This window comes from Chiloscyllium plagiosum, unplaced genomic scaffold (genome assembly GCF_037043375.1).
Source record: "Chiloscyllium plagiosum isolate Xiang-an unplaced genomic scaffold, Cpla_swu_hap1 HiC_scaffold_22, whole genome shotgun sequence".
NCBI classification, from domain to species: Eukaryota; Metazoa; Chordata; class Chondrichthyes; order Orectolobiformes; family Hemiscylliidae; genus Chiloscyllium; species Chiloscyllium plagiosum.
In genome coordinates this window covers 14079574-14201469 of record NW_028270160.1, presented here as the reverse complement: position 1 = coordinate 14201469, position 121896 = coordinate 14079574, and the positions used below count along the sequence as shown (strand labels likewise).

Sequence of the window (121896 nt, the reverse complement as noted above, 5' to 3'; positions counted from 1 at the left end):
AATTCAGACAAAGTGTTCAGCAATATTCAAGTGAAACAAGACTCAATTATGTAAAGTGAAAATAGCACAAATGGCTTTGATATAAAGTAAAATGACACATTTGCACATCTGAAGTGTCCCAGGTTTTGGAAGCTTCTTTGACTGAAGTCTGGCAAATCCTTTTCTCTGAACACATTCTTTTACAGGTGAGACAATCAAAGGGGTTGGTAAAGATTAAGTTTATTAAGCAGGAGAACTAGAAAAGCATAGAACCACTGCTACATCACAAAGAATGTCCAATTTTCTGAAGTTCATTTTCAGGAGTCACCATGCAGTTCCGTTTTTATGTCAGCTTTGCTGGAATGTTAATACAGTTTTGGGTCATGTTTACTGAACATGGAAATCACATCCAAGAGGAGAAACCTCTGTTTTAACAAAAATCACACAAACAGGTAACTGTTCAGATCTCTCCAAATCAATGGCCTTACTTGCTAAATTCTTCCAGTGTTAAATAGTTTTTGATTTTGACATTTCATATTTAATTTTATAGACTGGTAATACTTTCAGCAAAAGAAATTAAAAGCATTAATCTATTCAATAAAAGTAATATACATCTCTACTCAATGGCAAATCAGTAAGTGGAATTAACAGCACACTAAGGGCCATTTGGCTCAACTGGTCCACTGGTGATAATGCTCCACATAAGTCCCGACCACCCTACCATATTAGCCAATACTTGTATTCCTCTCTCATTCATGCACTTACCTAACTTTCCCCCCGAATGTATCTATGCTATCCACTTAATTTTCTCTACATGGTAGCAAATTCCACATTATAAGTGCTTTGAAATAAAAGGAGTGCCAGCTTAATCTTTATTAACATCTCCCTATACTACCCAGAGCCCAGGCCCTGCCATGGCTCTGGTATCCTGCTGGGATATACTTTTAATTCTGCCTGCTCCAAAAGACCAACATCCACAAATCAAGATGGATTTTTAATCTTTATGGCAGGAAGCATTTAATTGAAATCTCGTCACTTTGCTCAAAAACTGCATGAATCCATGAAAGATTCTGTAAATCTGTTTTTTTAGATTAGAATCAGTCGGAACATTGTGACACAGACAGTCTCACACCTTAAATGCATTATCTGGGCCATATGACACCAACTGTTAAAGTTCATTTGAGAATGTTAACGTTAAAAAAGCTCTGCAATTTACATATGAAAGAACTGAAACCAACATGTTCATTCTACAAGATGAAAGATTTAACAAACAATCCTGGAATTTTTCAATATATTATTTGAGTTACATCACACTGTAAAACTTTGCTACAAATTCTGTTTCTTATGATCTTATACGCCACAACCACCTGATAAAGGAGCAACGCTCCGAAAGCTAGTGCTTCCAAATAAACCTGTTGGACTATAACCTGGTGTTGTGTGATTTTTAACCCTAACACATACTTCCTGAAGCTCACATCAGGTGATGGAGGGTTTAACCAATGCTACTTTTCCTAGCCTAGGATCCAATAACGCAGACAGCTGCTGTCCCATTGAAATGAGCTACTCAACACAGATCATGAATCCAAAAATGATTGTGTTGTTTGTATGCTTGAATGTGAAGCAAGATGTATCTCTACCTTAGAGGGCAGAGATTTAGCTACAATGGCTACAATCTGTTAGGCAATTGAATATAAAACCAATCGACCCAAAAACATGTATTGGTTGCCATTCAGGTCTTCCTCCGTATAAAACCTCACAGAAATGCTAAATGGTGAAGTTCTATCAAAAATGAACTCAATCCATTTCCCACTTCTCACCTTCTCCTAAAGTGTATTAGCCACAGGAAAAAGATTTGAATCTCTTGCAGCAAAGGAGGAATCTCGTAACTGAGATACCGGAGCCAACTGGAATTGAAAAGCTTGAAGCTTAATGTCTGCTGGCTACAGGGTTATACTTGTCACTAGCCCTGAGCTTACTGTGGCCTCCAACTTAAAAATTCAAATATGCAGCACTATCTCCTATTTGTAGCAGTTTTTCTGAGTGTTTGCCCTTTCTGTTAACATCTGATCTCACCAACACAGAAGACCAGCCTCCAAGCTTCCAGTGATCTTTGTCCTGTTGTTTAAAGGATTGGGATGCGTGAGGGTTCCCACAACCTGCGTGCCAGGTCAGAGCATTGCTGAATGATGAACTCTGTGGGAATGACACCCAGGTGGATAGTGAGCAGCTCAAAGCACTTGATCACCTCCAAGCTGTGGTTCTTGCCATAATATCGCAGTAGCTTCCTGAGAAAGAGATAGAATAAATGTTGTATGACGCATGTTGTAAAATCTAGATACGGTATATTTCAAGCCCCAACACTTACTGTCACCACCTCACATGAAAACTAGAGATTACAACAGCACACAAGCCTATAAATACAAATAATATTTGTATCTCTGTAAATATATGGACAGAGAATAGAAACAAGAAGCTGAGTATCACTTAACATGTTAATAATTTATTTCCAAACCTATTTCACAAGTAAACTAAAAATGTTAGTTGCTTTTGTGTAAGTAAATTTGACAAGTGGCTGTTACCAAATCTGCCCTTGGTTTTTATTTTGTTTTATTCCATACATTTCCTTTCCAGCTCTTAAACATGGTTACCAGCCAAAACAAACCCCAACTTATTCTCTACTCAGAAGGTGACAGGCCTACAGTGTTCTGTGTCATTTCAATGTACTGCTGTATTTTGAAATCCAGACCAATGTTCCTAGGAATACTGAATGTGTTAACAAGATTTAATTGCTCTGACATTTTAAAAACACTGGTACACTTAAATTTTCTTAAATATGAATCTTCTCTTGTACAGATAAAGAGGCTTTCCTCCAAACTCAGCTGCTTTAAACTGGGAAGCAGTTTGGTGTCCTCTTTCAAAACAATCACCAAAACCGGAACAGAGATTAACTTCAGAACATTGTGGCTTCAAACCCCACCTTCTGTTCTGGGACAATGCTCCAGTACATTGCACCGCTGCGGCACCAGCACATTCATTGGTGCTTTTGTCAGAGAAGTGTGCAGTACAGAAACAGACTCTTCAGTCCAACTCGTCCATGCCAACCAGATAGCCTAAATTAAATTAGTCCCATTTGCCAGCATTTGGCCCATATCCCTTGAAACCCTTCCTATTCCTATACCCATCCAGATACCTTTTAAATGTTGTAATTGCAAGCACCCTCTATGTTAAAAAGTTCCATTTAAGTCCTTTTTAAATCTTTCTGCTCTCACCTTAAACCTATGCCCTCTAGTATGTAGACTCCCCCACCCCAGGGAAAAACCTTGTCTATTTACCCTATCCATGCCCCTCATGATTTTATAAACCTCTACAAAGTCACCACTCAGCCTCAGACACTTCAGGGAAAACAGCCCCAGCCTATTCAACCTCTCCCTACAGCTGAAACCCTCCAACCTTGACAACATTCTTGTAAATCTTTTCTGAACCCCTTCGAGTTTCACAACATCATTCCTATAGCATGGAGACCAGAATTGCACACAGTATGCCAAATACGGCCTAACAAATGTCCTGTACAGCTGCAACATGACATCCCAACTCCTGTACTCAATGCACTGACCAATAAAGGGAAGCATATTAAATACCTTTATCACTATCCTATTTACCTGCGACTCTACTTTTAAGGAGCTATGAACTTGCACTCCCGGGTGTCTTTCTTCAGCAACACTCCCCAGGATCTTACCATTAAGTGTATAAGTCCTGCCTTGATTTGCCTTTCAAAAACACAGCACCTCACATTTATCGAAATTAAACTCCATCTGCCACTCATCGGCCCATTGGCCCAACTGATCTCATCAACAAAATCTTCAGGCTTTCCACAAGTATTCCAAACAGCAGTCCCAGTCCCTTATTCACAAATCATATTATTGAAGCCTCACGCTTAGAAGCCAAACAAAATTTTGCAAAAATGTTGTACCTGTAATAATCACCAGTTAAAATCCCAATCGGAGCAGAGTCATCAGACAGCACTGGCAGTTCTATGACTGGTAACTTGTAACCCTGATTTGTAAAATTGAAAGAAGACAAAATGTTAGGGTCGATCAAATGCCACCACACAACAACTTGAGAAGAAACACGTATAATTCTCATCGGAAGGAAAACAGCATCATTGCTGGAGCTTGTTCATATAAGACATTACATAAGTGGTATATTCTGCCAGTCTGCAGTGTGCTTCGAAGATGCTTACTTTCCCTTCTTGAAGATACAATACACGAGCTCTGTGAAGGAACTGTAAGCTCACACATGTCCTTTATTGTGTCTGTGTGGGGTAGTCCACACTTGATTAAAATATTAATTTCAAAAGATACTCACACTTTCATTCTCAAACCAAAGGAAATAGCAGCAGTAGTAGTCTCCATCACGGAATGTGAGTGTGGTGTATCCCTTCTGCAAATACCTGCGTCCCATACCAACCAGAGACCACACCTGGTAAAGAGGAAGACCTTTAGTTAAAAACATTCACACAGAAACACATATAATGCAATGACATATATAACAAATCACAATTATACTGATGCTAGAGAAGTGATTGCTGGGCATCTTGCTGAGATATTTGTATCATCGATAGTCACTGGTGAGGTGCCAGAAGACTGGGGGTTGGTTAACGTGGTGCCACTGTTTAAGAAGGGTGGTAAGGACAAGCCAGGGAACTATAGACCGGTGAGCCTGACCTCGGTGGTGGGCAAGTTGTTGGAGGGAATCTTGAAGGACGGGATGTACATGTATTTGGAAAGGCAAGGACTGATTAGGGATAGTCAACATGGTTTTGTGCGTGGGAAATCATGTCTCACAAACTTGATAGAGTTTTTTGAGGAAGTAACAAAGAGGATTGATGAGGGAAGAGTGGTAGATGTGAACTTTATGGACTTCAATAAGACGTTTGACAAGGTTCCCCATGGGAGACTGATTCGCAAGATTAGATCTCATGGAATACAGGGAGAACTAGCCATTTGGATACAAAACTGGCTCAAAGGTAGAAGACAGAGGGTGGTGGTGGAGGGTTGTTTTTCAGATCGGAGGCCTGTGACCAGTGGAGTGCCACAAGGATCGGTGCTGGGTCTTCTACTTTTTGTCATTTACATAAATGATTTGGATGCGAGCATAAGAGGTACAGTTAGTAAGTTTGCAGATGACACCAAAATTGGAGGTGTAGTGGACAGCGAAGAGGGTTACCTCAGATTACAACAGGATCTGGACCAGATGGGCCGATGGGCTGAGAAGTGGCAGATATAGTTTAATTCAGATATGCAAGGTGCTGCATTTTGGGAAAGCAAATCTTAGCAGGATATATACACTTAATGGTAAGGTCCTGGAGAGTGTTGTTGAACAAAGAGACCTTGAAGTGCAGGTTCATAGCTCCTTGAAAGTGGAGTCGCAGGTAGATAGGATAGTGAAGAAGGCGTTTGGTATGCTTTCCTTTATTGGTCAGAATATTGAGTACAGGAGTTGGAAGGTCATGTTGCGGCTGTACAGGACATTGGTTAGGCCACTGTTGGAATACTGTGTGCAATTCTGGTCTCCTTCCTATCGGAAAGATGTTGTGAAACTTGAAAGGGTTCAGAAACGATTTACAAGGATGTTGCCAGGCTTAGAGGATTTGAGCTATAGGAAGAGGCTGAACAGGCTGGGGCTGTTTTCCCTGGAGCGAGAGGATGGGGGGGGTGACCTTATAGAGGTTTACAAAATTATGAGGGGCATGGATAGGATAAATAGACAAAGTCTTTTCCCTGGGATCGGGGAGTCCAGAACTAGAGGGTATAGGTTTAGGGTGAGAGGAGAAAGATATAAAAGAGACCTAAGGGGCAAATTTTTCACACAGAAGGTGGTACGTGTATGGAATGAGCTGCCAGAGGAAGTGGTGGAGGCTGGGGCAATTGCAACATTTAAGAGGCATTTGGATGGGTATATGAATAGGAAGGGATATGGGCTGGGTGCTGACAGGTAGGACTAGACTGGGTTGGGATATCTGGTCGGCATGGACAGTTTGGACCGAAGGGTTTGTTTCCATGCTGTACATCTGTATGACTCTATGAGTGTTAATACTGGCACCGATTAAATGGATATGCCCTTTGAGCTATCAAAGGGTAATGGGGAGCCTGTGTATATGTCACCACATTTGAATACTGAAGTAATCTCAAGATAGCTTAAAAGTGCATAAGCCCATTGCTCAGCAAGACATTACATAACATTGGGTAGTCATTACTACTGCTAATTGTAGAAGTACCAAAATAAGCCCACTGACATTGGTCACTGAAAGCTCCAGGGTGAACTCTGACAATGAATAAACACAAGAGCCCATAACTAGACAACACAGGAGATGAGTGAGCAGGGACCATATCACTTTGCAGATACATCAGGTAGATAACGAGCAGGAAAACTGAGACCACATAACAATGCCACTAATGTGTCTAATTATTAAGCTGCCAATATGAAATCATCACAAGTAGGCAGTTCATCAAATGCCACCAGGAGAGTGATAATATTCGAAAAGGTGTTGAGAAACAACATCAGAAACATAACTTGTATTGAATACTCTGACAGCAACCTGCAGTGGTCCCAGTAAGGATCGCTATCTGTATATCCAATTCTACCTTGAAAAGATATACACACAGCATTCGCTAGCCAGAAGAAACTCAAAATTGCTGCAGGGTCCCAACTTTGATTTAAATATTTATGTGATTTCTCTCTCATTCATGATGACAATAAAGCTATAGGCCATTAATCTAAACCAAACATGAGCAGTCACACTTCAGAAAAGAGCTTCTCGCAGCATTTACCACAATCTCCTTATCTTCTTTCAAACAGGAAATGAATGGGAAAACACTTGTGAGATTATTTAATTACGACTAATTTGAGGGAACCAAGTAATGACACTGGCTTTTCAAACCCAGCTCAGAAGAATAGTAAGAATTGAAACTACTTTGTACCTTGAAATGAATAAACTCAGTTCAGGTCCTAAAATAATGAACAAAATAAAATTCCTGTGTTACCCCTGGCTATACCATTGCTAATAAGAGAGCAGACAGTGAAGTAGAAAAACAAAGCAGTGATCTGGTACTGGTGTCTATCTGAGTGTTCAGCTAATGAGCATTGTAGTAGATGCTACTCTTTATTTAATCATACATTCTGAAATTATTTCAATTTCCAAAAATGACCTTGGAGTTGCCCATCACAAAGAATAGCATAAGTTTGCTGTAAGCATTTTGCATGTCTAATAAGGGAAGGACGTACACAATGAATTGTAGGTTCATAGGGAGTACTAAGGAACAAAGGACATAGTAGGCTATGGACCAAATGCAGGTAAATGGGGGATTACAGTCGGTTCTGCTATAATGAATGTTTCTTCAACATGAATTGGCTTTAATGTGATTAAAGAGTTTAGACCATTATTTGTAGAATACTAATATTTCTTACCTATATTGGCTATAATACGAATCCAACCCCATTAGTTTAAATGGAGCGGCGACTGCGCGACTTTCTTACAGCGCAAGATTGCACAAGAATGGAACTATCGCGTTATATCAGAACCGACCGTAGTATAGTTTGGTGTTTGTGGGTCAGCATAGACATGGAGGGCTGAAGAACCTGTTTCTATGCTGTATGATTCCAGCCCATTTTCCAAGGTGTACCTTGCTTTTGATAAATGAAGCCAATGGTCCTTTCCCCAGCTCTGTGGATTTTTCTGATACATTTAAGGAAGGTGCAATCATTTGACCAACAGTCCGATCCACATAGATGAAATGAATGAGTCCTGGGAAATCTTTCAGATAGGTATAATCCCAAGTTAAGGAAAACTTTGAGGAATTAAAGGCTTCACAATACTAGTAATGTCAAAAGTAGTAATGACAGAATACCAGATTCAAACTTTACCAAACAGTAGTGTTAAAGATAATTAAACATGGTGCAACTTCAATTTTCTGAAATAATAACTGAACTCAACATGGTTCAGTAGGAAGCACGAGAGGAAGGAATACTAATATTCATATCATGCCTTTCACCGCCTTGGATGACACAATGGAGTGTTAATGAAGTGATTTTGGACTGTAGACATTGCTGTAATATAGGAAATATAGCAGCCTGATTGAACACAGCCAGCTCCCAGAAGCTGCAATATGATAATGGCCAGGCAATCTGCTTCAATGATGTTGGTTAGGGGTAAGGTAGCAGCCAGGATGCCAGTGAGAAATTCCCTTCACCCAAAAGTGCACCAAATCTTTAAAACCATACACAAGGGAGCAGATAGGGTGCCAATTCCAAATTACTTCCTCAGTTACTGCATTGAAGTTCTGATGAAGGGCTTTTGCCCGAAACATCGATTCTCCTGCTCCTCGGATGCTGCCTGACTGGCTGTGCTTTTCCAGCACCACTCTAATCTAAACTCTGATTTTCAGCATCTGCAGTCCTCACTTTTACCTAGTGCATTGAAGTGTCAGCATGGATTATGTCAGGAGTAGGATTTCAACCTGGCTCAGGAGCGAGCACAGCTCCTGTGCTCACTGAGCACAGTTGATACTCAATGACAAATCTTTCTTACTGGTTCTACTAGCCAAGTGACAGGAGGTATCTCAAAGTGAAAATTAGAACTGGCTTCCTCACATTTTCTTTCTCTCAAGAAGGCAGTAGAGTACAATCTCACAGGTGGAGCTACTTTCCAATGTTTCACCCACGATCCAGTCTTTCCCGATAGGCACAGCGTTGAACAGCCATCTGTAAGCATCACTGTGGTATCAAACTGTCCTCCCCCATATGGAAACACAAATACTCCAGTACGAGTAAGTATAATGTAGATGAGAGCAAAAACAAGGCCTGTTTGTTTTCTCCACTCCCACTGCAGATGTTTTAGCCTATGAGCCTGTGCCTCAGCCAAGTCATCACAACAATTTGAACCTTTGTGTTCCCTGGGATGCCTCATTCAGTTGCACACTTCTTACCAAGCGACACATGGGGGAACAAGAAGAAATGATGATATGGAGGTGAAAAAGATTTTAAATAAATAGAGCAGAGGGATAGCTGGAAGACATCGCTAAAATAAAATGACTGATTAAATCACCCAAGAACATTTTATAGTGGGCAATTCAAGCCTACTCTGGGCTGCAGCTGAACAGCAGGTATTTTCACTTGCAGCATAAAAGAGAGGCAGATGGTGATTCAGAAAGATGGAAATAAAAGCATGGGACGTGGGCATAAAATACAAAACAATTTTGTGAGATAGGACAATACTGAGAAATTAGAATCAAGGTATATTTGCTACAGCACCTCATTAACATACGATCACGAGGCTCTTTAAAGGCAGCTTTGTGATCAGGTAAAATTTAAAAGTAAGAACAAATAAAACTGCATAGCACAAAATTTAGGTTCATTCTTCACTATTCTTCAGTTTCTCCAATGAGCAGTGCTTTGTAGATCTTGTAACTTTAGCAGCAGAATGCCCAAGATGAGGAAACAGTAAAGCAACACTGGGATAAATAAATTAAGAACAGAGTTGGAAAAGGAAGGTTTTCCTGTTAATTTCTGGTACATACATGAGCTTCCAAACTACTCAGTCACTGCTGTAATTATAAAAGATTATAAGACATTGACTGTTTGTCTAGTTTTACAGGTGTAAGTAGTCCTATGATAGCTCACCTGAGTGACTGATGTCACTTGCAACCCCAGAGGATTAGTTGGCTATATGGTGTGTCACAGGGAGCCCATGCCCATCCCAGTCTGCGCCGGTGATGTACTGCAAGTGGCCCCAAGTAGTGACCAAGAGCAGCCATCCTAGTTAATTCTTGCTCTCACACTACCCACCCCACTGCCACCTTGTGCATCCCACCCATCCCTTCCACTTCTCCTCTCACCAGACCTAGCTTTCGGGTCACCATTCAAACTGGTATCCTAACTGAGATCAAGTTACTAATCAGGGATCAGCAATTAAACCTGTGATATGGAAGAGATTATGCTTAAAACAATTTTTTTTAGAAAAGAGTTTTCTCTAACAGATAATTATTGCCAAACAAGGATATGATATCACTGTAGTGTTCCTCTTGCTCTTGACCAAGAGAAAATCCTTCCAGTCCATCAGCTTCTCCCTGCAGTGACAGAAGAGACTTCACCATAATGTGAAAACCTATGTGATTCAAATATACACATCCACACATACATTCTCACTGCACCAAATCAAACAACAGAATACCCAAGTCTTGAGATTTGCAGTGCAGGTTGAGGTTCTGGATGTAAGTTTGCTCACTGAGTTGGAAGGTTCATTTTCAGATGTTTTGTCACCATACTAGGTAACATCATCAGTGAGTTTCCGGTGAAGCACAGGTGTTATGACCCACGTTCTATTTATGTGTTTGGGTTTCCTTGGGTTAGTGATACCATTTCCTGTGGTGATGTCATTTCCTGCATTTTTTTTTCCAGAGGGTGGTAAATGGGGTCCAAATTGACATGCCATGCTTCGAGGAATTCTTGTGCGCCTCTTTGTTTGGCTTGTCCAAGGATGGATGTGTTGTCCCAGTCAAAGTGGTGTCCTTCCTCATCTGTATGTAAGGATACTAGTGAGAGTGGGTCATGTCTTTTTGTGGCTAGTTAATGTTCATATATCCTGGTGGCTAGTTTTCTGCCTATTTGTCCAATGTAGTGTTTGTTACAGTCCTTGTACGGTATTTTGTAAATGACATTAGTTTTGCTTGTTGTCTGTATAGAGTCTTTCAAGTTCATTAGCTGGTGTTTTAGTGTGTTATGGATTTGTGTGCTACCATGATGCCAAGGGGTCTGAGTAATCTGGCGGTCATTTCCAAGATGTCTTTGATGTAGGGGAGAGTGGCGAGGGTTTCTGGACACATTGTGTCTGCTTGTTTGTGTTTATTGCTGAGAAATTGGTGGATTGTGTTCATTGGGTACCTGTTCTTTTTGAATACATGGTATAGGTGATTTTCCTCTGCATTTCGTAGTTCCTCAGTGTGTGCTGGCTTGTTGAAATAATGTTCTGATGCAGCTTTGTTTGTGGGTGTTGGGATGATTGATCAGTAGTTCAGTATTTGGTCTGTATGTGTCGTTTTCCTGTAGACGCTGGTTTGAAGTTCCCTACTGGCCGTTCGCTCTTCTGTGACATTTAGGAACGGCAGTCTGTTGTTGTTTTCCTCTTCTTTACTGAATTTTATGCCAATAAGAATATTACTGATGGTCTTGAAGATTTCCTCTAATTTGTTTCCCTTATTGATGACAAAGGTGTCATCCACGTAGTGGACTCAAAGTGTGGGTTGGATGATTGGCAGTGCTGTTTGTTTGAGTATCTGCATTACTGTCTCTGTTAAGAATCTTGATATTGAATATCCCATGGCTGTTCTGTTAGTGTGTCTGTAGGTTTTGTTACTGAAAGTGAAGTGGGTGGTAAGGCATATGTCCACTAGCTTGACGATGTTGTCCTTGCTGATGAAGTTGGTGGTGTTTGGTGTATGTGTCTTGGTTCTTCTAATAGTGTAGTCAGTGTTTCTTTGGCCAGGTTGATGGATGTGAACAGGGCTGTTACGTCAAAAGATGCAATTATTTCATCCTCTCCTATCTCAGTGTCTTTGATCGTGTTCAGAAATTCTTGGGTGGAGTGAATGGAGTGGCTTGAGTCTTCTACTAAGTGTTTTAGTCTTTGGTGTAATTCCTTGGCTAATCTGTTCATTGGTTTTCCAGGTAGCGAAACTATGGGTTGGGGGGGGCTCCTGGTTTGTGAATTTTAGGTAATCCATAGAAGCGTGGTGTGTTGGATCCATCTGGTTTCATTTTTTGGAAGTCTGTCTTGTTTAATTCTCCAGATTTCTGAAGGTGATTCAGTTCTCTAGTTGTAGGGGTCAGGTCTATCGCCACCTGTTGGTAAATGTTGGTATCGGCAAGCAGTACGTTCACTTTCTCAATGTAGTCTGTTCAGCTTAAAATGATTGTCACGCATCCTTTGTCTTCAGGTATCCTTATATAGAGATGAGGAAGGACACCACTGGGAAAATTCATTCATCCTAGGACAAGCCAAACAGAGACAAGCCAAACACGAGAATTCCTAGGAGCACGGCTTTCCAACCAGAACTCTATTAACAAACACATTGACTTGGACCCCATTTACCACCCTCTGAGATAAAGGACAGGAAATGACGCCATCACAGGAAATGGCATCACCAACCTTAGGAAACCTAAACATATAAAGAACAAGTGAGTCATAACACCAGTTCTTCATCGGAGGCTCACTGATTATGTTAGCTACTATGGTGACAAAACGTCTGAAAATAAACCTTTCAGCTCATCGAGCAAACTCACATCCAACAGAATACCCATTAGTTATGTTATATAGGTCGCCTAAAATCTAACCCAATTCCATCTTCATCAAATGCCCATTTTGCATAATTCCAGCATTTTGTGGAGCATTTTGTTCATCACCGAAAATTTTCAGTTAACGAATGCAAATTATATGACAATATTTAATTGTGTTGAGATAGGAAAGTGCTGAGAAATTAGAATCAGGGCAGTCTTGCTAGAGCACCACAATAATGTATTATCACAAGGCTTTAAGGAGACAGCTATGTGATCAGGCGGCATTTAAAAGTAAGAACAAATAAAAACTGCACAGCATTGATCTTAGGTTAATCTTTAATCATTACTAATCAGGTTCTCCCATTACTTCTCATCATGAGCCCAGAATGGCAATTAATAACAAAATAAAACAAGATTATCTATGAATGCAAGATACAGAGAATATAATAAAAACTATAATGAAGTGATTTTATCAAGGGTTCTAGTTGACCGTTCCAACAGTTCAAGCCTCTGTCTCGTTTTCTGAAATCATCCCAACTCCTCAATTGGGTGCTACTATAGGAAAGGGATCAATCTGTCTCCAGCATGCACTAAGGTCAATCTATCGAGGGAGAGGTGATGACCTTGTGATATTATCATTGGACTGTTAATCCAGAGACCCAGGTAATGTTCTGGGGACCCAGGTTTGAATCCTATTGTTAGTGGAATTTGAATTCAATAAAAATCTGGAATTACGGAGTTTAATGGTGACCACGAATCCATTGTAGATTGTTGGGAAAACCCATCTGGTTCACTAATGTCCTTTAGAGAAGGACATCCTTACCTGGTCTAGCCCACATGTGACTACAGACCCACAGCAATGTGGGTGACTGTTAACACCCGTCTGGGCAATTAGGGATGGGCAATAAATGCCAGCCCGGCATCCCATGAATTTAAAAAACTACATCCTTCCACCTACTCACAGGAATACGTACTGAACAATTTTTAGTATCTTGGTTTGTAGGTTCAGAGACAAATGCTGAGAGTCGCCTGCAGGTTTCAACAGGAAGTACTGCTGATACACTAAGCACAGTTGGCTCTTCACATTCCGACATGCTTGTAAGAGTCTGCAAAACAATGAATATTCATCAAGATAGAACAAAAAAACATTTTGGATATACCAAAATATCATTTGTTATTTCTCGGATACTGAAGCAAGTCATATCCATATGTGGCGATACCTGGACAACTTTCAGGCTTGGGCTATTCAGTGGTAAATAAGATTCACACCAATCAAGTGCAATGACCATCTCTAACAAGAAAGAATATTGCCACCTCCAGTTAATGTTTAACGGCAATTACAATTGCTGAGTCCCCTGTTATCAACATCCTACGGTTACACATTGATCAAAAACTGTACTGCCATTTAAATACTATGACTACAAAAGCAGGTCAGAGGCTGTGAATTCTCCAGAGAGTAATTCACCTCTTGTTTCCCAAAGCATGTCCACCATCTACAAGGCGCAAGTCAATAGTGTGTTGAAATTCACCCCATTGGCCTGTAGACTGCAGCTACAATAACACTCAAAAAAGCCAACACCTTTCATGTTTGATTGATCCCCATTTTCAATACAGATGCTCTCCACCTCTGAAGCAAGGTAGCAACAGTGAGTACTGTCTACAAGGTACACTGCAGCAACTCAACAAGGCAATTGTAACAGCACCTTCCAAACCCAGGACTGCCCCCAACCAGAAGCATGCTGTTAGCAGATACATGGGAACACCACCATCAGCAAACTCCCCTCCAAGCCACATAATATCTGACAGAGAAATATATCACTATCTGGACCAACATCAAAGGGTTACTATTATTAGCCTCAGTACCTTGCATTAGAGAAATGGAGAAATGCCAAAGTTGACAATCTTTACCACTAGGAGAAAGTGAGGACTGCAGATGCTGAAAACCAGAGTCGAGAGTGTGGTGCTGGCAAAGCACAGCAGGTCAGGCAGCATCTGAGGAGCAGGAGAATCAATGTTTCGGGCATAAGCCCTTCATCAGGTAGGTGACCTGCTGTGCTTTTCCAGCACCACACTCTAATCTTTACCACTAGTCAGTGAGCTTGACTAGAAAGTGCACAATAGGTGGAGGCAGGATTTGGCTTAGTTCTTTGGAAGGCCATATGACTGACTAGCACTCAATATGACAGGACTATATAAACACCTTGTGTCGAGTCTACTTCTGCATTCAAATCATCATCCAAAGTGTTTGAGTAATGTTAGAATGGATGATATTTAAAAGGACACAGCTAAAGATAGTTCCCTTGCATTCATACTCACTCTTGAGAACTTCCAGCATCAGGTTTGGAAAATGCTTTGTTCTTGAAGTCCACCCAAGCAGACTGCAGCTAAAGTGAACATTGAAAAGCATAGAGTATCTTTAATAATGTATTGGTGCAGATAGTACAAAAATTACAATTTGAATAGATTGAAGAGATCAATAGCAATTCTTACAGTACTGTCAGTGAACACAAGAGTATTAACAGATTATAGTGGAGGATTAGCAGAATAGGACACAGGTTTCTGAAGAAGCTCAAACTGTACAAATTCTTACCTCACATTTGTCATTCTTTTCTCCTACATTGACAAGTCAGAGAAGTTTAGTTTGGGGTTACCCAGCCACAAACGCTTGCTCTGTTAAGATTGTTTTTCTGCTTGTTCTTGCATAAACACTAAAAATTGCTGGAAGCATTTTGGTCTGGAAGAAAAGTTAATTGACTTGAAACACAAACTTTCTTCCTTTCTCCACAGATGCTACGAGACCAGCTGAGTTTTAACCAGCATTTTCTGTGTCAATTTCAGAATTCCAGCAATCATAGTTTTTGTTTGGACACATTCTTGAACTTGACATTGACCTGCACTATGGCCCTACACCAAGATTTTGCAATAACTGATCATTACTCCACAACTTTACCTGACGTTTCTGGACTCCGACAGCCTTTACAAACTTCTCCATCCTCTGTCGAAGGTCAGGCATGTTAGGGTAAATCCGTGAAGAATGGCCCAGTTCCTGTCCATCACTTAGCTTGGCCTCTAGAACATTGAATGCATCCAAAAGCTGATATAGAGACACCGCAACATGACTGGATGACATCTGCTGATAAAGAAACAAAACATACACAGATATACTCAGGATAAAATAATCTGATTATCAGACAGAGGAGCTGTTGGAAGTATGCAGGCATATTTTGCACAAGTCAAATAGAAACATCCTTTGTAGATGCACTTTCAGCCCCTGTCATTCTGTTACGCTATATGCTGCTCTGACAAATTTAACCCATGGATCCATAAACTAAGGGCAAAGCCATCATTGGAAACATTTGACTTTGTAACGAAGACTAAGAACTCCACATAACAGTGCAAAACGTATTGAAATTAATTAATTAAGTAGACTATTCACCTCAAAGTGGAACTGTCATGATTTCAGACTCTTAGAGCCTGCTGCTCTCAACTGGGAGAAAAGAATAAATGATTTACACATTATTATTTACACATAAATTATTTTCATTTTCGCATATCAATTGTTCTCTTTGTAAAAGATTTATCCAATCTCCATTCACGTGTTTAGAGGGAGCCTCAATAATCAATACGAAAGATAAAATCCTTCCTCATAAGGTAGGAAAGCTTATTTTCAGCTACAGCCCTTTCGAACCAATAAAAAAACAATATTTTGCTTCCAGATTCTGACTGATTTTTTTTACCTCATTTACTGGTTTTTCCATAAAAACGAGTGATTCTTACGTGATATTGCATTAATTAGACCATAGGGATCAATGTAAAGCTTTGTAGTTCCTGGAGTAGGATCTTCATCTAGTGGTATAAGTGTGCAGTTACAATATTGAGCACAGACTGGAATCCATTCTATAAAAAGGACTTGGGAGAAAATAAAGAGGGTAGGTGCAGATTTACTTAGGTACTGCCTACTATGAAGAAACACAAAGAGTGCTTTGAGAAATGAGGGCTGTCTAGGTTAGGCTCGAGAAAGTTATGGAGCAGTTTCATCATTGTTTATAATTATGTAAGGGGGGGGAAAAAGTAGATAAATGCTGTTCCCAATGGTCAGAGAGTCCACAATGGTGCACAACAATCAAAACAGGAAAAAATGTGTTTAAATGGCACTAGGAGACCAGAATCTACCAACAGAATGAGTGATTGAAACAACGAATTTTAAAGCTGGAGTGATGGTTTCACTGTGGTGATGCACAAACAAGAAATGAATAATACATGCTGTAAACTAGATATAATATAAATGTTATTCTCACCTTTGTAAGCAGAACCAGAGAGATCCCAGGCCAGAGGGACAAGCAGTACATGTTGTGAGGCATCATGGGGCAGTAATTATCCTTTAGACTGGCATCAAGGAAAACTCTTTTGGGGGCAGAACTCCCTGAAAGAAGTGATGGCTGCTGGGTCTCTTCTGAAACCTGAATTCAGGAAACAGGGCATTATCCTGTGAAGATCACATTCTCCCAAACAGAAAAACCAGCATTCAGAGAGAAAAAGAAACTTCAACACCCTACATTGGTTAGTAGCTTCAGATAGTAATGACCCCAGACACTAACTTGTATAACGTGCTTTCTATCAGGAATCACTCCACAACAATTAGCAGCAGGAACCTTGGCTGTCTTTGGTTTCCTAGCTTTAGGACGCAAAGACCAATTACAATAGCTCTATTTCTAACATAGTCAGATCAGTAGTCAAACCAATAACCTTGCTGGAAAACTTCAGCAGATCTGGCAGCATCCGTGCAGAGAAATCAGAGTTGATGTTTCGGGTGACATGACCCTCCCATGATCTCATGTTCTAGAAACAAATTTTGTTCAGATTTAAACAATGTGATGCCCTAGTGTAATCCTTCTCCTGGTGCCTTACTTCACAGCTTTACTATCAACATTTACCCAACGTTACACCTTGTTCTTAATTTGCCTTTACAGTTTTTGTTCGTAGCCAGTCCTGCAGGGTTTAAGCTGGCTTTTCATAAACTCAATCCAACAAGAAGAGTAGATAAAAACCGAAAGGGCTGCGGATGCTGTAAATCAGAAGCAAAAACTGAAGTTGCTGAAAAGCTCAGCAGGTCAGGCAGCATGTGTGGAGAGAAATCAGAGTTAGTCAGAACTGAGGAAGGGTCACTCGACACAAAATGTTAACTCTGATTTCTCTCCTCAGATGCTGCCAAACCTGCTGAACTTTTCCACCAATTTGTCTCTGATGTACAGCATCCGCAGTTCTTTCAGTTTTTAAACCAATAACCTTATTTGCCTTGGTTTCAGCTACACCAGTTGAAACTTTATTGCTGGAACAGCACAGCAGGTCAGGCAGCATCCAGGGAACAGGAGATTCGACGTTTCGGGCACAGGCCCTTCCTCAGGAATCAGGACAAGTTTGAAATGGATGGGCTTATTGAAAGGTAAAGGAAAACCTAATGGCACCCCCCAGGCTGTGTTCTAGCTTTTGATCTTACTAAAAGCTAATCAAGCTGCTCTCACAGAGATCTCTTACAGCAACATTAGCATTCTAAGATTTTTAGCAAATTATCACTTTGAAGCTCTTTTTAATTCATCCATTTCAAACCTGAAACATTTTTGTTGTGTTCCTATATCATTTAAAACTTCTGCTTTAATACCTGTAAATGACCACTATCTGTAGATTCAAGGGGTTGCCCACTGACAGGAACAGAGATACTCAATTCACATAGACTTAAAAACCTGCCCTACGACCTTACCAGAGAAACACCGTGTCAGGTTCAAACCTAGATGGGCTACAGTCATTTCCTATTGCCTACCTGGATAACGGAGTTGGTGAGTTGGGATGTACACAAACTGCTCTCCACTGAGTCTTCTGAAGCAGGGGGGGTGGGGTTGGGAATAAAAAAAATACCAATCTGAACAGACATATAATTACAATCAGAACAAAACAGCTAAAGAGGAGGAAAGTAATTTAAATAGTTTTAAAGGGAGACAAAGTAAAAATGTGTGGTATACAGACTTTACATAGGCATTCTTCCACAGAAAGCAGCATTTTCACTGCATGCAGCATTTGTTACATAGACACGAGGGGGCAACTTTACTTTGTTTTTACAGAGACTGGTTCAAACGTGGAATGAACTGCCAGAGGAAGTGGTGGATACAGATGCAGTTACAACATTTAAAAAAGATGTTTGAATAAGTACGTGAACAGGAAAGGTTTGGAGGGATATGGACCAAATGCAAACTGGTGGGATAGTCTGGTTTGGGAACATGGTCAGCATGGACTAGTTGGACCAAAGGGTCTGTTTCCATGCTGTATGATTCTCTGGCTCTAATAGAGAGATTCAGGCAGCAAGATGCACTAGAAGATTAATAATTTACATCAAATAATTTATCCTAGATAAAAAATGCCTAGCTTGCGACAAACATATCATACAGATTGCCATCCCTGGTCACCAGGATAATTATCACCTACAGAGGCGTTACTGAGCATGGTGAACACTGCGACAGTGCAGGCTCACAGACATATTTTAGCACCACTTTTCTTTCCTGTTCAGCTCCTCATTGGCATACAGCCAATGTTAATAATCACTCATCAAAAATATCACCAGTCAAGCTGTGATTAGAGAGACTAAACACACTGCAGCTAGGAACTCATCTCCTGACTGTCCAAAGCCTATCCACCATCTCCAAGGTGCAGTCAAGAATGTAATGAAATACCCCCCAGCAGCCTGGATGAATGCAGCTCCAATAACATTCCTGAATCAGCCAGGACAAAGCAGCCCACTTGATTATCTCCACATCCACAAGCACCCACTCTCTCCATCACCAAGGCTCAGTAGTAGCAACGTGTACCACTTACAAGATGCACTGCAGAAATTAAGCAAAACTCATGAGACACCACCTTCCAAATCTATGAGCACTACCATCCAAAAGGACAAGGGCAGTAAATACATGGGAACACCATATCCACAAATTTCCATCCAAGCTATGTCATCCTGACTTGGAAATATATCACTGCTCCTTCATTGTCACTGGGTCAAAGTCGTGGAACTCCCCCCCTTTCAGGTCTGTGGTTCTACTTACACTAAATGAACTGCAGCAGTTCAAGAAAACAGCTTACCATTATCTTCTCAAAGACAATTCAAAATAGATTACAAATGCTGGTCCACATCCCATTAAGGAATAAAAAATGTTATCTCTAGGATCAGCCTGGTGGTTATGTTTTAGTTTTGATACACTTAAAGGAATATTCTGCAAATAACTGATTTTTATAAAATGTGAAATGGGTGTTGGGATTCCCTTTCAATAATTAAGATACAGCAAAACACAGCAAGTAGAGACAGGGTCCTGATGCAGCTTTGTTCTTTTGGTTGATCTGTACATACCTTCTCCATGTGCACCAAGTGACAATTCAGGAGCATTAACCTCTTCAGTTACTGGTGCATTCTCCAGATCCTATGAGCAAGCAATGTATCAGACTAGCAGGTTAAATTATCATCATTTAGAGTGAGACATTTTTAAAATTATTTTCTGGATTATTGAGTGTCATTACAGCAGGAATTTTAGTTCTGAGGGAGAGACCCTTTTTATTCTGGGCACCTGGTGTCAGTCTTGAATGAGGCCAGGCACTGCCCAACCTCACAAAAGCATGTCCCAGCAATCCCCCCTCCTCCACTGCACCATTGCTCACACCAGTCAAAGTTGTGGTCTTTTGCAGTGAGATCACCAATTAAATACCAAGACGCCAGTGACTGTGTGGGCCCCATCTCCCACCAAAACAGGACCTTGACATCAAAAGCACTGCATAGCCATCACGGCAGCTGGCAGAGGAACTTCCATTGATCAAAGCCCAAAGGATTTGAAAACCTTATCTGAAAGGTCAATGAATTGCACAGAACTCACCATTACACTTCTTCTCATACAATTAAACATTTGGGAAGTAAATTCAAATGTGGCATTCCATTAGCTCCTGGAACTTAAGCATCATCCTGATTTAGGAATTTACTATGATTTGACAGTGCAGGTTCACAAGACAGACCGCAAGATTGGTTGGCATGTACTTATTGAATTTTGCATTTTTACCCCACTACCAAATTCATGGAGAGACTTAGCGATCACAGACTGAAGCCCTACCTCGACAGTTAGTGCCTCTAAGTCGCTGTCACTTGGGTACAGATCTTGGGCAATCAGAATAAGTAAGAGTAAGTCTGAAGTTCTCAGGGAGCTGGCATTACGACTGTGGAGTGGATGGATAGATAAGACAGTCAGTAGGTATTTCTAGGAAATAAATAAGTTTGGTGATAAGATATTAAGTATTCATTTTGAATTTGAATCACTAATCTTACATTACTGCCAGTTGTTAAGTACAAAACTCAGTGAGCATTCATGACTATCAAACATGGAGATACAAGAATAATACTTGGCTAAAGTGAACCAATGTTCACATATTCAACAACACTTACTGGAGTCTGCATACATCATACTCAGATGGGAATTTAATTGGAATATTGGACTGTGGAACAGCATCACAGTGACCTGGTTGAGATGTACCCAATTACGCTCGTGGTTAGAAACAGACCATGTGGGTGAGTTACCAGACAAGGTGGAATCACACCCCTAGAGTCAAAAGAGGATGCTGGGGGCAACAAAAATACCAAAGGATGAGAAGTTTATTCAAATGTTAGTATATCTCAGAAGGCTGGTCTTAAGGTAATCTCAAAAGTTAACACTTTTAAAGATCTTGCTTCCCCATTCAGTTATCATTTCATTTAATTTGTGTTATCGAACTAACTCATATGCTTACTCGCATGAAGTTTGAAAGAGTACAGAGAAAACAGAAGCTTTAACTGACAAAACTTTAAAAATACAAACTATTGGTTACAATCTCAAAGAAAATGTGTGGTATACCATGTGGATATTTATAGATCCTCACAAGACACTGATACCTTTCACTCTTTTTTTTCCTTTCCCTATGCCAAGACATTTTTCAAGGCATTGGATATTTTCTTAGGTCGCGTTAAACAGATGATCACCAGACTATCTTAAGTGACTGTTTTTCATGTTTTTGTTATTCATATAGCTGAGTTATTGACATATAAGAGCACATGAAGTGTCTTAGGATTGCTCATGTATTTGGACCTCAGCAGGGTCCAATCCTTTCTCACACCTGACAGCTATATACTTTAAACAGGAGTAACTGAGCGCAATGAACCAGAGAAAATATTGCCAAATACCTCCTTCCTAATCCAGGCGTGACAAGCCCAAAGTAATTTCCCTACCGAGACCATGGATACAATCAGTCAACTACAAACAAGGTAGAGACAAATGAAGGTTTCTCCAGCTTTGTGCAGTTCAGCTAATCACTAAAACAAGCCTCTCAGTCATTGGGGAAACAAGCATTTTGATTTTAAAACAAGACAGAATGCAATTTTGTCACAAAACACATCACCTTGAAAAGAACGCCAGGAGTTTGGTGTGTACTAGGATAAAACTGTGCACCACCTCCTCGTTCGCCCGCTCCATACTACTGTTTATCTGCTGGACTACCTTGCGATCCAAGAACTCAATGCACTGCTCACACAACTGAGGGTGGATCAGTCGCTCCACAGCCTAATGAAAGAAAATACTGAGTCATTATTGATACAGAGTTTCTCTTATTGCCCCACTTCTTCTTCTGCAAATCCCTCATTGTTAAACACTATCACTCACTCTCGGTGGTTAACCTTCCACATTTTAACCAGAACTTCATCTTTCTGGTGTTTTTCTGGACAGTAAGCCTCCAGTGCACGGAAGGGTGAGAGCAGGGAGAAGAATGGTAGAAGGACATAGCCAGATCAAATAGTGATCTCATACACATGCAGAAATAACAAACATTCCTAGCATCATTAAACAGTGCCTGGAATGAGACAATGAGTAATGTCTCACGTCCCTGAGAGAGTGCTGCACTGTTAGATAGGCATTCCTTCAATTGAGATATTAAACCTATCTCCTAGTTGCTTGTAAAACATCCAATGCCATTACTTTGAAGAAGAAATAGCAGGAAAAAGAAGTCACTGGTGGGAGTAATCCATAGTAGCAGCAGTTCAACAGAAGACAAAATATAAACCAGGAAATATTGGGGACTTGTAATAAAGGTAAAATCACCCAAAGCATGGGTGATTTTAATACGCACATACACTAGACTGATTACATTGGCAAGGGTAGCCCTGAGAGAGAGTTCAAGGAGTGTATGAGAAACTGTTACTTAGAGCAATGTTTTAGGGAACCAACCAGGGAGCAGGCTATTTTGGATTTAGTATCATGTAATGAGATGGGATTAATAAATGATAGGTTAAGTGCAGGTTAGGGTGGATTGACCATGCTCAGTTGCTTGTAGTGTCCAGTGATGCACAGGCTAGGTGGAATAGCCATGAGAAATGCAGGGTACAGGGATGGGGTGGGTCTGGGTGGGATGCTCTTCGGAGGGGCAGTGTGGACTTGATGGATCGAATGGCCTGCTTCCACATTGTAGGGAGTCTATGATTCTAAATGATTTCATTGTAAAGGATTCTATAATTCTATGATGCTCGAGAGAAGCATGATGGAATTTCAAATTCAGCTTGAGGATGAGAAGCTTTAGACCCACAATAGTGTTTTTTTTAGGAAATCTAGTCAGCATGGACGAGTTGGGTGGAAGGGCCTGCTTTAGTGCTGTAAGATTGTAAAAGGCAGTCCCCAGATTATGAACAGGTTCCATTCTTGACTACACTCGTAAGTTAATTCGTACACAAGTCAGAACACAGTACAGTATAATGTAGCCATTCACAAGTATAAGCAAGCGTTCACATGTTGGATACTTAAAATTAACATTACTGTGAGATCTCGCTCGTAAGCACGAACATTTGTAAATCAGGGCCACCTAGAATACAGGCATGAGGACAGAATTTGCCCTGATGACTAGGCAAGAAGACTAAACAACAGGACAGTTGGTGAACAGTAACAGATATTTAAGGAGATATTCAATTCCTCCCAACTAAAATATATTCCAGGAAGAAGAAAAATTGTAAAAGGGGGAGAAAGCGCTTACAGCTAAGCACAGAAGTTAAAGGTTACATAAAGGCAAAAACTAAGGCATTCTATATTACAAAGATCAAGCTGGAAGACTGGGATACTTTTAAAGACTTACGAAGGGTTATTAAAAAGTATTTAAAAAGCAAAGTTTAATTATGAAAGAAAATTTGTGCAAAATATAAATATGAATAGCAAAAACTTCTAATATATAAAAAGAGAATAGCTAAAGTGAATGTTGGTCCCTTAGAGGATGAGACTGGGCACATTAGAGAACACAAAAACGGCAGAGATATGAAAGCAATATCTGCCTCCATTTTCACAGCACAGAACACTGAAACCTCCCTCAACACTAACAGATAATGTAGAGGTTATAAAAAAAGGAAGAATTTAAAACATTTATCATCACCACAGAAAAAGTACTTATCAAACTACAGGTAGTTCTTCAATAACGCGATGGTTGCATTCTTGTGCAGCCCCGTGATTTAGAAAAATCGTGCTTTAGAAAGTGTTGGCAATGTTATCGCATTACAACCAACATGTTTTAAAAGTTCACGCTTTAGAAACAGAGTCCCAATTCGTCAATCGCGTTACAGCAAATTTGCATTAACAAAAGCCACGTTATAGCAGAATGACCTGTGTAAGGATTAAAGACAGACAAGTCTCATGGGCCTAATGGTCTACATCCTAGGGCTTTAAAGGAAGTGACATCAGGTATAGGTGATGCAATAGGAACAATATTCCAAAATTCCCTGGATTCAAGAAAGGTTTGAATGCATTGAAAAAGTGCTAACATTCAAAAAGAAAGAGAGGCAGACAGTATAAAGTTCATACCAGTCAGTTTTATGTCTATTGTTGGGAAACTGTTGGAATAAATTCTGGAACAGGGCAGTTGGAAAGTCAAAATGTGATTCCATGACAGTCAGCATAGTTTTATGAAGGATAAATCGTGTTTGACTAATTTGCTAGACCTCTTCAAAGGTGTAACAAGCAAAGTGGATACTGGGGGTCCCATAAAGGTAGTATATTTGGATTTTCAGAAGATATTTGATAAGGCACTACACAAAAGGTAATAGGCTTGGATAGATGATTGGCAAACTGGTTGGCAAGCTGTAATTACTGGGATACCACAGGTTTGGTCCTCAGGCTGTGCAATAATTTATAATTTATGACTTGGATGCAGGGACAGAATGTACTGAAGCCAAATTTGCAGATGATTCTAAAATAGGTGGGAAGGTAGGGTGCAATGAAGAAATAAACAAATGGATATGGATAGGTTAGGTGAATGGGCCAAATTTGATAGCTGGAGTTGAACTTGGATAAATGTGAGGTCATCCATCTTGGTCAGAAGAATTATTACCTAAACGGGGAGAAACTTCAAAATGCTTTGCGCAGACAGATCTGGGCATCCTTGTGCATGAGTGTCAGAAAACTAGCATGCAGGTAATAGAGAAGGGAAACGGGATTTTGGCATTTACTGTGCAAGGAATGGAGTATTAACGTAAGGAAGTACTGGTACAATTGTACAAAGCATTGGTCAGATCACATCTGGAGTACTGTGTAGACCTTTGATCCCTTTACTCCAGGAAGAATTAATTCCATTGCAGACAGTTCAGAGAAGGTTCACTAGATTAATTGCGGAGATGAAAGATTTATATTATGAGGAGAGCTTGAGCAGTTTAGGGCCACGCTTCCCAGGGTTTAGAAGGGTGAGAGGAGATCTAATTGAGGCACATAAGATACTAAAGGAAATTGACAAAGTAAATGTAGGGGACATGTTTCCCTTGTGGGGCAATCTAAAATAAGAGGTCATAGTTTTACACTAAGGAGTAGCAGATTTGAAACAAAGATGAGGAGGAATTACTTCTCTCAAAGGTTTCATTTGGAGGTGCCAGTGTTGGACTGGGGTAGACAAAGTTAACAATCACACAACACTAGGTTATAGAGGCCTCAAAAGCTAGTGCTTTCAAATAAAATTGTTGGACTATAACCTGGTGTTGTGTGATTTTTAACCTTCTCTCAAAGGTGAAATTCACTCTCCCAGGATGTGGTCGACACGGGAACGCTGAATAAGGAGTAGACAGCTTTTTAATTGGTAATGGGTTAAAAGGTTATGGGAATTAGGCAAGAAAGTGGAGTTGACGGCAAGGTGAGATCAGCCATAATAATATTAAATGGCAAAGCAGGCTCAAGGGACTGAGTGGCCTATTCCTGTTCCTAGTTCTTATGTTCTTTATGAGTTGGGGAATTCTCCCCAGAGACTTGGCAAACATTTGTCGCTCAATGAACATCATAAAAAAAATTGTCCTGAATCATTTAATCTGGGTTGGAATCCCAGTTTAGACAGCAAGTTATCCATTTACCTTTTTAGGAAATTTCTGGCCAGACTTCTAAGACAAGAGTCTTTATAACTAACTTTGTCCAGCAAAACACTCAGAAAGCAGCAAAATGGATGATCGCAGCAACCACAAGACCTTTCACAAAAGTGGATGCTGTATTCCACATTTAAAGGTCCTAACATAGCACTGATGGGTAAACGTTTGAAAAAGTAGAGGGGGTCAGATGTGAGGTTGAGGTAGGGGAGTTAGGTATCCAAGTTTCAGACAATGTGTGTGAGGGTCATGAATGGTTGGGGGTCAGTGTGAGTCTTTGAGGAGTCAGAAGCAGGAAGGAGTCAGTTTCTGAGTTAGAGCAGATTTCAATCCTTTAACTTTTCTGGCCAACTCCTGAGGTCTATGAGAATACTCCAAAGTCTTCAACTATAACTCAGATTGGGGACTTTATCACAAAGTTCCAGGTGCCAGATAACTGCCTACCAGAACTTTAAACTTTCCAGGCACTTACTGCATAGTCAGTGCTCTGGGACTTCTGAGAGGTACTGTTGCACATCTTTTAGAACACATTTGGTCTCCAAATATCCACAGATCGGAAGAACTAAGCTATTATCTACATTTGAATTTTGGGAGCTTGCTGGGCACAAATTAGCTACCTTGTGTCCTACATCATAAGAGTGACTACAGTTCAAAAATACTTCAGGAATTTAACTACTTTGGAAAACTGTGAGATGGTGAAAGAGGTTGTGGAGGCAAGTCTTTCTCTTGTAAGTCAAACAATCGCACAAAGTCAAGTCACCATTGTGGAAACCTATTATTGCAAGAGTCATAGCAGTTCAAGAAACTTCACACTCTCAAAGAAACCAGTAACAGGTAGTAAACTGGAGTCAATGACATCCTAATAGCCACCGCTCAATGGATTTCTGACAGGGTGTTAGCTAGCTAAACAACTATAAGTCTGTCAAAAAGTGTGGTGCTGGAAAAGCACAGCAGGTCAGGCAGCATCCGAGGAGGAGAGTTGACATTTCAGGCATAAGCCCTTCATGAGGAATGTCATATGAAGGGCTTATGCCTGAAACGTCGATTGTCCTGCTCTTCAGATGCTGCCTGACCTGCTGTGCTTTTCCAGCGCCACACTTTTTGACTCTGATCTCCAGCATTTGCAGTCCTCACGTTCTCCTATAGATCTCAGCCAAGCTTGACTCTGCCCACCCTCACACAGGGCATCATATTACACCCTGGTTTCGCCAACGTTAGCTGATCCAACATAGATTGGAAATTTGAACTCTGTCTTTCTAGCCTGTGTAGCTCTGCCTTCCCCATTGGAAGACATTTAACCACTTGGCCAACAGAGGAGCTCATTTATAATAGATCTTCTCCAAAATGCCACTAATAACAGCAATGCTGCATCACCTCCACAAGGAAACTCTGGTCTTCCTCTCTCAGATGGCTGTAAGTAATTAGCAGACTTTGTAACATCTTCCAAACTTTCGACCGTTGCTCTGTATCTTGCGGCCGCAACCTAAGAAGGCAGAGAAAGACCTCGTTAAGAGAGCATTTGCAAAGGTACAGCAAACACCTTGGAAGGAATCAAGCAAATGTCTTAATATGTGAAGTTGAAAGGATGAACTCTTCTTAACATACTATGGCAGCTATTCAGACAAAACAATATCGACAAGACAGAAGCAGCAAACTTCTATTTCTCCAAAACAAAAATAAAACAGGAAAGAAATCAAAAATGCCTATACAATTCTTAATACACTGAGAAACTCTACACATCATATGATCCACATCTACTCTCTTGAGAGGAAGGTCAGAGACCAATTTTCCAGAGACTCTTCTCTCTTACTGGCCTTGAGATTTCCCATGCTTCTTTTAAATGTCTCCAAGAGGACTACATTTACAAAGTCTCCGTGTTTGATGCCCCAGTCTTGAGTACTTGATAGACCAGTCAATCATTTCCTAGACATCATTTTGATATCTTTATTTAAAGAACTAATTTCACTTGAGCAATGAAGGTCAAGAGGAGATTTAATAGAGGTTTATACAGTTTAAGGTTCTTTAATGGACTGAATAGACAAAGACTCTGACTCCGTCATTGATGAGGGAATTGGGAGTCACCAGTTTGTCACAAGAATGTTTGAGAAACAGCCTAAGTATCTTCCAGCGGAAGACTGGATAAATGTTGGGAGCAAAGGGAGATATAGAACTTCAGAAAGAGAGAAACGTCGTCGGATGACTTTGTCTTGTTCTATCATTGAGCAGGGATATACAGGCCAGGCTGATAGGTCAGGTTCTGTGCTGTAAACGCTTATTGTTCTAACGATATTTGTTTTGATTTACAACGTCCTTATTTGCGAAATTTGAATGAGGAAGTTCTGTCTCAAGATTTCGTCAACATAATGGGTAGTACTGGACTGGCAATCCAAAAGTCATGAGTCATAATTACGTTGCACAATTTGTGAAAGTGACTTGAATAAGTCTTGTATGTTGTGGACCAGCACAGGAAGGTCACCCGAAAGCTCCCAAATTGATGGAAAAACCCAAGTCATTGCCAATCCTTCAGGAACAGCTCCCTGACACCCATTTCTGCTTTGGTCTACAGCTGGACATCTTATAGGCAGAGCAATAACGAGGAATGGGCAATAAATATCACATCCTCTGCAATACCCAAAACCCAGAAAACAAACTAAATAATTGTAGTTCTAAGCAAAATGTTTTCTCTTTTAAAATTATAACTAACCAATATTTCCCCTTTTCAAAGTATGCCCACTTCTTTGACTTCTTATGTTGAATTTTGAATTATTGCATATATATAAAATCTTATCATGTCAAAGAATCTGCAACATCTTTCACACACTAATTTCCAATGCAAAACCTGTTACTTAGAGAAAAAACAAAGGCTGGCTCTTTTCCTGAGCGCCACAATTCTGCAGCCAGTTGGTAAGAAATTCATAACAGATATGAAAAGAATGCTTCCCAGTTTCACTCTCTGCATGTTGACAGCAGTTGCCCTTTCCCTTTCTGTAAAACAGAGGTCAGATACTAAACCCATAACTAATAACCACCATTGAATCAGCCACTAATCTGTGCTACAACATCAAGTACCACTGCACAAATAAAACATCTTTCCACCTATATTCCACCTTTCCTCCTTTTTCAGAAATTCCTTTTGGCATATGGTTCCATCTGCATCTAAGGTTCCCTCCTGACATTTACCCAAATGGCCTTCTTTCATGTGTGAGTCTATAGAGTACTGGGAGACAAATATCAAAGTCAACTATAGAAGTCTATTTGAATAATAGAACCTAGTAAGAACCAATGGTCAATCCTAGTAGAGGAATTCCCCCTCTATCCGAAAGTAGAGAGTTCCTTTGAAACCTTTCATAAGCCGAAATGGCGTAAAGCGAAAAAGCATTAATTTACATGGGAAAAATGTTGCCTTTTTTCGTAAACGCGAAAATCCTCTTCGGATTTTGGTCAGTTAGTTAAAACAGGTACTAATGTAGGTCTTTCATAAAAGAGAAGTGGCGTAAAGTGAACTTTTGAAAAGCATGGGATACCTGTACATGCAAATATCAGGCAGAAGGTTGGCAATTTTCTGCTTGTGTCTACTAATTCTAGCTATTCCTCTTGAATTTTTAAAAATCTGATTAGTCAGTTACCTAATGAAAAAAGAAAGACTATTTCTAACTAGTGCATCATAGATGGGTGGTTGGGAGTCATCCGTTTTGTCACAAGAATCTTTGGGAACATAACAAAGTCATTCCAAGTTACAGCAAGTCTGCAATATAGATACAGGCTATTCAGCCCAACTGGTCCATGTCTGTTCTAACACTCTGCACAAGTCTCAACTCATTTTATTTCAACTCACTCTATAAATATATTTGTTATTCCTTTCTCCTTCAAATTACAACATTTAAAAGACACTTGGATAAGTGCATGGATAGAAAAGGTTTGGAAGGATATGGGTCAGGAGCAGACAGGTGGATCTAGTTTAGTTTGGGATTATATTCAACATGGACTGGTTGGACCGAAGGATTTGCTTCTGTGCTGTATGATTCTATGACTCGGTGCTTATCTAACTTCCCCCAAATGTATTGTGACAATGTAAACTTCACAACTTTAATAACTATTCATGGATGGATTAAAACAAAGATAAACTGTTAAACAACAGAAAGGTTCAGCAACAATATTTTCTGGAATAAACTGTTTCTCAAAATAAAAGAGACAAGAAACTGTTATAAAAGGGAGTGAAAGCAACATGTGAATTAGCCATTCCTGGAAAGGAGATGAAGCAAAATAAACAATCTGTCTCCTGGGAGAAAGGCGATAACAATTGCTCTGACAGCTGCTTGATAAACTAGATGCTTTATTGCCACAAGAACAACTGACTGCCCTGCAGAAGAATTTAAGAGGTTAATTGTAGGAAAAGCTGTGTTTGAAACAGACAGCTAACCCTAAATGTAACAAGGAACAGAGGAGCTGCTTGTGATAAGAAGGCAAGCTACAGACTTGAGGTCTCCAAAGGTATCATCAATATTGGCAATGCAAGAATCTATTGAATCATCAATAATGTCACACTGCAAACTTGAATGATAGAAAACTGTATAAGAAACCAACACCAGAACAAGTCAGCAGCAGAACTTCAAAGAACTGCATAAAGTTCGAATCCCAGACATTTCTAGAGACAAACACGTTTGGTGGATACCTGGTTAGATTCCATCATTAATCGGTAATAGCCAATTTGAGGTGTGAGGCTTAATTTGCTTACGTGAGGGTTCTTATTTTGGTTGCTAAATGCAATAAAGCTGAAATTATTGTTTCAAAATCTGATTTTCTGTGAGATTTCTTAATGAGTAACCAAATTAATGATAACTTGTGGTGATTCACCCATGTCAGATCATTTTCATTATGGACTGGTTGGACCAAAGGATCTGTTTTCACGCTGCATAACTCTATAGCAGTATCCATTCCATTCACCTCAACTAGTCCTCATGGTAGCAAGTTTGATATCCTCAACACTCTATAGGTTAAAAATAATTCTCCTGAATTCTGTATGTTATAGTTAAGACATTTAGACTACCCACAAATGGAAATGTTTTCTCTAGACAGCTATTCAAGGCGTTCAATTAATCAAGCACCCAGACTAGAAATTTCCAAATTCACGCATTAGTCCAAGCAAATTTAGCTGAATGTAGAGAGGAAGTTTTGTTTTGACCTCAACAGCTATGCTTGAGGAGCTAAATGGCTTACTCCTGTTCCTCTGACCTTCCTGCACTTGGCATAGAGGGGCGGCACAGTGGCTCAGTGGTTGGCACTGCTGCCACACAGCACCAGGGTCCCAGGTTCGATTCCAACCTCGGTCGACTGTCTGTGTGGAGTTTGCACATTCTCCCCGTGCCTGCATGGGTTTTGTTTGGGTGCTCCGGTTTCCTCCCACAGTCCAAAGATGTGCAGGTCAGGTGAATTGGCCATGCTAAATTGCTCATCGTGTTAGGTGCAGTAGTCAGAAGGAAATGGGTCTGGATGGGTTACTCTACGGAGTTGGGCTTGTTGGGCCAAAAGGCCTGTTTCCACACTGTAGGGAACCTAATCCAATCTAATCTAAAACTAACTATGCTTTTAATCAGGATGGCTCTCCAACAACCCTTGTTGGAAGTTCATAAATCACAGGGACTGCCAGCTTCAAAGGTCCAATGATTAAAACATCGACTGAATCTCTCCACACCTGGAACCTAACCATACTAGAGAAAAATTCTGGAAGAGGAGCAGAGTAAATTGCTACAACATTCTACTTAAAACAAAGAAATACTACATACTTTTTCTTGAGGATACTTTTATCCAGAGTCACCAGACCAAAGCACACATCAATAATCTTCTTCAACACAAAAATCTTCCGTCTCAAATCATCTTCATTCTCTGAACCATCTCCATTCACCGCGACATACGTGCACTCCCCAAACTGAAGAAATCACAAACAAGCAAATTCAGATTAGTGAAGATTTCTCATCCTTAAATACCCTTACAATCTGTAAAAATGAAAATTGATTCGTCTTGAAGCAACACTCTTGAATTATTGATAGCGAAATCACTAACTTTGAAATGTTACCATCAGGATGCTGTGAATTGATCAACATGAGGTCAGCCCTAAAGCATTGCTCATCAGGACTCACAGCCAAGTGCATTCTTCAGGTTAAATGGGGTGATTTGAAGAAAACCATAGAAGGATGTGATAATGGAGACCAGAAAGCAAAGCAAAGGAGAGTACCAAAGAACAATACAATGATATGAGATGCAGAATAAGGTAAAGGGGGCTATGAGTAAAGGGAGCAAGAGATAAGGTAAGGAACAGTTGGTAAGGAAATGAAGGTTTGGAGATAAGGAGGAAGATACAGTACAGTGGGTGTTGGTAAGGGGAGTAAAAGCAGAGTAGGGAATTGGCAAAGAGTAAAGTAGACCAAAGTAATATATTATAGAGAGCCTACAGTAGGGGTGGGTACAGTGTGAAAGAGAATCAAAGGCTGCCAGAGTAAGTGATTTGGAATAGAGTGAAGAAAAGAATCTTGCAGACAACAAAGGGATAGGATAGTAAATAATTCCAAGGATTACACACCTCTCCAAATAATCTGCTATGTAAAGCTTCCCTAATTTTTCAAAGTGTTTCCTCACAGCAAGTTACAAAGCAGTGAAAGTGAAGGAACATTGCTTTCTATAACCCAGTTCCCCATCATGTGTTGAGCTCCCAAGCATAGCTCCAGTGAGGTTGGAGAGTTAAGGCTAAAGAAACTTAACATGTCCACAATGGATCTTACCAATTTTTATGGAGTTACCATAGAAAGCATTCTATCCGGATGCATCACAGCTTGGTAGGGCAACTACAAAGAGTTGTGAACACAGTCCAGACCATCACAAAAACCAGGCTTCCATCAATTGACTCCGGTTACATTTCCTGCTGCCTTTGGAAAGCAGCTAACATTATCAAAGACTCCTCCCACCCCAGTTATACTCTCTTTCACCCTCTTCCATTGGGTAGAAGATAGAAAAGTTTGAAAACATATATGAACAGATTTAAGAATAGCTTCTTCCCTGCTGTTATTAGACTTATGAATGGACCTCTCATATATTAAACTTTATCTTTCTCTGCACCTTGTAACTCTACATTCAGCCCTCTGTTTCATTATCCTGATGTGCTTAAGTAATGTATGATTTGTCTGGTTAGCATGCAAAACGCTACTTTTCACTGTATCTCGGCACATGTGACAAAAATAAATCAAATCAAATCAAGTTCAGCAATGGGCAGAGAATCACTTACTAATGAGTCCTTGTCAGACATTCAAAAGCAGATAGTTTGAAAAGAGATTCATGAAGGGATTGAAACATCACCCATTTGCTTTTCTACTTTACAGTCTGAGTTTAGAAAGAATGCTTGGGAAAATTTGAGAAATTAAGTTAGACAACAAAGACAGTAGTCAACTACATTGATTGGCTGTTATTGGTCATGATGTGGAGGTGCTGGGACTGGGATGGACAAAGTCAGAAGTCACACAACACCATTCCCTCACCTGACAAAGGTGCAGCGCTCTGAAAGCTTGAATAAATCTGTTGCACTATCACCTAGAGTTGTGTTATTGCTCATCTATCAAGTTTATGCAAGTATTACAGACAAAAAAAGCATCCTCTTAAAATCCATCAGAGCTTGAAACTGTGGATAAATACACTGAACACAAAATCTTACCTGATGCAGTACAAAGAGGTAGTTATTCTCACTAACGAAAGAAGTGTATGTGTCTGAGATCTTTTCATTCAGGGTAATGCAGGAAATGAGAAGTGGTGCAAATAGTGTGTTTATGCTGTCTTCAAAAGCTGGAGACATCTGCAAACACAGGAAACAATTCATCCTTATAATAAGAACAAAAGAACTAGGAATTGCAGTAGGCCATTTGGTCTCTTAGGCTTACTCCACCATTTAATAAGTGCTACTTTCTCAACCCATCTCCATATTCTGCAATTACCTTAGTGTCCAAATTATAATTTTTGCAGTTTCATTTCAAATTTTTGTTCCATTTCTCTCCAGGTGAAGAGTCAGAAGACTGTGGTTTCAAAGCCGACATAACCAAGGCTGACGTGCTGAGGGAATTCTGAGCCAAGACTCTAAATGAATGATGCATCTACCCGTTCAGATAGCATCGAAAACAAATGCAAACTTTGACTGACAAGAAGGGATCCAATCATCCTGCCAGTCGACAATACCATCTGCATCACAATGTATACACTGTACTGTTTATCCAAATCAAAGTAATGGAATCTCTTGAGAAGTGAAACATCAGAATAAAAATAATTGTGGAAGGAATCTACAAAATTTCTTTCTTTGACAATCAAAACTAATACAGAGGTAAGCTCTGTCCCTGGATAATTTCATACAAAATCTACCTTTTGTACAGAGTAATCTCCAAACTAGCTAGCAAAAGATCCAACTCTTGTTTGATCCCAGCATATCATTAGTATTAATCTAATGTACTAATTTGTGCTCAACTTGGTAACTTTGTGTTACCTTACAAAGTTAGACTTGCCAAAACTCCCAAGATAATACCTTCTAAACTCACGTTCTCTTCTATCCATAAGAGCCAGCAGGTGCAGTGCAAATTTCCCTCCAAGCCATACAACATGATGACTTGGAAATATATTACCATTCCTTCACTGTCACTGGGTCAAAATCCTTGAACTCTCATCTTTACAATTCTGTGGTTGGCACTACCCCACACAGAGAGCAGCAGTTCAAACTGGGATGGGCAATAAATTGGGATGTTCACATTCCAGGTAAAATAATAGAATGGTTTCCCCACTAAACAGTAACAGCATTTTGATCTTGTGAAGAGTCTTGGGATGTTCTTGCTTCAAGGTGGTGATTTCTGAACACAGTATATATAATTCCACCAGCATCCATTCTTCTAATACATCACTTAGATGTCGACACAGTTGATAAGAATGAGAAGGAGTAGTTCAACCTAAGTTCCTACACACAAACTCCCAGAAAGAGGCCATTTGACAATAGTCAGGGCTAACCGCCATATTCAGTCACCCAAACAGTGCTACTGTAAAATCACAAACAGTCAATTTGAAAGAACCCACTCAGAAATTCATGCTAAGCGAAACGTTCAGATAATCGAGGAGATCCCTATGTAAGCTGATTTTTCGACTAATAAGCTTTATGTTTTAAAAACATGCAAATAAAAACACAGTACGGCAGAAAATATGCTAAAAATGTCAACATGATCACGTTACAATGGGTTTACAATATTTTGTACAACAAAACGCACTGAAAGCATGGAAGTTAGTTCTGAGAATACTCAGTCATCTTTTTCTACTTAGTCACGTTGCACTATGATGCAGTCCGAAATGGCATCAATCTAGTCAAGCATGTCTTCCACGTCTTCATGCTGCAGGGTGATATTTTGGAGGTCTGTGGCCTTTGCAACTTAAAGTTAGTCACTGAATGGGCATTCATCAAAATCTTCAGGGGCATCAGCCTCTTTAGTTGATGAATGTATTGCATATGTAGTAGACTGTGCAAGGGCTCTTGTGATGCAGTGGCAGAGTTCCTAATTCTGCTCCAGAGGCATAAAACAACATTTCTGAACTCGGTGATTTTTAAAAATAAATCTACCGACAGTCTGCTTTAAGGTGTATTAAAATTAAAAGGGACATCTTGGTGCATACTCTTTTGGGAGGTAAGTAAGACGATTTTGCATCCAATCATCTGTCATTGCTGTCATAACTGCCACAGCCTCACCACTTAAACTCAAGAAAGACTGTGCTGTATCTTGTCCTGAATCAGTCCAGCCATCCACTGCTGCAGGTGAACTCCATGTGACTCAGTTCCTTTGCCGGGGAAACCACCCTTTCCTACAGGATTGAACTGGTGGTGGACATATTCTCTGCTCAAGCTGTCTTCAACCATGACAACAAAACCTCTTCGACATCGGAGAGGCAGCAGTTTACACTCTCTTTCATGCTGGAGAGATCACCTGCTTGTCAACTTCCCAAAATATTCACTTTGTGTTTCAAAATGGTTGCCAAACTCGATGATGGGATCTCTCACTCCTGAGCGATGTCCACTTTGTGGTGCACTCTGCAAATTGTGATGTAACAACTTCATCTTCTCCCCAATCAACAGCACCTTTAGCTTCCTTGTGGTTTAGCCATACTTCATGGTTTCAAAGAGAGATCTCAACACCAGTGATTTACCATAACATGGCTAATTCCACTCTGATTGGTTCTCACAAGCAAGCAGGTGTTTGACTAATCTGGAGTTACCAGTTTGAAATTGTAACTTCTTTCCATTAGATTTAGTATTAGCTGGCAGGAATGGCTGTGACACAACCAGAGCTTTGAGTTATTTGACTCTGACACATTGTGATTTAACCACAATATATTTAGTTTGCTCCCCAACACATACAATCCAACCAGATGAAGAAACATCTTTCATTGATGTAACACCTTTTATGAAGATATGGTGATAATGTCACTGGACTAGAAATCCAGGGGTCAGTGCCTCGATGCTGGGGATATTACCCTGATCAAGGACATTAGTGATGGTGCGACCTTCTTGCCAATGGATTAATGGGATCACTGCACGGCAGTTGCTGGTGAAAGCAGTGAAAAGAACCTACCCCTATACCTGGCCTTCTTCAAACTGACAAAGGTCTTTGACACAGTCAGCATTACAGAGCATCCTTCTCCGCTTTCACCAAGTTTGTCACCATCCTCCACCTGCTCCACGATGACATGGAAGTCGTTCAACTACTGACCCATTTCCCATTCGAACTGGTGTCTAGCAGGGCTGCATCATTACTCCAACTATGTTCTTGATCTACCCCAGTGCAATGCTTCCCCTCACCGACCACAAGCTCCCTGCTGGAGTACAGCTAACATACAGAACCAGCATGGTTCAAGCCTTCAAGCCAAAACGAAAGTCACCCCAACCAGTGTCATCGAGCTGCAGTACCTGGATGATGCTTGCTATAGAAGGGCTTATGCCCGAAACGTCGATTCCCCTGCTACTCGGATGCTGCCTGGCCTGCTGTATTTTTCCAGCACCACATTTTTCAACTCTGGTCTCCAGCATCTGCAGTCCCCACTTTCTTCTAGTTGATATTTGCTAATGTCCAATCTCAAAGGATGTGCTCCAGACCGTCATCAGCACCTTTATGGAGGCATTTGAGAGGATGGGTCTCTGCAAGATGAAGGTCCTCCACCAACCTGGCCCAGCATTGTGAAGCAAACCCCTGATCTTCAAGGTCCACGTGGAGGCCTTAGAGAATGTTGACCACCTCTAATACTTGGGAGTGTCCTGTCAGCCAAAGCAGCTATTGAAGAAAAGATCCAGCACCATCTCTAGTGTGCGAGCGCAGCCTTCCGCTGCCTGAGGAAAAGGGTGTTTGAGGACAACAACATCAAATCTGAAACCAAGATCATGGTTTACAGAGCTGTGGTGATTCCCACCCTCCTGTATAGCTCTGAGATACGGACTGTCTACAGCAGATTCTATATACTATAATGTTCTTTAGGAAAGGAAATCTTACCAGGTCGGGCCTACATGTCACTCCAGACCCACACCATTGTGGTTAAACCTTAACTGTTACCTGAAGTGGCTGATCAAGGGCACTGTTCAAGGTGGGCAACAAATAATAGGCCTTGTCAGCAAAGCCCACTTCCTATGTAAGAATAAATAAAAAATACCAACAGACATTGCAAAATATTTTACAAACAATGGAGTGTAATCATTAATTTAAAGGAGGAAACATTGCACATAACCTGTGCATGTGGCTGCAAAAGACTCCAGAGGAAAATTTCAAAGTTCTGCCCAGTGTCCTGGGCAATTTTTAACTTTTAATAAACATCACAGAAACAGATTATCTCATCAGCATTATACTGATGCTTACTGGGATCTTGCTCGAGGACAGATGGGGCCCCAATTTAATAGGTCATACTGTCAACATGCATTGCTTTGAAAAATAGCCCCCAGCATCCAGTGCAGTATAGCTACATTCCACCACAAGTCAATAGACTGCATACCTTACAGTCTTCATTTTACCTCTCTGTGTTGCTCCAACAAATTCTCGAATCGCTGCCTCAGGCTCACTTCAAATTCCAGGTCCGTCCAGTAAAAGAGGACCTGGGCACTCTCACTGGCAATTAGGAGGCACTTCATCGTCACAGCTCCTGGTGTCTCTCAGTACAATCCAAAAAGAACAAGTCAACCCCAAACCCTGCCATTGACCATTGCAGCAGACCAGTCTGACTACCACCAACTGGATGACCCAATGGGACGCAGGACCCAGATGACTCACTGGGACTCAGGATCCGAATGACCCACTGGAACTCAGGACCCGAATGACCCACTGGAACTCAGGACCCAGATGACCCAATGGGACGCAGGACCCAGATGACCTACTGGGACAGAGGTACCTGACGACCCATTGGATTTAAGATACCGTTGACCCTCAGGATTTAGGACTGTGATGACCCACTGATCTTCAGGATTCCGATCACCTCCAGGCCATGGTGACCAACTGAATTGTGGATCACAATTTAACACTGGATTTAAGACTGCAGTGATCCACTGGATTCAGGGCCCCCAAGTGACCTAGTGGATTCTGGATCACAGTGACCCACTGGGGTTGTAGTTGCCCGTGACCCAAGGGGTTTGGACTATGGTGACCCACTGGATTCCGGAACCTGATGATAAAAACTAACTCCGCTCGAGCCGCTCGGCCCGCGGACACCGGATCCCTCCTTCCTCCAATCAGTGACGCCTGAGGCTCCCGTCTCCTCCAATCAGTGACGCCTGAAGCTCCCGTCTCCTCCAATCAGTGACTCCTGAAGCTCCCGCCTCCTCCATTCAGTGATGCCTGAAGCTCCCGCCTCCTCCAATCAGTGACGCCTGAAGCTCCAGCCTCGTCCAATCAGTGACGTCTGAAGCTCCCGCCTCCTCCAATCGATATTGCCCGAACGTCCCGCCTCCTCCAATCAGCAACGCCTGACCTACCCGTCTCAGCCAATCCGCGGCGCCCGGTCGCCCCCGCCTCAGCCAGTCAGCTACGCCTGACCTCCCCGGCTCATCCAATTAGCGGTGCGCAGACATCCCACCGCGGCCAATCAGCTCAGAAAGAGTTGACGGGCTTGTCCAATCAGTTCTCCAGACTTCTCCGGATTCACCAATGATTGGTGAGCACCTGAGCGCATGCTCACTGCGGTTAGTGCGTCTCAAGAACGTGCTGAGAGTCTGAATTCGCCCCCAGTGTGAGGGAGCGGGAAAGGCCATTCAGCCCAACAGAGCAAACCCAGAGATCAGATCGGGAGTATATTCACATTGTTGGGAGGCAAAAAAAAATTAGATTCAGAAAATCTGAAAGGACATGAAAACATTTAGTATCTGGGTCAGGCTTGATAAAATTGTTGCTTAAAAGGTTTTGTCTATGCAAATAATTTACAAAAGTGAGGCCATTATTTTATGTAGTGCCTTTTCCAATCTTGGTAGCATCCCAAAGCACTCTACAGTCATTAAAGTGAAACACTAGGGAATGGCCACTTCACAAAGTTACAACCCAACACATGCATTTACTTTCTGCAGATAAGCACAATTGTGAATTTTCATGGTACAGGGAACCCATTTGAGCCCATTGTATAGCTGTTCCACCTCAATAAAACAGCTCTTCAATTACCCCACTTTTGCATCTTTTGCCACAGTCTTGCAAACGTTTCCTTTGTAAGAATTTATGCAATTGCCTTTGCAATTTCCTGTTGGATCTGCTTCCTTTCAGAGAGCACGTTCCAGATCACAGTCAAACCATTTCTTCTCATCGCCACCTCCTGTGGCTGGAAAAGGACAAGATGGGGCAGGGGAAATTTTCAAAACAGTAGAAAGTAAACATCATCCGATAAAATAAACAGAACACACCAAGTGTCCTCAAAGCTACATTTATTCACAGGAAGGTTTGCAATGCACAAATGGGCATACAATGGCCTTCAGGTCACATGTGGGATCTTGTCAGCTCCTTACTGTAATAATCAGCACCACCCTCAAGCAGCAAAGCAGACACAAAGAGGTGGGTGGTGAAAAGACTGGAGAATGTAACAGTGACAGAGGACAGCACTTCTCAGGTATTGGAAACACAACCTAACACCATTCTTAGCTCTTTGTCAAATCAAAAATACTCAGGATACAGGCTGAATTGAACAGCTGCATGTTTTGCTCAAGGATTAATTTATTGAGGTGCTTGCAATTGGTCTTTGGTTGTGATTATAGAGATGGCCACTCAGCCCATCATGTGAGGCACCAGTGCTCTTTTGAGTAAAATGTCTGTCACCTCATTCATTCATTCTTTACCTAAATCTGTCCAATTCATGATCCACTATTTAAAAACTGACAACTCTACCTTAAGTATGTGACTTGCCCAACTTCTTCCAGGATATTCATTTACTCACTCGTTGGTATTCCCACGGAGTGTTAATGTGGTGAACTCACTCCACTTGATCATACTGGTCAGGGACAGTTTGACGAATAGAATTCTTTAACGCCGTGCCATTGTCTGTTCAGTGGCACTGAAAGTATTTTACCGATAAGGACATTGGGGACTGGACTGAGGAGGGCACAATGCTATCACTTTTGAGATTGAGCTGAGAGTTAATTAAGAACTATGATGGCTCTGTAATCTGACCAATGTACGAAAGAGGACTCTATGTCAATTAAATCAGCTGCAATCCCGGATATGAACTGAAATACATTTTTTCACGGAGGAGCAACATAATACTCTACAGTTCACACTCACAATGAAGACTGCGTAATGCACAATAGCTCTTAGAAGCCAAAATCGACAACACTACAGGCAAGAGAGGATAAGGAAAAGGGGGTGTGGGAAAGAGTGAAAAATTGGTTAAGGGGAGGTGCAAAGCAAGTGTGTTCAATAAGCATGATAGGAAGTACAAATCCTCTCCAATGATAACTGAGTATGTGTTGTCACAGTTTCACCTAATGCATACATATACAGTTTTTCCCTTAAGATATTATATCATGGAATTCTTCTGCTCTTCTACTTGTTTGCATCCTTCCTCAGTGCCACTGTTCATTTCTTGGCTTTGCCCTGAGCAGCCACAGCAGCCATTGCTGCCTTCACTGTCTCCTCATCTCCCAGGAACTGCATGGGTTTCACTGGCTTCAGGTTCAAGTCGAGCTCATACATGATGGGGATTCCCGTTGGGAGGTTCAGTTCCATGATAGCTTCCTCAGACATGCCTGCCAATCAAAGAACAAAATCAGGTCGTTAGACATGTAGAAACTGAAGGGGGTCTCTCGATTCAATTCTGCCATTCAAATAAGAAGTTCCTCAACTCCCATTGGCCCATCATGGTTCTGTAATTCAATATTAATCCAACACAAATCTATCAAAGTTTTCATTTGATTCCAGCCTCAACAATGTTTTGAGGAAGAGTTTCAGATTTCTACTCTACTTTTCATGATTAGAGTTTCCTGACATTATCCCAGAACGGCCCGGCTCAAATAAACAGTTTCTCCTTGTTTACCCTAAACTTTAAACATCTCAAACCCACCTCAACTTGATCAGTACTTAATCTCCTAAACTTGAAAGAACACAGGTCTAGTAACAGGAAACCTGTCTTATTAATTAATCTTTCAGTCCCAGGATAGTTCTGGTCAATCTAGGGTGCTCTCTTAAGGCCAAGATGAATTTGTCCTTTATGAGATATGGTGTCTAGAGCATTTTGCAATTCCTCCAGATGTCTAACCAAATGTTTATAAAGGGGAAGCGTTATTTTCTCCCCTCTATAATTCATTCACTGCTCTCACTTATGTCTTGGGCTTGCTGCAGTACTCCAACAACTCTCAGCGCAAGCTCGAAGAACAACATCTCATTTTCCACTTGGGGAACCTGCAGCCTTCAGGACTCAATATTGAGCCTGAACACCACCTGCAATCTCTTTTATCCACCCCCAAACTCTAGGCCCTGTCATGACATGGGCTGCTTATAGGACAGCCAACCCATTTGCACCTATAGTCCCCATTACCAACTTTTCTTTCTCCTTAATATCCATCCCTTTGTCTCACTAACTATTGTTCTCTCTTCTTGGGCTCCATCTATACCTATCCTCTGGCTCGAGGGACCGAATGGCCTACTCCTGGGCGGCACGGTGGCTCAGTGGTTAGCACTGCAGCCTCTCAGAACCAGGGACCTGGGTTCGATTCCTGCCTTGGGTGACTGTCTGTGTGGAGATTGCACATTCTCCCCATGTCTGTGTGAGTTTCCTCCGGGTGCTCCAGTTTCCTCCCACAATCCAAAGATGTGCAGGTCAGGTGGATTGGCCATGCTAAATTACCCATAGTGTTAGGTGCATTAGTCAGAGGGAAGTGGGCTACTCTTCGGAGGGTCGGTATAGACTTGTTGGGCCAAAGGGCCTGTTTCCACACTGTAGGAAATCTAATCTAATCTTGTACCTATTGTCTATTGTCCCTCACTCCTTCCCCAACCTCCCCTCCCATTAGCACCATTTACAAACCCCATTTTCAGCATAAGTACCGCTTTTCCCAACTACCATCAGTTCTGAAGAACGGTCACTGAACTCGAAATAGTGACTCTGCTTTCGCTGCACAGATGCTGCCAGACCTGTTCAGCTTCTCCAGCAATTTCTGTTTTTGTGTCAATCTCACTTCCCTGGGAAAATGCGTTTTATTTTTAAAAAAAATTGATGATATCTGCCTACATTACTCAATCTGTATGAAATAACAGATGAATGTGGATTGTTTCTCTGCATTACTGACAGTCCACACTAAACTACAACATTACTGGCAAGTGGATGCCAAAAAGGAAAAATATTGCAGATGCTCAAAATCTAAAATAAAACAAAAAAATGCTGACAGCAACCAGCAACTCATGCATGCATCTGTCCTGATGAAAGATCTCTCTTCAAACATGTAGCCTGACCTTCTAATGGCCACCATAACATTTCCTGCACACACACACACACACACACACCAAAACCTGGTTTAACTGATATAACATTAAACCTAGTTTTTAGCAATATTTGCAACTGGAAATTCAACCAAGGTGAATTAAGTGTAAAAATATTTAGAAATTCAAGTTTTAAATTGAAGTTATCACTTATAAGTTAAAGTCAAGACCTCCTCAACTTCCGGTCCACATGCAAAGTCTCAGTCTCAATTAGTGAACTGGCCAAATTAGAGATCACAACTATACCAACAAAACATCATTACTTCATGATGTTACAATATAAAGGTCAGATTTCCAGCAAGTTAAAAAGATGAAATTATAAAGTTGTTAAGACATTGCCTATTACGTTCCTACTGCGCACAGAAAGATTTATTCTTAAATAAAAATAAAGTGCAGGTCTTGCATCATTTGGGAAACACTAGGAGGGAAACAGAAAGCACTGAAGGCAGACAGGCTGAAAGATTCAAATGGAAAGCCCAGAGACAAGTGCTGAATTTCTTCCCGGTGGGCACTCCTGGAAGAGAAGTGGCAGTGAATTAGACAGTAAAATAAAATCAAATACTGCAAGTACTTGAGAAGCCCCAACAGTCCAACTTGGATTAACTTTTAGGGCCTGTTTGAAGATTTGCAAACTCACCATGATAATGAATTTCAACCAGGGGCTGGGACTGGCTTAGAGCATGATATTTTTTAAATTATCACAACCGACCAGGGAAACTCAATTTGCCTGGAACTAATTTACGTTTACATTCCTCAAAGCTTTTATACTGATTTAGGCCAGAATGACTAATAAAACCAGTGCATCTTACCTCTGAATTTTCAAGTTATGGCCATGGTGTCTCAGGCATTTGTTGTAATTTCCAGTCTTGCAATGATTTACTGCTCGTAGAACATCCCAAAGTCCCATGCAGGACCAGGACCATTGTCAGACAACAATGTGAAGACTTAACAACAGGAGGCCAAAAGCTAGACTTTTAAGATGTAGACTAATGTCTTAATAAAGGAAGGGAAATGTTTTGGGAGGACATTCCAAAGCTTGGAGCAAGATTCACCAGGATTGCAGGATTAATATCAGGATTGCCCAAGAGGTCATAATGAGAGGAGCACAGACATCTGGGAGGGATGTAAGGCTAGAGATTCAGAGATAGGGAGTCAGTTTTTTTCTATTCATTCACAGGATGAGGGCATCACTGGCCAGGCAAGTATTTACTGCACACTCCCTAATTGCTCAGAATCAACTAATCAATCACATTGCTGTGGGTCTGGAGTCACAAGTATGCCAGACCAGCTAAAGATGGCAGTTTCCTTCCCTAAAGGACATTAATGAACCAGATGGGTTTTTCCTGACAATCATCAATGGATTCATGGTCATCATTAGATTCTTAATTCCAGATATTTATTGAATTCAATTCCACCATCTGCCCTGGCAGGATTCAAACCCAAGTCTCCAGAACATGACCTGGTTCTCTGGATTAACAGTCCAGCGATAATACCACTAGACCATCACCTCCCCTGAAGAGTCACAGAGATGTACAACATGGAAACAGACCCTTCAATCCAACTCATCCATGCTGACCAGATATCCTAATCTAATCTAGTCCCATTTGCCAGCATTTGGCCCATATCCCTCTAAACCCTTCGTATTCATATACCCATCCAGCTGCCTTTTAAATGCTGTATTTGTACCAGCCTCCACCACTTCCTCTGGCAGCTCATTCCATACATGCACCATCCACGGTGTGAAAAAGGTGCCCCTTAGGTCCCTTTTAAATCTTTCCCCTCTCACACTCGACCTATGCCCTCGAGTCTTGGAGCACCCCCCCCCCCACCCCGGGGAAAATACTTTGACTATTCACCCTATCCATGTCTCTCATGATTTTGTAAACCTCTATAAGGTCACCCCTCAGCCTCCGACGTTCCAGGGAAAACAGCCCCAGCCTGTTCAGCCTCTCCCTGGACAACTGAGTTTCAGAGGGTGGAAGATGGGAGGACATTCAACAGAATAGGCAAAACTAGAGATGTGCAAATATAACAAATGCGATAGGGAAAAAAGTCTTGTTCACACAGCAAGTGGTTCATGTCAGGGGTACACTGCTTGGGAGTGTGGTGGCAGCTGGTTCAATTGAAGCCTTTAAGAGACCACTGGAAATGTGCTGAGTAGTGGGGCAAAAGCAAAAGAACAGCACGTAGCCATAATGCTCATGCAGAGAGCCAGTACAGATACAATGGGCTTGTGATAAAGACTTGGATAAAGGGTTCAGCAGCAAATGAGCTGGGAAAGGAGCAGAGGCAAGCAATGCGAGTTGTTTTATTCATTCAGGGGATGTGGGTGTCTCCATCCTTAATCGTTTCGAGTCGACCACAATGCTGTGGGACTGGAGTCGCATGTAGGTCAGACCAGGTAAGGATGGCGATTTCCTTCCTAAAGGGCATCAGTGAGCCCGACTTAACAATGGCTTCATGGTCACCATTAGACTCTTAATTCCAGATTTTTAAAAAAATTGAATTCAAATTCCACCATCTGCTGGGGCAGGATTCGTACCCAGGTCATTATGTGGGTTTATAGTCAAAAATACGTGGCGCTGGAAAAGCACAGTGGGTAAGGCAGCATTGAGAAGCAGTGAGTCGATGTTTCCTACATAAGCCCTTCAGCATGTGCAGACCTGACTTTCTCCCTTTATTTCTGGATTAACAGTCTAGTCAATAATATCATTAGGCCATTACCCGCCTTGCGGATAGAAACAGATGGTCTCAGGAAATGTTAACAGCACAGAGTTGGAATCTCAGTGCAGGTTCAAACAGGAGTGGAGGGGCACAGCTGTGACTGTGCCCAGGACTGTTCATTGAAAAATGCAGGAAACTAGAATTACAACACCGGATTCAGATTTACCTTCCAGATGTTTGACAATCCCCCTCAGGCTGTTACCATGAGCTGCAATCAGGACCCGTTTCCCAGCTTTAATCTGCGGCACAATCTCCTCATCCCAGAACGGCAGGGCACGGGCAATCGTATCCTTCAAACTCTCACAAGAGGGAAGATCAGTCTCAGACAGAGCAGCATACCGACGGTCCTGGGAAAACAAATACACCTTCAGTATGAGTGAGCTATTTGCGAAGTGGGGGCATGGAAGTGACAGAAAGGACAAGGTGGGGGTGAGAAAGGGGGCAGGGTGGGTGTTGAGGCGTGGAGTGAAGAGGGTAGAGGTCGTGGCATGGGGGAGATGGAGAGGGGGGAGGAGATGGAGAGGGGGGGAGATGGAGAGGGGGGAGATGGAGAGGGGGTGGGGGGGTGAGGGGTGGGAGGGTGAGGGGTGGGAGGGTGAGGGGTGGGCGGGGTGAGGGGTGGGCGGGGTGAGGGGTGGGCGTGAGGGGTGGGGGTGAGGGGTGGGCAGGGTGGGGGTGAGGGGTGGGCAGGGTGGGGGTGAGGGGTGGGCAGGGTGGGGGTGAGGGGTGGGCAGGGTGGGGGGGTGAGGGGTGGGCAGGGTGGGGGGTGAGGGGTGGGCAGGGTGGGGGGTGAGGGGTGGGCAGGGTGGGGGGTGAGGGGTGGGCGGGGTGGGGGGGTGAGGGGTGGGTGGGGTGGGGGGGTGAGGGGTGGGAGGGTGAGGGGGGTGAGGGGTGGGGGGGTGAGGGGTGGGAGGGTGAGGAGTGGGTGGGGTGGGAGGGTGAGGGGTGGGCGGGGTGGAGCGTGAGGGGTGGGAGGGTGAGGGGTGAAGGGGGAGGGGTGAAGGGGGAGGGGTGAGGGGTGAAGGGGGAGGGGTGAGGGGTGAGGGGTGGGAGGGGGGAGGGGTGAGGGGTGAGGGGTGGGAGGGGTGAGGGGTGAGGGGTGGGAGGGGTGAGGGGTGGGAGGGGTGAGGGGTGGGAGGGGTGGGAGGGGTGGGAGGGGTGAGGGGTGGGAGGGGTGAGGGGTGGGAGGGGTGAGGGGTGGGCAGGGTGGGGGAGAGGGGGTGAGGGGTGAGGGGGGTGAGGTGTGGGCGGGGTGGGGGAGAGGGGGTGAGGGGTGAGAGGATGAGGGGTGGGCTGGGTGAGGGGTGAGAGGGGGTGAGGGGTGTGAGGGATGGAGGAAGAGGGGGGTGGGCGAGGGCGGGGTGGGGAAAGAGGGGGTGAGGGGTGGGCGGGGTGGGGAAAGAGGGGGTGAGGGGTGGGCGGGGTGGGGGAAGAGGGGATGAGGGGTGTGCGGAAGAGGGGGTGAGGGGTGGACGGGGTGGGGGAAGAGGGGGTGAGTGGTGGCCGGGGTGGGGGAAGAGGGGGTGAGGGGTGGGCGGGGTGGGGGAAGAGGGGGTGAGGGGTGGGTGGGGTGGGGGAAGAGGGGGTGAGGGGTGGGCGGGGTGGGGGAAGAGGGGGTGAGGGGTGGGCGGGGTGGGGGTGAAAGGGGGGGGGGAGGGTTGGGCAGGGTGAGGGATGGGCGGGGTGAGGGATGGGCGGGGGTGAGGGGTGAGAGGGAGTGAGGGGTGAGAGGGAGTGAGGGGTGAGAGGGAGTGAGGTGTGAGAGGGAGTGAGGTGTGAGAGGGAGTGAGGGGTGGGCGGGGTGGGGGAAGAGGGGGTGAGGGGTGGGCGAGAGGGGGTGAGGGGTGGGGGATAGGGGGTGAGGGGTGGGCGGGGTGAGGGGTGAGAGTGGGTGAGGGGTAGGCGGGGTGGGGAAGAGGGGGTGAGGGGTAGGCGGGGTGGGGAAGAGGGGGTGAGGGGTGAGGGAAGAGGGGGTGAGGGATGAGGGAAGAGGGGGTGAGGGGTGAGGGAAGAGGGGGTGAGGGGTGGGGGGAGAGGGGGTGAGGGGTGGGGGGAGAGGGGGTGAGGGGTGGGGGGAGAGGGGGTGAGGGGTGGGGGGAGAGGGGGTGAGGGGTGGGGGGAGAGGGGGTGAGGGGTGGGGGGAGAGGGGGTGAGGGGTGGGGGGAGAGGGGGTGAGGGGTGGGGGGAGAGGGGGTGAGGGGTGGGGGGAGAGGGGGTGAGGGGTGGGGGAAGAGGGGGTGAGGGGTGGGGGAAGAGGGGGTGAGGGGTGGGGGAAGAGGGGGTGAGGGGTGGGGGAAGAGGGGGTGAGGGGTGGGGGAAGAGGGGGTGAGGGGTGGGAGTGGTGGCCGAAGAGGGTGTTAGGGGTAGGCAAAGAGGGGGTGAGGGTTGAAAGGGGTGGGCGAAGAGTGGGTGAGGGGTGGGAGGGGTGGGCGAAGAGGGGGGTGAGGGGTGGGAGCGGTGGGCAAAGAGGGGGTGAGGGGTGGGAGCGGTGGGCGAAGAGGGGGTGAGGGGTGGGAGCAGAGGGGGTGAGGGGTGGGAGGTGTGGGCGAAGAGGGGGTGAGGGGTGGGAGCGGTGGGCGAAGAGGGGGTGAGGGGTGAGAGGGGTGGGCGAAGAGGGGGTGAGGGGTGGGCGAAGAGGGGGTGAGGGGTGGGCGAAGAGGGGGTGAGGGGTGGGAGGGGTGGACGAAGAGGCGGTGAGGGGTTGGAGGGGTGGGCGAAGAGGGGGTGAGGGGGTGGGCGGGGTGGGGGAAGAGGGGGTGAGAGGGTGGGCGGGGTGGGGGAAGAGGGGGTGAGAGGGTGGGCGGGGTGGAAGAGGGGGTGAGGGGTGGGCGGGGTGGGGGAAGAGGGGGTGAGGGGTGGGCGGGGTGGGGGAAGAGGGGGTGAGGGGTGGGCGGGGTGGGGGAAGAGGGGGTGAGGGGTGGGCGGGGTGGGGGAAGAGGGGGTGAGGGGTGGGCGGGGTGGGGGAAGAGGGGGTGAGGGGTGGGCGGGGTGGGGGAAGAGGGGGTGAGGGGTGGGCGGGGTGGGGGAAGAGGGGGTGAGGGGTGGGCGGGGTGGGGGAAGAGGGTGTGAGGGGTGGGCGGGGTGGGGGAAGAGGGGGTCAGGGGTGGGTCGGGTGGGGGAAGAGGGGGTGAGGGGTGGGCGGGGTGGGGGATGAGGGGGTGGGGGAAGAGGGGGTGAGGGGTGGGCGAACAGGGGAGTGGGGGAAGAGGGGGTGAGGGGTGGGCGGGGTGGGGGAAGAGGGGGTGAGGGGTGGGCGGGGTGGGGGAAGAGGGGGTGAGGGGTGGGCGGGGTGGGGGAAGAGGGGGTGAGGGGTGGGCGGGGTGGGGGAAGAGGGGGTGAGGGGTGGGCGGGGTGGGGGAAGAGGGGGTGAGGGGTGGACGGGGTGGGGGAAGAGGGGGTGAGTGGTGGCCGGGGTGGGGGAAGAGGGGGTGAGGGGTGGGCGGGGTGGGGGAAGAGGGGGTGAGGGGTGGGTGGGGTGGGGGAAGAGGGGGTGAGGGGTGGGCGGGGTGGGGGAAGAGGGGGTGAGGGGTGGGCGGGGTGGGGGTGAAAGGGGGGGGGGGAGGGTTGGGCAGGGTGAGGGATGGGCGGGGTGAGGGATGGGCGGGGGTGAGGGGTGAGAGGGAGTGAGGGGTGAGAGGGAGTGAGGGGTGAGAGGGAGTGAGGTGTGAGAGGGAGTGAGGTGTGAGAGGGAGTGAGGTGTGAGAGGGAGTGAGGGGTGGGCGGGGTGGGGGAAGAGGGGGTGAGGGGTGGGCGAGAGGGGGTGAGGGGTGGGGGATAGGGGGTGAGGGGTGGGCGGGGTGAGGGGTGAGAGTGGGTGAGGGGTAGGCGGGGTGGGGAAGAGGGGGTGAGGGGTAGGCGGGGTGGGGAAGAGGGGGTGAGGGGTGAGGGAAGAGGGGGTGAGGGATGAGGGAAGAGGGGGTGAGGGGTGAGGGAAGAGGGGGTGAGGGGTGGGGGGAGAGGGGGTGAGGGGTGGGGGGAGAGGGGGTGAGGGGTGGGGGGAGAGGGGGTGAGGGGTGGGGGGAGAGGGGGTGAGGGGTGGGGGGAGAGGGGGTGAGGGGTGGGGGGAGAGGGGGTGAGGGGTGGGGGGAGAGGGGGTGAGGGGTGGGGGGAGAGGGGGTGAGGGGTGGGGGGAGAGGGGGTGAGGGGTGGGGGGAGAGGGGGTGAGGGGTGGGGGAAGAGGGGGTGAGGGGTGGGGAAGAGGGGGTGAGGGGTGGGGGAAGAGGGGGTGAGGGGTGGGGGAAGAGGGGGTGAGGGGTGGGGGAAGAGGGGGTGAGGGGTGGGAGTGGTGGCCGAAGAGGGTGTTAGGGGTAGGCAAAGAGGGGGTGAGGGTTGAAAGGGGTGGGCGAAGAGTGGGTGAGGGGTGGGAGGGGTGGGCGAAGAGGGGGTGAGGGGTGGGAGCGGTGGGCAAAGAGGGGGTGAGGGGTGGGAGCGGTGGGCGAAGAGGGGGTGAGGGGTGGGAGCAGAGGGGGTGAGGGGTGGGAGGTGTGGGCGAAGAGGGGGTGAGGGGTGGGAGCGGTGGGCGAAGAGGGGGTGAGGGGTGAGAGGGGTGGGCGAAGAGGGGGTGAGGGGTGGGCGAAGAGGGGGTGAGGGGTGGGCGAAGAGGGGGTGAGGGGTGGGAGGGGTGGACGAAGAGGCGGTGAGGGGTTGGAGGGGTGGGCGAAGAGGGGGTGAGGGGGTGGGCGGGGTGGGGGAAGAGGGGGTGAGAGGGTGGGCGGGGTGGGGGAAGAGGGGGTGAGAGGGTGGGCGGGGTGGAAGAGGGGGTGAGGGGTGGGCGGGGTGGGGGAAGAGGGGGTGAGGGGTGGGCGGGGTGGGGGAAGAGGGGGTGAGGGGTGGGCGGGGTGGGGGAAGAGGGGGTGAGGGGTGGGCGGGGTGGGGGAAGAGGGGGTGAGGGGTGGGCGGGGTGGGGGAAGAGGGGGTGAGGGGTGGGCGGGGTGGGGGAAGAGGGGGTGAGGGGTGGGCGGGGTGGGGGAAGAGGGGGTGAGGGGTGGGCGGGGTGGGGGAAGAGGGTGTGAGGGGTGGGCGGGGTGGGGGAAGAGGGGGTCAGGGGTGGGTCGGGTGGGGGAAGAGGGGGTGAGGGGTGGGCGGGGTGGGGGATGAGGGGGTGGGGGAAGAGGGGGTGAGGGGTGGGCGAACAGGGGAGTGGGGGAAGAGGGGGTGAGGGGTGGGCGGGGTGGGGGAAGAGGGGGTGAGGGGTGGGCGGGGTGGGGGAAGAGGGGGTGAGGGGTGGGCGGGGTGGGGGAAGAGGGGGTGAGGGGTGGGCGGGGTGGGGGAAGAGGGGGTGAGGGGTGGGCGGGGTGGGGGAAGAGGGGGTGAGGGGTGGGCGGGGTGGGGGAAGAGGGGGTGAGGGGTGGGCGGGGTGGGGGAAGAGGGGGTGAGGGGTGGTCGGGGTGGGGGAAGAGGGGGTGAGGGGTGGGCGGGGTGGGGGAAGAGGGGGTGAGGGGTGGGCGGGGTGGGGGAAGAGGGGGTGAGGGGTGGGCGGGGTGGGGGAAGAGGGGGTGAGGGGTGGGCGGGGTGGGGGAAGAGGGGGTGAGGGGTGGGCGGGGTGGGGGAAGAGGGGGTGAGGGGTGGGCGGGGTGGGGGAAGAGGGGGTGAGGGGTGGGCGGGGTGGGGGAAGAGGGGGTGAGGGGTGGTCGGGGTGGGGGAAGAGGGGGTGAGGGGTGGTCGGGGTGGGGGAAGAGGGGGTGAGGGGTGGTCGGGGTGGGGGAAGAGGGGGTGAGGGGTGGTCGGGGTGGGGGAAGAGGGGGTGAGGGGTGGTCGGGGTGGGGGAAGAGGGGGTGAGGGGTGGTCAGGGTGGGGGAAGAGGGGGTGAGGGGTGGTCAGGGTGGGGGAAGAGGGGGTGAGGGGTGGTCAGGGTGGGGGAAGAGGGGGTGAGGGGTGGTCAGGGTGGGGGAAGAGGGGGTGAGGGGTGGGCAGGGTGGGGGAAGAGGGGGTGAGGGGTGGGCAGGGTGGGGGAAGAGGGGGTGAGGGGTGGGCAGGGTGGGGGAAGAGGGGGTGAGGGGTGGGCAGGGTGGGGGAAGAGGGGGTGAGGGGTGGGCAGGGTGGGGGAAGAGGGGGTGAGGGGTGGGCAGGGTGGGGGAAGAGGGGGTGAGGGGTGGGCAGGGTGGGGGAAGAGGGGGTGAGCGGGGTGGGGGAAGAGGGGGTGAGGGGTGGGCGGGGTGGGGGAAGAGGTGGTGAGGGGTGGGCGGGGTGGGGGATGAGGGGGTGAGGGGTGGGCGAGAAGGGGTGAGGGGTGGGGGATAGGGGGTGAGGGGTGGGGAAGAGGGGGTGAGGTGTAGGCGGGGTGGGGAAGAGGGGGTGAGGGGTGAGGGAAGAGGGGGTGAGGGATGAGGGAAGAGGGGGTGAGGGGTGGGGGAAGAGGGGGTGAGGGGTGGGGGAAGAGGGGGTGAGGGGTGGGGGAAGAGGGGGTGAGGGGTGGGGGAAGAGTGGGTGAGGGGTGGGGGAAGAGGGGGTGAGGGGTGGGGGAAGAGGGGGTGAGGGGTGGGTGGAGAGGGGGTGAGGGGTGGGTGGAGAGGGGGTGAGGGGTGGGGGGAGAGGGGGTGAGGGGTGGGGGAAGAAGGGGTGAGGGGTGGGCAAAGAGTGGGTGAGGGGTGAAAGGGGTGGGCGAAGAGGGAGTGAGGGGTGGGAGCGGTGGGCGCAGAGGGGGTGAGGGGTGGGAGCGGTGGGCGCAGAGGGGGTGAGGGGTGGGAGCGGTGGGCGAAGAGGGGGTGAGGGGTGGGAGGGGTGGGCGAAGAGGGGGTGAGGGGTGGGAGGGGTGGGCGAAGAGGGGGTGAGGGGTGGGAGGGGTGGGCGAACAGGGGGTGAGGGGGTGGGCGGGGTGGGGGAAGAGGGGGTGAGAGGGTGGGCGGGGTGGAAGAAGAGGGGGTGAGGGGAGGGCGGGGTGGAAGAAGAGGGGGTGAGGGGTGGGCGGGGTGGGGGAAGAGGGGGTGAGGGGTGGGCGGGGTGGGGGAAGAGGGGGTGAGGGGTGGGCGGGGTGGGGGAAGAGGGGGTGAGGGGTGGGCGGGGTGGGGGAAGAGGGGGTGAGGGGTGGGCGGGGTGGGGGAAGAGGGGGTGAGGGGTGGGCGGGGTGGGGGAAGATGGGGTGAGGGGTGGGCGGGGTGGGGGAAGAGGGGGTGAGGGGTGGGCGGGGTGGGGGAAGAGGGGGTGAGGGGTGGGCGGGGTGGGGGAAGAGGGGGTGAGGGGTGGGAGGGGTGGGCGAAGAGGGGGTGAGGGGTGGGAGGGGTGGGCGAAGAGGGGGTGAGGGGTGGGAGGGGTGGGCGAACAGGGGGTGAGGGGGTGGGCGGGGTGGGGGAAGAGGGGGTGAGAGGGTGGGCGGGGTGGAAGAAGAGGGGGTGAGGGGTGGGCGGGGTGGAAGAAGAGGGGGTGAGGGGTGGGCGGGGTGGGGGAAGAGGGGGTGAGGGGTGGGCGGGGTGGGGGAAGAGGGGGTGAGGGGTGGGCTGGGTGGGGGAAGAGGGGGTGAGGGGTGGGCTGGGTGGGGGAAGAGGGGGTGAGGGGTGGGCTGGGTGGGGGAAGAGGGGGTGAGGGGTGGGCTGGGTGGGGGAAGAGGGGGTGAGGGGTGGGCTGGGTGGGGGAAGAGGGGGTGAGGGGTGGGCTGGGTGGGGGAAGAGGGGGTGAGGGGTGGGCTGGGTGGGGGAAGAGGGGGTGAGGGGTGGGCTGGGTGGGGGAAGAGGGGGTGAGGGGTGGGCTGGGTGGGGGAAGAGGGGGTGAGGGGTGGGCTGGGTGGGGGAAGAGGGGGTGAGGGGTGGGCTGGGTGGGGGAAGAGGGGGTGAGGGGTGGGCTGGGTGGGGGAAGAGGGGGTGAGGGGTGGGCTGGGTGGGGGAAGAGGGGGTGAGGGGTGGGGGAAGAGGGGGTGAGGGGTGGGGGAAGAGGGGGTGAGGGGTGGGGGAAGAGGGGGTGAGGGGTGGGGGAAGAGTGGGTGAGGGGTGGGGGAAGAGGGGGTGAGGGGTGGGGGAAGAGGGGGTGAGGGGTGGGGGAAGAGGGGGTGAGGGGTGGGTGGAGAGGGGGTGAGGGGTGGGTGGAGAGGGGGTGAGGGGTGGGGGGAGAGGGGGTGAGGGGTGGGGGGAGAGGGGGTGAGGGGTGGGGGAAGAAGGGGTGAGGGGTGGGCAAAGAGTGGGTGAGGGGTGAAAGGGGTGGGCGAAGAGGGAGTGAGGGGTGGGAGCGGTGGGCGCAGAGGGGGTGAGGGGTGGGAGCGGTGGGCGCAGAGGGGGTGAGGGGTGGGAGCGGTGGGCGAAGAGGGGGTGAGGGGTGGGAGGGGTGGGCGAAGAGGGGGTGAGGGGTGGGAGGGGTGGGCGAAGAGGGGGTGAGGGGTGGGAGGGGTGGGCGAAGAGGGGGTGAGGGGTGGGAGGGGTGGGCGAACAGGGGGTGAGGGGGTGGGCGGGGTGGGGGAAGAGGGGGTGAGAGGGTGGGCGGGGTGGAAGAAGAGGGGGTGAGGGGTGGGCGGGGTGGAAGAAGAGGGGGTGAGGGGTGGGCGGGGTGGGGGAAGAGGGGGTGAGGGGTGGGCGGGGTGGGGGAAGAGGGGGTGAGGGGTGGGCGGGGTGGGGGAAGAGGGGGTGAGGGGTGGGCGGGGTGGGGGAAGAGGGGGTGAGGGGTGGGCGGGGTGGGGGAAGAGGGGGTGAGGGGTGGGCGGGGTGGGGGAAGATGGGGTGAGGGGTGGGCGGGGTGGGGGAAGAGGGGGTGAGGGGTGGGCGGGGTGGGGGAAGAGGGGGTGAGGGGTGGGAGGGGTGGGCGAAGAGGGGGTGAGGGGTGGGAGGGGTGGGCGAAGAGGGGGTGAGGGGTGGGAGGGGTGGGCGAACAGGGGGTGAGGGGGTGGGCGGGGTGGGGGAAGAGGGGGTGAGAGGGTGGGCGGGGTGGAAGAAGAGGGGGTGAGGGGTGGGCGGGGTGGAAGAAGAGGGGGTGAGGGGTGGGCGGGGTGGGGGAAGAGGGGGTGAGGGGTGGGCTGGGTGGGGGAAGAGGGGGTGAGGGGTGGGCTGGGTGGGGGAAGAGGGGGTGAGGGGTGGGCTGGGTGGGGGAAGAGGGGGTGAGGGGTGGGCTGGGTGGGGGAAGAGGGGGTGAGGGGTGGGCTGGGTGGGGGAAGAGGGGGTGAGGGGTGGGCTGGGTGGGGGAAGAGGGGGTGAGGGGTGGGCTGGGTGGGGGAAGAGGGGGTGAGGGGTGGGCTGGGTGGGGGAAGAGGGGGTGAGGGGTGGGCTGGGTGGGGGAAGAGGGGGTGAGGGGTGGGCTGGGTGGGGGAAGAGGGGGTGAGGGGTGGGCTGGGTGGGGGAAGAGGGGGTGAGGGGTGGGCTGGGTGGGGGAAGAGGGGGTGAGGGGTGGGCTGGGTGGGGGAAGAGGGGGTGAGGGGTGGGCTGGATGGGGGAAGAGGGGGTGAGGGGTGGGCTGGGTGGGGGAAGAGGGGGTGAGGGGTGGGCTGGGTGGGGGAAGAGGGGGTGAGGGGTGGGCTGGGTGGGGGAAGAGGGGGTGAGGGGTGGGCTGGGTGGGGGAAGAGGGGGTGAGGGGTGGGCTGGGTGGGGGAAGAGGGGGTGAGGGGTGGGCTGGGTGGGGGAAGAGGGGGTGAGGGTTGGGCTGGGTGGGGGAAGAGGGGGTGAGGGTTGGGCTGGGTGGGGGAAGAGGGGGTGAGGGTTGGGCTGGGTGGGGGAAGAGGGGGTGAGGGTTGGGCTGGGTGGGGGAAGAGGGGGTGAGGGTTGGGCTGGGTGGGGGAAGAGGGGGTGAGGGGTGGGCTGGGTGGGGGAAGAGGGGGTGAGGGGTGGGCTGGGTGGGGGAAGAGGGGGTGAGGGGTGGGCTGGGTGGGGGAAGAGGGGGTGAGGGGTGGGCTGGGTGGGGGAAGAGGGGGTGAGGGGTGGGCTGGGTGGGGAAGAGGGGGTGAGGGGTGGGCTGGGTGGGGAAGAGGGGGTGAGGGGTGGGCTGGGTGGGGGAAGAGGGGGTGAGGGGTGGGCTGGGTGGGGGAAGAGGGGGTGAGGGGTGGGCTGGGTGGGGGAAGAGGGGGTGAGGGGTGGGCTGGGTGGGGGAAGAGGGGGTGAGGGGTGGGCTGGGTGGGGGAAGAGGGGGTGAGGGGTGGGCTGGGTGGGGGAAGAGGGGGTGAGGGGGGGCAGGGTGGGGGAGACGGGGTGAGGGGGGGCAGGGTGGGGGAGACGGGGTGAGGGGGGGCAGGGTGGGGGAGACGGGGTGAGGGGGGGCAGGGTGGGGGAGACGGGGTGAGGGGGGGCAGGGTGGGGGAGACGGGGTGAGGGGGGGCAGGGTGGGGGAGACGGGGTGAGGGGGGGCAGGGTGGGGGAGACGGGGTGAGGGGGGGCAGGGTGGGGGAGACGGGGTGAGGGGGGGCAGGGTGGGGGAGACGGGGGGAGGGGGGGCAGGGTGGGGGAGACGGGGGAGGGGGGGCAGGGTGGGGGAGACGGGGTGAGGGGGGGCAGGGTGGGGGAGACGGGGTGAGGGGGGGCAGGGTGGGGGAGACGGGGTGAGGGGGGGCAGGGTGGGGGAGACGGGGTGAGGGGGGGCAGGGTGGGGGAGACGGGGTGAGGGGGGGCAGGGTGGGGGAGACGGGGTGAGGGGGGGCAGGGTGGGGGAGACGGGGTGAGGGGGGGCAGGGTGGGGGAGACGGGGTGAGGGGGGGCAGGGTGGGGGAGACGGGGTGAGGGGGGGCAGGGTGGGGGAGACGGGGTGAGGGGGGGCAGGGTGGGGGAGACGGGGTGAGGGGGGGCAGGGTGGGGGAGACGGGGTGAGGCGGGGCAGGGTGGGGGAGACGGGGTGAGGGGGGGCAGGGTGGGGGAGACGGGGTGAGGGGGGGCAGGGTGGGGGAGACGGGGTGAGGGGGGGCAGGGTGGGGGAGACGGGGTGAGGGGGGGCAGGGTGGGGGAGACGGGGTGAGGGGGGGCAGGGTGGGGGAGACGGGGTGAGGGGGGGCAGGGTGGGGGAGACGGGGTGAGGGGGGGCAGGGTGGGGGAGACGGGGTGAGGGGGGGCAGGGTGGGGGAGACGGGGTGAGGGGGGCAGGGTGGGGGAGACGGGGTGAGGGGGGGCAGGGTGGGGGAGACGGGGTGAGGGGGGGCAGGGTGGGGGAGACGGGGTGAGGGGGGGCAGGGTGGGGGAGACGGGGTGAGGGGGGGCAGGGTGGGGGAGACGGGGTGAGGGGGGGCAGGGTGGGGGAGACGGGGTGAGGGGGGGCAGGGTGGGGGAGACGGGGTGAGGGGGGACAGGGTGGGGGAGACGGGGTGAGGGGGGACAGGGTGGGGGAGACGGGGTGAGGGGGGCAGGGTGGGGGAGACGGGGTGGGGGAGACGGGGTGAGGGGGGGCATGGTGGGGGAGACGGGGTGGGGGGGTAGACGGGGTGAGGTGGGGGTGGGGTGGGGGGGAGACGGGGTGAAGGGGAGCAGGGTGGGGGTGGAGACGGGGTGAAGGGGGGGCAGGGTGGGGGGGCGGAGATTGGGTGAAGGGGGGGCAGGGTGCGGGGGGAGACGGGGTGAAGGGGCAGGGTGGGGGGGAGATGGGGTGAAGGGGGGCAGGGTGGGGGGGGGGGAGACGGGGTGTGGGGGGCAGGGTGGGGGGGGAGGGGGTGAGGGGGGCGGGGGGGGAGACTGGGTGAGGGGGGCAGGGTGGGGGGGGGAGACGGGGTGAAGGAGGGGCAGGGTGGGGGTGGACGCGGTGAAGGGGGGCAGGGTGGGGGGGGGAACGAAGTGAAGGGGGGGCAGGGTGGGGGGGGGAACGAGGTGAGGGGGGGCAGGGTGGGGGGGGAAACGAGGTGAAGGGGGCAGGGTGGGGGGGGAACGAGGTGAAGGGGGGCAGGGTGGGGGGGGAACGAGGTGAAGGGGGCAGGGTGGGTGGGGGACGGGGTGAAGTGGGTGCAGGGTGGGCGGGGAGATGGGGTGAAGAGGGGGCAGGGTGGTGGGGGAGACGGGGTGAGGGTGGCAGGGTGGGGTAGACGGGGTGGGAAGACGGGGCGGGCGGTCAGGGTGGGGTAGACGGTGTGGGGGGGGCAGGGGGGGTAGACGGTGTGGGGGGGGCAAGGGTGGGGTAGACGCCGTGGGGAGGCAAGGGTGGGGTAGACGGGGTGGGGGGGCAGGGTGGGGGGGCAGGATGGGGTAGACGGGGTGGGGGGGCAGGGTGGGTAGTCGGGGTGGGGGTAGACGGGGTGGGGGTAGACGGGGTGGGGGTAGACGGGGTGGGTGGGGCGGGGTGGGGGTAGACGGGGTGGGGGGGCAGGGTGGGGTAGACGGCGTGGGGGGGGCAGGGTGGGGTAGACGGCGTGGGGGGGGCAGGGTGGGGAGGGGTAGACGGGGTGAGGAGGAGGTGGGGTGGGGGGGAGACGGGGTGAAGGGGAGGGCAGGGTGGGGGGGAGACGGGGTGAAGGGGAGGGCAGGGTGGGGGGGGAGACGGGGTGAAGGGGAGGGCAGGGTGGGGGGGGAGACGGGGTGAAGGGGAGGGCAGGGTGGGGGGGGAGACGGGGTGAAGGGGAGGGCAGGGTGGGGGGGGAGACGGGGTGAAGGGGAGGGCAGGGTGGGGAGGGAGACGGGGTGAAGGGGAGGGCAGGGTGGGGGGGGAGACGGGGTGAAGGGGAGGGCAGGGTGGGGGGGTAGACGGGGTGAAGGGGAGGGCAGGGTGGGGAGGGAGACGGGGTGAAGGGGGGGCAGGGTTGGGGGGGAGGCGGGGTGAAGGGGGGCAGGGTGGGGGGGGAGACGGGGTGAAGGGGAGACGGGGTGAAGGGGAGGGCAGGGTGGGAGGGGAGACGGGGTGAAGGGGAGGGCAGGGTGGGAGGGGAGACGGGGTGAAGGGGAGGGCAGGGTGGGAGGGGAGACGGGGTGAAGGGGAGGGCAGGGTGGGAGGGGAGACGGGGTGAAGGGGAGGGCAGGGTGGGAGGGGAGACGGGGTGAAGGGGAGGGCAGGGTGGGAGGGGAGACGGGGTGAAGGGGAGGGCAGGGTGGGAGGGGAGACGGGGTGAAGGGGAGGGCAGGGTGGGAGGGGAGACGGGGTGAAGGGGAGGGCAGGGTGGGAGGGGAGACGGGGTGAAGGGGAGGGCAGGGTGGGAGGGGAGACGGGGTGAAGGGGAGGGCAGGGTGGGAGGGGAGACGGGGTGAAGGGGAGGGCAGGGTGGGAGGGGAGACGGGGTGAAGGGGAGGGCAGGGTGGGAGGGGAGACGGGGTGAAGGGGAGGGCAGGGTGGGAGGGGAGACGGGGTGAAGGGGAGGGCAGGGTGGGAGGGGAGACGGGGTGAAGGGGAGGGCAGGGTGGGAGGGGAGACGGGGTGGAGGGGAGACGGGGTGGAGGGGAGACGGGGTGGAGGGGAGACGGGGTGGAGGGGAGACGGGGTGGAGGGGAGACGGGGTGGAGGGGAGGGCAGGGTGGGAGGGGAGACGGGGTGAAGGGGAGGGCAGGGTGGGAGGGGAGACGGGGTGAAGGGGAGGGCAGGGTGGGAGGGGAGACGGGGTGAAGGGGAGGGCAGGGTGGGAGGGGAGACGGGGTGAAGGGGAGGGCAGGGTGGGAGGGGAGACGGGGTGAGGGGGGGCAGGGTGTGGGAGACGGGGTGAGGGGGGGCAGGGTGTGGGAGACGGGGTGAGGGGGGGCAGGGTGGGGGAGACGGGGTGAGGGGGGGCAGGGTGGGGGAGACGGGGTGAGGGGGGGCAGGGTGGGGGAGACGGGGTGAGGGGGGGCAGGGTGGGGGAGACTGGGTGAGGGGGGGCAGGGTGGGGGAGACGGGGTGAGGGGGGGCAGGGTGGGGGAGACGGGGTGAGGGGGGGCAGGGTGGGGGAGACGGGGTGAGGGGGGGCAGGGTGGGGGAGACGGGGTGAGGGGGGGCAGGGTGGGGGAGACGGGGTGAGGGGGGGCAGGGTGGGGGAGACGGGGTGAGGGGGGGCAGGGTGGGGGAGACGGGGTGAGGGGGGACAGGGTGGGGGAGACGGGGTAAGGGGGGACAGGGTGGGGGAGACGGGGTGAGGGGGGCAGGGTGGGGGAGACGGGGTGGGGGAGACGGGGTGAGGGGGGGCATGGTGGGGGAGACGGGGTGGGGGGGTAGACGGGGTGAGGAGGGGGTGGGGTGGGGGGGAGACGGGGTGAAGGGGAGCAGGGTGGGGGGGCGGAGACGGGGTGAAGGGGGGGCAGGGTGGGGGGGCGGAGATTGGGTGAAGGGGGGGCAGGGTGCGGGGGGAGACGGGGTGAAGGGGGCAGGGTGGGGGGGAGATGGGGTGAAGGGGGGCAGGGTGGGGGGGGGGGGAGACAGGGTGTGGGGGGCAGGGTGGGGGGGGGGGAGGGGGTGAGAGGGGCGGGGGGGAGACTGGGTGAGGGGGGCAGGGTGGGGAGGGGAGACGGGGTGAAGGAGGGGCAGGGTGGGGGTGGACGAGGTGAAGGGGGGCAGGGTGGGGGGGGGGAACGAAGTGAAGAGGGGGCAGGGTGGGGGGGGAACGAGGTGAGGGGGGGCAGGGTGGGGGGGGAACGAGGTGAAGGGGGGCAGGGTGGGGGGGGGAACGAGGTGAAGGGGGCAGGGTGGGTGGGGGACGGGGTGAAGTGGGTGCAGGGTGGGCGGGGAGATGGGGTGAAGAGGGGGCAGGGTGGTGGGGGAGACGGGGTGAGGGTGGCAGGGTGGGGTAGACGGGGTGGGAAGACGGGGCGGGCGGTCAGGGTGGGGTAGACGGTGTGGGGGGGGGCAGGGGGGGGTAGACGGTGTGGGGGGGGCAAGGGTGGGGTAGACGCCGTGGGGAGGCAAGGGTGGGGTAGACGGGGTGGGGGGGCAGGGTGGGGGGGCAGGATGGGGTAGACGGGGTGGGGGGGCAGGGTGGGTAGACGGGGTGGGGGTAGACGGGGTGGGGGGGCAGGGTGGGGTAGACGGCGTGGGGGGGGCAGGGTGGGGGGGGTAGACGGGGTGAGGAGGGGGTGGGGTGGGGGGGAGACGGGGTGGAGGGGGCGGGGTGGGGGGGGAGACGGGGTGAAGGGGAGGGCAGGGTGGGGGGGGAGACGGGGTGAAGGGGAGGGCAGGGTGGGGAGGGAGACGGGGTGAAGGGGGGGCAGGGTGGGGAGGGAGACGGGGTGAAGGGGGGGCAGGGTGGGGGGGGAGGCGGGGTGAAGGGTGGCAGGGTGGGGGGGGAGACGGGGTGAAGGGGGGCAGGGTGGGGGGGGAGACGGGGTGAAGGGGAGGGCAGGGTGGGGGGGGAGACGGGGTGAAGGGGAGGGCAGGGTGGGGAGGGAGACGGGGTGAAGGGGGAGGCGGGGTGAAGGGGGGCAGGGTGGGGGGGGAGACGGGGTGAAGGGGAGACGGGGTGAAGGGGAGACGGGGTGAAGGGGAGACGGGGTGAAGGGGAGGGCAGGGTGGGAGGGGAGACGGGGTGAAGGGGAGGGCAGGGTGGGAGGGGAGACGGGGTGAAGGGGAGGGCAGGGTGGGAGGGGAGACGGGGTGAAGGGGAGGGCAGGGTGGGAGGGGAGACGGGGTGAAGGGGAGGGCAGGGTGGGAGGGGAGACGGGGTGAAGGGGAGGGCAGGGTGGGAGGGGAGACGGGGTGAAGGGGAGGGCAGGGTGGGAGGGGAGACGGGGTGAAGGGGAGGGTAGGGTGGGGGGGGAGACGGGGTGAAGGGGAGGGCAGGGTGGGGAGGGAGACGGGGTGAAGGGGGGGCAGGGTTGGGGGGGAGGCGGGGTGAAGGGGGGCAGAGTGGGGGGGGAGACGGGGTGAAGGGGAGACGGGGTGAAGGGGAGGGCAGGGTGGGAGGGGAGACGGGGTGAAGGGGAGGGCAGGGTGGGAGGGGAGACGGGGTGAAGGGGAGGGCAGGGTGGGAGGGGAGACGGGGTGAAGGGGAGGGCAGGGTGGGAGGGGAGACGGGGTGAAGGGGAGGGCAGGGTGGGAGGGGAGACGGGGTGAAGGGGAGGGCAGGGTGGGAGGGGAGACGGGGTGAAGGGGAGGGCAGGGTGGGAGGGGAGACGGGGTGAAGGGGAGGGCAGGGTGGGAGGGGAGACGGGGTGAAGGGGAGGGCAGGGTGGGAGGGGAGGCGGGGTGAAGGGGAGGGCAGGGTGGGAGGGGAGGCGGGGTGAAGGGGAGGGCAGGGTGGGAGGGGAGACGGGGTGAAGGGGAGGGCAGGGTGGGAGGGGAGACGGGGTGAAGGGGAGGGCAGGGTGGGAGGGGAGACGGGGTGAAGGGGAGGGCAGGGTGGGAGGGGAGACGGGGTGAGGGGGGGCAGGGTGGGGGAGACGGGGTGAGGGGGGGCAGGGTGGGGGAGACGGGGTGAGGGGGGGCAGGGTGGGGGAGACGGGGTGAGGTGGGCAGGGTGGGGGAGACGGGGTGAGGGGGGGCAGGGTGGGGGAGACGGGGTGAGGGGGGGCAGGGTGGGGGAGACGGGGTGAGGGGGGGCAGGGTGGGGGAGACGGGGTGAGGGGGGGCAGGGTGGGGGAGACGGGGTGAGGGGGGGCAGGGAGGGGGAGACGGGGTGAGGGGGGGCAGGGTGGGGGAGACGGGGTGAGGGGGGGCAGGGTGGGGGAGACGGGGTGAGGGGGGGCAGGGTGGGGGAGACGGGGTGAGGGGGGGCAGGGTGGGGGAGACGGGGTGAGGCCGGGCAGGGTGGGGGAGACGGGGTGAGGGCGGGCAGGGTGGGGGAGACGGGGTGAGGGCGGGCAGGGTGGGGGAGACGGGGTGAGGGCGGGCAGGGTGGGGGAGACGGGGTGAGGGCGGGCAGGGTGGGGGAGACGGGGTGAGGGGTGGCAGGGTGGGGGAGACGGGGTGAGGGGTGGCAGGGTGGGGGAGACGGGGTGAGGGGGGACAGGGTGGGGGAGACGGGGTGAGGGGGGCAGGGTGGGGGAGACGGGGTGAGGGGGGGCATGGTGGGGGAGACGGGGTGGGGGGGTAGACGGGGTGAGGAGGGGGTGGGGTGGGGGGGAGACGGGGTGAAGGGGAGCAGGGTGGGGTGGGGAGACGGGGTGAAGGGGGGGCAGGGTGGGGGGGCGGAGATTGGGTGAAGGGGGGGCAGGGTGCGGGGGGAGACGGGGTGAAGGGGGCAGGGTGGGGGGGAGATGGGGTGAAGGGGGGCAGGGTGGGGGGGGGGGAGACGGGGTGTGGGGGGCAGGGTGGGGGGGGAGGGGGTGAGGGCGGCGGGGAGGGAGACTGGGTGAGGGGGGCAGGGTGGGGGGGGGGAGACGGGGTGAAGGAGGGGCAGGGTGAGGGTGGACGCGGTGAAGGGGGGCAGGGTGGGGGGGGGAACGAAGTGAAGGGGGGGCAGGGTGGGGGGGGAACGAGGTGAGGGGGGGCAGGGTGGGGGGGGAACGAGGTGAAGGGGGCAGGGTGGGGGGGGAACGAGGTGAAGGGGGCAGGGTGGGTGGGGGACGGGGTGAAGTGGGTGCAGGGTGGGCGGGGAGATGGGGTGAAGAGGGGGCAGGGTGGTGGGGGAGACGGGGTGAGGGTGGCAGGGTGGGGTAGACGGGGTGGGAAGACGGGGCGGGCGGTCAGAGTGGGGTAGACGGTGTGGGGGGGGGCAGGGGGGGGTAGACGGTGTGGTGGGGGCAAGGGTGGGGTAGACGCCGTGGGGAGGCAAGGGTGGGGTAGACGGGGTGGGGGGGCAGGATGGGGTAGACGGGGTGGGGGGGCAGGGTGGGTAAACGGGGTGGGGGTAGACGGGGTGGGGGTAGACGGGGTGGGGGGGGCAGGGTGGGGTAGACGGCGTGGGGGGGGCAGGGTGGGGGCGGTAGACGGGGTGAGGAGGGGGCGGGGTGGGGGGGAGACGGGGTGGAGGGGGCGGGGTGGGGGGGAGACCGGGTGAAGGGGAGGGCAGGGTGGGGGGGGAGACGGGGTGAAGGGGAGGGCAGGGTGGGGGGGGAGACGGGGTGAAGGGGAGGGCAGGGTGGGGAGGGAGACGGGGTGAAGGGGGGCAGGGTTGGGGGGGAGGCGGGGTGAAGGGGGGCAGGGTGGGGGGGGAGACGGGGTGAAGGGGAGACGGGGTGAAGGGGAGGGCAGGGTGGGAGGGGAGACGGGGTGAAGGGGAGGGCAGGGTGGGAGGGGAGACGGGGTGAAGGGGAGGGCAGGGTGGGAGGGGAGACGGGGTGAAGGGGAGGGCAGGGTGGGAGGGGAGACGGGGTGAAGGGGAGGGCAGGGTGGGAGGGGAGACGGGGTGAAGGGGAGGGCAGGGTGGGAGGGGAGACGGGGTGAAGGGGAGGGCAGGGTGGGAGGGGAGACGGGGTGAAGGGGAGGGCAGGGTGGGAGGGGAGACGGGGTGAAGGGGAGGGCAGGGTGGGAGGGGAGACGGGGTGAAGGGGAGGGCAGGGTGGGAGGGGAGACGGGGTGAAGGGGAGGGCAGGGTGGGAGGGGAGACGGGGTGAAGGGGAGGGCAGGGTGGGAGGGGAGACGGGGTGAAGGGGAGGGCAGGGTGGGAGGGGAGACGGGGTGAAGGGGAGGGCAGGGTGGGAGGGGAGACGGGGTGAAGGGGAGGGCAGGGTGGGAGGGGAGACGGGGTGAAGGGGAGGGCAGGGTGGGAGGGGAGACGGGGTGAAGGGGAGGGCAGGGTGGGAGGGGAGACGGGGTGAAGGGGAGGGCAGGGTGGGAGGGGAGACGGGGTGAAGGGGAGGGCAGGGTGGGAGGGGAGACGGGGTGAAGGGGAGGGCAGGGTGGGAGGGGAGACGGGGTGAAGGGGAGGGCAGGGTGGGAGGGGAGACGGGGTGAAGGGGAGGGCAGGGTGGGAGGGGAGACGGGGTGAAGGGGAGGGCAGGGTGGGAGGGGAGACGGGGTGAAGGGGAGGGCAGGGTGGGAGGGGAGACGGGGTGAAGGGGAGGGCAGGGTGGGAGGGGAGACGGGGTGAAGGGGAGGGCAGGGTGGGAGGGGAGACGGGGTGAAGGGGAGGGCAGGGTGGGAGGGGAGACGGGGTGAAGGGGAGGGCAGGGTGGGAGGGGAGACGGGGTGAAGGGGAGGGCAGGGTGGGAGGGGAGACGGGGGGAAGGGGAGGGCAGGGTGGGAGGGGAGACGGGGTGAAGGGGAGGGCAGGGTGGGAGGGGAGACGGGGTGAAGGGGCGGGCAGGGTGGGAGGGGAGACGGGGTGAAGGGGAGGGCAGGGTGGGAGGGGAGACGGGGTGAAGGGGAGGGCAGGGTGGGAGGGGAGACGGGGTGAAGGGGAGGGCAGGGTGGGAGGGGAGACGGGGTGAAGGGGAGGGCAGGGTGGGAGGGGAGACGGGGTGAAGGGGAGGGCAGGGTGGGAGGGGAGACGGGGTGAAGGGGAGGGCAGGGTGGGAGGGGAGACGGGGTGAAGGGGAGGGCAGGGTGGGAGGGGAGACGGGGTGAAGGGGAGGGCAGGGTGGGAGGGGAGACGGGGTGAGGGGGGGCAGGGTGGGGGAGACGGGGTGAGGGGGGGCAGGGTGGGGGAGACGGGGTGAGGGGGGGCAGGGTGGGGGAGACGGGGTGAGGGGGGGCAGGGTGGGGGAGACGGGGGGGCAGGGTGGGGGAGACGGGGTGAGGGGGGGCAGGGTGGGGGAGACGGGGTGAGGGGGGACAGGGTGGGGGAGACGGGGTGAGGGGGGACAGGGTGGGGGAGACGGGGTGAGGGGGGCAGGGTGGGGGAGACGGGGTGGGGGAGACGGGGTGAAGGGGGGGCAGGGTGGGGGGGCGGAGATTGGGTGAAGGGGGGGCAGGGTGCGGGGGGAGACGGGTGAAGGGGGCAGGGTGGGGGGGAGATGGGGTGAAGGGGGGCAGGGTGGGGGGGGGAGACGGGGTGTGGGGGGCAGGGTGGGGGGGGGGAGGGGGTGAGGGGGGCGGGGGGGGGAGACTGGGTGAGGGGGGCAGGGTGGGGGGGGGAGACGGGGTGAAGGAGGGGCAGGGTGGGGGTGGACGTGGTGAAGGGGGGCAGGGTGGGGGGGGGGAACGAAGTGAAGGGGGGGCAGGGTGGGGGGGGAACGAGGTGAGGGGGGGCAGGGTGGGGGGGGAACGAGGTGAAGGGGGGCAGGGTGGGGGGGGAACGAGGTGAAGGGGGGCAGGGTGGGTGGGGGACGGGGTGAAGTGGGTGCAGGGTGGGCGGGGAGATGGGGTGAAGAGGGGGCAGGGTGGTGGGGGAGACGGGGTGAGGGTGGCAGGGTGGGGTAGACGGGGTGGGAAGACGGGGCGGGCGGTCAGGGTGGGGTAGACGGTGTGGGGGGGGGCAGGGGGGGGTAGACGGTGTGGGGGGGGCAAGGGTGGGGTAGACGCCGTGGGGAGGCAAGGGTGGGGTAGACGGGGTGGGGGGGCAGGGTGGGGGGGCAGGATGGGGTAGACGGGGTGGGGGGGCAGGGTGGGTAGACGGGGTGGGGGTAGACGGGGTGGGGGTAGACGGGGTGGGGGGGGCAGGGTGGGGTAGACGGGGTGGGGGGGGCAGGTTGGGGGGGGGTAGACGGGGTGAGGAGGGGGCGGGGTGGGGGGGAGACGGGGTGGAGGGGGCAGGGTGGGAGGGGAGACGGGGTGAAGGGGAGGGCAGGGTGGGGGGGGAGACGGGGTGAAGGGGAGGGCAGGGTGGGGAGGGAGACGGGGTGAAGGGGGGGCAGGGTTGGGGGGGAGGCGGGGTGAAGGGGGGCAGGGTGTGGGGGGAGACGGGGTGAAGGGGAGACGGGGTGAAGGGGAGGGCAGGGTGGGAGGGGAGACGGGGTGAAGGGGAGGGCAGGGTGGGAGGGGAGACGGGGTGAAGGGGAGGGCAGGGTGGGAGGGGAGACGGGGTGAAGGGGAGGGCAGGGTGGGAGGGGAGACGGGGTGAAGGGGAGGGCAGGGTGGGAGGGGAGACGGGGTGAAGGGGAGGGCAGGGTGGGAGGGGAGACGGGGTGAAGGGGAGGGCAGGGTGGGAGGGGAGACGGGGTGAAGGGGAGGGCAGGGTGGGAGGGGAGACGGGGTGAAGGGGAGGGCAGGGTGGGAGGGGAGACGGGGTGAAGGGGAGGGCAGGGTGGGAGGGGAGACGGGGTGAAGGGGAGGGCAGGGTGGGAGGGGAGACGGGGTGAAGGGGAGGGCAGGGTGGGAGGGGAGACGGGGTGAAGGGGAGGGCAGGGTGGGAGGGGAGACGGGGTGAAGGGGAGGGCAGGGTGGGAGGGGAGACGGGGTGAAGGGGAGACGGGGTGAAGGGGAGGGCAGGGTGGGAGGGGAGACGGGGTGAAGGGGAGGGCAGGGTGGGAGGGGAGACGGGGTGAAGGGGAGGGCAGGGTGGGAGGGGAGACGGGGTGAAGGGGAGGGCAGGGTGGGAGGGGAGACGGGGTGAAGGGGAGGGCAGGGTGGGAGGGGAGACGGGGTGAAGGGGAGGGCAGGGTGGGAGGGGAGACGGGGTGAAGGGGAGGGCAGGGTGGGAGGGGAGACGGGGTGAAGGGGAGGGCAGGGTGGGAGGGGAGACGGGGTGAAGGGGAGGGCAGGGTGGGAGGGGAGACGGGGTGAAGGGGAGGGCAGGGTGGGAGGGGAGACGGGGTGAAGGGGAGGGCAGGGTGGGAGGGGAGACGGGGTGAAGGGGAGGGCAGGGTGGGAGGGGAGACGGGGTGAAGGGGAGGGCAGGGTGGGAGGGGAGACGGGGTGAAGGGGAGGGCAGGGTGGGAGGGGAGACGGGGTGAAGGGGAGGGCAGGGTGGGAGGGGAGACGGGGTGAAGGGGAGGGCAGGGTGGGAGGGGAGACGGGGTGAAGGGGAGGGCAGGGTGGGAGGGGAGACGGGGTGAAGGGGAGGGCAGGGTGGGAGGGGAGACGGGGTGAAGGGGAGGGCAGGGTGGGAGGGGAGACGGGGTGAAGGGGAGGGCAGGGTGGGAGGGGAGACGGGGTGAAGGGGAGGGCAGGGTGGGAGTGGAGACGGGGTGAAGGGGAGGGCAGGGTGGGAGGGGAGACGGGGGGGAGTGGAGACGGGGTGAAGGGGAGGGCAGGGTGGGAGGGGAGACGGGGTGAAGGGGAGGGCAGGGTGGGAGGGGAGACGGGGTGAAGGGGAGGGCAGGGTGGGAGGGGAGACGGGGTGAAGGGGAGGGCAGGGTGGGAGGGGAGACGGGGTGAAGGGGAGGGCAGGGTGGGAGGGGAGACGGGGTGAAGGGGAGGGCAGGGTGGGAGGGGAGACGGGGTGAAGGGGAGGGCAGGGTGGGAGGGGAGACGGGGTGAAGGGGAGGGCAGGGTGGGAGGGGAGACGGGGTGAAGGGGAGGGCAGGGTGGGAGGGGAGACGGGGTGAAGGGGAGGGCAGGGTGGGAGGGGAGACGGGGTGAAGGGGAGGGCAGGGTGGGAGGGGAGACGGGGTGAAGGGGAGGGCAGGGTGGGAGGGGAGACGGGGTGAAGGGGAGGGCAGGGTGGGAGGGGAGACGGGGTGAAGGGGAGGGCAGGGTGGGAGGGGAGACGGGGTGAAGGGGAGGGCAGGGTGGGAGGGGAGACGGGGTGAAGGGGAGGGCAGGGTGGGAGGGGAGACGGGGTGAAGGGGAGGGCAGGGTGGGAGGGGAGACGGGGTGAAGGGGAGGGCAGGGTGGGAGGGGAGACGGGGTGAAGGGGAGGGCAGGGTGGGAGGGGAGACGGGGTGAAGGGGAGGGCAGGGTGGGAGGGGAGACGGGGTGAAGGGGAGGGCAGGGTGGGAGGGGAGACGGGGTGAAGGGGAGGGCAGGGTGGGAGGGGAGACGGGGTGAAGGGGAGGGCAGGGTGGGAGGGGAGACGGGGTGAAGGGGAGGGCAGGGTGGGAGGGGAGACGGGGTGAAGGGGAGGGCAGGGTGGGAGGGGAGACGGGGTGAAGGGGAGGGCAGGGTGGGAGGGGAGACGGGGTGAAGGGGAGGGCAGGGTGGGAGGGGAGACGGGGTGAAGGGGAGGGCAGGGTGGGAGGGGAGACGGGGTGAAGGGGAGGGCAGGGTGGGGGGGGAGACGGGGTGAAGGGGAGGGCAGGGTGGGGGGGGAGACGGGGTGAAGGGGAGGGCAGGGTGGGGGGGGAGACGGGGTGAAGGGGAGGGCAGGGTGGGGGGGGAGACGGGGTGAAGGGGAGGGCAGGGTGGGGGGGGAGACGGGGTGAAGGGGAGGGCAGGGTGGGGGGGGAGACGGGGTGAAGGGGAGGGCAGGGTGGGGGGGGAGACGGGGTGAAGGGGAGGGCAGGGTGGGGGGGGAGACGGGGTGAAGGGGAGGGCAGGGTGGGGGGGGAGACGGGGTGAAGGGGAGGGCAGGGTGGGGGGGGAGACGGGGTGAAGGGGAGGGCAGGGTGGGGGGGGAGACGGGGTGAAGGGGAGGGCAGGGTGGGGGGGGAGACGGGGTGAAGGGGAGGGCAGGGTGGGGGGGGAGACGGGGTGAAGGGGAGGGCAGGGTGGGGGGGAGACGGGGTGAAGGGGAGGGCAGGGTGGGGGGGGAGACGGGGTGAAGGGGAGGGCAGGGTGGGGGGGGAGACGGGGTGAAGGGGAGGGCAGGGTGGGGGGGGAGACGGGGTGAAGGGGAGGGCAGGGTGGGGGGGGAGACGGGGTGAAGGGGAGGGCAGGGTGGGGGGGGAGACGGGGTGAAGGGGAGGGCAGGGTGGGGGGGGAGACGGGGTGAAGGGGAGGGCAGGGTGGGGGGGGAGACGGGGTGAAGGGGAGGGCAGGGTGGGGGGGGAGACGGGGTGAAGGGGAGGGCAGGGTGGGGGGGGAGACGGGGTGAAGGGGAGGGCAGGGTGGGGGGGGAGACGGGGTGAAGGGGAGGGCAGGGTGGGGGGGGAGACGGGGTGAAGGGGAGGGCAGGGTGGGGGGGGAGACGGGGTGAAGGGGAGGGCAGGGTGGGGGGGGAGACGGGGTGAAGGGGAGGGCAGGGTGGGGGGGGAGACGGGGTGAAGGGGAGGGCAGGGTGGGGGGGGAGACGGGGTGAAGGGGAGGGCAGGGTGGGGGGGGAGACGGGGTGAAGGGGAGGGCAGGGTGGGGGGGGAGACGGGGTGAAGGGGAGGGCAGGGTGGGGGGGGAGACGGGGTGAAGGGGAGGGCAGGGTGGGGGGGGAGACGGGGTGAAGGGGAGGGCAGGGTGGGGGGGGAGACGGGGTGAAGGGGAGGGCAGGGTGGGGGGGGAGACGGGGTGAAGGGGAGGGCAGGGTGGGGGGGGAGACGGGGTGAAGGGGAGGGCAGGGTGGGAGGGGAGACGGGGTGAAGGGGAGGGCAGGGTGGGAGGGGAGACGGGGTGAAGGGGAGGGCAGGGTGGGGGGGGAGACGGGGTGAAGGGGAGGGCAGGGTGGGGGGGAGACGGGGTGAAGGGGAGGGCAGGGTGGGGGGGGAGACGGGGTGAAGGGGAGGGCAGGGTGGGGGGGAGACGGGGTGAAGGGGAGGGCAGGGTGGGGGGGGAGACGGGGTGAAGGGGAGGGCAGGGTGGGGGGGGAGACGGGGTGAAGGGGAGGGCAGGGTGGGGGGGGAGACGGGGTGAAGGGGAGGGCAGGGTGGGCGGGGGAGACGGGGTGAAGGGGAGGGCAGGGTGGGGAGGGGAGACGGGGTGAAGGGGAGGGCAGGGTGGGGGGGGAGACGGGGTGAAGGGGAGGGCAGGGTGGGGGGGGAGACGGGGTGAAGGGGAGGGCAGGGTGGGGGGGGAGACGGGGTGAAGGGGAGGGCAGGGTGGGGGGGGAGACGGGGTGAAGGGGAGGGCAGGGTGGGGGGGGAGACGGGGTGAAGGGGAGGGCAGGGTGGGGGGGGAGACGGGGTGAAGGGGAGGGCAGGGTGGGGGGGGAGACGGGGTGAAGGGGAGGGCAGGGTGGGGGGGGAGACGGGGTGAAGGGGAGGGCAGGGTGGGGGGGGAGACGGGGTGAAGGGGAGGGCAGGGTGGGGGGGGAGACGGGGTGAAGGGGAGGGCAGGGTGGGGGGGGAGACGGGGTGAAGGGGAGGGCAGGGTGGGGGGGGAGACGGGGTGAAGGGGAGGGCAGGGTGGGGGGGGAGACGGGGTGAAGGGGAGGGCAGGGTGGGGGGGGAGACGGGGTGAAGGGGAGGGCAGGGTGGGGGGGGGAGACGGGGTGAAGGGGAGGGCAGGGTGGGGGGGGAGACGGGGTGAAGGGGAGGGCAGGGTGGGGGGGGAGACGGGGTGAAGGGGAGGGCAGGGTGGGAGGGGAGACGGGGTGAAGGGGAGGGCAGGGTGGGAGGGGAGACGGGGTGAAGGGGAGGGCAGGGTGGGAGGGGAGACGGGGTGAAGGGGAGGGCAGGGTGGGAGGGGAGACGGGGTGAAGGGGAGGGCAGGGTGGGAGGGGAGACGGGGTGAAGGGGAGGGCAGGGTGGGAGGGGAGACGGGGTGAAGGGGAGGGCAGGGTGGGAGGGGAGACGGGGTGAAGGGGAGGGCAGGGTGGGAGGGGAGACGGGGTGAAGGGGAGGGCAGGGTGGGAGGGGAGACGGGGTGAAGGGGAGGGCAGGGTGGGAGGGGAGACGGGGTGAAGGGGAGGGCAGGGTGGGAGGGGAGACGGGGTGAAGGGGAGGGCAGGGTGGGAGGGGAGACGGGGTGAAGGGGAGGGCAGGGTGGGGGGGGAGACGGGGTGAAGGGGAGGGCAGGGTGGGGGGGGAGACGGGGTGAAGGGGAGGGCAGGGTGGGGGGGGAGACGGGGTGAAGGGGAGGGCAGGGTGGGAGGGGAGACGGGGTGAAGGGGAGGGCAGGGTGGGAGGGGAGACGGGGTGAAGGGGAGGGCAGGGTGGGGAGGGGAGACGGGGTGAAGGGGAGGGCAGGGTGGGAGGGGAGACGGGGTGAAGGGGAGGGCAGGGTGGGAGGGGAGACGGGGTGAAGGGGTGAAGGGGAGGGCAGGGTGGGAGGGGAGACGGGGGTGAAGGGGAGGGCAGGGTGGGAGGGGAGACGGGGTGAAGGGGTGAAGGGGAGGGCAGGGTGGGAGGGGAGACGGGGTGAAGGGGAGGGCAGGGTGGGAGGGGAGACGGGGTGAAGGGGAGGGCAGGGTGGGAGGGGAGACGGGGTGAAGGGGAGGGCAGGGTGGGAGGGGAGACGGGGTGAAGGGGGAGGGCAGGGTGGGGGGGGAGACGGGGTGAAGGGGAGGGCAGGGTGGGGGGGGAGACGGGGTGAAGGGGAGGGCAGGGTGGGGGGGAGACGGGGTGAAGGGGAGGGCAGGGTGGGGGGGGAGACGGGGTGAAGGGGAGGGCAGGGTGGGGGGGGAGACGGGGTGAAGGGGAGGGCAGGGTGGGGGGGGAGACGGGGTGAAGGGGAGGGCAGGGTGGGGGGGGGGAGACGGGGTGAAGGGGGAGGGCAGGGTGGGGAGGGGAGACGGGGTGAAGGGGAGGGCAGGGTGGGGGGGGAGACGGGGTGAAGGGGAGGGCAGGGTGGGGGGGGAGACGGGGTGAAGGGGAGGGCAGGGTGGGGGGGGAGACGGGGTGAAGGGGGAGGGCAGGGTGGGGGGGGAGACGGGGTGAAGGGGAGGGCAGGGTGGGGGGGGAGACGGGGTGAAGGGGAGGGCAGGGTGGGGGGGGAGACGGGGTGAAGGGGAGGGCAGGGTGGGGGGGGAGACGGGGTGAAGGGGAGGGCAGGGTGGGGGGGGAGACGGGGGTGAAGGGGAGGGCAGGGTGGGGGGGGAGACGGGGTGAAGGGGAGGGCAGGGTGGGGGGGGAGACGGGGTGAAGGGGAGGGCAGGGTGGGGGGGGAGACGGGGTGAAGGGGAGGGCAGGGTGGGGGGGGAGACGGGGTGAAGGGGAGGGCAGGGTGGGGGGGGAGACGGGGTGAAGGGGAGGGCAGGGTGGGGGGGGAGACGGGGTGAAGGGGAGGGCAGGGTGGGGGGGGAGACGGGGTGAAGGGGAGGGCAGGGTGGGGGGGAGACGGGGTGAAGGGGAGGGCAGGGTGGGGGGGAGACGGGGTGAAGGGGAGGGCAGGGTGGGGGGGGAGACGGGGTGAAGGGGAGGGCAGGGTGGGGGGGGAGACGGGGTGAAGGGGAGGGCAGGGTGGGGGGGGAGACGGGGTGAAGGGGAGGGCAGGGTGGGGGGGAGACGGGGTGAAGGGGAGGGCAGGGTGGGGGGGGAGACGGGGTGAAGGGGAGGGCAGGGTGGGGGGGGAGACGGGGTGAAGGGGAGGGCAGGGTGGGTGGGGGACGGGGTGAAGGGGAGGGCAGGGTGGGTGGGGGACGGGGTGAAGGGGAGGGCAGGGTGGGTGGGGGACGAGGTGAAGGGGAGCAGGGTGGGTGGGGGACGAGGTGAAGGGGAGCAGGGTGGGTGGGGAAGGGGTGAAGGTGGCAGGGTGGGGTAGACGCAGTGGGGAGGCAAGGGTGAAGTAGATGGGGTGGGGGGGCAGCGTGGGGTGGGCAGGGTGGGGTAGACGGGGTGGGGGGGAGATGGGGTGAAGGGGGCAGGGTGGGGGGGGGGGACGGGGTGAGGGGGGCAGGGTGGGGGGGGAGACGGGGTGAGGGGGGCAGGGTGGGGGGGGAGACGGGGTGAGGAGGGGGCGGGGGGGGTGACGGGGTGTGGGCGGGGTTGGGGAGCCTGGGTAGGGGGGTGGGGGGTAATGTGCGGAGACCTTGCTGATGATGGGGTAGAAGTCATGGTCCGGCCCCATGGGGGGAGGGGGGACATCGAAGGACCTCCTCCAGATCTTGACCTGCTGCTCCCCGTGCTTGGCCGCTGTCTCCGCCTTGTTGAGGCCGGTCAGGGCTCCGTAATGCCGCTCATTGAGCCGCCAGCTCCGTACCACCGGCACCCACATCTGGTCAATCCCGTCCAGCAGCGTCCACAGGGTCCGCACCGCCCGCTTCAGCACCGAGGTGTAGCACAGGTCAAACTGGTAACCCCCATCCCTCAGTGCCTGAGCTCCTCTGGCCGCCTCCTGCCTCCCGGTCTCCGAGAGATCAGCATCGAACCAGCCGCAGAAGCGGTTCTCCTGGTTCCAAGTGCTCTCCCCGTGTCTCACCAGCACCAACCTGTAAGCTGCCATGATCTCAGTGAGCTGAGCCCCGTGTTAATCCACTCCCTGTGTCTCTGCTCTCAGTGCCCGCAATGATCCAGCCCCCTGCAGCAGATGGGAGAGCCGCACGTACAGAGGACACAGCGACCTTCACCAGCACAACGAACGGATGGACCAAGCCCTATTTCCTGGTTCAAAGCTAGATTCAGAGATATAAGTCGCAACTTCCTGTGAGGCATACAACTAAAAAATCGCACAACACCACGTTTATAGTCCAACATGTTTATTTGGAAGACCTAGCTTTAAGTCAAGATTAGAGTGGTGCTGGTAACGTACAGCAGGTCGGGCATCAGGAATACCTGATGAAGGGCTTTTGCCCAAAACGTCGATTTTCCTGTCCTCGGATGCTGTCCGACTGCTGTGCTTTTCCAGCATCGCTCTAATTGTGACTCTAATTTCCAGCATCTGCATGTCCTCAATATGGCTTAGTTGATTTTTAACTTTGTCCACCCCAGTCCAACGCCAGCAACTCTACGCATGAGGCATTCAGCCCAACTCATCCATGCCAACCAGATACCCTAAATTAATCTGGTCCCACTTGGCCTATATTGAAGGGTCTTTCCCGAAACGTGTTTTTCTGATGCTGCTTGACTTGCTGCACTTTTTCCTGCTCCACATTTTATGGACTCGGAGTTTCCAGCCTTTGCAGTTCTAACGATCTCCCTCTAAACCTTTCCTACTTATACACCCCCTTAAATGTTGTAATTGCACCAGCCTCCACCACTTCCTCTACAGACAAAAAAAAAACTGCAGAGGCTGGATTCCAAGGTAGACAAAGCAGGAGGCTGGTTAGAACACAGCAAGCCAGGCAGCATCAGGAGGTGGAGAAATCACCATGTTGGGTGTAACCCTTCTTCAGGACTGGGAGTGGAGATAAGGGGAGCTGCAGATAAGGAGGGGTGGGGAAGTGTTTTGGGTGGGGAGAGAGGTGGAGTGATGGGGTAGGGATAGGCGAATTCAGGTAAAGGGTATGGCCTGGTTGGTTGATGGGAGGAATGAATCCAGTTGATAGCTGGAGAAGGGTCAATCAGAGGACCACTTCCTCTGGCAGCTCGTTCCACACAAGCATCACCATGTAGTTGCAGTTCCCATCTGAACCTCACACACACACACACATTTGCCCTTCTTTGAATATAGCACAGTGTGCTTAATATCTGGATTCTTCAGTTTAATCCCATTTGAGAATATACACCTGGGACACTCTCTGTACATCACGAGGAGTGACAGCCCCACATGTGGGGTAGTGGTGGAACTCTCAGCCAGCAGCCTCTGGTTCAGGGTTGCTCCTGAACTACAGCAGACCCAATTATTCATCTACCTCAATTAGTGTCTGAGATATAACCCATACAAATGATAAAAGGTCTTGTGCCTCTCTAGCGTTTCTTCATCTGGCTCAGATGGTCTAGGTTCTAATCCCACCAACACTGGAAGTTGTCACACCATATTTGAACAAGTTGATTAAAATGTCTAAAAAACAAAATATTTCTTTGTAAGATTATGTGAGTGTTTATTATTGTTTCATTTTTGTTTGAAAGTGGTACAATTGTAATTTAAGTATATTGCTATTAAGGCAGATCTTTCATTAATACATATTTGATGTATTAGTCCAAAGATGTGCAGGTTAGGTGAATTGGCCATGCTAAATTGCCCATAGTGTTAGGTGAAGGGGTAAATGTAGGAGTATGGGTCTGGGTGGTATACGCTTCGACAGGTCGGTGTGGACTTGTTGGGCCGAAGGGCCTGTTTCCACACTGTAAATAATCTAATCTAAATTAACATTTTCTATTTAATACATAGTAATACATTGTATAATATCCATATTGATTTATATAGAGATTAATATACAATATTAATGCATAACTGCTTCATTCCTGCAGATAATTTATACTTTGTGCAATTATTAATAGGGATTATGTTCCTGTTAGAGTGAAGGGCAAGGTGGAAGGGATAAGGAACAATGGATGAATAAAGATATTGAGATTCTGGTCAAGAATAAGAAAGAGTCATATATTACATATATACAACTGAGATCAAATAAATTTCTTGAAGAGTATCAAGGGTGTAGAGTCATCGAATCATTCAGCCTGGAAACAGACTCTTCGGTCCAACCAGTCCATGCCAAACATAACCCCAAACTAAACCAGTCCCACCTGGTTTGCTCCTGACCCATATCCTTCCAAACCTAGGGAAATCAGGAGGGCAAAAAGGGGATATGAGATACCCCTCAATCTCCAACACTTCAGGAAAAAAGCCCCAGCCAATTCAGCCTCTCCCTATAGCTCAAAGCCTCCAATCAGTGACAACATGGCTATAAATCTTTTCTGAACCCTTTCAACTTTAGTATCAAAAATATATCAATCTCTTATCTTGAACATACTGTCAAAGTAGCTGTGCTGAGATTTGCAGTGCATCTTGGAGATGGTATATACTGTTGCTACTGTCCAGTGGTGGATTGAGCAAATGTTGAAGGTCATGGATGGGCTAGCAGTTAAGCAGGCTGTTTAGTCCTGGATAGTGCCGAGCTTCTAGGGTCTTATTGGAATTGCACTCATCTAGGCAAGTGAGGAATATTCCATTTTTCTCCTGACCAGTACCATGTAGATGGTGGACAATCTCCAGAGGGTTATGAGGAGTTTCTGCAACCCTTGACTTGCTCATTTATATGGCTGGTCCAGTTCAGTTTCTGGTTAATGGTGACCCAGGCTGTTGACAGTAGAGGATAAAGTGATGATAATATCATTGAATGTCAAGGGGAGATGGATAGACCTTCTCTTGGTAGAGATGGCCATTGTCATGTATATTAGTTGGTGTTTTTTAGCCTAAGACTGAAAACTCACTGACACACCAACACCCACCCACACACACTGACACAAACACACACACTGACACACCCACACACACACACACACACAGACCCACCCACACCCACACACACAAAGACCCACCCACTGACACCCCTTCACACACAGTCCCATCCACACCCTGACACCCACACACACACAGACTCACCCACACCCAAGCACACAGACTCACCTACACCCACACACTGACACCCACACACCCACCCACACACTGACACACACACACAGACCCACCCACACCCACACACTGACACACACACACACCCACAGACCCACCCACCCACACACACACCCACTGACCCACCCACACACACATACTGACACCCACACACACAGACCCACCCACACACTGACACCCACACACTGACACCCACACACACGCACAGACCCACACCGACACACACACAGATCCACCCACACCCACACACACACACACACCCACACACACACAGACCCACCCCACCCACACACACAGACACGCACACACAGACCCACCCACACCCTGACACCCACACCCACACACACACTGACTCCCACAAACACACAGACCCACACACACATACCCACACACTGACACCCACACCCACACACACACACACTGACACCCACACACAGACACCCACACACACAGACAGACACATACACAGACAGACACATACACACACAGACCCACACCACCCACACACAGACCCACCCACACCTACACACTGACACCTACACCCACACTGACACCCACACACCCACACCACACAGACCCACCCACACCCACACATTGACTCCCACACACACAGACCCACCCACACCCACACACACACAGACCCACCCAATCCCACACCTACACACACACAGACCCACGCACACTGACACACACTCTAAGACCCACCCACACACACAGACCCACACACACACCCACACACACAGACCCACTCACACCCACAGACCCACCCACACCCACACACTGATACACACACACAGACCCACCCACACCCACACACTGACACCCACACACACAGACCCACCCACACCCACACAGACCCACACAGACACAGACCCACCCACACACTGACACCAACAGACACAGACCCACCCACACACACACACACCCAAACACACAGACCCACCCACACCCACACACACAGACCACCCACCCCACACACTGACACCCACACACACACAGACCACCCAGACCCACACACACAGACCCACCCACACCCACACACTGACACCCACACACACACTGACACACACACACAGACACCCACACCGACACCCACACACACACTCACACATACACAGACCCCGACACTGACACCCACACCCACACACCCACCCACAGCCACGACACACCTACACTGACCCACCCACACCAACACACACACAGACCCACCTACACACACACAGACCCACCCACACATACTATTTCACACACACACAGACCCACCCACACCCACACACACTGGCACCCATCCACACACACCCACAGACCCACCCACACCCACACACACACACCCACACCTACACACACCCACACCTACACACACACTTACCCACACACACAGACCCACACACACACACCCACATCCACACACACAGACCCACCCACACACACACACACACACTGACACCCACACACACACAGACTCACACACACACACCCACAACCACACACTGACACCCACACCCACACATACACTGACACCCACACACACACAGACCCACCCACACCCACACAGACCCACCCACACACACACACTGACACCCACACATACACAGACTCACACACACACACCCACAACCACACACTGACACCCACACCGACACATACACTGACACCTACACCCACACTGACACACACACAGACCCACCCTCCCTCACACTGACACCCCCACCCACCCACACACACACACTGACACCCACACACACACACTGACACCCACACACACACACACACACACACACACTGACACCCACACCGACACATACACTGACACCTACACCCACACTGACACACACACAGACCCACCCTCCCTCACACTGACACCCCCACCCACCCACACACACACACTGACACCCACACACACACACTGACACCCACACACACACACACACACACAGACCCACCCACACTGACATTCACAGACCCACCCACACTCACACTGACACCCCCACCCACCCACACACACACACTGACACCCACACACACACACTGACACCCACACACACACACCCACACACTGACACCCACACCCACACACACAGACCCACCCACACTGACATTCACAGACCCACCCACACTCACACACACAGACACCCACACACACACATCCACACCTACACACACCCACACCTACAAACACACTGACCCCCACACACAGACCCCCCCCACACACAGACCCACCCACATCCACACAATGACACCCACACACACTGACACCCACACACACTGACACCCCCACACTCACACACACACTGACACCCACACACACACACAGACCCACCCCACCCACACACTGACACCCACACCCACACACACACTGACACCCACACCCACACACGCTGACACCCACCCACGCACACTGACACCCACACTCACACACACACTGACACCCACACCCACACACACACTGACACCCACACCCACACACACTGACACCCACACCCACACTGACACACACACACAGACCCACCCCACCCACACACTGACACCCACCCACACACACACTGACACCCACCCACACACACACTGACACCCACACCCACACACACAGACACCCACACACACAGACACACCCACACCCACTAACTGACACCCACATCCACACCCATCCCAACCACACACACAGACCCACCCACACACACACACTGACACCCACACCCACATACACACTGACACCCACACCCACACACACACTCACAGACACCCACACACACACACACACAGACACCCACACACACAGACACACCCACACCCACTAACTGACACCCACATCCACACCCACCCCAACCACACACACACACTGACACCCACACTGACACACACACACACACACACACAGACCTCCCCACACTCACACACTGACACCCACACCCACACAGCCCTCCCCGCACCCACATACTGATACCCACACTGACACCCATACACACACTGACATCCACAAACACACACTGGCACCCACACACCCACAGACCCACCCACACCCACAGACTGACACCCACACACACACTGACACACCCACACCCACACACTGACACCCACACAGACCCTCCCACACCCACACACTCAGTCCCACCCACACCCACACACACACACCCCCTCAAACACAGACCCACCCACACCCACACAGACCCACCCACACCCACACACACACCCACACCCTGACACCCACAAACACACAGACCACCGACACCCACACACCCACCCACACTCACACACTGACACCCACCCACACAGAACCACCCACACACTGACACCCACACACCCACAGACCCACCCACACCCACAGACTGACACCCACACACACACATTGACACATCCACACCCACACACTGACACCCACACAGACCCTCCCACACCCACACACTCAGTCCCACCCACACCTACACACACACACCCCCTCAAACACAGACCCACCCACACCCACACAGACCCACCCACACCCACACACACACCCACACCCTGACACCCACAAACACACAGACCACCGACACCCACACACCCACCCACACTCACACCCACCCACACAGAACCACCCACACACTGACACCCACACACACACAGCCCTCCCCGCACCCACATACTGACACCCACACCTATACCCACACTGACACCCATACACACACTGACATCCACAAACACACACTGGCACCCACACACCCACAGACCCACCCACACCCACAGACTGACACCCACACACACACACTGACACACCCACACCCACACACTGACACCCACACAGACCCTCCCACACCCACACACTCAGTCCCACCCACACCCCCTCAAACACAGACCCACCCACACCCACACAGACCCACCCACACCCACACACACACCCACACCCTGACACCCACAAACACACAGACCACCGACACCCACACACCCACCCACACTCACACCCACCCACACAGAACCACCCACACACTGACACCCACACACACACAGCCCTCCCCGCACCCACATACTGACACCCACACCTATACCCACACTGACACCCATACACACACTGACATCCACAAACACACACTGGCACCCACACACCCACAGACCCACCCACACCCACAGACTGACACCCACACACACACACTGACACACCCACACCCACACACTGACACCCACACAGACCCTCCCACACCCACACACTCAGTCCCACCCACACCCCCTCAAACACAGACCCACCCACACCCACACAGACCCACCCACACCCTGACACCCACACACACTGACACCCACACACACTGACACCCACACACTCACACACACACTGACACCCACACCCACACACACACACACACACCCACACCCACACACGCTGACACCCACCCACACACACTGACACCCACACTCACACACACACTGACACCCACACCCACACACACACTGACACCCACACCCACACTGACACACTGACACCCACACCCACACACACACTGACACCCACACCCACACAGACACACACACACAGACCCACCCCACCCACACACTGACACCCACCCACACACACACTGACACCCACACCCACACACACACACAGATACACAGACACACCCACACCCACTAACTGACACCCACATCCACACCCATCCCAACCACACACACAGACCCACCCACACACACACACTGACACCCACACCCACATACACACTGACACCCACACCCACACACACACTGACACCCACACACACACACACAGACACCCACACACACAGACACACCCACTAACTGACACCCACATCCACACCCACCCCAACCACACACACACACACTGACACCCACACTGACACACACACACACACACACACAGACCTCCCCACACTCACACACTGACACCCACACCCACACAGCCCTCCCCGCACACACATACTGACAACCACACCTATACCCACACTGACACCCATACACACACTGACATCCACAAACACACACTGGCACCCACACACCCACAGACTGACACCCACACATACACACTGACACACCCACACCCACACACTGACACCCACACAGACCCTCCCACACCCACACACTCAGTCCCACCCACACCCACACACACACACCCCCTCAAACACAGACCCACCCACACCCACACAGACCCACCCACACCCACACACACACCCACACCCTGACACCCACAAACACACAGACCACCGACACCCACACACCCACCCACACTCACACACTGACACCCACCCACACAGAACCACCCACACACTGACACCCACACACCCACAGACCCACCCACACCCACAGACTGACACCCACACACACACACTGACACACCCACACCCACACACTGACACCCACACAGACCCTCCCACACCCACACACTCAGTCCCACCCACACCCACACACACACCCCCTCAAACACAGACCCACCCACACCCACACAGACCCATCCACACACACACCCACACCCTGACACCCACAAACACACAGACCACCGACACCCACACACCCACCCACACTCACACACTGACACCCACCCACACAGAACCACCCACACACTGACACCCACACACCCACAGACCCACCCACACCCACAGACTGACACCCACACACACACACTGACACACCCACACACACACACTGACACCCACACAGACCCTCCCACACCCACACACTCAGTCCCACCCACACCCCCTCAAACACAGACCCACCCACACCCACACAGACCCACCCACACCCACACACACACCCACACCCTGACACCCACAAACACACAGACCACCGACACCCACACACCCACCCACACTCACACACTGACACCCACCCACACAGAATCACCCACACACTGACACCCACACACACACAGACCCACCCACACCCACACACTGACACACAGACCCACCCACACCCACACACACTCAGACCCACCCACACAGACCCACCCACACCCACACCCACCCACACCCACACCCACCCACACAGACCCACCAAAACCCACACACACCCACACCTACAAACACATTGACCCACACACACACAGACCCACCAACATCCACACACTGACACCCACACCCACACACACTGACACCCACACCCACACACACTGACACCCACACCCACACAGACCCACACACACCCACACACACTGACACCCACACACACACACACATACACTGACACCCACACCCACACTGACACACACACAAAGACCACCCCACCCACACACCGACACCCACACCCACACACACACTGACACCCACACACACACAGACCCACCCACACACTGACACCCACACACACACAGACACCCACACACACCGACCCACCCACACTGACACACATAGACCCACCCACACACACTGACACCCGTACCCACATACTGACACACAGACCCACCCACCCCCACAAACACACAGACCCACCCCCACACACACAGACCCTCCCACACCCACACAGACCCACCCACACCCACACCCACACACAGAGCCCCACCCACACCCACACACACTATTTCACACACACACAGAGACCCACACACTGACACACACACACAGACCCCCCCCCACACATACAGACCCACCCAAACACACACACCCACACACACTGATCTACCCACACCCTGACACCCACACACACAGACCCACCCACACACACACACACAGACCCACCCACTCACACACACCCACACCCACAGACCCACCCACTCACACACACTCCCACCCACACACACAGACCCACCCACACCCACACACTGACACCCACACACACACTGACACCCACACAGACCCATACACACACAGACCCACTGACACCCACACACACACTGACACACACACACATACAGACCCCCACACTGACCCCCACACCCACACACAGCCACGACACACCTACACTGACCCACCCACAGACACACTCACACACACACAGACCCACCCACATATACTATTTCACACACACACACAGACCCACCCACACACACTGACACCCATCCACACACACCCACAGACCCACACACAGACGCACCCACACCCATAGACACAGACCCACCCATACCCACACACACCCACAATGACACCCACACACACACAGACCCACCTGCACTCACACACTAACACCCACACCCACACAGACACTGACACCCACACCCACACAGACCTGCACTTCTTTGAATAGAGCAGAGCGTGCTTCACTCCTGGACTCTTCAGTTGAATATCTCTTTTTAGAATATACACCTGGGACTCTCTGTACCTCACTAGGAATGACAGCCCCACATCTGGGGTGGTAGTGGAACTCACATCCACCAGTCTCTTGTCCAGAGTTTCTCCTGAACCACAGCAAACCCAATTATTCATCTACTTCAATTAGTGTCTGAGATACACCCTATACAACGATAATGGGTCTTGTGCCTCTGGCTCAGATGGTCTCGGTTCAAATCCCACCGATGGTGGAAGTATGTTACACCATATTTGAACAAGTTGATTAAAATTACTATAAAATCAATTATTCTTTGTAGGATTATGTGAGTACTTATTATTCATTTCTGTTTGAAAACAATTGTTAATTAAGTATATTGCTATTAACACAGATCTTTCATGAATAGATATTTGATGTAAATTAACAGCATTTTCTATTTATACAGTCATAGAGGTGTACAGTATGGAAGCAAACCCTTCAGTCCAACTCATCCATGCCGATCTGATATCTTAAACTAATCTAGTCCCATTTGCCAGCACTTGGCCCCTATCCCTCTGAACCCTTCCAATTCATATGCCTATCCAGATGCCTTTTAAATGTTGTAATTATATACTTCTCTGGGAGTTCATTTCATAAACACACCATCCTCTGCATTAAAAAGTTTCCCCTTAGGTCCCTTTTAAATTTTTCCCCTCTGATCCTAAACCTCTGCCCTCTAGTTCTGGACTCCCCCATTCCAGGGAGTCAGTGAGTGAGGCCCCTTTCGGTCATGGATGACCATGGGTTGCATCCTGGTTGTTCTAGCTTTCTGCTTCCCTGAAGCAACGCCGCTTGTGTCCGAAGAGACCAATACTGGAGTGACAGTCCCGGTCGCAGAGGTCACATCTGTATGTGGTCATTGATCTGCTCGAGCTGTTGTACTCGCTTGTTTGCTGCAGGGACATAGTAATATATAATCTGCATATTGAGTTAAGTGATAATTAATATACAATATTAATTAATAATTATTTCATTTCTGCATATGATTTAAGGTATATTTGTGCAATTATTAACAGGGATTATGTTCCTATTAGAGTGAAGGGTAAGGTTGGTAAGAATAGGGAACAATGGATGAATAGAGATGTTGAGGTTCTGGTCAAGAATAAGAAAGTCAGGTATTAGATCCAGACAACTGGGATCAAATCAATCTCTTGAGGAATACAAGGGATGTAGGGGCATTTTTAAGAGGGAATTCAGGAGGGCAAAAAGGGGATATGAGATTGTCTTGGCAGATACGATTAAGCATAATCCAAAGAGATTCTACAAGTCCGCTAAGAGCAAAGGAGCAACTTGGGAGAGAAAAGGGCCCCATGAATATCAACGAGGTTGTCTATGTGTTGAACCACAGGAGATGAGAGAGACACTAAACGAATATTTCATGTCAGTATTCAGGGATGTGTAGGTTGGATGCATTGGTCAGGGGTAAATGTAAGACATAGGTCTGGGTAGGTTACTCTGTGGAGGGTCGGTTTGGACTTGTTAGGCCAAAGGGCCTGTTTCCACACTGTAAGGATTCTATGATTCTATAAAGGCTGTAAGACGAAGCTTGGGAACTATAGATCTGTGAGTCTGACATTGGGGGTTGGTATGTTGTTGGAGGTGATTCGGACCAATAGGATTGCATGTATGTGGAGAGGCAAGGTCTGACTGAGAATAGTCAGCATGGCTTTGTACAAGGGAAATTGTGACTTTCAAACTTGATTGAGCGTTTTAACGAAGGTAACCAGAAAGATTGACGAGGGCAGAGGAGTAGATTTTGTTTACATGAACTTTAGTAAAACTTTTGACAGGGTGCTGCATGGTAAACTAATTAGTAAAGTTAGATCAATGGGATTCAGGGTGAACTTGCCAATTGGCCAACAAAATTGGCTTCACCACAGGAGACAGAGGGTGGTGGTAGAGGGTTGTTTTTCAGATTGGAGACGTGTGACTAGCAGCGTTCCACAAAAATTGGTGCTGGGTCCACTTTTATTTATCATCTGTTTAAATAATTTGGATGAGAATTTAGGAGGCATGATTAGTCAGTTTGTGGATGATACCAAAATTGGTGCTACAGTGGACAGTGAAGAAGGCTATTCAGGATTATTAAGAGACCTTGATCAATTAGGTCAATGGACTGAGGAGTGGCAGATATAGTTTAATTTGGATAAACGCAAGGTATTTCATTTAGGTACAACAAACAAGGGTAGGACTTACACAATAAATGGTCAGGCCTTGGGTAATGTTCTAGAACAGAGAGACCTAGGGGTTCAGGTTCATAATTCTTTGAAATTTGCATCACATGTAGACAGGGTGGTTAAGGTGGCATTTAGCACATTTGCCTTCATTACTCAGACCATTGAGTATAGAAGTTGGGACATCATGTTGAGGTTGCAGAGGACATTGGTGCAACCTCTTCTGGAATACTGTGTCCAGTTCTGGTCAGACTGCTATAGGAAGAACCTTATTAAAATGGAGAGGGTTCAGAAAAGGTTTACCAGGATGTTGCCAAGAATGGAAGGTGTGAGTTATATTGATAAGATTGGATTGACTGGGATGTTTTTCACTGGAGTGTCCGAGGTTGACAAGTGACTTTATAGTGGTTTATAAAATCATGAGGGGCATAGATAAGGTGAACAGCAATATTCTTGTCTCCAGGTGGGGCAGTTCAAAACTACTGACGTATATTTAAAAGCATGGACGGGTTGGACCGAAGGGTCTGTTTCCATGCTGTACATCTCTATGACTCTGTGACACAGGGGTAACTATTTTACATACAGAGCGGTTGGTAAATGGAATGAATAGCCAGAGATAGTCGGTGGATTGCAAGTACAGTTACAACATTTAACATACATTTGGATAAATACATAAATAGTCCAAACGCAGACAAGTGGGATTAGTTTACTGTGAGAACATAGTTGGTGTGGACTAGTTGGACCAAATGATCTGCTTCCATGCTATATGACTCAATGAGGTATATTATGTTTAATTATAGAGAGAGATGCTAATATTTGACGGAAGTTAATATCCATTGCTGCGCCTGCACTTTTTGGATTAGCCAACACACGAAGATAGTACAATGATTTGTGTTTGAAGTTATCATTGTGCCGAAAGAGAAAAAGTACAGCATTTTTGCGGGTTTTTGTTCTAGTCCAAAACGCCTAGGCCCTGGTTCTGCATTGCAAGAGGACGCTGAGTCAGGCACGTATTTGGGATTTATAAATGGTCTCAAAGATGAAATTGACAGAGCACGGGAACTCCTGTACCAGCGCAGTGATAGCCTAATAATCTACATCGTCTGGACAAATCTCGGTGGAATAAAAACCCTGATTTTATACTTTTCAAAACAAATTGCAAACTGTAAATATGTTATCAATCGAGGATAACTGACCTGTTGAAATGTTGCAATTTTCTTCTATTTAACACATTGATGTAAATAATTATCAATGCATAAGTAACTTGCTACCACAGTCTGAATTATTTCAGTCAGACACTGAGATTATTAACGACTGCACCTCCGTGAACAGCCACCGTAATTACATGTGTAAATATCGCAAGTAATACTGATCCATAAACCACCAGTTTATTCCATTTATTTGTTCCTAAATGTATCATTATTGGAATAAACTGTTTCAGTTCACTTTTATGAAGCTGGGAAGCACACTGCTTAGTAATGCACTGCTCAAATACCAGAGGATTGCTTTGAGATTTACAGCATAGTGAATCTCAGCCAATTGCTGGGAAGGGGTGAGGGATGATGGCAAATTGTCTCAATTGGTTGTACATTAGGATGATGGGTGCAGGGAGAATAAAGAAATTAACCACTGACGGTAATAATACCCACACATTAACACAAAAATCCCAGCTGACGATCCCAGTGCAGGAGTGAGGAAGTGCTGCACAGTCAGAGGTGCCATCTTTCAGATAAGACATTAAACCAACCTGCCCTACAAAATAAATATAAAATACTGCACATGCTGGAAATCTGAACAAAAAACAACAAGTTCTGGAGAAACACAGCAGCTAGCAGCATTTTTGGAGAGGGAAAGAGAGTTAACATTTAGAGACCAGACTGACTTTTAGAGTCATAGAGTCATACAGCACGGAAACAGACTTTTCAGTCCAAACAGTCCATGCCAATCATAATCCCAAACTAAAGTAGCCCGACTTGCCTGCGTTTGATCCAATTCACTCCAAACATTTCCTATTCATGTACTGATCCAAATGTGTTTTAAACATTGTAACTGTAGCTGTATTCACCACTTCCTCTGGACATTCATTCCACGCATTAACCACGCTGTGTGTAAAAAAGAAATTGCCTCTCAAGTCATTTTAAACCTTTCTCCTCTCGTGTTAAAAATATGTCTTCTGTCTTGAAATCCCCCACCTTTTCTATGCACCTCATTATTTTGTAAGCCTCTAAAAGGTCACCTCTCAACCTCCTATGCTCCAGTGAAAAAAGGTCCCAGCCTATCCAACTTCTAATTATAACTCAAACCCGACATTCCCGGCAACATCCTGGTAAATCTCTTCTGAACCCTCTCTCAAAACTTCATCTATTCTCTCAATTGGACCTAAAAGATCCCATAGTACAGTTTTAATTGAACTGCAGATATGCTGAGAGTTATCCTCAACCTACATCACTACAATTGATTATTTGGCCACATAATTGTTTGTGGATCAATTTGCTGTGTGTCAATTTGTTGCCGTACTCCCTACGACACTGAAAATATTTCAAAAAGTACCTCAGTTATGGTAAAGCATCTTGATGTTTGTAAAGGTGCTATACAAATGTAGGTTTTGCTTTATATGCGGCAATAGCCTACCAAAAGATTTTTGAGAAAAGAGGGCATTTGCATTTGGGTTGAGGGGGTTAGAAGGTTCACCTGACAGGTTGTCTAGATTGGGAAAGTTTACGACGTGGTAAGCAGGTACAGAGGTGAAAGGGTACAAATCAAAATACATAAAAAAGAATTAAAGGGTGGTCAGCATGTGAAATTTTACACCACAAATTCCAACTGAAGCAGTGAGATTATGATAATATTTCTCATAGCAGAATTAGGTGTTGGCCTGATAAAGAATGTAGATGATACAGAGGCTGAGCGGGAGAGTGGCATTGGGTAAGTGTTGCTGTTGTAGAGCATTATGTAAACCTGTTAATAGTGGAGTCAGGTCAGGGGAGTGTTCCAGGTCAAACCATCTTCAGCTGCCTCATTAATGACATTCCCTGCATTATAAGGTCAGATGTGGGGATGTTCACTGATGATTGTATAATGCTCGTCACACTCAACTCCTCAGGCACTGAAGTAGGCCATATCCAGATTCAGTAAAACCTGAACAACTTTGTGGCTTGGGTTGATAAGTGGAATGTAACATTCGGTCCACACAAATGCCAAGCAATAACCATCCCCATCAAAACAGATTCCCTTAACATTCAGTTATCGTCACTGATTCCTACTTTGACAGCCTGAGGACCACTATCGACCAGAAACAGAACTGAACCAAAGATATAAACACTGTGGCTGCATGTGCATGTCAACAGCTGGGATTTCTGTGACAAGCAACTCACCTCCTGACTCCCCAAAATCTGTCCACCATTTGACAAAGCACAAGTAAAAAAGGCGTTTGGTATATTTTCCTTTATTGGCCACAGGAGTTGGGAGGTCATGTTGCGGCTGTACAGGACATTGGTTAGGCCACTGTTGGAATATTGTGTGAAATCCTGGTCTCCTTCCTATCAGAAAGATGTTGTGAAACTTGAAAGAGATCAGAAAAGATCTACAAGGATGTTGCCAGGGTTGGAGGATTTGAGCTATAGGGAGAGGCTGAACAGGCTGGGGCTGTTTTCCCTGGAGTGTCGGAGGCTGAGGGGTGACCTTATAGAGGTTTACAAAATTATGAGGGGCATGGATTGGGTAAATAGGCAAAGTCTTTTCCCTGGGATCGGGGAGTCCAGAACTAGAGGGCATAGGTTTAGGGTGAGAGGGGAAAGATATAAAAGAGATCTACGGGCCAACTTTTTCACACAGAGGGTGATACGTGTATGGAATGAGCTGCCAGGGGATGTGGTGGAGGCTGGTACAATTGCAACATTTAAGAGGTATTTGGATGGGTATATGAATAGGAAGGGTTTGGAGGGATATGGGCCGGGAGCTGGCAGGTGGGACTAGATTGCATTGGGATATCTGGTCTGCATGGACGGGTTGGACGGAAGGGTCTGTTTCCATGCTGTACATCTCTGTGACTCTAAGTCAGGAGTGTGATGGAATACTCTTCCTCTTGCATGGATCAGTACAGCTCCAAGAATACTCAAGATGTTTAATGCCACCCAGGACAGAAGTGCCAACTTGGTTGGCACCCAACCTTCACCTTAACCACTCCCTTCACCCCAGTGCACAGCAGTTGCAAAGGGTAGCATCTACAAGATGCACTACAGCAACTTACACTGTAGTGTACACTCTCTACACTGTACCTGCAAGCTCCACTACCTTGATAGACGAGGACAGCAAATGTATGAGAATACCACCAGTTGCAAGTTCCCTTTCAATCCACAAACCATCCAGACTTTGAAATCGATCACTATTCTTCTGCTGGATCGAATCTTGGAAGTCTCTGCTGAGTGGCAGCTCCTACTGCTGCCTGGCTTGCTGTGTTCTTCCAGCCTCCTGCCTGCTGAGTGGGGAGCAGCATTTTTGGGAGCATTTTCACCATGCAGTTGGGAAAGCCTCAAATTGAAAATGAAGTGTGTGACTGACCACAAACTAACCCATTTCTCTTTAAGATTCATTTTTTAAGAAATGTATTGTTATATTATAACATTTTCTTTAAAATCAGCATAAATAGAAATCTGCAACTTTCACTTATTCCCAAATCTTTGCCAAAAGATACAGAAAATGGTCTAAAATTGGACTGAAACTTAACATTTTAATTTTTAAGTTGTTTGTTGCCAATGTATTGAGGAAGCATTATATTAGCTTTGCATTGTCCCTGTCCCAGGAGTGCTTGATGGAGAAAGTTTAGAGGTTGCTTTACCTTCAGTTTAAAAGAGTAAAGGGAGTTGACTCTGTATCCAAAGCCATGTGGTACTTGTTCTGGGAGTGTTTGATGGGGACAGTGTGGAGAGAGCTTTAATTTCTGTTGAAAAGAGTAGAGGGAGCTTTACGCTGGATTTAATCAAATGCTGTCCCTGTCCTGGTAGTTTTTGATGGTGACAGTGTAGGAAGAGCTTTACTGTGTATCTAACCTCAACTTTACTTGTCCCGGGAATGTTTGATGAGGTCAGAGTAGAGGAAATTTTACTCTCTATCTAACTCCATGGTGTACCTACCCTGGGGGTATTTGATGGGAACGATGGAGACGTTGCTTTATTCTGAATCTAACCCTCAAAAATGTACCTGTCCTGGGATGTGCTTAATTACTTAAAATTCTATTTTTTGAATATGGGATGTGTGAATATGAAATGCTCTGGATATTCTGTGTGTGGTATATTCTGTGAGTGGTGGTAGGTGTTGAATAGGATATTGCCAGGGAAGGTCAACACTGATCATGACCAGTAAAGACTACAGAGAGCAAACAGGACTTTTATCAGAAACACTGTTGAAGTTGAAGGTTGCTTCTGAAACTTCTGCTGTCTTGTCAATGTCCATTTGCCATTTGGAACAGTCCCTTTCGCCTGCGCTGCCCAGCCACCAAACGCACTTTCCTACGGATCATGTGAAGTTCCTCTCTGTAATCCTTGTGATGCATTTGGATGTATCCCCGAGGTTCACAAAATGTCTACATAACAGAGAATTGGATCAAAACATGGCAGCATTCACAGGAAAGTGCAGTCACATTATCAGGGCTGAACACCTGCCCTCAAGCAAACTGTCTCCCTCTTTGACCCCTGTTGTAATTTCTCTCCAAATTCTTAATCTATTTATTTTTCCCAATGCAACTTCCTCTCATTCCTGGATTCTTTCCTTTTTCAATTGTAGTTTCTTACTTTATCTGCCACTCTGGCTTTCCCTCCCTCTCCCTCTCTCTCAAACTCTCTGCAACTTGCAATGTCAGGACCCTTTTCCTATCTCCCACTCACTCTCTATGTGTAAGCATATCTCTCTCTGTCTCTCTCTCTCTCTCTCTCTTTTTACCTCTTTCAGTCCCTCTCCATCCCACTGCCTTCCACTCTTTTCCCTCACACTCTATTTCTCTCTCTGAGTTTCTCTTTCTTAGTTTCTTGAACTAACAAAGTTGCATTTCCCCTGATTCACCTTGCAACATTGGCAAAAGATTGTTGTAAAGTCCACATACACTGTGTAATCAGAATTTCCACCAACCTTCTGACAGGACCATGGTCAATCAGAAGAAAATAAGGTTATTCCCAATGTTTCTCTCTTTCTCATGATCTGTCTCACATTTTATTGCTCTCTTTTTGTTTCCACATGTTCCTTGCATCCCCCCTTCATTTATTCACTGTCTCTTTCTTTCTATCCTTTATCTTCCTTTTTTTCCATCTCTCTCTCTATCATTCCCCTTCTGTCTCTCTCATGCAGACTCTGGGCATGATTATAATGGATACAAAATCTTATGCTGATACGCAGTTTAAATTGCGTCCTCTATTTCTGTCATTCCCCATTGGCCCCTGTTAACCTGTGGCCATCCCACTTAGTTACCGCAAATTCCTGGAAGAATTCCTTGTATCCATTCTTTAAAATGTAAAGCTCCGGAAAGCAGAGGTTTGGATACACATTTGCATTCCGGTCCATTCTCCTGAGACTCCGACAACTGGGAAGAACAGAAAAAAAAAGAGAAAATGAATGTTGTGTTGGCAACAAGATGTCAATTTGATCAGTTTTTAATGACAACAAAGCCATTAGTTCCATCTCATATTTACATTTTTTTTGGATTACTTGTGATTTTTAAAATTCAATTGTACAATGCGTGTGATTCTGAGTTGCCGATGTTAATTTCACATAACTTGCTGCTTCAGTGGAAGATGGTGCACCCGGTTTCTACCTGGGATTTCTCATTGGACTTGACTTGGATCTCCAGTGACTCAGCTGTTTCAGAGCCCAACAGCAGGGGTTTACCATTGATCAAAAACTAAACTGAATCAATAATAGGCATACTGTGGTTACTGTAGTGGCTGTAACAAAGTCAGCGAGGTGAACTTCATGGAATATGTTCCCTAACTGGGGCTGAAAGTTGAAACTTTATTGCTGGAACAGCACAGCAGGTCAGGCAGCATCCAGGGAACAGGAGATTCGACGTTTCGGGCACAGGCCCTTCTTCAGGAAGCTGTTAACCTGCTCCAATCAGGGAACCCTGGCTAATGGATATAAACAGGATCCCCCGGGCGGTGGGGATCCCCAGTGGAGGGCTCTATGTGTGAGTCCTCCCCTTTTCTCTTGGGGATCTGGGGTGGAGGGTGCTGCATGCAGCGGTCCCCTGCAACCGCAGATTGCAGTGGTTCACGGACTGCTTGTTCTGTGGCGCTGTGGAGTCCGTGGACCATGTGTATATTGGGTGTGGGCGTTTGCACTCCCTTTTTGATTTTCTTAAAGACCTCCTCCTCTGCTTTTGGTTGCACTTCAGTCCCATGCTTCTGATCTTCGGGCACCCGGTACAGAGGAGGGAGGGCAGGTCTGAAGACCTCCTCGTGGATCTGCTCCTGGGCCTGGCCAAATTGGCCATAAACAGGTCCAGGCAGTGGGCCGTGGAAGGGGTCGTTAGGGCCGACTGCCTGCCCCTCTTCCGCGGTTACGTTAGAGCCCGGGTGTCCTTGGAGAAGGAGCACGCGGTGTCCACCAACACCCTGGAGTTGTTCAGGGAGAGGTGGGTGCCGCAGGGAGTGGAGTGCATTATTTCCACCTCCAACTCTATTTTGATTTAGTCCGTACCCTCCCCTTCACTGTTTTGATCACACAGCACTGCCCTTTGATGTGAAGGGCAGTGTTTGTCACTGGCCACCCGGGTGTTTTCCTATCTTCCTGGTGTTGGAAATTGAATAAAGATTCATACACCTTGTGTCTCTCACTGTGTCTCACACCTGCACACACACACCATGGGTGCTGGGGGAAAAAGAAACAAACAGGAGTGTCAGGGTTCTGTTCTCTCTGAGAGCTGGCTCTGAGCGAGCTGGATTAGTGTCAAAGACTCTTGAAGTGTAAATATAGGGCGACTTGGTAATGGGTTCCCAGCCTCTGTGGAGTTATTTCCATTACAAGCAGCGTTCCTGCTAATTTTCTTACCACCTGCAGAGCCCCTGAGGTCCACGCACGGCATTGAGTTCTGAAATCAGAAGTCAGTGCTGCAATTGGTGTGCCGTGCAGGCAGCTTAAAGGAAAAAGATGGTGATAAAAACAGGTCAGAGGCTGGCATTTCTGCAGTTAGAGACTCTCCTCCTTTCCTCCAAAAACCTCTCCATCATTGACAAGGCACAAATCAAGAGTGTAATGGAATAATTGCATGGATGTGTGCAACTCCAACAACACTCACAAAGCTCAACACCATCCGGGACCCAGCAGCCAACTGGATTGGCACCCCACTCACTCCTTCCACCATCAGACGTGACAAGATAGACTGCAGCAATCCACCAAGAATCCTTTAAAAGCTGCTTCCAAACCCATGAACTCCACCATCGAGTGCTGCTACATGGAAACATTACCACTTGCAAGTTCCCCTCCAAACCACTCATCATCCCGATGAAAAATAAAACTGCTGTTCCTTCAGTGTCAGTGGGTCAAAAATTTGGAAACCCCTGCCCAACAGCATTGTGGGTCTACCTACAGCACATGGACAACAATTGTTCAACATCTCAAGGGCAGTTAGGCATTTGCAATAAGTATGGGTTTGGCCAATACCCAAAATCCTGAACAAATATAAGAAATGTAGTCAATGTTTTAATGTCAGGCAATTTACAACTAATTTGCTCAGAGCAAGCTTGCACAAACAGCAATGATCCGATAATTTGCTTTTTTGATGTTGGCTGAAGGAACTAATATTAGCCAGGACACTTGGAATAATTCACGTTGTGATTCGGAGTTACCCACGTTAATTTCACCTCATTTGCTGCTTTAATGGAAGATGGTGCACTGTGTTTGCATCTGGGATTTCTCATTAGATTTTACTTGGATCGCCAGGGACTCAGCTATTTGTGAGCCCAACAACAGAGGAAAGAAAATAAAAAGGGACACTACCAACATCCACCATGCTCCTCTTCTCAATGGTGCTGGGGGACAATTCACATCTACCTGAGGTGGCAGAAAGGATCTTGGTTTAACATTGGTATCTGACAGAGGGCACATCCAACAGTGCAATACTTCCTCAATGTTGCAATGGGAAAATCAACCTGGACTGTGGGTTCAAGTACCTGGAATGGAAGTTGAACCCACAACTTTCTAACTTGGAGGTGTTATTGTTACTCGGGGATTTATACCTGGCACATAAGGAGAGGATGATGGAGGGAGGGAGTGACCACATCCCGTTTCGTGTATGTGTGTGTGTGAGAGAGATCAGACATGGGTTCAACCTTGCCATGGTCAGTCGTTTTGCAATGCTCATTTCTCAGCTCCACAGCCAGAGAATGCACTTTTCAAATAAGATGACCAGATGTATACAATTTGCTATGTCCATAAAGTGACAGTGAGATCAGGGAACAGAACAGAAGTACAAGAGGGTTAGTTACACTTACAATTTTGGACCTCGCTCTGAGGAGAACTCGCAGTGAAAAATGATCACTCTACACCGCTTCCTGGGACAAGGTGATAGTTGGCCTGAAAAGAATGAGCTGATGAGCTGTTCCTCTGAGTACACGTTCAGGGCTCCCTGCAAAATACACAGGGAAAAGGTTCAGAATGAATAGGATCACTGGGATCAATACATTTCAATTCCCCTACCATAGTAAAGGGGAAAAGAAAGAATTGCACTTCTACGTTGTGTTTCAAATGCTCAGAGTGTTCCAGTGGCATATGTGCTTCAGGAAATATTGATAGCCAATTTCCGCACAGCAAGATCCCACAAACACTGAGGTGATAACAATCCTACTTTGTGATGTGGATAGAAGGGAAAATATTCGCCAATGTACCAGGCAGAACATTTGAAAATTGCAGTTTGATGTTGGAGATGGGCTTCAGTTTAGCACTACCTCCAAACTAAACTGCACCCACAACAGTGCAGCATTTCTCCAGTACTGCACTGCAGCATCAACCGAGACTTTTATGCTGAAGTGCATGGATTGGGTGTGAACCATAAGCTTGTGATTCAGAGGTGAGAGAGCTACTGACTGTCAACATCAGAAGCCGGATCAGCTCCAGATAAAAGAAATAATTCCACTGTGTCAGAGACATCATTCAAGCCAATGCTGAACTGGTCAACACTCGTGTGTGGCTGGACAGTGAGAAATTGGGATGCCATTTAACCATGGGGAGAAAGTGAGGACTGCAGGTGCTGGAGATCAGAGTCAAGAAGTGTGGTGCTGGAAAAGCACAGCCGGTTAGGCAGCATCCAAGGAGCAAGAGAGTCGATGTTTCAAGCATAAGCTCTTCATCAGGAATGAAATGTCGACAGGCGAGTCAGCCATGCCAGGCTTCATAGATGGACGTCAAATCCAATCGTGTTCTCTGGGAAAGGAGTGGGAACAGCAACACAGTGGCAGCTTCTAGCAGGCAGATGTTTGAAAACTGCATCTCAGACAGAAAATGAGGGCAATTGAAAGGGTAAAAGAACCCAGAAAGAAAAGGGAGCCTTCGCTCCCCCTCCTGACACCAGAAGCAGAGTCTTTCCCCCTCACAGAAGTGGTAAGGTGGAGGGAAAGGCTCAACCATTGAGGAACTGAAATGCCGTAAATGAGGATAAACACTGTCACAAGATCACAGATCCTGAACAGTAAGGGACAAACACACCTTTATGTGCCCGCCGTTATATTCGTATGGGTAACGACAGTCCACTATCACGTAATCATGGCTAACATGTTCATACTCCCCGAACAGCAGCGCAGCTACCTGTAAAACATCCCAGAATCTTAGTCAGATCATTGTACCATAATGCAGAGAGGCAAATAAAATCAGCACTTGCATTTCTGTAGCGCCTTCCAACCAACTCGGGACATCCCAAAGGATTTTACAATCATTTCTGTCATTATGAAAAGCTTGCTCAGTTATGAGAGGAAATGCACCAGCCGATTTACACATAACAAGCTCCTATGCCCCGTAAATCAGTTTTTCAGATATTTATTGAGGGGAAGATATTGGTCAGGATCCCAGGGATCTTTTTCAAAATTGTGGCCATGGAATATTTTTCACCCACATGAGAAATCATTGCAGGATCTCTGTTCAATGTAGCATCTGAAGCCCAGCCCCTCTGACAGTGCCGCACTCCATGGGTATTGCAATGGGAGCGTCAGCCACATTAAATCTTCGACCTGAAGGAAGGAGAAGACAAGGTTGGATAGAAAAGCAAGGAGGCACTGCCACTGTCCAAGACCGAATTGTGATAGGATCCATGTCACAACCCAAAAAACCAGTGCTGGTTTGACAAAAATCCAATTCTTTCCCGTTGCCCTCTCCTGGAGATGTTGCCACTTCCTGGGACACAGATTCCATGGATTCAGCAGCTTCTGCCCCAAGGAACATGATTTTACACAAAGGCCCTTGTGGGGGGTGCATACAGGCTGCTGCACTGCAAGAGGTTGACTGTACTCAGGGAGGATATAAACAGCCTTGAGGGAGTCAGTGACTCTTCAGAAGCGAAGTCATCACTGGATCCAAAAGGGATAAACGGCAAGAACTTCCAGATGGAGCGAGACTAGAAGCTGTGACAAATGATAGGATTTAGGGGTCCCTGTACACGGATTCTTCCAAAAAATCACAAGGTGAAAAAGGAATCAAAATGTCTAAGTGACCGTTAACCTTTATCTCAAGGTATCTATAGTATAAAGGACATGAAGTGATGCATCAGTTGTACAGAGCTTTAGTCCTACCCCTCTGGGATTAACTGGGATCTGTTCTTGGCCGATACGTCAGGAAGGAGATTGGAAGATCTGCAGCACAGATTGGTCAGAATCCTTTAGGGGATTAAAGATTTGAATTCTGAGAAAAGTCTACACAGGCTAGCTTTGTATTTCCAGGTGATTAAAGATTTTGGATTAGATTACCTACAGTGTGGAAACTGGAAACAGGCCCTTCAGCCCAACAAGTCCACACCTCCAAAGAGTAACCCACTCAGACCCATTTCCCTCTGACTAATGCACCTAACACTATGGGCAATTTAGCATGGCCAAGTCACGTGACCTGCACATCTTTGAACTGTGGGAGGAAACCGGAGCACCCGGAGGAAACCCACGCAGACATGGGGAGAATATGTAAACTCCACACAGAGAGTTGCCCAAGGCTGAAATTGAACCTGGGCCCCTGGTGCTGTGAGGCAGCAGTGCTAACCACTGAGCCACCGTGCCACCCATTTAATTGGCTAGATGGTGGAGGGCATTCCAAAATAGAGGAAAAACATTGAAATTTAAGCCAGGCCCTTTGAAGGTGATATCAGGAAGCATTCCTTTATACAATGGGAAGTGGGAATCCAGAACTCCTTCACTCATGTTGAGGCTGGGATCAATTTCCAAACCAAGACTGGTAGATTATGTGGTAAGAGTTTTCTGGATTATGGAGTCAAGGTACAGATTGGACATAATCTCATTGAATACCAGAATAGCTTGAGGGTCTCAATACTCCACTCTATGGATCTTGCCCTCAATTGCTTCCCACATCAAACCTTTGATAGACTGAATTCTAATCAGTGAAGGAATCAGGGCTTATGGGGATAAAACAGGTAAGTAGAATTGAGGATTATCAGATCAGACATGATCTCATTGATGAGAGAGCAGATCAATGAAGTGCCAAATCACCTCCTCCTGTTCCTATGTCTTTTGATCTGGCCCCTGGCTGAATTTGCCTCTGAAAGATTATAACATCATAGGAATACACATCCAGGTACCCAGCCAAGGTCTGCTCACGCAGCATCAGACTAAGAACTGAACCTGTGAGTTTCCTTTTCTTTTCTATTTTCCCCCACACTACCGCTGCTTATTTTTCCCCAGCACCCATGTCGTATGTGTGTAGGTGTCGGACACAGTGAAGTGTGTAAATCTTGATTTATATAGAAAAGAAACACCCGGGTGGCCAGTGACAAGCAGAGCCCTTCTCAAAGGGCAATGCTGTGTGATCAAAATAGTGAAAGGGAGGGTAGGGGTTAAATCAAAATAGATTTGGAAGGGGAAAATAATACACTCCAATCCCTGTGGTGCCCACTTCTCCGTGAACAGCTCAAGGGTGTTGGTAGACACCACGTACTCCTTCTCCAAGGACACCCGGGCTCGAACGTAACCACAGAAGAGGGGCAAGCAATCGGCCCTAACGACCCCCTCCACGGCCCGCTGCCTGGACCTGTTTATGGCCAGTTTGGCCAGGCCCAGGAGCAGACCCATGAGGAGGTCTTCTGATATATCCTCCCCCCTTCGCACCACGTGCCCAAAGATCGGGAGTGTGGGGCTGAAGAGCAGCCAAAAGCAGAGGAGAAGGTTTTCAAGGAAATCAAAAAGGGAGTGCAAACGCCCACACCCCGTATACACATGGGCCTCGGACTCTGCAGCACCACAGAACAAGCAGTTGCGTGCAGCACCCTCCACCCCAGATCCCCTAGCGAAAGGGGGAGGAGTCCCACATAGAGAGCCTTCCACTGGGGATTCCCACCGCCCGGTGGCAAATGGGTACACCAGGGCATGTCCGGGTGGTGGATGAGGGAAAAAGGTGGACAATGTGCAGCAGCAGTGTGTACAGGGCCTGTGAATTTCCTAGAGCTGAGAGCTCAATTCCACACACACTCTTTGCTGATTGAACAATTGGGGTGCCAATGAGCTGCTAATTGTTCCCAGTGCCCTAGCAATGCTCACAGTTAAGAATCACACAACACCAGGTTATAGTCCAACAGGTTTATTTGGAAGCACTAGCTTTCAGAGCATTGCTCCTTCATCAGGTAGCTGTGGTGCATGATTATAAGACACAGACTTCATAGCAAAAGATTACAGAGTCATGCATGCAACTGATACAATATATTTAACAAACCTAGATTGCTTTTAGACTTTCATCTTTTAGAATGGGCTGCAGGTTAGTTCATTAATACCATATATACTTGTGTATAGGTCAATCTCATGCATACGTAAACCCCTTATTTTTGGCCAAAATATCTTGGTTTTTTTTTTGTGTAACTTGCATATAAGTCACCCCTAGATCTTCACAATTAAGATCAACATTTATGAGTCAATGTGCCTGCCCATTGCGCTCCATTCCAGCTTTCCAGTCTGCTGGCCATTTCGCTCCATTCCGGGTTTTCCAGCCCAGCAGCCATCACGCCCTGCTCCAGGTTTTCAGAATTACAGTAATGGTATGACAGTCCCGGGCGACAGCTGTATCCACGGAGTCGGTTTCCGCGGTTTCAGTTATCCATGGTTTATCACATCCCGAACATATTACAGGGAACATTCCAGAATCAGGGACCAGGGGGCTGCCAGGAAGGTAAATTTCCCATTTTATGTATTTTGTAGATAAATATTCATCCCCTTGAAAACAATAAATCATGTATAAGTCAACCCCCTAATTTCAGATTTAGAAAACCATCTTCAAAACTCAACCTTTACACGAGTATATACGGTATGTATATCCCAGACTTTTTTTCAAGTCACATTTTTGAGGTAACTTAATGTTTTATTAAAAAAGGTGACATCTCAGCTCAGACAATGCATTGAAGATTAGATTACTTACAGTGTGGAAACAGGCCCTTCGGCCCAACAAGTCCACACCGACCCGCCGAAGCACACCCACCCAGACCCATACCCCTACATATACCCCTGCACCTAACACTACGGGCAATTTAGCATGGCCAATTCACCTGACCTGTACATCTTTCGACTGTGGGAGGAAACCAGAGCACCCGGAGGAAACCCACGCAGACACGGGGAGAACATGCAAACTCCACACAGTCAGTCGCCTGAGGCAGGAATTGAACCCGGGTCTCTAGCGCTGTGAGGCAGCAGTGCTAACCACTGTGCCACCGTGCCACCCCTAAAGGTGTGAAGTTAGAGTCTGTTTGTATCCAAACCTTGAGTCAGATTGGTTCGATTTCCAAAGGAGGAATTTATAAAATGTTACATGGATGGGTTGCCTGCAGATGGTGTGCTTTTTGAACAAAATAAATTGTATCTGCAATTACAATTCCGCAAATGCAAGTTCACCCCGTAGACTTATACGTATGTGTGTGTGTGTGCATGAATGAGTGACTGAGCTCAAGATAACTTAAGGTTTATTGCATGCATTTCACTGTGATCTTTTGCTATAAATTCTGTGCCTTAAGGTCTTGCTCCACAGCTACCCAATGAAGGAGCGTCGCTCCGAAAGCTAGTGCTTCCAAATAAACCTGTTGGACTATAACCTGGTGTTATGTGATTTTTAACTTTGTCCAACCCAGTCCAACACCAGCACCTTGACATCAATACTCACAGTGTGAGCTGAAATGTATTTCAGATCCTGATGTTTCCCATCTTCTATTGGCAGGATGCAGGCCTGAAGCAGCAAGCAAAGATACAAGATTCATCAGTTGCTTGAACTTTCTACTCAAACACTGTCACAGCTGGGAAATGCAGAAAATTACAATTCAAAGCACCCAGTGTCCCTCTCCCAGGATAGGCATAGCATGGGGTTAGATATGAGCAAAGCTCTCTCTACACTGCCCCTGTCAAACATCCCAAGACAGGTACAACAACAGGGTTAATTTAGCCGATGTGATTTAATTTAGTTGGAATATTTTTAAACAACATAAAGCTAGGCCAACCAAGAAAGAATGTGTTCTGAGATTGTTCTTACTTTAGAGAAATCACCAATGAGGACTCTCTCCTCTGAGTCTGGGATTTGTTTAACGTCGACTTCTTGGAGGCAGGACAACCAGCGGAGATTATAAAGCTGGAAAAAAAACCAGAGTGTCCAATCAGCGGGGAATAGACAAACATAACTGCCTGGAGTGCTTTCCCTTACCCCCTTCATTGCACAAACTCTGCATTCAGGAATGGCTCAGTTGGACATGTCATCCATGGTTTGTGCAAGAGACATCCCACAAGACAGTGAGATTGGCTGGGGTACCCCACTGTGACAGGAACACAATTTGATGCTTTCCCTTACAACAAAAAAAAACGCACAGATTTTCCATTGGATAGTATTCTGCAGAGAAAATCTGGACAATTTTCTTCTAATGCTCCACTCATGGACTCTGAGACTGAATATTGATCTACTTTCATATCCTGAGATCACAGACCCTCAGCCTGTCACCATGTGGGGAAATCACAGACAGAGACCCCCATCCCATCAGCATGTGGGGGACTCTCAGACCCAAACCCCCATCCTGTCACCGTGTGGGGGAATCACTGACACAGACCCCCGTCCCGTCACCATGTGGGGAAATCACAGACCCCCATCCCGTCACCATGTGGGGGACTCACAGACACAGATCCCCATCCTGTCACCACGTGGGGAAATCACAGGCACAGACCCCCATCCCGTCACCATGTGGGGGACTCACAGACTCAGACTGCCATCCCGTCACCATGTGGGGAAATCACAGACCCCCCATCCTGTCACCGTGTGGGGGAATCACAGACACAGACCCCCATCCCGTCACCATGTGGGGAAATCACAGACCCCCATCCTGTCACCGTGTGGGGGAATCACAGACACAGACCCCCATCCCGTCACGATGTGGGGGACTCACAGATCTCTGTCATTTCACTTTGTGGAGGTATATCACAGACACAGACCCCTGTCCTGTCACTGAGTACAGGTATATCACATACACAGACGCCTGTCCTGTCATTGTGTGGGGGTATATCATAGACACTGACCCCCACACCGTCACTGTGTGGGGGAGTCACAGACATGGACCCATGTCCCATTATCACAACAGGAAATCAGAGACTCAAAAGCTGGTCTTTAGTGATAGAAGTTGGGAGTTCACTTCAATTAAATTGCACCCCAAAACACCAACATCGATAAATTAATAGCAACTTCTCCAAAAATCACCTGTCTTTGATCTGTTTCCCAGTTTCCATGTTTACTGTGTTTTCTCCTTTTCTGAGCTGATGATTGAAGTCCATCAGCCTGTTCAGTGCGTTTTCCATGGAGCTGGGTCAGAGGGGAGGAACTGATCCCTGATCGCGCACACCCATCTTCCTGTTTGAAACAGAAATAGGCAAAACAAAATCACTCATAACAGAAGAAATTTAACATAGGTCTGAAATTATAAAAAGACATTAATTAAAAGTTTCAGTGCCTTTGTGCTCAACATGAAATCGAACTGGAAAATCAATAAACACCTCCTTCAATTACACACCAGGACAGGTAATAGCACAGGGTTCGAAAGAGAGTTAATCTCATTCTATACAGTCCCAATCAAAAGCTCCCAGGATGGAAACAGCACAGCGTTAGATACAGAGTGAATCTCCCTCAACATTGTCCCCATCAAACACTCACAGAACAGGTACAGTATGAGGTTAGATACATAGTAAAGCTCCCTCACATTATCCCATTAAACTCTCCCAAGAAAAGTATAGCATGGGGTTAGATACAGGTAAAATTTCCTCTATGTTGTCCTCTCACTCACAGGACAGGTACAGGATGGAGTTAGATTTAGAGTAAAGCACCCTCTGCACTATCCCATCAAACACATGAACAAAGACTACCAATGGTAGTTACGTTGGAAGTGAACTACTTGTTGTGCTACTGGCCTATCCAGCTTATGAGGATCCCAGTTTCCATACATTTTGTGTACTCAATTCAGCGATCTATGATGGAACAGGCTGTAGGATAGCTACAACTGAAATTGATGTCTCTAGGACACTGTCAGGAATATCCACAAAATAGTATTCCTGCCTCCGATCATTAACTAAGAAGCTACACCGGAAAGCAGGACAGAGTAACAAACATTGAAAGGGTCTGACAATTATCTGATGTCAACAGTTTAACAGCCAATGAAGGCTCACATGATGCTAGAGAGGTAGATGTGATATCCAATGAATGTAAACATGGATCCCACTCACAGTCGGTATTGAACAGATCTGAAGAGTTCAAATAATCACACACACAGGAAAGAGGAAAGAAATTGAGTGTTGAGTCTTACGTGTTGTTTGTCTGGTTGATGCAAATTTCCCTCCACTTTCATCCGCATTTTGTCCAGAAGCCTGATCTGCGCAAATAAACCCAGTAATGTTTTAGCATATTTTTAACTGGAGGTGAGTGAAATCCACCAAGCCTGATGCCTACGTGTGTCACATTTTTCCTCCAAATGTTGCTACATTCACGTTTATTATGGGTTTTGTCTATGGAAATTCTCAACTCATCAGGCTTGCCCATACCCCCCTTAAGATAGCGGTTAAAAAACCATTTCAGAAACGATGTTTTTTGCTAACTGAAATTATGAATACAGTTTAAGATTTTTGGAAATTTCTCATTTGGCAATAATGACAATGCAATGAATCAATGTAGTACCAAGTCCCATCAACTCATTACCTTCTGTTTGCTGACTTACACTGCCTCCAGGTTAAGCAATGCCTCAAATTCTCAAATGATCATCCCTTTTTATTCCAAATCCTTCCATGGTCTCTCACCCCGCCCTGATTGCTGCACTCTGCTAAATCGCATCCTCCAACCATTCCATCTTTTACAGTCATGTCTTCAGCTTCTGATGCCCTTAGCACAGGACTTCCCTCCCAAACCTTTCCACCTCTTAACATCCCTGAGTCTCTTTTTAAGCCAATTCTTAAAAACTTACCTGAAAAAGGTGTGGGAGGGAAATCAGTAAATTATAATATCAAAGCCAAACTTCATTGCTAGGAAATTAGTGGACTCTATAATTTAAAACGCATCGATCGAACAGCTTGAAAACATCCAGTTGACCAAAGAAAGCCTTTGTAACAGGTAGGTCATGCCTGAAGAAGCTGACTAATTTATTGTGAAGTGATGATTTATAAAGTAATGGACAAGGTTTATGTCTATGGATGTTATGTATATGAAAATACAGATGGCATTGAATAAATTCTTAGCTAAAGTTGAAGCTTATGGAATTAATGGCAAAGTATTGACCCCATGAGGAATCTGGCTGAGCAGCAAGAGGAGGGAATTAATAGACATGTTTCTCAACTAGCCCCCCCCATTTATCTCTCCACCCTGGAGGCTCCCCACCTCCATTCATGATGAAGGGCTTTTGCCTGAAATGTCGATTTTCCTGCTCCTCGGATGCTGCCTGACCTGCTGTGCTTTTCCAGAACCACTCTAATCTAGACTCTGGTTTCCAGCCTCTGCAGTCCTCACTTTTGCCTATGTTCCTCTACTAACACAACTTAACTATTAGTGTTCATCAAAAATCTATGTTGTGCCCTCAGCTATTCACTCTTAATTCACTATTAACAAGGCAGATAATGCGATTAAAAAACACAAATCCAACATTTTATTATAACACAAAGTACGTAAGCTATGTCGTTGCATGTGTAACATTGCAGAAATACTGAGATGAAATAATTTGACAAAACTGTGTCAACAGATTTTAAAGTAGGCAGATGTGAGTCCGTCCATTTTGGATCTAAAGAGATAAAACACGGGACTTCATAAATAGTGAAAAGCTACAAACAATGGAGATCCAAAGAAATTTGTGGTCCACATATATCAACCATTATAATATCATGCACAAATACAGAAAATAATAGAAAGTGGAATACTGGCCTTTATATCTAATGGATATGAATGGCACAAATATCATGTTCCTGCTCTGGAATCATTAATAGCAGTTTTGGGCACAGCACTTTAGGAAGGAGATACTGGAATCAATAGATTTACCAGAATATTACCTGGCCACATAATGATTACACTATGGGGAGAGATTAAACAAACACAGTTAGTATTCCCTCAAATTCAGAGTATAGATTTAGATTTAGATTACATTACAGTGTGGAAACAGGCCCTTTGGCCCAACAAGTCCACACCGACCCGCCGAAGCGAAACCCACCCATACCCCTACATTTACCCCTTATCTAACACTACGGGCAATTTAGTATGGCCAATTCACCTGACCTGAACATCTTTGGACTGTGGGAGGAAACCGGAGCACCTGGAGGAAACCCATGCAGACACGGGGAGAACGTGCAAACTCCACACAGTCAGTCGCCTGAGGCGGGGAATTGAACCAGGGTCTCTGGCGCTGTGAGGCAGCAGTGCTAACCACTGTGCCACCGTGGTTTGTTCCAAGTTTTAAAATGTTGATGCAAATAGGGTATATAGAAATTATGTCATCATAGACTCAAATTCTATTTCTCTCTCCCAGATGCCATCAGACCTGCTGAACTTCTCCACCACTTGCTGTTTTATTTGAAAAACTATTCCCTCTGGTTGGCGAATCAAGGACTCGGGCAGAGTGGAAAGATTCAGGGGTGAAATTCCAAAGCATTTCTTCACGCCATGTCTGGTAGAGGTTTGGGACTCTCTTACACAAACAGCAGTTAATGGTGCTTAAAAATGTGTTGCTGGAAAAACGCAGCAGGTCAGGCAGCATCCAAGGAGCAGGAGAATTGACATTTCGGGCATAAGCCCTTCTTCAGGAATGAGTAGGGTGTGCCAAGCAGGCTAAGATAAAAGGTAGGGAGGAGGGACTTGGGGGAGGGGCGTTGGGAATGCGATAGGTGGAAGGAGGTTAAGGTGAGGGTGATAGGCCGGAGAGGGGGTGGAGGCGGAGAGGTCCGGCAACATATTTTTAAGCTCTGATCTCCAGCATCTGCAGTCCTCACTTTCTCCTAGCAATTAATGGTGGACCAATTATTAATCCATCAAGCCAGCGGATAAAGGGGGTGCAGTAGTAGTCTGGCGCACTGATCTCTACACCGCTGAAGTCAGACACCAACTCAAAGACACCTCCTCCTACAGCTCCCTCGACCATGACCCCACTCCCATCACCAAACCATCATCTCCCAGACCATACAGAACCTCATCACCTCAGGAGACCTCCCACCCACAGCTTCCAACCTCATAGTCCGGGAATCCCGCATTGCCCTGTTCTACCTCCTTCCCAAGATCCACAAGCCTGACCATCCTGGCAGACCCATTGTCTCTGCCCCAATGAACTCATCTCCACCTACCTCAACACTGTCCTATCCCCCCTAGTCCAGGAACTCCCCACATACGTTCGAGACACCACTCATGCCTTCCACCTCCTCCAAGACTTCAGTTTCCCGATCCCCAATGCCTCATCCACACCATGGATATCCAATCCCTCGACACCTCCATCCACCATGACCAGGGCCTCCAAGCCCTCCATTTCTCCCTCTCCCAATGTCCCCAACAGTACCCTTCCACCGACACACTCATTCGTTTGGCCGAACTGGTCCTCACCCTCAACAATTTCTCCTTCGAATCCTCCCACTTTCTCCAGACCAAAGGGGTAGCCATGGGCAACCATATAGGCCTGAATGTCTCTTTGTTGGCTACGTAGAACAGTCCATCTTCCGTAGATACACCGGCACCACTCCCCATCTCTTCTTCCGCTACATTGATGACTGCATTGGCGCCACCTCGTGCTCCTGCGAGGAGGTTGAGCAATTCATCAACTTCACCAACACATTCCACCCTGACCTTAAATTTACCTGGACCTTCTCTGACACCTCCCTCCCCTTCCTGGACCTCTCCATCTCCATCAGTGACGATCGACTTGACACCGACATTTTTTACAAACCCATCGACTCCCACAGCTACTGGATTACACCTCTTCCCACCCTACCTCCTGCAAAAATGCCATCCCAATTCCCCCGCCTCCACCGTATCTGCTCCCAGGAGAACCAGTTCCACCACAGAACACACCAGATGGCCTCCTTCTTTAGAGAATGTAATTTCCCTTCCCACGTGGTTAAAGATGCCCTCCACCGCATCTCATCCACATCCCGCCCCTCCACCCTCAGACCCCATCCCTCCAACTGTAACAAGGACAGAACTCCCCCCGGTGCTCACCTTCCACCCCCTACCAACCTTCGCATAAACCAAATCATCTGCCGACATTTCCACCACCTCCAAATGGACCCCACTACCAGGGATATATTTCCCTCCCCACCCCTTTCCACCTTCCGCAAAGACCATTCCCTCCATGTCTACCTGGTCAGGTCCACACCCCCCCACCAACCCACCCTCCCATCCTGGCACCTTCCCCTGCCACCGCAGGAATTGCAAAACCTGCGCCCACACCTCCTCCCTCACCTCCATCCAAGGCCCCAAAGGGGCCTTCCACATCCATCAAAGTTTTACTTGCACATCCACTAATATCATTTATTGTATCCGTTGCTCCAGATGCGGTCTCCTCTACATTGGGGAGACTGGACGCCTCCTAGCAGAGCACTTTAGGGAACATCTCTGAGACACCGCACCAATCAACCACACCACCCTGTGGCCCAACATTTCAAATCCCCCTCCCACTCAGCCGAGGACATGGAGGTCCTGGGCCTCCTTCACCGCCGCCCCCTCACTACCAGATGCCTGGAGGAAGAACGCTTCATCTTCCACCTCGGAATACTTCAACCCCAGGGCATCAATGTGGACTTCGCCAGTTTCCTCATTTCTCCTTCCCCCACCTCACCCCAGTTCCAAACTTCCAGCTCAGCACTGTCCCCATGACTTGCCCTACCTGCCTATCTTCCTTTCCATCTATCCACTCCACCCTCCTCCCATTTATCTCTCCACCCTGCAGGCAATCTGCCTCTATTCTTGATGAAGGGCTTTTGCACGAAACATCAATTTTCCTGCTCCTCGGATGCTGCCTGAACTGCTGTGCTTTTCCAGCACCACTCTAATCCATAATTTGGTTTCTAGCATCTGGAGTCATTGTTTTTACCAAATTATTAAAGCTGTATTAAAGACAGATATAAATAAAAACCGAAACAACTGAGGATGCTGTAAGTCAGAACGTTTAGTTACGGTTGTTAAAGATAGATATACTAAGCAATGTCATATCACAGCATCGTCTAAAAACAAAGACAGAGTGCATAACTTTAAAATGGGAATTGAATTAGCCTATTTGCTCAGGTCAAGTTATTCCCTCGCTTCTCACTCTGGATGAAGGAGCAGCGCTCCGAAAGCTAGTGCTTCCAAGTAAACCAATTGGACTATAACCTGGTGTTGTGTGACTTTTAACAACATCAAGACGACTTTGACTGGTTCAATCTTCCTGGAGATGGAGTTTTGCCTTCTTCATTTGGGCAATATTCATGATTGATAGTAAGTTGGATTATATAAACACTGTGTTTTGCAATTACATATATTTCCTTTGCAATGTCATATTCTCAGCGTTTAAGTTAAGCTTTTGGAATGGAAATCTGGTATCTAAAGAGTTGTCTGTCATGTTGTAGCTACAGTCTTTAACAGTAGATATCTCTTTAGTGTGAGTTTGAAAAGACTCTCTTTTAACCCTTGTCATTATCTTATACTATCATTAAAACTCTAACGTTCTTGATGACTAACTATAATCATAACAGAGAGTAGCTTACATCATTTGTTAGTGCACAAATAATCATTTGGTAGTACAGAACTTGTGTATTGCCAAAGAAAAATGTTGAAGCTTTGGTCTTCATTCATCAGGATAATTCACAAGCAATACAAATGTAAGGAAAAACAACATTATACATTGTAGGAGAATAGGGTACTGATTGCTTAATAAGAGGACCTCCATTATTATAAGTGTTGCCATGGAGAATGTACAAGTTAGATGATGACTGACAGCTAACTTATAGCTTTCTTAAATTTTAAAACTCTGAATAGTCAAAGTATTGCCTTGAACAAGAGAATGGTTGTCACCTGTTTTGCTGAGTTAAAACAGATACAGTATGTGTAAAAGTTCCTTCTCTCTGCAAAGAACAGGATCCTGTGTGTTAATTTATGTAGCTTCCAGTACATGCAAGTGTATCAGACTGTGAGCCCAACTGACAATCCTAAATTGACATCAGTGTAATGACTAGCACATCCTGGATTATTTGTTAAATGCTGTCAAGAATATTGTTGTGAATTTCGATCCAATGTTGGATACCAAATTTTGAATTTTGCAAGCATTGGCTGTTGAATATCAGAGTACAACAGTCAACCAATCACCATTCTCAAATGTTATTTTCCTTTCGTGTTGGTATTTCTTGTAAGTTGTCCTGATGAGTGAAAGGTGAAAAGTTTCAACAAGACGTCTTTTTCAGCAATCTCAATTCTTAGCAACCGTCAGTTCTTGTGAAGGGTCACCAGACCCGAAACGTTAACTCTGCATTCTCTCCACAGAGGCTACTAGACCTGCTGAGTTTCTTCAGCAATTTCTGGTTCTTATCTCAACTTTCTAGTGCCATATGAAATAAAAAGAAATCGTTTTCTAACTCACCGGCTGAGACATTGTGCGCCTTGATGGAGTCTGGCTGCAAGGAAAGAGCAATGTTATTGTGCACGTATGTCCAATGGAATTAAATCCTTTAGTTTAAAAATTCCCTTCCTTCCCAGTACTGAAGGATCTGACTCATCCTGGGGCATAACACCACGCCCTCTAGCTGACTGCGACAACACATCCATCCTAGGACAAGTCAAACAGAGACACACACGAGAATTCCTAGAAGCATGGCATTCCAACCGGAATTCTATCAACAAACACATTGACTTGGATGCCATTTACCACCCCCTGAGAAAAAGAACACGAAATGACATCAACCTTAGGAAATGATATCATCATAGGAAATGACATCACCAACCCAAGGAAACACAAACATATAAATAGAAAGTGGGCTACACCACCAATGCTTCATTTGGAGGCTCACTGAAGACATTCTTCAGGAATGAGGAGGGTGTGCCAAGCAGGCTAAGATAAAAGGTAGAGAGGAGGGACTTGGGGGAGGAGCATTGGGAATACAATAGGTGGAAGGAGGTTAAGGTGAGGGTGATAGGCCGGAGAGGGGGTGGAGAAGGAGAGGTCGGGAAGAAGATTGCAGGTCAAGAAGGCGGTGCTGAGTCCGAGGGTTGGGACTGAGATAAGGTGGGGGGAGGGGAAATGAGGAAGCTGGAGAAATCTGCATTCATCCCTTGTGGTTGGAGGGTTCCTAGGTGGAAGATGAGGCGCTCTTCCTCCAAGCGTCGTGTTGCCATGGTCTGGCAATGGAGGAGGCCAAGGACCTGCATGTCCTTGGTGGAGTGGGAGGGGGAGTTAAAGTGTTCAGCCATGGGGTGGTTGGGTTGGTTGGTGCGGGTGTCCCAGAGGTGTTCTCTGAAACGTTCCGCAAGTAGGTGGCCTGTCTCCCCAATATAGAGGAGGCCACATCGGGTGCAGCGGATGCAGTAAATGATCTGTGTGGAGGTGCAGGTGAATTTGTGATGGATATGGAAGGATCCCTTGGGGCCTTGGAGGGAAGTGAGGGGAGAGGTATGGGCACAAGTTTTGCATTTCTTGCAGTTGCAGGGGAAGGTGCCGGGAGTGGAGGTTGGGTTGGTGGGGGGTGTGGACCTGACAAGGGAGTCACGGAGGGAGTGGTCTTTCCGGAATGCTGATAGGGGAGGGGAGGGAAATATATCCTTGGTGGTGGGGTCTGTTTGGAGGTGGTGGAAATGACGAATTGCAAAAGCCAAGGAGTCTCAATTATTCACCTCCCAATGTAGACATTATCAACAGCTGTGACTTGATCAAGTTACGATGAATTTACTGGACCAATAATAAAGTGAGTTCAAATACCAACATGGCTGTTGGAGAACTTTGAATGCAGTTTTTAAATAATAGAAGTATAATCCTGGTGTCGGTGAAAGTGACTATGAACTTATCGCATTGTTGTGTGAACTCAATGGGTTCACCAAAGTCCTTTAGGTAAGGAAACCTGCTGTCCTTGCCTTTTCTGGGCCTACATGTGACCCCAGTCTCACACCAACATGGCTGACCATCTATTGCCCTCTGAAGTTTAGAAGAAGGCATAATAAATGCTGGCTTTTCCAATGATGAATAGAAATGAAAACACTAGACACCCCCCACCAAGCACCGCTACCCCCTCCCCCAACACACACACACACAGTAGACAGGCTCATTACAGAATAGACAGACATCAGATTGAAATGCCATGTGATTCCATCCTGCAGACATACCCTTTCTTCATGCTGTTTTTGTCAAATCCACATGGTGAACTGGGGGATGGACCTGTAACACAAGACATCCAATTTAACTCACTTGTGCAGAGTCTCTGAATCCCAATCTATTGCTTTTTCATGGAGTCCTCTGGTATCTTTAACTTTTGTAATTCATTCAGTGTGTTCTTGGCTAGACTGCAATTATCATCTGGAGTGCAGCTAAGAGTCAACCATGTTGCTCAGCATCTGAAATCACACATAGGCCAGGGAAAGATGGCAGATTTCATTCAATAAAAGGCATTATTAAACTAGATGGGCTTTTACAATAATGGACAGCAGTTACTTTGTCATGATTAGTCTGGCTTTTGATTTCAGATTTTTCCTGAATTCAGATTCACCATCTACCAGAGTGGGATTCAAACCCACATCCCCAGAACATTAGCTTGGGGTGCAGAATTATCAGTCTAGTGATATTACCACGCCATTATCACCTCCCCTATCACAGTGCCAAGGAATTTCTTGAGGTTCTGGAAGCATCAGCTGTGGCTCAATGGGTAGTACTGTGGCCTCAGATCACAGTAGGTTCAAATTGCACTCCACTGATATAGAGTCATAGAGTCAAAGATGTACAGCATTGAAACAGACCCTTCGGTCCATGCCGACCAGATATCCCAACCCACCTGCCAGCACCCGGCCCATATCCCTCCAAACCCTTCCTATTCATATACCCATCCAACTGCCTCTTAAATGTTGCAATTGTACCAGCCTCCACCACATCCTCTGGCAGATCATTCCATACACGTACCACCCTCTGCGTGAAAAGGTTGCCCCTTAGGTCTCTTTTATATCTTTCCCCTCTCACCCTAAACTTATGCCCTCTAGTTCTGGACTCCACAACCCCAGGGAAAATACTTTGTCTATTTATCCTATCCATGCCGCTCATAATTTTGTAAACCTCTGTAAGGTTACCCCTCAGCCTCTGACGTTCCAGGGAAAATAGCCCCAGCCTGTTCAGCCTCTCCCTATAGCTCAAATCCTCCAACCCTGGCAACATCCTTGTAAATCTTTTCTGAACCCTTTCAAGTTTCACAACATCTTTCCGATAGGAAGGAGACCAGATTTGCACGCAATATTCCAACAGTGGCCTAACCAATGTCCTGTACAGCTGCAACATGACCTCCCAACTCCTGTACTCAATACTCTGACCAATAAAGGAAAGCATACCAAACGCCTTCTTCACTATCCTATCTACCTGCAACTCCACTTTCAAGGAGCTATGAACCTGCACTCCAAGGTCTCTTTGATCAGCAACACTCCCTAGGACCTTACCGTTAAGTGTATAAGTCCTGCTAAGATTAATCTAGGCTGTTGCACTGAGTGCACTGAGGAAGTGCTGCACTGTTGAAGGTGCTGTCTTTCAGATCAGATATTAAAACCATGGCCCCCATTCGGATTACGATACTGTACATTTGAAGAAGAGTTCATCGGCCAACATTCTTCCCTTAATAAACCTCACGAGTTGTTTGCTTGTGAGGTCCTGCTTTCACAATATGTTGCAATTAACTCCATGTTTTAATGTTAGTCATTGTAGAAAAGTTGCTGCATGTTGGAGGAGGTGGTGTAATGATGTTGGTAATCCATAAACCCCAAGACAATGCTCTGAGATCATGGATTCAAATCCAGATGGTGAAAGTTTAATTCAATAAAATATGGAATGAGAAGCTTGCCTAATGGTGACCAGGTAACCACTACTGGTCAACACTTGTTTCACTAATATCCCTCAGGGAAGGAAATTTGTTGTCCTAGCCTACATGTGACTCCACATGTACAAAAAATATTTGACTTTGGGCAATTAGGGATGGGCAATAAATGGTGGCCTAACCAGCAATGGCAGTATTCCGTAAACAAAAAAAGGCATCATATAACACACTGATTTAATTTTGTAATATTTTCAACTAATATTGTCAGTACTTTCCCCTTCCTCCCTCGAGAAATCTAGACAGTGAGTGCCATTAGGCTCTTCAACCAGGGAGGTGGGAGGCTTTATTGAAATAAAAATATTTTGATAAAGGCCATAGAATATTTTATGTCTAAAAATTAGCATTGAAAAGCATAATGGTTGTGTTAAATTTGTACAGAACCTTGGATGGACCACACTTGGGAGCATTATGAACAGATCTAGTTTCTCTGTTATAAAAAAGGACAACAGAACATTAGAAATTCTACCAAATAAACTTCCTTGGGTATCAGAACTGTAGGAAACCAATAAAAATGCATTACATTTGGAAATGGAGATAATGGTTGGAACTGGTGTTCCATATGAAGGTACATAAAACTAGTTTGGAGCATTTCAGGCATTTTCAAGTTTCACTGATTTTTCCTTCCCAATTTTAACACATTCAACACTCATTTAGAAAAATTTAGTTAACATTATTTATGGATGTAGGTTGCGCGCTGAGCTGGAAGGTTCATTTCAGACGTTTCATCACCATACTAGGTAACATCTTCAGTGTGCCTCCGGATGATAACATTAATTACGTCCTAGAAGATTGAATAGGCTAGAGCTATTTAAGATTCAGGGCCCTAAAGAGTTCAAAATTGTTAAGAGGTCAATGCGATGGATGTAGAGTTGTTTTCACTAGTTAGTGACCACAAAACAATGGACCAATACAATATCAACATGGTCACATAAATCCAATAAGGAATTTCTTTACCTGGTTAGACCGAATACAGGACCACAGTGAAGAGGTGCAAGGTATATTTAAGAGGAAGCTAAATAAACATTTGAATGGAGAACGGAGTGGAGGAATATGACAGTGTTTAAGGTAGAATGGGGAGGCTCACATGGAGCTTAAACTCCAATATGACGAAAGTGATCTTTTCCCTTGTGCAGTTAGTAGGAAAAATATACAAAGACAGGTCCTACAAACAGTCTGCACCAAACTCACATTTGCACACAGATACATTTTTATAGTAGATATGCAAATCTGCCTCTGTATTTTGAGGCTTGTTTTGGGCCTGTAGTCTCTTGCAGAAATAATGAACGCACAATGCAGGACCCCCTTGGCTGCGCTCCATCAATAATCCTTTTGTGCAAAGTACTCTGTTGCCTGACCCCACCGCCATCAACCCCCCCCCCCCATTGTCCCTAACAGAATGCTGAAACCACGGCAACAAACCCAATTTACCAGCTGAGCACAACCTGTACAGACCTGTAGGAGTTTTGGTATCCGTGGCAACTGGCAAGGCCTCAGGGCTCGGGTTTCCACTCTCGGGAGAAAGCTTGAGTCTGCGCTTCGGGGTGTCACTGAGTTGCGGGAATAACACAAAACAGTGGGGAGAACATGAATGAGGCCAAACATTTTCAACAATTTTTTGACCGCAGTTGTCAAGTGGGTGCGTTGTTTTTAAATCTCCTGCCTGAAACATCATCTGCATTAAAAAAAAATCACAGAGCATGCTAAAAGAAATGAGACTTCGAATAAACACGGATTGTCCAAGATGATAAATTTATCTCAGGAAATTCCGGTGTTATCCATTTGATTTCCCTTCCTCTGTTTAGTGTGTATATTTTTATATTCCAGTCAAAAGGTTCTGGGTTCAAGTTGCACTAATAAAATGTCAGATTGTATAGCTGAGGGAGTGCTGCACTGTCAGAGGCATTGTGCTTCAAATATGACATTGCATTTCTATATCATCATCAGAATTACTTAAAAAAAACTTATGGACTTTTGAAGTATAGTTACTATCTTAATGTTGGAGGTATGCCACCAGTTTGGACTCAAACAACAATGTGACAATGGCCCTATGATAGAGTCATGGAATCCCTACAATGCAGGGAGAGGCCATTCGGCCCATTGAATCTGCACCAACCCTCCAAAGAGCATCAAACTCAAACCTAGCCTCCCCCAGTCTATCCCTGTTAACCTGCATTTTCCATGGCTAATCCACCTAGCCTGCACACCTCTGGACACGACAGGACAGTTTAGCACAGCTAATCCATGTAACCTGCACATCTTCAGACTTGATCTATTTATGATATTGGTTAGGGATAAATTTTGGACTGGACCCTGGGGAGAATTCTCCTGTTCTCTTACAAACTCAAATTCATATTAGAGAGCATATTGAGCCTTAATTTAATAGCTCTTTGGAGAAGTAATGACAGTGTGGCACTCCCCCAGCCATTAGGGATTGACAGCACGTATTGGAATTGGGCCTGAATCCATGCCTTTTAAATGAGAGGTGGGGATAGTTGCCAACTCATTTTGTAAGATGGAAGCAGGCAAGTCCTGGCTTCAGATCCTGATTTGGTGCTGAATTGAAACCTGTAAATTGTGTGTAAATATTAGATGGGAATATGATCATGATCTGACAGCTGTGATATCCCTCATGGTTGAATTGCCTATTTGCAACTCACAAAAGTTACCAGAGAGCCCCTGGCATTTACAGCCAGTGAATCCAAGTTCATCAACAACTGAAGCCTTCAGGAAAAGGGATTGGGAAAATCAAAATTCATTCCTTGGCTTAGAAGCTCAAAGGTGGTCATTAATTCTTTGAAACCAGAAACCAAACCATTACAGTATTTCCATCTGAAAGAGGATGTTGGTGGGGTTAGATAAAGTGAAATGGAAGGTAGTTTTGTGTAGAGAATAAACACCAGCATAGACAGTGGGTCAAATGATTGGTTTCTCTGTTGTAATTGTTTTATTACCAGAATGTAACTGAACCAGAGATGTTTTTTTTTACAGAGTTGTTATCACCTGGAATGCACTGCCTGAAACTGCAGTGGAAGCAGATCTAACATCCAAAAGGGGAATTTGATAAAGAATTGAAACTGAAACATTCTTAGAGATTTGGAAACATGGAGGTGGAGTGGGATGAATTGCATAGCTCTTTTAGAGCGAGTTGGTTCAGGCAATGATGGACCATCATTTGTCACATCATCCTCAAACCTTCAGAGGGAGATTTTCTCATCTGGCTTTAATCTTTTACACAGCAAACACATGTTAAACTTCTACACGTTATTTTTTCATTTAACACTACCGAGTATACTTCAAAAGTACATCTTTGGCTGTCAAGCGCATTGAGATAGCAAGGGTCAAAAAGGTGCAAAATAAATGAAGTCCCTCTCTCAGAAGGAACACGGGACAAAGCAGTCCATTTGATTAGCACTTCAACCGCCAGTGAATTCAACAGCAATGCTCAGTCACAGCAGTATATACTATCTATAAGTTGCTCCTTTGATAGCGCTTTTCAAAACCACAACCTTTCCCAGCTGGAAGGACAAAGACAGTAGACACATGGGAATGCCAGCACTCTCAACTTTCCCTCCAATACTGCCATTCCTTTCTTTCCACACCATAGAGTTAGACAGTATGGAAACAGACCCTTTATTCCAACCAGTCCATGCTAACCATAATTCCAAACTAAAACAGTCCCACCTTCCTGCGCTTGTCCCATATCCCTCCAAATGCTTCTTATTCATGTACTTACCTAAATGTCTTTTAAGCATTGTAACTATACCCGCATCCTCTGGAGGTTCATTCCACACATGACTGTTGGTGTAAAAAAAATTGCCTTGCATGTCGTTATTAAATCTTCCTCCTCTCACCTCAAAAATATGCCCACTAAGTCTTGACATTGTCCACCTCAAGAGAAAAGCCATCTGCCATTCACCGTATCTATGCCCCTCATGATTTATAAACCTCTAAGGTCACTCCTCAACCTCCTAAGCTCCAGTGAATTAAATCCCAGCCTACCTAGCTTCTTCTTATTACCCAAAGCCTCCAACATCCTGGTAAACTTCTTCTGAACCCTTTCCAGCTCAATAATATCCTCCCTATAACTGAGCGATCAAAACTGGACACAGTACTGCAGGAGAGGCCTCACCAACACCCTGTACAACCTCAACATAACATCCCAACTCCTATATTCAAAGGCCTGAGCAAAGAGATGAGACAAAATCTTGGATTGTGAATATTCCGGTTAGGAAAGACAACTCATCTTCCCACTTTCTCAAGGGGCAGTTAGACATGGACAACTAGCTAGCATTACCCAAAACCCATGAATAGTAAAAAAAAAAGTGAGATTACTAAATATTGCAATGAATGAAACAATAAAAATAAAAATATGCATTTTAGAAGTGAACTATTAATTGGGGTGATTGCAGATTAATTCAGAGCTGACACCTCACCTTTCCTGGCAGGTGAGACTGTTGAGATTAAAGGACAAACTGGAGACGGGAGAGAGGTGGCGATCCGGGGAGAAAGGAGAATCCGGGGAGAAAGACATCTTCGCTCTTTGGCTTCAAGTTCACTTTGAGTCTTGAGCATATAGCAGTGCAGAAGTGGATATCCTTTCACAATCCCATTCGAGTCTTCCAGTCCAATAAGAGAAAGAGAGAAGTGCAATGAAACTGGTAAATAGTGCAAGGCGTTTGTTTGAAAACTCACAATTACACGAAACAGTTTCAATGTTGTATTGTTTGCGCTGTGTGCTCTGGGCTGCTTTTAAATCTCTGCAGCCTCTCAGCTGTTGCTGAGGTGAGCGGTTGTTATGGACGCGCTGGTTCGGTGTGCAGTCGGGAGGGGAGAGGGTACAGATGGTGGCGGGAGGGACAGAACATCCCACCCCCCCCAAAAGGAGGGAAACAAAATCCAAGCGTCTCGCCCGATCGTTATTGGAATCTGCGCCAAATTGGCTTTTAAATGCAACCAAATAGAAAGGTAGTGCAATGAGATGAGCCAATCTGTCAATACCCCCTTAATAAAACAGAGTTAAAAATTATACAACACCAGGTTATCGTCCACCAGGTTTAATTGGAAGCACACTGGGTTTCGGAGCAACGCTCCTTCATCAGGTGGTAATGGACGCTCCGAAAGCTGGTGTGCTTCCAATTAAATCTGTTGGACTATAACCTGGTGTTGTGTGATTTTTAACTTTGTACACCCCAGTCCAACACCGGCATCTCCAAATCATTAATAAAACAGTTAATTCCGGCTGACAGTGTTAACATAAGACACACGGAGGTGTGAATAATTGCAGGAACACGGTGACTAGCTCGACTTCATCTCCATCAGTGTTTGTGGTGAGCCCCTTGAAGTGTTCTGGGATGAGGGCATTACTGGCAAAGACAGCATTTAGTGCTGATCTCTCATTCAACTGGGTGGATGGCTGGGTTACTTCAGAGGGTAGCTGAGGGACAACCACGTTGCTGTGGAGGGCTAAGCTGACAGGAGAAAGATTTAAAAAGAACATGAGGGACCTTTTATATATATGGAGTGAACTCCCACAGTTATTACATTTAAAAGAAACCTTGGTAGGTTCACTAATAAGGAAGGATTGGGGGGACTTGGGCCAAGCGCAGAGAGATAGGACTAGTTTAGTTTGAGGTTATGGTTGGCATAGACTGAAGGGTCTGTTTCTACGTTGTATGGCTCCATAACTCTAAGTCAGAGGGCAGTGAACTAGATAGGTTTGAAACAACAATCCAAGATTGATCAATGGTTTGGGAGGAGGGGAGGAGGGGAATTCTAATTATCTGCAAATCATTAGGCCAGGCTTTTGGTTTCCCAGGCGAGTGACATTACCGAGACACCATCATCTCCCCGCTGCAAGGATTAGGGCAAATGTCTTCAGATGATACAAATCAAGACAAATGCTGTCCAGAAATAGAATCCAAGAGGGCGATAATCCTTCAGCTCGATGTTTATCTCCAATATAACACCCAGAGCAAAGTATCTGATCATTCATCACAATGCCATTTGTGGGATCTTGCTGTGCATGAATCACATACACAAAACAGTGTCTACATTTCAATAAAGTGCTTGGTTGGATCTGAAGAGCTTTGGGAGGGCCCTGGGATCCTGACCCTTCCTGTTCAGGACTGTTATGGAACCACTTCACATTTAACAATATTTGAAGATTTGAGTTGAAGGGTCCTGGATGGATTTTTTTAAAGAAGATCATGAAAAGACATTGGAACTTTTTTTTAGCCAGGCTTCTCAGAAACCACGTGAATTGTGACACCACTGGTCTTGATTGGCTGAGCTGATTGAGTACTGGACTTTATGGCTGATCTCATTGAACAGTGCAGAGAAGAATAGAATCCCTACAGTGTGGAAACAGGCCATTTGGCCCAATAAGTCCACACTGACTCTCTGAAGAGTAACCCACCCAGATCCATTCCCCTATTCTATTACTTTACATTTACCCCCAACTAATGCATCTAATCCACACATCCCTGAACACTATGGGACAATTTAGCATGGCCAATTCCCCTAACTCACACATCTTTGGATGGTGGAAGGAAACTGGAGCACCCGGAGTAAACCCACGCAGACATAGGGAGAACGTGCAAACTCCACACAGACAATCCCCCAAAGCTGGAATTGAGCCCAGGTCCCTGGTGCTGTGAGGCAGCAGTGCTAACCACTGAGCCACCCCAAAGTGTTTGTAAGTTTGGAGTATCTGTGCAGTTAGTTGGGGAAAGCCTGCTAAGAACAAGCCTGCTAAGCTAGCCCATGTGTCCTGTTTCTGAAACATCATTGTGGTGAATTCAGGGTGAAACCTGATTGATTTTCTGGAAAGAAAAAGTGAAAGAGCTTCACAATCTTGCATTTCCTGAGCAAGCTGTGTTGGCCAAGATACCAGTGACTTTGCATGTTTAGTAATTTAACCAATTGCACAAGAACTCCCAATTGAAAGCTGTGGAACATTTTATATCTAATCCTTTTTGCCTTCAATTATAACCACCACTGGCCAGAAAGTGGCATTCCTTTTGAAGTGAATAACTACAGATTAAAATCCTTTTATCTGAATGTGTGTTTTGGAATACTGAATCTACAGGAGTAAACATTTATATGTTCATATTACAAATTGTGTGTTAACCAACTGTGCATCTTCATTGGATGTGTTTTGTTTTATAATACATTGATAAATTAATGTTAATTAATAGATATTGATAGATATTTTCAATCTCAGTCTGATATAGATAAGGCATTTCAGGACTTGAGTATACTATTTTTCAGTTTATGCCGTGACCTGTGGAGCAGTGGGACTAGAGAAAGACAGAAAGCTGCTTTTCCATCTCAACCATATGACAATTCTTTGAATCATTAAGATGAATAACCCTTTCAAAGAGCATTGGCAGGATGAACTGAATGGTTTCCTTCTGTGTAACATGATTCTGTGAATATATGGTGTATCTGATGATTGGCCTTTGTGACTAAGTGGTCCACTCAGCAGAAACCACAAAGCCAACAAAGAGATGGGGGCAGGGTAGTGGGGAAGTTGGGATGTCTATGACCATGATGCTTCTGATTATCCAGAGTTGACCAAGGCTGTTCTTCTTTTGATCTAACCCGAGAAACGCAGCTAGTCATTTACAAATTGATGATCCCTGAAAAAAGACACATTTCTTCTCAGCTCTTCATTTTGCACTCATCAGGATAATTCATAAAAATATAGTGTAAGAGGAAAATAACATTTGTGCTGTTTGAGAGAACAGTGCTTACTGGTTGGCAAGTGGATTCTGATTGGTAGAGGTGTTGCCATGATGAGGGAACAGAATAGAGGACAGGACAGGATCATGATTTTGTGGTTTGTTGCTTCCTTTGTTCCTTCATCTAATTACTGAAAACTTGTATGTGCCTAGCTCATTGTTGCATGTGAGGCAAACCAACTTTTCTATCAAAACCAGATATATTAAGGATAGCAAAGATGATTCTCGATAGGAAGGATAGCAAGGATGATTCTCGATAGGAGTGAGAGAGGCAGGGTAGTTGTCATGGGGGACTTCAACTGTCCAAATATTGACTGGGATCACTACAGTACGAGTACTATAGATGGGTCAGTTTTTGTCCAGTGTGTGCAGGAGGGCTTCCTGACACAGTATGTAGACAGGCCTACAAGGGGCGAAGCCATTTTAGATTTAGTACTGGGTAATGAGCCTGGCCAAGTGTTAGATTTGGAAGTAGGTGAGCACTTTGGAGACAGCGATCACAATTCTGTCAGGTTTACTTTAGTGATGGAAAGGGATAGGTGTACTCCACCGAGCAAGAGTTATAGCTGGGGGAAGGGAAATTACAATGCAATTAGGAAAGATTTAGGAAGCGTAGAATGGGGAAGGAAACTGCAGGGGATGAGCACATTAGAAATGTGGAGCTTATTCAAGGAAAAGCTCCTGTGTGCCCTAGATAAGTATGTACCTGTCAGGCAGGGAGGAAGATATAGAATGCGTGAGCCGTAGTTTACTAAGGAAGTGGAATCCCTGGTCAAGAAGAAGAAGAAGGCTTATGTTAGGACA

At 50.6% G+C, this 121896-nt stretch overlaps 3 protein-coding genes across 6 annotated transcripts; all 3 read right to left on the bottom strand.

The window, feature by feature from the left end:
• Positions 1-203: 203 nt before the first annotated feature.
• Positions 204-38491, bottom strand: hps1 (HPS1 biogenesis of lysosomal organelles complex 3 subunit 1). 2 transcript variants are annotated; one of them, XM_087998772.1, is made up of 17 exons: positions 37791-38491; positions 33432-33569; positions 31516-31658; positions 27107-27215; positions 21763-21923; positions 20448-20550; positions 19700-19769; positions 18128-18183; positions 16608-16769; positions 15260-15442; positions 14626-14693; positions 13284-13415; positions 10038-10103; positions 7662-7803; positions 4345-4458; positions 3950-4032; positions 204-2264 (listed from the first exon to the last, which is right to left on the bottom strand). In XM_087998772.1, exons 1-17 carry the CDS (start codon positions 37905-37907, stop codon positions 2102-2104), a joined length of 2010 nt encoding a protein of 669 aa, XP_087854898.1. In that variant the 5' UTR covers positions 37908-38491; the 3' UTR covers positions 204-2101. The 2 variants fall into 2 exon arrangements, with proteins under 2 accessions (XP_087854898.1, XP_087854899.1); XM_087998773.1 differs by having other exon boundaries at positions 15260-15439; positions 37791-38490.
• A 1169-nt stretch (positions 38492-39660) lies between these two features.
• On the bottom strand, positions 39661-73285 carry LOC122561410 (phosphoglycerate mutase 1-like). The gene is made up of 3 exons (XM_087998767.1): positions 72745-73285; positions 45611-45791; positions 39661-40991 (listed from the first exon to the last, which is right to left on the bottom strand). The coding sequence occupies exons 1-3, from the start codon at positions 73156-73158 to the stop codon at positions 40822-40824; spliced, it is 765 nt and encodes a 254-aa protein (XP_087854893.1). The 5' UTR covers positions 73159-73285; the 3' UTR covers positions 39661-40821.
• A 15849-nt stretch (positions 73286-89134) lies between these two features.
• LOC122560983 (M-phase inducer phosphatase 3) lies at positions 89135-118113 on the bottom strand. 3 transcript variants are annotated; one of them, XM_043712226.2, is made up of 12 exons: positions 117784-118113; positions 114803-114897; positions 111609-111660; positions 109876-109909; positions 103612-103677; positions 102516-102665; positions 101310-101405; positions 100947-101009; positions 96303-96401; positions 95093-95226; positions 92073-92184; positions 89137-91194 (listed from the first exon to the last, which is right to left on the bottom strand). In XM_043712226.2, the coding sequence occupies exons 1-12, from the start codon at positions 117879-117881 to the stop codon at positions 91054-91056; spliced, it is 1140 nt and encodes a 379-aa protein (XP_043568161.2). In that variant the 5' UTR covers positions 117882-118113; the 3' UTR covers positions 89137-91053. The 3 variants fall into 3 exon arrangements, with proteins under 3 accessions (XP_087855309.1, XP_087855308.1, XP_043568161.2); XM_087999183.1 differs by lacking the exon at positions 96303-96401 and having other exon boundaries at positions 89135-91194; XM_087999182.1 differs by lacking the exon at positions 100947-101009 and having other exon boundaries at positions 89135-91194.
• Between the last annotated feature and the right edge of the window lie 3783 nt (positions 118114-121896).

Excerpts from the sequence above, each read along its gene's own strand:
- hps1 (XM_087998772.1), bottom strand. The coding sequence starts at position 37,907 with ATGAAGTGCCTCCTAATTGCCAGTGAGAGTGCCCAGGTCCTCTTTTAC. Across the intron at positions 31,659-33,431 it reads ACCTCTTTGTACTGCATCAG|TTTGGGGAGTGCACGTATGT; the intron begins GTAAGATTTTGT and ends TGATTTCTTCAG. Across the intron at positions 19,770-20,447 it reads TAGAGGCACTAACTGTCGAG|GATCTGGAGAATGCACCAGT; the intron begins GTAGGGCTTCAG and ends GCTTGCTCATAG.
- LOC122560983 (XM_043712226.2), bottom strand. The coding sequence starts at position 117,881 with ATGTCTTTCTCCCCGGATTCTCCTTTCTCCCCGGATCGCCACCTCTCT. Across the intron at positions 101,406-102,515 it reads GGGAAACAGATCAAAGACAG|CTTTATAATCTCCGCTGGTT; the intron begins GTGATTTTTGGA and ends TTTTTTTTCCAG. Across the intron at positions 95,227-96,302 it reads ATAACGGCGGGCACATAAAG|GGAGCCCTGAACGTGTACTC; the intron begins GTGTGTTTGTCC and ends TGTATTTTGCAG.
- LOC122561410 (XM_087998767.1), bottom strand. The coding sequence starts at position 73,158 with ATGGCAGCTTACAGGTTGGTGCTGGTGAGACACGGGGAGAGCACTTGG. Across the intron at positions 45,792-72,744 it reads TCTACCCCATCATCAGCAAG|GACCGTCGGTATGCTGCTCT; the intron begins GTCTCCGCACAT and ends TTGTTTTCCCAG. Across the intron at positions 40,992-45,610 it reads GATTGTCAAACATCTGGAAG|GCATGTCTGAGGAAGCTATC; the intron begins GTAAATCTGAAT and ends TTTGATTGGCAG.